This window comes from Ammodytes marinus (assembly GCF_949987685.1).
Source record: "Ammodytes marinus genome assembly, chromosome: 9".
NCBI lineage: Eukaryota > Metazoa > Chordata > Actinopteri > Uranoscopiformes > Ammodytidae > Ammodytes > Ammodytes marinus.
This window is the reverse complement of record NC_137213.1, coordinates 10,809,258-10,924,875: the sequence shown is the minus strand read 5'-3', so window position 1 is coordinate 10,924,875 and position 115,618 is coordinate 10,809,258. Positions and strand designations below refer to the sequence as shown.

The window sequence follows — 115,618 nt, the reverse complement described above, 5'->3', positions numbered from 1 at the left end:
TGTACAGACTTAAGCTTATTTAAATTCTGTGGTCTGATCCTTCCTTTTATTAAAACCACATGGAGGTAGTAGTCAAGTCCAGCTAAAATCCTTAATAAGGCCCTGCTTTTCCCTCAATAAGTATGCACAAGGAGCGGTATTGATGCTAGAACCTGTGCTATCTATACTTTTGGAATCCACCTGCCCACGACAGACATGTACCATATATTTATATTGACCACAAACATGCTTTACTCGCATACCAAACCCCAAAATGGACTATTTATTTTATTCCCTTTTTAGAAATGTTTTTACTTTATATGTTGATTGTTGTTCTGTTGAGCCCAGTCTCTGCTTTCATACAGAACTCAACAGCCCAATACGAAGTGAACTGAAGGTGAGTTTTTGAAATAATAGGACTTTGTTGGCATTTTGTCTTCTCCAAGCACATAACTTCCACGTCATGGAACGTTCCACATGTGCTAACATGATCCTACAAAAGGTTAATGGTGCCTTCACTCCACTTTTCCTTTTGCTTCCGATAGATAAGCCTACTCGGACAGACAATGAAGACTTGTCGGGTAACTGTCTTGTTAATGGGACATTTTCCACAGCGTTAACCAAATAGTGTCTGCAAACCTGAGCAGACTGCATCGCTGGCATTTTTTCCTCAATCCTTTTGGATACGATGATGTCGGCAAATTGTCCAAGTGGAGCAGCAGGTGTTGTGAGGTCTTAAACTGGGATAGGAGAGATGATAAGACTCTTAACTGTAATCCAGGCCCACTGTTTCCTGACGAGCAGTCTCTAGTGGCATTGTGTGGATTTAGTTACGATGGGCTCATCAGCACAATGGGGGCCTCTCATTGAGCATACAGTACATAATCACCAGCTCCAATACGTAAATACTGTAATTGTTCATGTTGGCTTCAGAAATCCATTGGATAGTATAAGACAACCCGCCTTGAATCCACAAAGAATTACTACGCAAATTAGCAGCTCAACTGCGTGTTTAAGCTTATTTGAGCTTACTTTGTCTTCTTTTACGTCTCATTTACTGTTTGGTTCAGTGTCACTACTGTTATCAGACACATTTCCATGAACAGCAGGAAGTTGTTTTCAGGTGAACCCACCATAGCAGAGAGAAATGTCCACGAACTGCTGAGGAAAGTTGAGCATATGGCAGCAAAAAACACTGATTTGAGACCTCACCATAACTTAGATGTCTACTTTTGGCCAGGTGACAAAAAACATGACTTCAAGGACATGTTAATGTTGTTCTGTGTGTGTTTGTATCTAGCATGCTGACTGGGGCACTGAGGTGGACATTGTTACGATGGACTCATCAATGCAATGGGGCTTCTTACTGAGCATCAACCCAGTGACTTTGAAGGGTCTTGAGACCAGCTCAAGAACAAGACCAAGGCAGGGTGAGACCAGTGTGAATATAACACTTGGTGACACACTTACAATAGGGGCAAGCAACACCTTTTTACAGAACTGGTAAGAGCGAGGGAACCAAGCAAGCTACATAAATGATAAAAGAGCAGTAGCCCCAGAGTCTCCCAATAGGGCTGGAGGATGAGGGATTCACAGCCAGGCCAAGGACAAAGAGTGAAGGCTCAAACAGACAACCTCCACTATTTTACAGTTCCAGTCCAATTCCGATATTTGGGATTTTGGACACAGGTTTTCAGAAAGGTGGAGAAAACATAGAGTTGGTTGTCTTTTCTCATACTTTGGGAGTCTCTAGACTCACTGGGGACCCATATTAGTGTTGGAAAGTCATGGAAATTTGCATTTTACATTATAGTTGACCTTTCAAATTAAATCACAGTCCCCTTTGTCTAAGACCCAGACAAGAGCCTTTTTCCAAATGCAGTCAATTCCAAGACGAGACCTTCACAAAGTGCTGACCTGTGACAACACCAAGACTGCTACAAAACTGGTAGATACTGGGGTGTGTGGGCTTGAGAAATCCATTGGATACTTTTTTTTAAAACAACCACTTTGCTACTGTTTAATATCATACTGTGGTTTTAGTTTCCTGTACACATGAAGACTTGCAGACACTTGCTTGACATATAGTTTTTTTCCCCATGTGAAACACCCATGGCAGTAAAACAGGGAGTGCTTTTACTTTGCGCCCTCCGGTGCTTGTAGCTACACAACACATCAACAAAACGGCAGGTTCCAGCTTTTCCGGGAATTAGGGGGCACACAGCCTTGTCGGGATTAACAGCTCGCTGGCAAGAAAAAAGGATTGGGCATGTTTTCACAGGAGCAACTTTCACTCAACTGAGCGCTTTGGGGAAGGAGATTGCTCCGATCACTTACAAGGCCTAAGGCTGAGTGCCATAGCCTCTCTAGTGTTTCCCTAGTCGTTTATTTGCCCTCACATTGGGTATGAAAAGGGGCCATGTGATTATTTGGGGGGGAGCTGCAGGAATGTATTGTGATGCAGAGTCGCTGTCATAGCACATTTACTTTCCAGGCTTCAGCTATAGGTGCACAAGAGTGGAAGAGTGCTTACATGTTTGAAAACTGGCCTCCTGGATTTGGCTAGAGGCCATACACAGTCTGCAGCACCGTTAAAGGAATAGTTCAACATTTCAAATGTTTAGCTTTTTGCCTCTCGCCTAGAATAGGTGACAGAAATCCTTCCTATAACTGAGCTTGCATTTTTGATGAAGAAATGGGCATACAGTAGTTTGCTGATCCAGGTTAGCTTAGTTCAAACACTAATAGTCAAGGGGAGCATGTCAAAAGATAAACTTTACAACATCACTAAACACTGCTTGTCGGGACTTAAAGTCATAATGTTGCACCCTTTATTTTTTACAACTTATGTCATTTTAGATTCAAATACATACTGGAAGGAAACCAGGAAGTGCGCATGACGGTAGGCTGGTTTCCTTCTTTCATTCTAAAATGACATTTTCCTTCAACTTTAAATGTGAATGTCCAATAACCTCAGAGGAAGAGGGGACACTGCATCCGCCCAAGCACCGTCACAAAACCTAATGTATTGTCTCCGCAAAAACACTGTAAATGTCAGCAGGAAGAAATCTTTCTTGACAGCCATGTACCTCCGACGCACGGGGGAAGGGGAAGTGGGGCCCAGCGGTGGATGTCCCACTCGGCCCTGACACACACACACACAGACAGCAGCATCTTTTCCTGTGGTGTGAAGGAGTGTAGAATACTGGCGTCTAGGAAGAGCCCCAGGATTAATCATGAGTGAACCTCATTGTTCTTCAAGTCAAACATGTCTGTGTGAAAAACCAGGTCCGTCACTAACCTCTGCCACCACGTCTTGCCTTTCCCCATGTTCTATATGCAGACCACCAATGATTCCTCACATGACTTCCGAGCACACGCAGTTGACGATTAACTAAGGGATAGGCGTGGGCTTCCGGGTGATGGCTGCTTCACACGCACACACGCACAGAGGCTCCGACATCTCTTGATACCATAACTTTGACAACTTCCTTCCAAGGCCATACTTTTAAATACCATCCATTTATTTGAAACTCCTTGTATTCACCTCTCAGATATCTCTCCCTGCACCACTTATAGATAGATACTGTAGACTGACAAAAAATAACCCTGGTATGTCACAGAATGTTCATAATAACAGAGCGAGTCAGTCTTATCACGCTGAACCCTGACCCTGTTGTTTTTGCTGTCGCACTTAATCAGGGTGCTACCTACATACCTATATGATAGAAGAAGATAAAAGGTCACACAGGCGAACAGTAGACATTTTAAAGTGAGGAACAAAAGTGCAGCTTCAAGGTTCTGTTTATACTGCTTCCCACTATTTTTTCTACAGTGATATACCATGAGCTAAATTAAATCTCACCAACGCCTTTTAGCTGTACCCAGGTCAATTTTGTAACCTCAGGATTACCATACCTGTTAACTTATGAAAGCTCCAAGTGCTCTTTATATCTTCTCAAACATGATTTGAATTTCACAAGCCCATTTTTGCGACACATTTTAAAATAATTGATTAATTCACTTGGCCCAACAAAGAACTACAACAGCAAAAAGAAAGAAGAAAAAAATCCAAAGAAAAATGGTCACTAGTTGCTGAGGGAAGTTGGCAGCTAAAAACACAGATTTGGTCGAGTCGGTGGAGACCAAACCCGGAGCTAAAACGCAAACGGCAAGCATTTGTCGTGTGACTAGATACATAACTTAAATGGGATTGAAGCATTGTTTTGTGTTTGTTGGATATATAAGTAGCTATCATGTTAGCTGCCTATATCAATCAACGTAATCATTTGTTAAGGGTGTATCGTATATCATGTTGTTTTCGTAGTAACTCTCCCCCATAGTGGCCACAAAAATAAATTAAACTACGGTAACTTTTCCTGACATATTTAATGTGTTAGCCTACTACAATTAGCCTATATTTGAAAATATATGTGATTACCATCAACATGTTGTGGAATATTACATTATTAAACAGTTCTATTTCATTCATCATTCTAATTCCTATTTTCCATTTAATAAGTTTTCTCTTTTTTAAATATTACATTGATGTCGGATTCTTTGCCATTTGTTCCCTGCTTACTACAATCAGCCGCCTTTTTGATGGCTGTGCCAAATGCTTAGTCCTTTCCATGACATCCATGTTTTTCTTATTGTGTGAGTTTGATTTTCCGGAAAGATAATTTGTAAAGCAACACTTTAGGATAGCCGACATATAAACATTGGAAGTTGAAGCTTCCTTGAAGGCACTTGGAATGAGGAGTTTCCACTCCGAGCAGCATGGCCTCACAACATAACAACGCTTCACTAGAAGGAAACCAAATGGTGGAAAACTTGAAAAAGTATTATTTATAAATGATTTTACAGTTTTTTTCGATTGCTAAACAACAGTGGGCACAACTGGAGCGACATGTGAAAAACTCTAACAACACTATGCACCGCAGCGGTTCATGTGGACCAAACTGTAGCTCGTTTTTCATTGCTTAAACACAATTTTCAAAAATCTACACACTTATTACATGGCTTAACCACAACCTGCACAAGACTGTGGATTTCTAGCACTTTGTTCAAATGCTAACACACTGCTGTCACAACTGTAAACCACACATTCAAAACAGAATGGATTTCAGACTAGTGCATTTCAAACACTGCGGATTACAATTTCAACTGAAACACTAAGAAGTTGTCTTGTTTTGGACTTTTTAGTGAACATACTGTACATACAGTATAGGGAAGGCTCAAAAATGGAAATGGACCAATGAATATTGTTGGTTGTTGGAGGGAGAAGTGTGGCAGTGAGAGTGTGGATGTGTGGAGGAAGACCTAGAAGACATTGAGCTGTAATTTCTGATGAAATACAGTAAGGGCTACACTGATAGACCCTGTTGTGAATCATGGTCTCTCATTTAGAGAGGCAGGGTTGAGAGTGCAACCCAATCTGCAAAGGTCTAAAGTTGCATCTGTAATATGGATTTTCCAGCAAACAAACAGCTTAGAGTTGCATCCTTACAGTAAATGACAACAGGAATTGATTTCTGTATTAGAATTATAGAATATTTACACAGATAAATACTACACTTGGAAATGTTTTCAAAACAATATAAAATACGTATCTATCGAAGCAAACTTCTGATTTCCATCTATTTTTGTTTATACGTAACATAACTGCTATGTTATAAAATAAACAATTTCATGTGAAATAATGTCAGTCTTTCCTCAAAGAAAATATTACGTCATTTGTGTGAAGTAACTCAAATTATTCAAACTGTAAAGATTAAAAGTTTGTAATTTGAGTATTGGGGTTTGATAGTGTTTATACTCTGAGTGTGTTCTGAATGGCAGTATGTGTTATCTCAATGAGGCTGGTTCATAGTGTTTGCTGCACTGAACCTGTTTTGCAGGTGAAGTGAACTGTTCAGCTCCAGTGAATGTTGGTAGTGCAGACTGTAGTTAGAGTTTTGCACATTGAGCTACAGTTGTGCCCACTGTGGGTTAGCAATCGAAAAAAACTGTAATGCTTTATTGAAATTAAAGGAAATATATAAGTCTGTCTAAGTCTTTGGTATGCTCTGGAAAGTGATAACCAAGGATTTACAGTACTCTGTTTGTAATTTGTTGATGGATTCAGCCATACCAATGTGTTTGCAAGTTTTGGCTCCGTAACTGCAAATCATGTGTAATTTCCAGAGTATTTGAACATTTATTAATGCAGACAAGTAGTTTTTGTAGGATTTTATTTGTTGAATTTTCCCTACTTTCCATGGCAGCAACCTGTTTTCCATAGATTTGTGTGCCTTGTGAAAATCTATTAAAAGATAATTGACACTTTTTGAGCTCTGTTAGCATCACTCTGAAGAGCAAGTCTGTAATTTTCAGTTTGGTGATGCAGTTTTAATGTAGATGTTTTGCATCACATTTCCAACTAACAACAATGTCACTTTCACATAAATAAATACAGACAAACCAATGCTGGCTACCCAATACATGTAATTAATAGGGAAAACCATAGATAAAAACAAGATTATGTACTCCTTTTTTGTTTTGCTGTTGTATCCCCTATAGAATAACCTTTAAATAACCTTTCTGAAACTTTCCAGGAAAAATAGAAGTTCTACAATACAGCAGTATGGTTTGCTGGGATGTTAAAAAAAATAAAAAAATAAAAATAAAAAAAAGTGTTAGGCTCTTTTACAGTTTTTCACAATTGTTTAAACACATTTTTTGGAACATCAGACACAATGTGCACAATCTGAAACTAATTTACCAACTGCTTAACCAATTCTGCTGAACTCCAAACACATTTTCTGCCTTAGACTCATATTCTCATTCGAAAACACACATTTTTCACAACAGTACACACAATTCTCTATATCTTGCACACTCTTCCTGAATTCTCTCTCATGGTATTCACACAGAACACACTGCCAATCAAATTTCTAAACTCAAAAGGCTTTTGTGCAGTTAGCTATAGAAGGGTCAGAGATGAGCTCCTGTTTGCTGTGATTTACAGTAGACTGCACATTTTGGTACAAATACAGTTTTTGCCGAATACTGTAAACACTAAAAGTGACTGCTATGACCACAACCTCTAACTTTTGTAACTATGCCCTAAACCAAAGCACCAACCCTACAAACACGATATATGCTTTGCACTGTGTTTGAAATTCTCTACCACTTCTTGAAAAAAAATTAAACTAATTGAATACCAATCAGTCTAAACCTTAGCACTACAAATAGACCCCAGGTGAGCTCAGCTCCTTTCTGAAACATAGTCAGGGGAAGAGGAGGAGAGAGAGTGACAGGAGTACGAGGACAAATAAGGCAACAGACGGAGACACATACAACAGGAACACTATAGTGGACCATGTTATAGATCATGGCCTATGAGGGAGCCTGGACAGAAAGTGCAGCCCAGCCTGAGTCGCTCCATAATTAGGAGATTAACTGGCTATCAGGTGATCATTTCCCTGTTGCTTCTCAAAGGATTGAGTGTGATGTTGATGAGGCGATGTGGCCAGACACAAACAGGAGGCGGTATCCATAAAAGGATTCATAATCCAACCACCCAATGCCTTACAACGCAGTTTTTTTTACCATTGTTCCCTAATTTTACTGTAATTGTTTCTTAGTTCATCCTGACACACTGAATTGCTTGAACTACAGTCCTACCTATTCATTGTGTTTGTTTGAAATGGTAAAATAAACTATTCTGCAACATGTGTGTTAGCATTTGGCAAAAACCGTAAAGTATTTGTTGTTACTATAGGTGAAAGTGTATGAACATGCAAAGGCATAATTCTACTGATAAAGCATTAGTGGTTTGCATTTATACTACAGTGTTTTCCATTCTGCACACCAGTGTTCAATGAGTGCTAGAAATGTCTAGTCATATGATGTGTGTGTTTGTCATTTGAAAAGAAGACACCATTTAGTGAAGAGTTAACATTGTTTTGAGGGTAAAGTGTGCTTTTGCAAGAGAAGTGAAGGATTTTGCATTTTGTGTTTGAGTTTTGAGATTTGTTTTTAGGGTTTTGAAAAAGTGAGGTAGTCTATCAGGAAATGTGTTTATGCAATTGTGAAAAACTGTAAGTGTTTCCAAGGAGTTGACAACCAACTGCTTATTCACATCTAATTGATTTAAAACACCACCTGACTTGTCCTTCTAGTCGACCAAAGCAGCCACTTTAACCCCCTCCACCTTTCACCTGAACCGGGCTAACAATGGCCACACCGCTCCACCCCGTCACAACCCCGGCAGAGGTTAGGATTAGGAGGTCGACAGCATGGAAACCGAACAAAAACAACAGATTTATTTAGTCCCCTAACAACAGGCAACAGGCAGTCAGCCTTCAGATCGTGTTTTTATGAGTCATTTGTTTTTTCGTTCATCTCAGCCTCCAAAAACACATCAATAGTTCAGAGCCATAATAACACTAATTTGGTCAAAATAGACCAGAAGGATACGTGCTTTGCTTTGGCCACAGGTTATGATAGAAATGAGCTTATTCTACTCTAGCAAAACAAGTGCATTTACATTTGGACATGTGACATTTTTAAAAGTCGGAAATAAACTTTAACTGTTATTTAGCTATTTAATGTAATTGTTTTAATTAAATGATTACATTTAATTAGTGTTTAAAAAAAATTGTACTGTAGGGGAGAGTGGCCTAAGTTGTGCATTTTGGAAGTTGGTGGGTTTAGGCCCCTCGCCCTTGTAGCTGGGAATGTCCTCATGGAGGTAGGCCAAGCCGCGGGACCCTTCAGGTGATCCGTCAGTGATCCCTGCACGCACACAAACACGGAAAAGATTCAGGATTAATTTTAAGACAAACTTCATTTAATTTCATTGTTGTGCTTTTTTCCTATTTAAAGCACTTTGTTTTATTATTTTGAGTGGTACTATTTGTACATTTTAAAGTGTATTAATCATATGACGTTGTATGTGTATAGCATGTCCCTACAGCACTGGCCTGTGAATAACCCCACATTCAAAACACCTGTTCCCTCTTCTACAGATTAAAAATATAAGAAAATTGGAAGATCAGGACGGAACCTGAAATTCTCATACATGGTATGAGTCGTGAGAGTGAAAATTAAAAATACTGTTTGAAACATTTGGTATTGCTTATGAATGGGAAGTGGAATATGTCTTCATCCAGTCACTCACTCGGTCTCTAATCTCCTTAAGGTGCCTCACTCCCACTCAATATAGGATTATGTTTACCATATAAAATTCACAGCAATGCAGTTCCAGCTCAAGATGTTCCTGCACTGCACTGTGTTCCAATCGGCTTAGTGGCCGATTACTCTTGTGACATTAGGACTGGGAAGGAATTATATCAAGTGTGTCATTTTTAATCAGATTTATTTTGTATACTCTCTTAGCGAGCGCCACCTCTTGACCCCTGTTGCTTTAATTGTTTTTCCTTCTATACTGTTTCAGATGTGTTGTGGTTAACACGTGAGAAACCCTTTGGGAAATAGCTCTGATTACAAGAGCTGTTACTACTAATGAGTTGCTGTTGTGTTCCACGTTCACTCCTATGTGGTCACTTCCCCAATCAATGCCTAACAGCAGATACATTCACACCAACACACCACCTGGCTGTTGTATTTTCACAATGAATTGTGGACTAAAAGTGTCACAGAAAAATCCTGTATGCCTTTTTTTTCTTTTTGGTATTCCCGTAATGATCTATTTCAGTACAAAAAAAAGACAACAGGATATGATTATCTTGCTCCAAACTGACGCACTGATGGAGGAGGTAAACAGGTAGTGAATTAGGAGTGGTGATGGAGATGGCTTTGTGGCACAATTGCTGCTCACAAAAACATGCCAAGAAGATAAGTATTTTTATTTCTTCCCTTCACAGTGTGAGAACACCACAGGATCAAAAGGAAAACGGATTCTGTTTTTAAACAATGGTTGAATCGCACAAGGATTGTTCCTTTCTCGTCTGGTTTTCCCTCCGCTTCCTGAAATACCAGAGATACTTCTTCGAATTCAAAGATGTACAGGAGGACTGAATCTGGCCGGATACAGGCACTCTTAGCTTTTTACGACAATGAAAATAAAGGAAGGATTGTATGTATTTTTGGGGTTTTGTCCTTGCAAAACCGTTCTTAATAGCATTGACTCGATAAGAACTAAATTTGTTTATGGACAAAGAGACACAATTTGTCCCCAAATGACCTCGTTAACAAGATACAACTTGTAAATGTTGTCAGAAAGCTTGTGTGATTCACAATTGATATAAAGATGAAAACCTCATAATTTAGTTGTTTTTCTAACCTTTAAACAAAGGAATACTTATCCTTAATACAAAATTCTAAACCACATGCTCAATTTCCAGAATCCGGCCGCTCACAGAGTGTCTGTGCTTATAATCTGACAAACATCATTAAATAAACTCAGCGTGTGCCTGCAGACTTGTTGTCCTGGTCCTTTAACCAAATTAGGATTTACTCGATTTCCTTCACCACAACATTAAATACCATTAGCTCAGTCGGTGGGGACTTGGCATGGAAAACCGGGGGTTGGCCGATTCAAGTCTAGCATTGGGACCAGTTGTTTGGAGTGTGGACTTGAAGCTGAAAGAGTGCTTGTTTAACTCCTGGGCACTGCAGAGGTGCTATTGAGCAGGGCACTGAACCCTTCTGACAAGTGGCAGCCCCCTCACTCTGACATTTCTCCGTTAATACACGTGTATATACGTTAGGTAATGTCTCTGCCTGTGTGTCTGTAAATAATTATTTTACAACAGAGTGAAACAAATTGAATAAAGGATTCTTCTTTTTCCTCCTCTAGAAATCATGGCAGTTTGTGAGCCAATCCTGTGATGCTATACCTTTTCTAAAGTGGAGGTGACTGTAATAATTAAATACAATATATTAATGTTTTATCCACATTGATCTTGATATGATTTTGTCAAGTAAATTAAATACAATCAAAATCATCAGTCTTCCTTTTTTTCTTTTTAGGTTTTTATAACAATCATATTACAATTACGGTTTTCAGACACTTGTACACTGAGTGAAGGGGGTGTGGTTGTGGAAAAACAAAGCTGTTTTTGTTTTTTTGAACTGTTTTGTTTTAAACACTTTTACTACCTTGCTTGTTTCTAAATGATTCATGTAACTTATTTGCAGCATGCATCATTCCATACTGTAGCCTATGCACTGTAATATTTATTGACATCCTCTTTGAGGTTTGTACAACTCGCTAATCAGTAACTCTGGTGTGTTCTACTGTCCATATTGATTGATTTAATGAGTCGTGACTGTGAATCGACTGTCTAATTAGGACCATTACTAGGCTTTGGCAGTGCTCCATCACTATAGGCTATTCAAAGAGTTTATTTAGTCTAATGAAAAATACATTTATCTTGTCATAGAGGTTGTTGTCTGGTGAGTTATTTCTGTACAGAAATAAAACGAAACTTCCTAAATGTTTGACAGTTGTTGTGAAATCAAACAGTTGAGTAAACCACTGAAAGCTTCTCTTCTGTGTGATGTCGCAACGAGAAACAAAAAATCTAACTAGAGAGCAAATAAAACAAATTAGCTGTCTCCATGGTGACGAAGCAAACTCCATCCACTGAGATATGGTGAAATGTGGCTGAAAACCAGTCAGAGATAGCCTACTTGAGTTCAAATCTAATGTTTCCGAGGTACAACATGAATTTTTACACTTAAAACTTATCATATCTGATATCAATGATACTTGTATGTTATTTCTCTGTAGGTTGGTGTTTGTTTTGATGTGCCATACTGAAATGTGCTGTTCTGCAAATAAGTAGCCTACTTTTACTTTTGGTATTTGGAGTATGTTTTGATGCCAATTATTTTTTACTTCTAATTAAGTAATAGATCTACAGTAAGTAGGCTAGTTCTTAAACAATCAATGGTGGAGTGTAACTAAATAGGCTACATTAACTCAAGTTCTGTGTCCTACTTAGTTACAAATTTGAGATATTTGTACTAACATTTTCTTTTCATTCCACTTTATATTTCTCCTTTTTGTTTGACACCTTCAGCATGTTTGCATAGGCTATAAAAACGTAAGAAAATTTAAAAATAATAAAACAATTACTTGATTTAATTTATTAAGTTTTTTACAAGCCAATGGATTAATGGAGCCAGTTATCAGCAGATGAATCCATTAAGAGAATGATCATTTGTTGATGCCCTACAAAGAAGGTCAAATTTAGCTCCACCTCAAGCAGATTGAGCAGAAAAATCCTGCTTTTACATTAATTAATGCAGGAATAATAATGTAATGAAATTATGAATTGACAGGGCTAGGGGGCAGTTTTCTGCCTTTACTTTGGATTATTTAACCCATCATCCTTCGGATCAATTGACCCCATTTTATGTTTAACATCTTAAAACAATTGGTTGATATGACCTTAACATTTATTTAACATTTTTTTTTTTACTTCCTTTTAAATTACTTTTCCTACTTTACCTTTTATTGGGACAACTCAATGAACGAAAAAATCTACATGATCATTATGTTCTCAATATCCACACATCACATGTAGAAATTGGCAGCTGTTTAACTGTAACAAAAACACGAAGTATAGGCCTACTAATGTTGTGTGTATCGAACAAAAAATTGTAGCCTACTTAAAAGTAAAATCGTTTAACACACAAACATTTCCAATCTGAATTTTGTATGGTGATTTTCTATAAGTAGGCCTATAAGTAAGCAGGAGCTGAACAATAATTCTTCCACTACTGTTTACACTATACTACAGCAGAAGAAGTAGCTGCCTTTACTTTACTTTTCTTTTTCTTTTGCCCTGTTACCGTTACCACCTGACGCAGTGGGATCAGTTTGTTGTGTAATCCAATAAGCTCCAGTCCGCATTTCCCCTCGCGCCCATCTGGCTGAGCGGCAGGGTTTGTTTACTAGCAGAGAGGCTGGGAAGGAGGGGGATGATCCTGATCCTGCAGGACCTGCCTGGGAGAGACTGTACAATCTACCTCTGTGCGTGGACGAAGAAAAGGAAAAATATATCATAATAACTAGAAAATTTGTATTTCTATCACTCAAGTTACTCGCCTACCTGTGCGAGGGAGCTGCGCGGAGCATGAACACAACTTAAGGCATAGGCTATATATAATTTTTTTCTATTTTCCAAACCAAAAAAGAAGAAAAAGAAAAAGGAGCGGAGTGTTTCTGCCTGAGCCACGTCTGTCAGAGTGAAATCTCTGCACTAATTCAAGAGGATTTGTCGCTTTGGGAACGGGGAAAAACCATATTCGCAAAGAAAAATAAGGCAACTAAAATGTTTTCTTCTTGGTGGAGGACTTGAGGATTTGTCTGTCTTTCTTTTTTCTATTTTTTTATCAATACGAAAGACACGTTAACGTTACGCCACGCATGCCACAACCATCGGGAGTCTGTTGCCAAAAAAGAAAAAAAATATCCCTCTGAATTATGTTATATGTCGCTTTTTCTGAGGTGTCCGTGCATGCGACGTGTCTCTTTATATGGATAATGTGCTCTGCAGCTGAGTGACATTTCTTAAAAGTTAAACTAATTAAAGTGAGTGGGTTAAAACTTCACTCGTGGCCTGGACTGAAGCGGCGGTGGAGCTAGGCTAGCTAGGCTATACGTTAGCATTTGCTCGGACAGCAAATCTTGTTTTCGCTCTTCTTCTTTCTATATAATATATATATATATTCCTCGACATTGACTAACTTTAACTGGGTCAGTTCGTCTAACCAATGCAGTTATAAGACACTCTCGTGTTATGTGGTGGGGCTGGTTTTTGCGATGCTTTTTTGTCTGTGAGGTGGCTAACTTTAGCCACAGCAGCAACAACGTTAGGCTAGCCTGTGTGTTTGACTGAACACGTTGGACTCGTTCCTCCGCCCATCTTCCGGGATGTCTTTTATTTATTTTTGTTTACCTGTTGGCCCACGCCGCAAAACAAAACCAATTTCCTGAAGGTGTTTCTCCTCCTCCCCTACCCCCACCATCAGTTTGAAGCCTGTCCCTCCCCGCTCAAAGGGAACATTATAATTGTGATTTCTTTTGGGACTTGGAATAGTGCTGGATGGTGCGTTATCCCGAGTCAGTGATGTGGCTCCGGACGCTATGTTTTGGTTTTCTTGTGACCGCTGTCTGCGTTATGATGGGCTGTCACCGGGCGAGCGCAGAGGGTGAGTAATATCCATTTATTGTTATCACTTTACACCAAAACAATTCTGGCAACTTCACTAGACTCATCATTGACCTATGATTATAGAGATGTTACCTTATTATGGGCGAATGTGACATTTTGTCCATTCAGAATTCAAAGAATAGAAAAGTAGCCAAATGTAACAATAAATGTAAATTCAGAGATAATAAAAATACTCAATAAGTAGACTATTATTCCCCCATGAAGCTAAACAATAAAACTCATTTTGTAAATCCAATAACAAAAAAGCTATGAAAGCCTTCAACATATGGACTTCTTCTTACTGTTCTGTATAATATGTAGGCTACATTTTCTTTTACACTAAAGAATAAAAAATGTATTCAGCTGTAGGCTATTTGGTTTAGGTGGAGCTTCATTTAAGGACCCGCAAATAAAAAGTATTATCATCATGGGTCAATCTACTGACTTACATACATTAGAAATAATTGTGTGTCAAATATTGCACTATTTTCTGTATTGTGCATGTGCACTGAAATATATATATATATATTTTTTTTATGTATTTCTATCCATGAGTATCATTTAGGAGCCAAATTATTGTGACATTCATCATTATCATTACATACACATTTTGAGGTTTATGCATTAGTTAGTGCAATGCCATTAAATTGACAAATAATACATAAAACATCAACAAACATGCTGGGAATTAGTCATTTAAATGTGCTTGTAAAATGAGCTGTATTTCTTGTACATAAGGTGCTATGCAAATAAAGTATTATCATTATATTAGTGTTGATTTCAGACACTCTGTAAGTCCCTGCTGTAATGTTGCCATTCATATTATCTTGTTTTTTGTTAGTAATGGTGATTTGGCAAAGAGAGGTGAGCAGCAACAGTGGTTTTATAGACATAGTCACTCACAGCATTGAAGGGACAAAGGTTAACACTTATCTGCAATGCGAGTCAGTACACACTGACGGTAAACAAAATGTTTGGTCCCAAATGAGTGACTACACTGAGAGAAATGAAGAGGCATTAATTGGCTGTTATTGTATAAAATGGAAAGCCTTGGCTTTTTGCTGTGGTCAATCAGCGCTAGGGATGGGTATCGAGAACGGATACCAAATTAGTATCAGTTCTTGACTGCTCGGAACAGAAATATTGATAAGCTCGTTGACAAACAATACTGCTATCGATGTTTATTTACATTTGACTTTTTGTAACTTCTTTTTCATTTTTTTTCAGTCATGACTCGCATGGAAATGCTTTAAAAGTGTGGTTCACTTTACTACACAAAAAAATGCAGCATATGTAGTTGTGAAAACTTACAAATACAACATTATAGCTTTAGCAATTTAACTGGTTAATTCTAGAATATTTTCATGTCACATCTTCATTTTTTTGCACTAAATTGTTTAGAGTACAGTAGTATCTATAAGACTTACGATAAGACTTACGATATGTCGGTATTGACCATAAGCAGCAGTATCAGTATTGTTGTTGGTATCAAACAGATCCTAACCATACCCATCCCTAGTCACCGCCGGAATGAAACAGTAAGCCCCCTTTGCAGCTTCCCTTTATTCTCAGCAGCCAATAAACCCGACTGATGAGAATGAATGAAAACATTTACAATCACCCGGAGAGATTTTCACAGTTCTCAAACACCACACTCGCTGTTTTTACTCCATTGGAATCTGCTGTTAAAGCAGATAAAGTGTAGGTTACTGGTGATTTACTGTTTTTTTTTTAATTCTTACTATTTTTTAACTATTATACGAAGGAGAGTGCTTGTCTAAATACACTACATTAGTTTTGATGCTGAAAACTGAAAAAAATAACGTTAGGATTTTTACAAATGCTTTTATAAAGAGTATCCACTAAATTGCTCTAATGTGTTAATCCATTAATTTTTTAAATGTTCTTCTCTTTTATTAAAAAATTGCATCAAGTTTTGTTTGTTACGGTAATCTTGCCCTAAGGATGTACACAGTTAAGCACTTCCTCCCTTGTTCAGTGTAGGAAGTTTGTCCACTGCATGTACACACAGTACATAGCCCCAGGTAGCTTTAAAACCCCATAATACTGAAGTACAAGTTGGATTTTAACGGTGCCTTTTGTCGTGTTATGACTCTTTCACCTTTCGTCAGAGTTTATCGAATGGAGCGATGTCATCAAGCCAGTTTGAGCAAGAATTTTAAGACATAAATCAAAAGCAAGTTGTGTAATTGTGCTGCAGCCCCCTCCTCCCTCCCTCCCACTCCTGTTCAGAGCCGAGAGTAAACCACAGAAGGGGAGAGAGTAACCTGGGCCTCACACTGGCCCATTTCATAAGCCCGACTGACCAGTGTCGGGGTCGGGAAGTCGTCTGAGCTACTTGTTGGTAGCTGTCCAGCTCAGCTTGATGGAAAAATTAACTTATTAATAGAAGCTTTTAGTTAGGATTTAATTCATGTCCATTTAACTGCAAATGTGTCAACGTTTTTGGCAACATTTTCATACTTACAGTTAGCCCCAGTTTAGGCTTCTTATAGAGTAACATTACATAATCTAAACATGCAGGTTTTTTCTCAAGACTACATACCCACTTTGAAAAATGAAGGTTTCTCCAAATCCCCAGAACACTCTCAATCAGTTGCTGCATGATGAAAAAAGATGTTTAATCAGTTTAATAGGTTGCACCACTGCTTCCTAACGAAGAAAAAATATGCCTGTGCTCCATTTGTACAACGTGAAATAAAATATGCTGATAAACCATTTAAATGTATATTGATTTTAGCTTATCTTTTTAAATGTATGGTACTCAGTGTAGATAAGAATGTTCTTGTGTATATGATGCTTTACTTGTTGTCCTACTGCACTGTGAGCTCACCAATGCAGGTTCCTATTCCAAGCGAAGTTTATTGTAATAAAGTTAACTCGACTCAATTCAAAACTTGTATCATCAGTTATATTTGCCCATATAGGTGCTATAAAGGCCCGGACACACCGGCCCGATAATCGCCGTCGTAGAGTCTGGAGGAGGCAGGGACACGAATCTGTTTGGTGTGTGACGTGAAATCGGTCGTCGTAGATGTCGTCGGGCTTCTTTTGGGCGGCGGGCAGTCTTTCAGTTGGAGCAATTTGATTGACGGAGGGCTAGCGACTCAGTGAAGTCCGGAAGTGAGGCGGGTTGCACAAACAGCTAACAACAGCTAGCCATTGTTTCAACTGCATAACTATACTTTTACGAAATATTGAAGCCCCCAACTCTTTGACTTTTCCTAAAATTGTGTTGTGATGCTCTCCCTATGGTTAAATAAAGTCACAATTAAACTGGATTAAAAAAACAGGCATTTATACCTAGAACCGCCACACTGGGTCAATTTGACCCGCACAGGAAAATGGAATATTGTTGAACAGGTTGCTAGGCAACGGCATTGTTTGGGGTACGCGATCTGACAACTGTACGTACGTGCAGTCATTCATAAACACTAGAGATGAAGATAAATACCTAACAACATTAGAGTTACTAAATGAAATGAGTGATGCCAGTCTGATAGCGAGAGATCAGAACTGAATGCTGTCTTCCACACACCGCGGCTCGCAGCTCAACTCATAGACAGCTGAGTGCTGTCTGTGAGCCGGACAGAGAGCGTTGGAGGGATCCTCCGCCTCAAAACATGTCAACGTGGGGAAAAATGAATGAATAATCAATTAGAGCTTACCTAAAAATAAGTTTGCCATGTTTCTGTTTATTGTATTTAGGATTTTAGCTCATTTTGACACTGTTTTGACCTTTTGTTTTCATTGCTATACTTGCGATATTATATCTACTTTCAGTTTCATTACTGAGTCGCCACGAAACGTGATTAGTGTTCTTAAAGATACTTGGATTATAAAACAAGAGGTCCAAAACACAGATGATTATTAAACAAACTAATTTATGACTTTATATCACACTAGAAATGCTTCGGGTCAATTTGACCCGCCTGGCGGTTCTAGGTATAAAGTGTTAATGTGTTTGTTTGTTTCGTTCAGCGAGTGCTCACATGCATCAACCCTTGTTGACTGCTCGACACTCTCGTAAAAAACGAGCAAGAGGGTATCTCTGGTTATAAATAATAACATGGTTAAAAATACATGTTATCGTACAGCAGACAGAATATCTTTTAATTTACATGGTTAGAAGTTTATTTTAAGGGAGTTTTAGTGTTATTTAATGACCGTTTGGGTTGTCCAACCCCACTGGTTATTTATTCATCCATTTAAATTACAATGCTTAGCAATATGAGTTGAATGTAATGGCAGCAAGAGGGACAAACTGAGGTTAACTTCTGGTTCACTGTAGGTCGTTGAGTTGTCAGGTGGTCTGTCTTGTCAGACTGCAGCGTATTGTTGTAATTTGTCAAGAGTGTCAGACAGCGGGGTTCGCCATGATGCCAGCGTCAGCCTGTTCTGGTCGGAGCTAGTCTCCTCAAGGGGAGGAGGGGACGGCAGCAGAGGCAGCAGCAATCGAGCGCCCTTGATTTACGCCAGGTCAGCAATCGTAAGGTGATGAAACGGTCACCCCCTGCAGAACCTCTCCAAAAACACTACATACTAACTGCTGCTGCTGCTGTCTCAAGTACCACAGTCACAAGTATGTTTGACATTGATATAATAGAACGATGTTTGCACTTGTCGCTCTCAACAATGGCTCTCCAAAGCTTGTTGACAGGTTCATGTTGGGAAAATTATACCTGGCTTGAAAATGGAGCAATCTGGCACACCTGCAATCTTTCACTTTGACCACACAGACGTTTGGCAAGTAAAAGCCTTGTCGTGTCAGATCTTTAGCCTTGACACTGTGACCCTGTTAGCAGGAAATGTGCGTGTTATTATGTTGTGCTCACGCTTAAAAGGTAATAATTACCTCACTGCCAACATTGGCAGAGGGAATACTTTGTTTTTGCAATTGGGCTTCTGGTGGAAATTTTAACCACTAAATGATCTTTTGGACCACAGCCAGCTTTCTACAGGATACTCATCAAACAATCCCAAGAGGGAACATGTGGTTTTATAGGCCCTCTCTTTAACTCCATTTAAAGACCGGGGGCCTGAATAACTTTGGTTTCATTTTATTCCCTGGACTGTATTGTATTGTCAGTGGGCTGCACTTGCTGTGTCACCCCTACTAAACAGCTGGAACGTTTATTAACCCACTTTACCCCTGGGACTTCTGACAAAACATTTATAGAACAGACTTTGCTGATGAGGATGACTCATGAGAAATGTTCCCAAGAATGTTGTGTCTCTTTAGAGTTGTAGTAATGTTGCTGTAACATGTTAGAAAGATGATACACTTCTTAATTAGTTGTTATTGCAGCAGAGAGCCTTCCAAAGTGAAGTGATTTAAAGCTGACACATTAAACATTGCCTTGAGCTGAGGCGCCCTTAGCTCAGTTGGTATGCTAAATGTGTGTCAAAAAAGTTTTTAATGGGGGCGCCCTTAGCTCAGTTGGTAGGGCGTCCCCCCCATGGGCCTCGGCCAGCAGCGGACCCGGGTTAGATTCCAGCCCGCGGTCGTTCTCTGCATGTCACTCCCCTCTCTGCCTCATTTCACTTCTGTCTCTCTGCACTATCAAAAAAGCTTAAAAATGCCAAAAAATATCTTTAAAAAAAAAACAGTCTTGAGCTGAAACAATTTTAAGCTTGTTTTTATTGGATGTTACCGTAAAAACAGGAGTATGTTTAACGTCCATTAGTAATCTGTGGCATTATTTTGATGATTTGGAAGAGGCACTGAGATGATGATTTATTGCGAGGTGTTTTCTGTGTTTACGGTTTACCTTAAAACTTATGCATGACTAGGTATTATAACCCTCCTTAAAGTGTGTTACATCACATGTCAGTTTGGACACAGTGAGCACGTATCTCAGTGACCTCGGCATTTTGTGGATCTGCGGTTGAGTTTCAGACGAGGTTTGTAAAACAACAGAACAGCGAAACCTTGAAAAAGGGGAAGTGTTGCAATTAGGGGTGTGCACGTGTACACGTGTAACCGTTTAGTAAATCATAACCGTTTAGGAAAAATCAATAAACGAAAACCGTTTTTTTTTTTTTTTTCTTAAAATTTCAAAGTTTTTAGGGTCAATATCGCTGTAGGGTGCCTTTCCACCCTCACAATACTTGAAAATTTTAGTCCTAAATTTCCATATCCTTTATGCTTCATCATAAATAGTGGACTCTGAAGTTGTGTAAATATATATTTACGGAGCTCCCACACCTATTTTTAGTTAATTATGACCTGTTTTCAGAGGAATGAGTGTAAGATATGTCCACCCTGTCGTGGAAATGTACATTACTGCTAAACATGTTTTTTATTTGAATTTTAAGATGAAAACTACATTTTATAAAAGGTATGATGTCCCTTTCCTAAACAAGGACTTTGTTTGATTTCATATTATAATTATTATTTTTTTAATGTATGTGATCCCTTCGTTTTCAAAGAAACACATACAAGTCGCAACTGGATTTCTTTGATTTGGAAAGTAAATGTGATATTTTGTTAAGTTTTTTTTGTGCACATTATCCCATCCCTCACTTAGCTGTTATACACTAGATTAAATATTATTATATTTTACAGTATGACTGATTTTTAATCTAAAAATGTCAAGATGACAGGGTGGACAATCACATGACTGCGAGCAATTTGTGCAAATTGCAATAATTCAATGTGACCAAATGATAAAGGCAATGATACAGTGAGATCCAACCAGGAATAAGCAATAATATAGAATAATGACCTAGCTTGTGTGTGTGTGTGTGTGTGTGTGTGTGTGTGTGTGTGTGTGTGTGTGTGTGTGTGTGTGTGTGTGTGTGTGTGTGTGTGTGTGTGTGTGTGTGTGTGTGTGTGTGTGTGTGTGTGTGTGTGTGTGTGTGTGTGTGTGTGTGTGTGTGTACCATGGACCTATTATAAGAGGTGTGTAAACGAGCGTAGTTCATGTCAATTGTGTGTTTACAGGCGAACGAACGCGTATGTGTGTGTGTGCGCGCGCGCGCCTACAAGACGGCGGGGGCACGAGGACAATGACGTAACGGTTAACCGTGTACACGAAAAAAAATTTGTCGTGTACACGGTTAGGCATTTTTGTAAACGTTCACACCCCTAGTTGCAATTGCTAGTATAGTGTTTGTGATTCTGCATACTTGAGGCCTGAGTTATCTTGAGTTCTCAATATATGCCATTAGTCTTACTACATGACTTGTACACTCCTCCCATCTACATCTACCGGTACCTTCTTCACAAGATCAGAGGCGTCACTGCCTGTTGATGCTTGCAGCTTGTGGTGAAAGGATTGTTGGTTTGTACATTGGGGCGGTGAGCACAAAGTGAGGCACATACTGCGTAGAGAGAGCTGCCTTCAGCATAGACATGCACAGTATTTGTGTTCACACTAGGATCATCTTGTAACTTGGATGCGGTTCACATCAGGTATTCAAGAAGGTATCCATCTGGATTTATTACGAGGACATGGTGTCATCATTCACATTGCAGTTATTTCCTCTTGCTAGCAACTATCTTGTTTTGTTTGCTAGTTACCTGAATCATTGTACAGAATTGGGTCATGGAAATACGTCTGCTTTCAGATATCAATAAAGTGACATTTTCTACTTGTTGGCAGATATTTTTCAGTCACATGTGATCAAGTTGTGTCGATTTCCATTAGGTTTGGCAGACCATGACTGTGGTCGGATCTCAATGTGAACCAGCCCCCTTTCAAATGTCGCCAAGCGGTCCTGAACACATTCTGATATTAGTGCACACTACATGCTCCATAGTGATTGGCTGCAACTGACAATTATTTTCTTTATATCAAGATAGTTTTCCGAATCAACTGTGTGTTTCGTAAAGAATGTTAGCGCTACCAATCACAATTTGCTAGAACCAAAGGTGTGGTCTTCAGATGTCTTGTTTTGTTCAACCAAAAGTCCAAATTCAGTTTATAGTGAACTGACAGAGAAAACTTAAAAAAAATAACCAAAACAATTATGAAATATTTGTTAGATCTTCTGTTGCTAGATTTTCTGTTGATCAATCATATGGATTTATTGACATTGGCTTATCTTTCCAGCTTTAAAAACAGTTTGAAAATGTTTTGCTTAACCACAGCTATACAAACTCTGATTGTATGCTAATGTGCAAATGGGGCCTTAAAGTAAAAGGATGATGCTTGTTTTATTTTATATTTTAAGGATGACAAACAAAACAACTGCGAGGCCAAAGCCAACAACTTAAACTGCTGACAAGTTTGGTTTGTAAACCGTATTTAAGGAATTTACCACCAAACAAAATTACATTTCAACATTGGCATTGCTTTTTTGTTTCTTTCTGTTTGATTTCCATAGATAGATAGATAGATAGATAGATAGATAGATAGATAGATCGATAGATAGATAGATAGATAGATAAAATAATTCAGTTAAAATCCCCTGGAAAAAGCTATTATGTGGACCTTGAGTTAGAATTGTTTTGTTCAACTAGTATTTCCAAGGTTAGAAAGGAACTTTTGTGCCTCACTTCAATTGATGTTGCCTTCAATTGATGTTGGCTTAAGGCACTTTGATTTGCCTCAGCGATTGAAAAGTTCTATACAAATCAACTTTGCCTTGTTTTGGTCTATTCTTTGGATTTATAACTAAAAATGATCAAATTTAAACTTTAAACTGTCTCCAGCAAGCACTGTTGGTTTTTTCAACAGGTATTTTTCTAGCTCACAGTGTTGTTGAAATGGTAAACTACCATTCCACTCTGTTTTAATTAACCTTAAAAAACTTAATCCGTCTCAGAGCTGCAGGCAGTCAGAGAGTTCTAATTGCATCGGTCAATGGAAATCTGCCCGGCCAGTGACTCTAATCGAGGATTCAAAGCACCGAGGCTGTGATTTTAGTCTTGTCTGGCTCAGACCAGTAGGTGATGTATGGCGAGCTGGAGCTGGCCTAGTAGCCATAGTAACCTTTGTGATGTGTCCTAGTGTTTTTCTCTTTCCCAACAATACAGGGAGCATTTAAATTCTGGCATGCACCTGGTTAGCTTTGCTTGAGTTGTGTCATGTCATCACGGATGGAGCTCTACTCTAAAACAAGAAAAAAAAATTCTCATCTTTTTTTTTTGATTCCTATTTCTGCCAAAGTTTCTGAACTAAGTGTTCACACATGGAGACGTCAGCTCGGCCAGTTCTTTCTCTGCTCTAAAAAGAATTCCTCACTTACACACCAGCGCTGCCATGTTCTAGTTTCCAATGTGAACCACTATCACTGCGGCCGGAGTGTATTAGATTCTCTATTGGGAATGCGGTGCTAAAAATACTGGCCTGGCGGAAAGTGTACACTGATAGCAGCCTGGACTCGCCACCCTGTGATGATTCACCTTCTCCACAGGGTCAGTCGGTACGCTGCAGGCTGATTTAACTGCCACTAAAGAACCACTGTCCCCTTGTATTGTACACCACCGGCGTCTTTTGTTTAAGAAACACTTTTGTTTGAGTGTGTGTGCGGTCTTGTATGAGAACGAGGGAGGCTCTTTCTAGTCGTAAACGTGTTCCCTGATGGATCTACAGCAGGCTACATTTGCTGCTGATTCCTCTGGCACTTATCGTCAGTTTGATAGGAAATGTTTCATTTGGAGGTGGACGTGTTGAAATTACAGGTTTGTGGCATGTCATTCATGCTTACAATTCGGCTTCTACTCCCAAGACCACAAAGAGCACTGCAGATCTAAATGTAGTCTAAAAAGAGAAATGCGCTTCATCATGGGCCAAGTTTCTTTTATTAGCTTGCAGTTTAAACCCATGTTAGGACATTTTGTGTGCACTTTAAACAAGCCTCAGAGTTGCAGGCTGAACTCGAGATAATTGTGGAGTGAGAAAGCTGGTTAAGGACATGGAGTGAAAAGCTTGTTGTCTGGACACTCTGTGAGTGGACATGCTGTGTGTGCGTGTGTCCCCGTGCACCGGTTGTCTTGTGCTGTTATGCAACAGGAGGTGTAAAATGAGCCGCTGCCATAAAGAGGTGCACGCCTAACTGTTACCTCTTCCCCACATGGCTGACCAGTTGGCCTGATGTGCCCAGCTCAATGGTGGGCTGGTCGGTAAACAAATACTGTCATCTCACCAGGCAGCACGCCTCCAGCTGCACCAACCCACCCACCACTTGTGAACTGAAAAAACTGGGCTTGGAATGTCCCACATTGCACCTGCAAAGGAAAACGTCTTTATGAGCACCATTACTTGCGAAACGCTTTGCAATGTCACACAAAGCATGTATGCTTCAGTGTTGGCTAATTTCCAGAAGAGAGAGAGTCGAGGAAATCCTCATTACTGTCGGCTCTCTCCATACAGACCCCCCCCCCCTGAGTGTTATAGCGGTTGACGTATTTTGCACGAGGCGCCAAGTTCACTGTACTTTACTTTTATTTGAAGTTGTAGCACATGTGACAATTAACTTGAAACATTGATTTGAATAATTTAATTTGTTGAATAAAATTAAAACTTTTTTTATCAAGTCAGTATTTGTAATTAGTATATAATTGATAGTTTAAGTCATTTGTCAAAGCAAAAAGATCATAGAGGTGCACCATCTAGCTTCTCAAAAGTCCTCTCATTTACTTACTTTTTCTGTTTTATTTAATGGTGAAATGGATATTAATTCCATTTTGGGCTGTTAATGAATAATAATAATAATAATGGATTGGATTTATATAGCGCTTTTCAAGGCACTCAAAGACGCTTTACAGGGTTCCAGGTTCCATTCATTCACAGTCATACTGGTGGTGGTAAACTACCATAGTAGCTACAGCTGCCCTGGGGCAGACTGACGGAAGTGTGGCTGCCATTCCTACGGCCCCTCCGACCACCACCTTAAACATACAGCAGTCATACACATTCACACCAGGCAAGGTGGGTGAAGTGTCTTGCCCAGGGACACAACAACCATGACACAGGTGGCAGAGCGGGGATCGAACCGCCAACCCTTGGATCATTGGCCAACCCGCTTAACCACCTGAGCCACGGTCGCCCACACTAGGCAACACCTTTGGATCTGACAAATTGTGCTAGGCTTTTTTCACAGTTTCTTAAATGCAATAGACTTGATTGATTTAAAGAATAATTAACGGATAAATAATGGTTAGCCTTTAAATTAATCTTTTGTGCTGATTGTGATAAAGTATCATTTAAATTATTAAGAACCTATAAAATTTGACCCATCTGTGCAGGAGTTAAGGAATTTCTTATTTTGTTGATAGGATCATGTGTCTGGGTGAAGACTGTCAAAGCCACAAATCTACTACTGGTGCAATACGTGACCATGAGCTCTTCAAATCCCCCTAACAGACAATTGTTTTTAATGTATTAGCTAATGTTTTTTATGGTTTTGAGTTACTGAAGCAACTCCACAAATCAACTCGGCGTAACCAAGGATGAGCTCGGCCTCACTGATGACAGCACTCCATATTTGACAGTGGCACACAGCCAGATATGTGGTTGCTAAACAAAATGTCAGCGAAGATGGTCTGGTCTTTATCAAAGCCAGAGACATAGCCGCATATTTTTCAGTCAAATTGCCTCTCTAATTACCAAGAGAGCTATTTTTTACCTCCTCTTTGAGACCGTGTCTGACTCCTTTAACCCTGTTTTTCCAGTTGATAGAGCAGACAACTTTCCTAACGCAACAGTCACGTTTAGCAGTTGTATCCATGGATAGCATTTCCTGTGGGACATGTTTTTATTGTCATAGTCAACATTTACTTTCCGCAAGAAAATACTTTCTATGCTAAATGAACACACCTTTCCACATCATTAAAGTTTTTACTGAAATGTTTGCGTGAGTCTTCGAGACTATTTGTAGTTTCTAAAGATTTGTCTTTTTCTGTCTTTTCAGTTTGTCCAAGCAAGGACATCCGGAACAATGTACCCAACCTGCAGACGCTTGAGAACTGCACGGTGATCGAGGGCCACCTGAAGATCTTACTTATGTTCAAGACCAAGCCCGAGGATTTCCGAGGCCTCAGTTTCCCCAAACTGATAGTGGTCACGGACTACCTGTTGCTCTTTCGAGTCTACGGCCTAGAGAGTCTTAGCGACCTCTTCCCCAACCTCACTGTGATCAGAGGCAACAACCTGTTCTTCAACTACGCTCTAGTCATGTTCGAGATGCTCCAGCTGCGAGAGATCGGCCTCCAAAGCTTGATGAACATCACCCGAGGAGCAGTGAGAATTGAGAAGAACCCAGATCTCTGCTATCTCTCCACTCTGGACTGGTCCAAGATCCTGGACACTGTGGAGGATAACTACATCATGGCTAACAAGAACGACAGAGAGTGTGGAGACGTGTGCCCGGGGGCGGCCATCGGAAAGACCACCTGCCAAACCACCACCATCAACGGACACTTCAGTGAACGCTGCTGGACGCAGAACCACTGTCAAAGAAGTAAGTTGTATTTTGTTATAATTATCTAACAGTCATATTATCGTAACTCTGTGATTCTTCAGGGTTGAACTGGAGTCATGTAATATACAAACAAACACTTGCACTTCTTAGCCCTGATCTCGGACCATCATACTACGTATCAAGGGAACCGGATATTTAAGACAGTCAGGCAATCCAGTGGTCAGTGTATGGATGGCACTCATTGTGGCAATTAATAATGTTATATGAACAGTGGCATTACTAAAATATACTGTATGGTCAAGTGGCAGCACTCTTAGTGCTGACACTTGACCATAAAGTAAAATAATTACTGTGCCAGCAATTATTTTACATGGTTTGTATAGAATTTAATTGAATTCGCCCCATTTTCGTCAAAGTTTTTGGTAACTCTCCTACTGCCTGTTCTTTTTTTACATATCAGTTTACACAGCCTAGGCTACGCATTCGCACAGATTTTTGCATGATGCACAGTACTGTCGTCATCCGGTTACGTCCGCCCTAGAGCACCATACATAGGGCTCTGGCCCGCCCATATCAGAAAGAATGATTTGATTGGTAGCTCAGGATTTCTTGACATATTAAATGAGCTTCAACGGAGAGTGTCCAGACCATCAGGCGCAGCAAACTTAATTTGCCAGAACCTAGCGGCAGGTCTGGAATTCCAGGTGTGGAAGCCAATTTTATATTGATTAGTTTAATTCTACTCTTGTCTCTACATTCATTATTTGATCATTGTATGAAGTGTATTTCCTCTCATCCTAACTACTGATGTATCCTGTCTGGAGTTTCTATTGTAATTAAATCAGTCTGATTGGGCTGACACCCTAGGTGTGGGCCATCCTGGAAGCACCCAGATTCAGATTAGCATTGATGTCATCAAGAACCAAACTTGATTGTTCCATTGGGGTGGTAAGATGGCCTAGAGGAAAGGTGGCCGACCAGTAACCGTGAGGTCGCTGGTTCGATCCCCGGCACCGGACAGGAGGGTGTTAGTTGTAAAACTAGCAGAGGCTGGTATTACGTCTACGGTGCCCACCATCTCTACCATTGTGTCCTTGAGCAAGACACTTAACCCCAAACTGCTCCAGGGGCGCTCTACTGCAGCTGACCCTGCGCTCTGACCCCCTCCGAAGTGTGGTAACTTGAGTGGGGATATGCGAAAAGACAACTTTCAATGTAACCAACCATTGACTAATAAAGTAACTTAACTTAACTTAACTTAACTTAACTTAACTTAACTTAACTTAACTTAATTGTTATTACACCTATCTGACCATGTCAACCATTCTGTATAAAGCAGCTCATTTTGTGTATACAATTCAGACAAGTAAAGTAAAGTAAGCAAATATTTGTTTTCATATTGGACTATAGTGAAGTTTTCTTCAACCAAAACTATAGTGAAGTTTTCTTCAACCAAAAAACTACTTCCACACAGGCTAGTAGGAGACCGTATAATGCTAAAATGTAATTTATTTTATAACATTTGACTTCTTCTTGATTTCAATGAGAAATGGTATCAAACATATAAGATCCGAGATTCACTCTCCCCTCTTATAAAAGTTTGCCAATAACCAGAAGCAGTTCCTTGTGCAGTTTCTCAGCTACTCTCCTTCAACACATCATTATTTCCATTCCCCCTCTTGCTTTTGCCACACATCCAACCAGTTTAACATTAACAGAGCTCAATTCTCCATTTTGATCAAATAAAAGCACATGAGGGTCACTGTTTAAAACAAAAAAAGCTCTCTGTTTTTTTGCGTCTGAGTGAGTGATGATTTGCAGCCTGAAAGTTTATTTGCCAAGAGTTACGGGAGTTGTATCCAGTTTTTAGTGTTGAAATGTCAGAGAGCTGTGTCATTTGCCCAGGTTTAGTGAAGTAGGCCAAATTCTGTGTCAACGTAGCTTTAACAGCACATTGATGTGACGCAACACCTCACCAGTTGGTCTTTGAATGTTTACTCTCACAATAGACTGTAGTATTGTCATAGCTCATGTTGTGTGGAGGAGGTAAAGAAGTTAGTAGACATCATGGCACATTTCTTATTGTCCCCCCTTTTTTTCAAGCACAGCTCCTTTCAACGTGGGCCGTTCCTGTGTGTTGTGGCTTTTACTGTAAAATGACAAGCCCACCCATTTCACACTGCCAAAGAGTTCAAGAAGAATTTTGCGCATGGGTGCTGTCTGAACACCTTGGCTTGCACCGTTACGCAACACAGCGTACATTGCTTTAACAGCTCTTTTTGAAGGAGTTTCTCGCTCTCTCTTATTAATGGTAGTTTGTTGTGGTGGCCACAGGCAGTTTCTGTTGAACTGAGTGAGGTCAATTAGTTTTCCCTTTTTTCACTGATGAGGGTTTTTATAGGTTTTTCACTTATGACTATGTGCTTGAGGAAATTGCTGCTAGTCTGTCATCAAATCCTGGAAGGCATTTGTAGAACAAGCCCAGTATGCTTTTTGTCCAATGGTGGTGCTGAATGTTAAGAAGGAAGTGTTGTATAAAAAGCCTCGGAGAAGAGATTATTTCCTTATTGTAATTGCGCGATGACGATGAATCAAGACCAGACGTTGGCTGGCTCTGATCTCCAGCCATGGACTTGCTTTCGGCAGGGGCAGGGCCTGTGGTCTTGCGGTCTTGGCCCTGCGGTTTTTTGCCTACTTTCACTAAAGCATGAAAAGATCCGTTAAGCCCCAGCTCGAACCGCAGGACACAGTGCAAAGCGTTCGCTGTCCTGTTCAGATGGACCCAGTTACTGCTTTATATAGACTTTCTTTAGTTCTTAAAGTGAGCTGCTTTTCCCAAACTTGTTGCTTCTTTATTTTCTATCATCATCTTCTCATCTGCTGCTGCTGTGTGCTGTGACGCAGATAATTTTTTCACGCAATGACATGCATGTATAAACAAACACAACTGGATCTGACTTTTTTTTTAAATGCACAATTGACCTCACCCAGAGAACTGTGAAGTTACATCATTCTTGATTTTAAGAAGTTTCTTTTAAGCTTTCTTAACATAACAACATCACTGAAAATGTTTATTGCTTTGTTTAAAAAGTTTTGTTATGCATAGTTTTAGGCAATGATTGTAAGTTCCAGAGGTCACACACACACTTTGTGTAGTCTGTACACCAACAGAAAGCAAAGCTGCAGAACCACGAGGCTTGGCTTAGCTCCCATTTTTGCAGTCACAACCCTTTTCTCTTCCCTGCTTCTATAACCGGGGTAATTTGAGCTTCTCCCAAAGCAGCCGCTGCTAATTTCCCCCGCCTTTTAACATCAAGCTGGGTGCGTTCGTTTAGCAAAGTGGCCAAGCAAGGTTGCAGGAGATGCTCATTACATAGGCTGATTAGATTTGACAACAGCCACACCTTTGTCAACTGTCCTAATAATGGCAAATACAAGACATCATCCTGTGAAGCATCTTTCTCAATTTTGTAATAAACTCTTTTGTATTGTCAAATTTGGGTCACATTATGTTCAATGTGTAATGGACTTGTGTTAATGATAAATGCCAACAAAAACACACTCTTTGCAAAAAAAAACACTTTTTTAACACTTACATATTACCGTTTTGGAGTTTCTTTCTCATTTTTCATGTCATAAAATGCTTATTGGATACTCGACACAGTGCAGCATATTCGGTGGTGTGCAAAGGTGTTTTAAAGTATGACTTTAGACGGCATTACTAGACTGATAAATGACTTCAAAGTGAATGTACCGCATGATTGATTACGGAAGTCAATCACCTGCCGTGTTTAATCACACAGGTCCTCACGCATCTAATCATTTTAAACAAATTCATCACCCATTAAATGATAAGCCTTTGCTTGTTGTCTGTATTTGTTTTGGAGAATACCTGGCACAAAATATCAAGAACTATTTTGAAAATGCTTTTACTGGCAAAAATCAGTAGTGAAAGCTCTTCACTGTCCGGTTTAATTTCTTGAGTCTATTACAAATAGGGCTGGGCGATATGGACCAAATCTTATATCACGATATAGGTAATTTTATATCACGATATGGATATATATCACGGTATAGTATTTTTCCTTTAAATTCAATGGATTACAATAACCATACTGAACTTTAATCACATTAGATTATTTTCATCTTTTGCTTCAAACTTAAATTTCCATACAAATGAGAAACTGGTGCAAAATACCACACCAGTCTGGCTTTAGTCAGTCAGTGCAAAATTAAAATGACAGCATCAACCAAATAGCCTACATTTTCCAATTGATAGTAGCCTATATCAAAATAATGAAAGACTTGAATTTTCCTGCAGTAGGGGAGAACGGGGTAAGTAGGCACACTTTTTACTCCAGTGAGAATTGCTCATCACCTAAACATCTTTCAATAATCATTCCTACATTAAATTGAAGCTTTAGGTGTTGCCTTGAAATGTGTACCGCTCACTTTTTCTATCTTATTGTAATAAAGAAGAAATTAATCATCAAAGACACCCTTACACATTGTGACAACCAACCCCATCAAGGGGTCGGTTGTCAAACACTATGGGGTTGTTTGTCACAATGTTATCTTAATGGGAATAATATTAAAAAGAAGGCAAGAAAGTAAAACTAAATTTGAAAGTTTAATTGCATTGTCAAGTTGACAAATAGGCCTACATAACTTACTGTAGCCTTGGCAGCTGGTCTAGTTTGGGATGCACTGGGTTTGTTTTGATTTTGTTGCCCTTTTTTCTTTTGCATGCTAGCTGCCTTTTCCTGCTCTATTCTTTCCTTCTCTGGGGTGTCAGTGAGGATACAGCTTGACAATTTATTTCGTTATTGGGTTCCTTTTCTGGCTGCAGCCTTTGGATAACATGTGACAACCAACCCCCCAAAAAATGTGACGACCAACCCCAACTTGAATTTCTTGCTCGCATCAAGGCCAACAACCATCTGAAAACTAATTAGCTTGCTAACCACAATCTAAACTATAGTTTACCCTTCACACTTTGTATGGGTAACAAGTGTTTTGTTATAAACCCATTGTGTAAAAGCCTAGAAGAAAAATACTGAGGAGCTAAATATTTTCAATTTGACATGAAAAACACAAACAGTCGTCACTCCTCAAATTCAGCAGTCTAACTCCAAGGAAGACTATGTAGGTGACCTCTGATCCCAATTCTGGATATTTACATACCAAAATTTCACAGACAGCGCCTTCTGGTTCCGAGATATAACGATTGTGACAACCTACCCGTGTGACAAATTACCCCGTTCTCCCCTATTTGCTCATCTTCATTTAAAAAGCTGTAAAATTAACTAGTGAGCAAATGTCTGGTAATACTTTAGCTCCAGCTTCAACACAAATAATATTTTCAAGTTTGACATAATTTAAAGTTACATAAAACCAGCCTTGCTGGCTGTCTCCACCAATAACAGCACGGGGGTTAAGCCCTGAGTAGATGCTAAAGATGTCATTGTTAGCCAGCTAGCTCACAAGAGCTAACCCATGTAGTTTGTGGTTTAAAACAAGCCAACTCTGCGTCACGGCAACAGCACGCTGAAGCGCCGCACACAGCAGCAAGTTTCCTTTGCCCGATGACATTTTTGACCGTTAATAGCAGCTGCTCTGCCACCGTGACACGGAGTTGGTTTGTTAACTGTAGTGACGGCGCACCGGAGCTAAACCATGAGCTAAACAGCTAGAGCAGGGGTGGCCACTAGGTCGGTAGTGTGGGTCGATCGCGTGGCATTCTTAAAAAAAAAAAAAAAAAAAAAAAAAAAAATATATATATATAGGGGAAGGTGGGGTGATTTGTGCAACTTTTTACTCAAAGTGATTTTAAAGTGAGGCCTTGACAGTTATGTCTCCAACTCAAATATGTACATATATTTCAGGATGTTGTGCATCCCTGGCAATAAAAACTTTGGATCTGGAATAAACTGTTTAAGAAATATAGCTTTCGGAAAAAAAGTTGTCTTGTCAACTACGTGGGGTGATTTGTGCGTCATTGTGTCACAATGACAAAGTCACCATCATCATCTTTCTGGCCATCTGAACTCTCATCAGTGGTGTCGTTAAGTGGAATTGAGATGTCACTCTCTCCTGAGCTACTGTAGACTATCACTTTCTTTTGGTGACCAGCGTATACAGCCATGCCACTGGCACAACTCTCAGAAATGTACTTTGCACTAGTTGCTCCGTGCTTGTGGAACCAACTGCCACCTGACAAATGTGATTCCCCCTACATTTCTGCCTTTAAATCAAGGCTCAAAACCCATATGTACACCCTGGTGTTTCCTCCCCATTAACCTCTGCACTACTTACTTACCTCTGCACTACTATCTGTGTTTATGTGGATGTATGGGCTTTACGTCTTTTATTTTGGTTATTGTTATTTTACCTTCATTGTTTACCTACTGAATGCACTATGTACAGCACTTTGGACAGTGCAAACTGTCATAAATGTGCTTTTATAAATACATTTTACTTACTTACTTACTTATAACTCACCCAGGCCCTTGCGCACAAATCACCCCATCCCCAGAATTTTGGATAATAGGCATGATGCAGCAATTTAGGGTTGACATTGTGCTAACTATATAGACTCAAAGTGTAGCATACCAAAGCACTAAAACATGTGTCAAATGTTTTCAAACGTGTCTATAATTGTTCAGACACAATAATCAAAAAACCTTGATCATGGAAATTTTACTTTGAAAGGCAAAACACAGTTTTTTGAGCTTAAATGTGCTTATATCTTATTCCTTGTGTCTCCCTTCTTCACAGGATGAGTCAAATGGATGGCTCTTCTTAAATATGTGGTCACATTTCCAATTTCTTCCACGGTTTTCTAGAAACAAGGGGTTTTGCAACTTCCAAAATGCACAAATCACCCCACCTTCCCCTATATATATATATATATATATATATATATTTAATTTAATTTTTTTAATTTTTTTATTTTTTACTATGAAAGAGCGAACGAGCCGTGCGAGCATGCGCCGACGTTCGGTGGAGGGAGAGAGGACACCACTTTCTAATTTGTCAGTGAGCTAACCAAAGCTAATCCAAGTCAAGGAAGTGGAGAGGCTTCTGCACTGTGACAAATTATACTATGTAAAATACAGCCAGAGAGAGGAAGACTGTTCACACAAACAGACCACCACATATTCTAGTGCAGGGGTGTCCAAACTACTAAACTTTTTTGCATTTCTTAGTTAACCCACTAGTGCAGGGGTGTCAAAACTGATTGATTGGGCTGTGGCACATTTTAAAAATATGATGTAATATGGCCCTTTTAATTTTTTAATAATTTAAATGCACTCATTATATTACAGAGAAATATGTCCCATAAAAGAAAAAGAGCACCAAGCCCATCCCAGAGGACCCTGCATAATATTTTATTTTAAATTAATATTATTATGGAAAATCAATGTGTCCTTCTCCAATAGCTTCCAATTCATCTGACACAGTGTCTCCATTTTTTTTCATATAAAATTCTTCAGCTTTAGCCTCTTAATTTTCCTCTCAAAGTACACCAGATTCATGCATTTCACTTTAAAAACTTTAAAAAATCTCCCGGGGGGGCATACCCCCGGACCACCCTTGGAGGGGCGGGATCTCGGCTGGCTACTATTTTCACCCAGCTGGACATTGGACGCAAAAGCAGAAAACACTGGGTGTATCAATGCCATTTAACAAGAGGGGGGGTGTATCTGTTTAATGTGCAAGTAAAGTGTTGCCGTGAAGAAGGATTACAATTTACGAAGACACTATGAAACTAAACATCAGAGCAGCTATGTCCTGATAAATGTGTTATTTTTGCAAAGTGGCCTGGCCCTTCATAGATTTTTCTGTATGTGGCCCTCAGTGAAAATTCAATTCTGCACACATTTTTCCTCTTAACTGAGAACTGTACCATACAGAACAGAACCGTGACTTAAAAACCAAGGTACGTACCGAACCGTGACTTTTGACCCCTTATAGTAGGTGGTAGCTCACTTTGACTTGGTCATTTTAAAAGTAGCTCACACAAGCTGAAAAACAGTGGCCACCCCTGAGCTAGAGCAACAGATGAGGCTTCTTCTGTTGAGGGTAGAGAAGCTGTATTGCTGCCCAGAACTCTGCTGCGGAGCCCCCGTGTGGCGCGGCGGTGTAACTGCAGTATAACTGTAGGGACTCGGAGGGACAGCTGCCTCCCGCCCTATGAACTTTTCTTCTCCGCGGTATAAGCGGTATGGCCAAATCTCTCCCGGTAGACACTTTCATATCGTCCACGGTATGATACCGTCATATCGCCCGGCCCTAATTACAAACACAATCCTGTTTAACAGTTTGCAAAACAAAGCAGGCCTTTGCTGAAAAACATCCTGGGGGAAACACTGATTGGCATTTCATTATGGTTTGGTAATGGCTGTTATGTGGCACAGCGTTTTTGGCTGTTAGGACGTCGGCTTAGCCTGAGCCTTGAAAGAGGCTGGCAGCAGGAAACATTGGCTCTGATCCAATAAGAAATCAGGGGCTTCCCACTGAGAGATCATTGTTTTTTCCACCGCTGAACTGAAATGAAATGACACGATGCTATCCATCAAATATTTCCTTAATTTTGCATATTTTTGGAGGGCATTTTATGTCTAAATTAGAGATGCCAGCAAACGAGGGGGGAGAAAAATGGGAAATGACATGCAAGAATGTTGTTGCCAGGCTCACACTGTGGACGCCGTGGTTCATAGCCAGCACCCAAAAACCCCTAGGTGCCAATGGTGCCCAAAGTTTTTGCATCTCTAATGGTCTCGTTTTTAAATTCAAATTTGGGGAAAATGCCAGTTGTAGGATGAAGTAGTTTCTTTGTCAATTCAGTGCAGAGAAATTGGATTACTGTAAAATTAAATCCAGTCGTGTTTCCTTCATAAATTAATTTAAATAAAAACATTTGAGAGGACTTCTGTTTAGAAAAAGGCGATTGTTTTTAAAAGGCATTAAACCGTTATTAATATTTTCTCTTTCCCTCTGTAGATTTTAATGTTATTTATAAAATGTTTCCACAATACTAGACAGGAAGGTAAAGTGACCATTCAACTGTTACTTTACAAATTTGGCGTTCTCGCTTCTGAGTAACCCAGGCATTAAATTAAATTGCCCACTTTACGATCCTTTAACCTCAGGAATATGCATGAACATTAATGGTTTGTAAGAGTAGCATTTAGCGATGTAACAGGACACGCAACACAATTAATCCTGGCCAGTCCTAAGCCACAGAAAATGTTTGTTCACATTACGGTGCAATTTCTGTTGCAGTCCTTTCAGCCTCGGGGGTGGATGTTGATATGCTCTTCCACCGCAGCAGCTTTCGCCAGTGTTTTGAGTTTGCAAGATCTGTTACATATTTTAATAAGCTCTCTTAAGGTGTGAGACCAGCTCTTAGCAGACGCCTATGCTTCTGATTGGTTTGGCACTCGTCCACACGTGTAGTGTGAGTGTGTCTGCAGCCCGTGGGTAAAGGGAGAGAGTTTGTGTCAGTTTCATGCAGGCTGCCACAATCAGAATTGCTATGAATCACGTTTAAGTCAGGTCAGTTGAGGACCCGTGCCAAACAGTTCTTGATATGGCTGTTCCAAATTTACTCTTGGATCACATGACATATGTCTATCCACAAATCACAAGAGTGTGTGTGTGTGTGTGTGTGTGTGTGTGTGTGTGTGTGTGTGTGTGTGTGTGTGTGTGTTATGTGCGTTAGTGTGTGTGTGTGTGTGTGGACGGCTATTGTTTAGTCTTGCTGCTAGGAAACAGGAGAGTAACACTGTGGTGTAATTGTGGATATGAACACATCAGTCATTCACCCAGACCGTATCAGAAGGGAAAACAGGTCACCGGTCACTATGGGGGTGAGGAACAGTGCCGGGTCCCGCCTCCCCGCTGACCCCTTGGCTCCCCCTCCCCCGACCTTGCTGCCGCTTCCACACGCAACTGTCGGCGCTGGTGCCACAACACTCTTCCACCACAGACAATGGTGTTCGTAGAAATCCACGGAGCGTTCTTCCCAATTGTTTCCTGTCTTTGTTGTTCTGCTTTCCGGTCTGAGGTTATGAATGGACACAGGGGCCTTTGGTACCGCCTAGCTAGTGGCAGACACTTTTATGAGACCAAAATACTGATGGCTGACCCTTGGAGTTCAGCAAGGCAGCAAAAGGATAAACTTGGCTGCTAGTAAAGCTGTCTGTGGGGAAATAGGAGGATATTGTTACTAAGTTTTATTATTTTCAGAGGGAAGTGGCATAACTGATTTTATTATCCTGTCTTGACTTGTGGTCATTATTAGGACCTTTTGTTTATGAAAACATCAACTGTTTGTCCCTGTTTACCTGCCAACAGTGTAAGGACGCTGCTCTTTGATGTCTCGCTGACATTTGGAGGCCTTACTCAACAGCCTTATGGGGCTTATGTATTCTTAAGCCTGTAGCATTGCCTTCAAAAACATAAACTGTGTCTGAAAGCCAAGCCAGCCTTGTCCTCCTCCTATGACATGAATCATTCGTCCTGTTTCTATTTTTGCCAGGGTCCCCATTCATTCTGTATCCTCTCTATACAAAATTAAACCTTTAAGCCTAAATCTGTAGCTATTAAGTAAATCAAATTGTGTTTAAACAAAAACAAAAGTAATAGAAAATCAAGACCTCTCTGCTAAGCAACACGTTATTTCACCAGATGAAAATATCCTCAGTCCAACAGTGAAAGACAAAGTTACTTAACATTTCTTCACAATATGCAAAATAAATCTCCAGTCACAACTCCTCACTGTGATTGTATTACAGTTCACATAGCGTTAGAACGGACGTCATATATATATATATATATATATACTGTACGCACACATATGGCCAGCGAGTTTACAAGCTAAGGGCCATAGATTTTCTTTTTCGATCAGTTCATTACCTGTCCAAAAGAAATATGACGACCACTGGAATCATATTTGAATTCCTTTCCTTTCTCTATTTGGCTTCCATGCCTAAATGGAACTCATTTGTTTCATTTTGGTTTCTTTGCTGGTTGCAGCAGAAAAATGCTTCCATTTTGTACGTTTGTTGCTGGTAAATTATAAGAAAAACTTTGTGTTGTATGGTCAAAGACTTCTTCACAGTTGAAAGAAACTAAATTATAAAGGGCACATTTAAAAAACAAATTTAATATACTGAGAGAAAAAATAATTGGGGCAGGGAAGAGTTGATTTAAAAAAAAAAAAAAAGGTCCTGAGATGGGATTTAAAATATATATTTCAAAGCAACACACACTACTTAAGTTTAAGTGAATTTCCCTCCCGGGGATCAATATAGTATTTCTGATTCTGATTATTCTTTAGGTCCAACTGAGTAAAACTACAATTTATCCTCTGTATAGGAACCCTCTATTTATAACTGAATAAGTAAACTTTACTTTGTTATATAAATTCTGGCTTGACTGACGTCATTTGTAATCGGATATGAAAAGGTCTCCGTCAGATGTATATAAATCATAATGATCTACCCCATTATTTCCCCCCACCCTCAACAGTCTACTCCTTTCATGGTTCAGAATGCAATGTGCTATTCCACTACACACACACACACACACACACACACACACACACACACATAACACACACACACACACACCCACCATGAGTCCTCTCCTTTGAGCTGACATAACTGCTTTGGCACTCGGTCTTGTGGAGCTGCACCCTGCGAACCCTCTCTACCGTTCAGCTACTGGAGCCATTCCTGTGGAATCCCAGACATTTCAGGCATTTGTTAAAGCTGGGCCGACAGGCGTTTCTTCAACACTGTGAACACGCTCACACTCACTGCAGCCTCTCCATTTACAAATGCTCACTGTTGTTGCACTGCTGCTTTAATCAGAAAACTGTTTATTTTCATCTATTCTCACAAGTTACACACCATCCACCTTTAATTATTTTTTTATTATATACACACATTTTCCTGCAGCTCAAGATGATTTTATTTGTTTATTTCACATACCAAAAATACAAAATGTCAAAACTCCAAGTGTAAACAGACCATCTTCACCAAAATAGCCGCATCAACTTTCTGATTGTCCTGATAAATCAATTTACCATATTGTAACTTAATGCAGACAAAATAAAATAATGTTTCATTGACCCTTCTAACAGTTCTTAATTATTTCGTACTATGGACTTCTGCACTCTTCTTGTCAAGATCAATTGCATCCGTTTAGATTCAAATTTGTAGACGATGGGTTGTGTGACATTGCATTAATGACACAAGTCAAGGTGCAAAAGGTTTTGATGTCGTTACTGGTAGTCAAAGTCGGACACAGAGGTAGTGGCTATTTCAACCTAACACTCTGGCCTGGAAGGAAATGAAGATTCAAGGCCTCGACGTGCGTCATTTGCCTGTCAAGCAGGCAGTGTAATTGCCCATCAATGAGTGCCCAGTGTTTATCAATTCTATTCCAGTCACGGACAAACTGGATATCCTGCCTTCAGATGACAGGGGCGGCAGAATGACATTAAAAACAAAAAGTGCTTTTCCATGTTGTTTGTGTGTTTTTGTTCTATTAACAAAGGCCGAGGCCGGTTAATGAAGTTGTTTACGGTTCCTGTTGCTACCGGAGTCGCCTTAAACAAGCCCTGCTGCTGCTGAGTCAGACCAGTGGACAAATGGTTACCAAGAAAAATTAGACTAATAAACCAAGGGAATTAGCCATTCAATTTCATAGTCACATTCAGGACGCATTGCGTTTCTTTCTCTGTGATGTACGCTTCATTTGTATCGGATTGATTGCAGGTTGTTTCACATTTGTGTTTTGATGCATATTTGAATAACAATTATTATCAGTCCTAACAGATATCGGTCCTTTCTTTTGTGTGTTTTTGTTGTGACTGAATCAATGACAGTGTAAAGTATCACTTATTTTTGTCCTCATAATCATGATCTTTTTTGCTTTAAAAAACACTTGTATAAGGGCTGCAACTAGCACCTATTTCCATTATAAATGAATCTTTGTACATTCTTTTACATATAAAATGGGTATATAAAATGCAAAAAAAATGTAATGCTCCTCACAATTTCCAAGATTCCATGGTTTTCAAATTGTCCAAAGAATAACCCATACAAAACCCAATTACTCAATTATAAAGTGTGGCAACTGAAGGTTTATTTTTTTTATTTTTTTTTATTATCAATCGTTTTGTCTAAATTCATAAATTACCAGAATGAAGAGATATTTACTTCAGTATTATATCCAAAACCTGAAGATATTCAGTTTAGTATTTTATAACTCAAGGAAAAGCAGAAAATACTCAGTTGAGAGGCTAGACCGAGCAAATAAATGGGGATTTAGCTTGAACAATGACTCACACAATTAATAAATTATTTCAATAATTGCAGATTAATTTTCTTTTGATTTACAAGTGGATTAATCAAACAATTATTTTCCGCTCTACAAGGATCTTCAAGATAAAAAGGCGCAAACCTTCACATGTGAAATACTATAGAGTAAAAATGTTTGATATTTTTGATTTATCAATCAAAATAGTATTTTTTTACTGACTTAATGAGTCAGCTTCATCGAATGGAAGCCCTCCAAACTACTGCAGAGCTTTTCTTTAAAACAATATTTAATTAACTTATAAATATATATTATAATCTCCCTCAACGTGTATAAAGCTGAGAAAATTAGATTCAGTCAACAGAGACTCAGGCTATTTGAGTCCCGTAGTTAAAGATTCAGTGAGCGAAATGGTACTTTTAGTTAACTTCCTGTCAGTTACTGCAGTTAGCAGTCCCCACGCTCGTCCCTACGTCACCTTTAATGATCTGCGGTCTTCAAGCAGCGAGTCATCTAGGGTCATCTCAGATCCGTAAGTGCGATAAAACGTCATTAAAAACCATCCGAACAGACATTGGGAAGGATTTTTACCTGCTCCGCCATTTTAGGCGCATAAACATTCACCCCTTGCTCTTTGCACGTGCACCGGCAGTGAGACGTGCTGGTTTGTAGTGTTCTCTCTTCTGATTGGATATCAGGTTGTGGTATACCTAAAACGTTTATTTGCCGATTACATGCAGAGCGGGTGACTGAGACCTGTGTTATGAAGCGTGCACACTATATAAGTGATCAATGTATGAATATAGAGCGATTTAAAACGTATTTTAACATAAATATATCGCTCACTTCACCTTTAACTAATTGTCTTATTAAATGTTATTGGTATTGTCAGTGATTTGCTTTAATACTGTAGCATTTTCCCAATGTTCCTGTCTACACAGCACTTCTTTTTTGAGGTATTTCGAGGTCAACATATCGACTCAAGTATCATGTGCTCAGTGAATTGATTCTTTGTTGATTTTATGTCCTGCTATCCATCCATCTTCAGTATTATTAATAGTACAGAGGTAGCTGTAGTTCGCAGGAACGTGTTTGGAAATGGAAGTGGGGACTAGCACATAACGTCTGTTCTTCTCTATTAAGGCCAGGACACACCGGCCCGATAATCGCCATCGTAGAGTTTCGAGGGGACGGAGACACGAATCTGTTTGGTGTGTGCCGTGAAATCGGTCGTAGTTGATGTCGTCGGGCTTCTTTTGAGCCGATTGAACATGTTCAATCGGCGGCGAACAGTCTTTCAGTTTGAGCAATTTGATTTGTGGAGGGCTAGCGAATCAGTTCGGGTGAAGTGAGGCGGGTAGCACAAACAGCTAACAACAGTTAGCCATCGTTTTAATGTGTTTGTTTGTTTCGTTCAGCGAGTACTCACATGCATCAACACTTGTTGACTGCTCGACACCATGCTCGACACTCTTTGCTAAAAATGGTGCTCTTTATGGTCCATAAATATAAATACGTATTTCTATCTATGTTTATGGTCTAGAGAGCCCCATCATTTCCGGCTTCTGTATTTTTTCGGGCCACAATACAGATTAGCGCCGCCTGCTGTTATGGAGACATTACGTCCCGCGCAAGTGCAGAGCGTACGGAAAGGCAACATTCGGTTTGGTGTGTTCTTTGCACTTTTTCGGCCGCAACGGGAAGACTGGAGCTCCCTGAATCGGCAGTCACCATTTTCGGGTAGTCGGACTGGTGTGTCCTGGCCTTTACAGAGGAACCCATGCATCTATGTGTTAACTACAGACCTTAGCGTGTATTAAGGAGAAAACATGATGCTGTTATCAATCAGAAATGTGAAAGACAATGTTATTCATTATGTTCAAATTGGACAAAAGAACAAAGACTCAGATGACTGGCTCATATTTGCTCTCAAGACATTCTGTGTACCTGGCATTATAAAGTTATTACATTGTGTTTTCTATTACCACTTTTCCACCCAGGCAATTTGAGGGCAGGCTCACAGCCCGTACCTAGGAACCAGTTATTTGCAGTTCGACATCAGTTGACGCCAATGCCATATCTCTATGGTTCCCCAAAAAAGAAAATTTTTACTTTATACTCCCAATCATTAGTCAGAAAACTAGGATTCGAAAAAGGAGAATTAAGGATTTGAGTCATCACTCCTGATAGTTTACTGAATGCATATCAACTATAGTTTGCATTCAGTTTGGTGAAATTGCAGCAACACGTCTGCTAAACTTGTGGGGGAAAACTAAATAATTAGCCAGTAAGGAATGTCCTTTTTCATCAAAGCAAAAACATAAAAAATTATTATGCAGGCTAGAATGTGCTTGTATAACGGTTTGAAAAAGTCCCCTAAGTGGGTACACCGGCTGCATGTAGATGAGTCTATTGAGCAATGGTTATTGATTGTAACATTTGCATTTTGCAATGGATTTTACATTTGCATATTGTACTGAAACAATCTGTTGATTAGGCAGTTACTTGAAGATGACGCCATGGCCTCTAGGAACATGTGATTAGCTTTTTATACACTTTCATGACATTTTATAGACCGAAATAAGAGATTAATCCAAAATGAAAATAGTCACAGTTGCATTTCTAACAGCTTTTACTATACTTGTAAATAAGCTTTATGTATTTCCTTTCTTTTTGTTTTGACTATTTTTAACACATGACCTCATCATCCCTTTATAGCTATCAGCTGTTGGTCTGTACAAGCAGTGAGTGCCAAACAATTCCATGTCATATTTGAAACATAATTCGATCTTCAAAGTTCAAATCTTGGCAGTTCAGTGCTCAAGTAGGCGCTCCATTGTTCTGTGAGTTTTTTTTTTTTTAGATTATCAAACTGCATAATTACCATTTAAAAAAAATCCCTTTATTTGTTCTTCTTAAGATTGTTCTCTTTTCGGACTTCAGCAAAAACTTTCGCTCATAAGAAACTAAACACTACCATCGTCATGGACTGGGAATTTTAATTACGAAGCAGTGCACCACCGCACTCCCCTTTGGCATTTTCTGGGGTCTTATATGATCTCAGCGCAAAAAAGCCTGAATAAGCTGCTGTTTTATCACTGCCAAAAAAGGGAACTTGGAAAAACTCACAACATAATCTTTAGGGACATCTGTGGTTAATGGGTAAGGTAACTGAGGCTCTTAACTTTAGAATCTTAACTTTAGCAAGAAATCTGTAAGTTAAGGGAATGGTGAAGTGATTGACAACTCTTCATACAGATTGTGTGCATTGGTTGAAGACAGCAGACAAGGAACCATTTTGAGTCATTCCTTGCAAGAAATGTGAATTCCTTCTACCTGTTGGACACCCCGCGCTGCAGAAGCCCGCTGGCTGCTCAAATTTGTTTCTTCACCTCCCATTTCGAAGTTGGCTTGTCCCTGACAATGTGTATTGTCTCTGTCATACACAGGCCTGGAGTTGTGTTGGTTTGTTGTTGATGGGGGATTGAGCATCTCATTGTGGCGGCTCTGCCCCCACCCTTGTCCAAATGCAACCTATGCTGATGAGATAAAGAGTCAGGCATTTCTGCAGCAATATTCCCCAGCCCTTCATGTGATCCTGCTGTACTTTGCGCACACCGCATGACAAGAGATCAGACAGGCCCTGACCAGTGTAACAGCAACCAGAGTAATAAGGATAAGGAGTTCAGAGACGGGAGCTAATACACACACACACACACATTCAGCCTCAAGACTTGGTTGTAAACATACCTAAGTCCAACTGCCGACCCAGCACTTGTCTCCAAAAATCCCCATTGATTTATTGTTGTCGAGTGATTTTTCTCTGTCCAAATAGAAGATAAGTCGTGGAGATGCTGACAACACCAAACTCAAGCTGTGCATAACTAATTGACAAAGACCTAACTGAGAAAAGACCTCTGCTCTTCGTGAGTGGTGCTAGCTGCAGCCTGTATTAAGAGATTAGCATGTTTTAAGGAATGAATGACAAAATCCTCCAAACGGTCTCCTCAGCTCACTTGGGGAGATCAAAGATGGCTTGGGCTGGCCCCACTCTCAAAGGTCCTCAGGGTCTCGACCTTGAAAACATTTTTGACAGACACACAAGAAACAAATATATTGCCTTCGGTGTGGTCACCGTTGTTGATATTATAAAACCTCCTATGAAGCCTAGAAGCGAATAATACAGCTAATTTGACTCTACAGATATGGCCGAGTCAGCTGCTGGCAAACTGAACTGTTCGAATCTTTTCGACAGTGAGAAGTTTGTTTTGGTGCTTCATCAAAGTGGTTGCCAACGTATTCTCTCAATGTCTGAACCTTGACATCAGTTGCTGGAATTGACTGACCCACATTAACCCCTGCATTCTGTTTGCAGTCACTATCTGTTCAAGAAACACCAGACTTGTAGTAACATTTGCACGGCACATTCTAAGTATAGCTGCAACTGACTTTTTATCGGCTCTGGTTTTTATCGGCTCTGGTTCAATCAAAATAAATAAGTGAAAAATGCCCGTCACAAGTTTTGATAGCCCAATAACGTGACATCTTCAAAAGTCTTCTTTTGTCCAAAAAGTTATTTATTTCTAACTGATATAAAATAGAAAAAGGCTAACATTGGAGAAATTGGAACTAGATAATTTTTGGGATTAATCCTTGAAAAACCACTGTTCAATCACTTATCTCAAAAAAGTAACCAACTCATTTTCTGGAGCCAATGATTAATAGACTATCCAATCAGTAGTTCAAAACCCAAATATATTTTATTTAGAATGATATAGAACAGTGAAAGGAAGCAAATCGTTTTAGTTTGCAAGCCGAAACCAGCAAATATGTTGAGGGTTCGCTTAATTATACACTTGAAAATTATGAATTGGTTATGAAAAATGTTAATCATTTAATCGACTAATCTAAATAGGACTGTGTGGCTTCCTTACATTTAAAGGTGCCCGAAATGTAGTAAACATTATAATTTAATAATAGTTAAAAGCCCTGATCTTCCTAATACATGATCCACATAACACTTATTCAAATAACAAACTGGACATAATGATATCAACACATTGTATGAAATACTTGAATCTTTATTGGATTGCAGTCAGTTTGTAAAAGGTAGCATCAGTTGTTCAAACAGATATCTAGATGTAGGCGGAGTTTTCTCAGCGTTTGAATCCTGTGAAAAAAACACTAATGAGTTGTGGACACGATGAGGCACGATGCATTACCCGAGGCAGCGCGCTGTTCACCACACTAACGTAACAGCATTGTCTCTGCATGAATGTTGACCTGTTTACCACGAAAGTATCACAGACTTGTGAATAACAGATTTTACATGACCGCTGTCTTCTACCAAATGTTTATGTGCACAACTAAAGAAAATCAGAATAACTTACTACTTGTGCTTTTGATTCATATAAAAGCAGCCGATTCATAGTTTGAAAACACACAGAGTGGACCAGTGCAGCTCAGTAACTGTGTAGCTCTTGAGTTTTTTTTTTTTTTTCCGCATACCTCCCATAGACGCTGCTGCTGTCTGACTGCCTGGGAGGCAAGAGAGAGGGACACAAAGGGTTAAACTGTGCGCCTGTCTTCCTTGGAGATGGGAGAGGCCATTTGAATGGCTAGCTCCTACAGCTAGCCAACACATTGGCTAAGGCTGAGGGTGGATCTGCTGCTGGGTCTGTGCTCCGACATGGAGTGCTGCTGGAGGATCAGGAGTCAGTCTGCGCCGAACGCAAAGCTATTGTTTGTGTGGGTTAGTGTTTGTTTGCATGAGGAAAAGTTAAACAGCAGCTTTTGAAATCAACTTTGGAGACAGAAGGAAAACATCAAACTAATAGGATTTTTTTTTTTTGTTATTTTCTGTGTGAATACAATTTTCAGTACTTTTTGTCTAACATCGTTTTGTAGATCGTTTAGACTAGCAGACGTAGGTAAATGGTTGCTATATAATTTGTTTTCCTAGCGCCGTGCCCCCTTTAGTTTCCCCCTCACACTCACCCCCCCCCCCCACACACACACACACACACTCACCCCCCCCCCCCCCCCACACACACACACTCTCTCTCCCTCTTTATGCTCTTCAAGAGCTCACTTGTGCATGTTGTTTTGTTCGTTTAAAGGCTGAACTCTTGACACTAATTAAACCAGCCAATTTTTGGACAACCGAGTCGTACTCAGAAATGGGAATTGATAACGACGAATAGCAGATAATTGAGACTAATTATGTCCCGTAAATGGAAGTGCAGCACTCCCCGTTCACATCTTGGATTATGTGGCTGAATCTGAGCTCGGACACATACGCACATCTTTACGGTCTGACCAGTAACCTGCCTGTGACCTCAGTGACTCATTATCTCCCCTGCTGTCGATCAGTCTTTAGCTGGCTAATCTCAGCAGGTATTTCAGTCAGGTGTATTTACCTCTGAGAAACCGCCATACATCCTTTCACACTTGTTGTCATACCTACGCTAATACAACAACATGCACATAAACTCTTCGTCACTTACTCATACACACACCTGTGTAATCCTGAGAGTCTAAAGTTACATAACAAGCTAATTTACAGGCACAGGCACACGCACACACGCACACACACACACACACACACACACACACACACACACACACACACACACACACACACACACACACACACACACACACACACACACACACAGAAGTATGTGTAAATAGCCAACATACAGACTTGTGTTTCTGTACTTTGTTGATCATTTCAACTCCCCAGACACGACACGTCGATGCACTTCAGTGTGTTTATTTAAGCATCTTTCTGTCTCTGTTTATTTCTTCTGCTTCCGTTTAACTCCTTTACCTTTTATAGGATTTACAGCTTGTTTTGCCGTGACCATTCCAGCCAAGGCCTCAGCAGTGCACGGATGTTTATCATTTATCATGTGTCCTTGTAAAGGTGTTGTGACTTGTGAGACTATTTTGGTTTCATTAATTGTAGCACAGTGTTTTCTATAAATCTAAGGAAATACATAAATGCCAACCACACTTTCTGAATTGTGCTATTTAAATAAACTTGCCTTTACTTAAGCCAGACCCTCTTAGTGTGTAATTTGCCGTATCCAAACAGATGTTCTGATATGTGTGTATAATATATCAAAGTGCTCCTTGAGGACAAGCTAGCCATGCTGCAAGATGCATTTTTAATCATCGTAAGAAAATGAAATGATCAATTATTTCACATTATAATGTTTTCACACAGTCTTCCATGTGTCATAGGTCAGTTAACTGATTTTGTCACTCAGGAAATGAGCGATTTTGGTCTTCACATGTAATGCTTGCAAAGTACTGCATTGCTTCCAATGCTTGCTTTTCCCCTCTCACCAAGCCTTTAGGATTAATCTCTGCCTTTTGTCAACTTGTGGAATCCCTGCTGTTTGTATTCAGTATGCTTGTTGGTCGGTGGCAGATGGTCCTTTGGGCTGCTGGCGAGTGCAATGAATAGGGACGTTACTCGTGTTGACAGCCAGATCTGACCATATGAGATTTCTGGGGAGTTGGAGATTTAAAGATATATACTGGCATTACAGAGTGATTACAATCACGTGTGTCAGTCGGGGAAATGAAATACTATGTAGTTGTTTGTATAAGGATGAGCTGCTGTTATGTGTCTCTTTTCCTGCAGCTCTCATTCACATATTTAAAGTTGGAGTCAGTGATTCTGGAGAATTCTTGTTTTCAAAATCACTTTATCTAAATCACTTAATATCTCCTCACTACCCACTACCTGACGTACTGTGTGTCCTCTGAAAATAAATCTGGTGGTAAAACAAAGGGTATGTAAACAAAGGGGGCCCACCGTAGCTAGCAACATGCCCGATTTCCCTTTTACAGAGCCTAAGCTGGTTATTAACGCACTGTGTGAGGAGATATCCACTTATTGGACAAAAGGTGAATTTCTGAATAAGCATCCTCCAGAATTGCTGACTCCACCTTTTAATATTTGTATGGTTTAAATTAATCAATTCAAAATTCCTGCCCTTCACTAACTTAATCCTGTTGTTCTCCTCTCATCTGCAGTGTGCCCGGTTCATTGTAAACACCGCGCCTGCACAAAGGATGACCAGTGCTGCCACGACCAGTGCCTGGGCGGCTGCCATAAGCCCGACTCGGCCAATCACTGCGTGGCCTGCCGTGGCCTCCAGCAAGAAGCCGACTGCGTGGATCGCTGTTCCGAAAACCACTTCACCTTTAAGGGCTGGCGCTGCGTCTCCTTAGCCTTCTGCCAGGATCTCCACGACCGATGCAAGCGCGAGAAGATGCACAGAAAGAGCCCGGACTGCCACATGTACGTCATCCACAACGGTGCCTGCATCCCAGAGTGTCCCTCGGGCTACACCACCCTCAACTCCTCCTCGTAAGTGGACACTCATGTTGGTCTGATGGAACCATGTGTGAGGCTTGCACACACGCAAAGGCACATCCACATCCACATACACGTCAAGATTTTGATCCTTTACATGGGAGGCTTAAGGATTCTCTTACTACTTCATTTATTTTAGAGTTTTATTTTTAACAGACAACTGTACACAAATGGTATCATTTAACGGTATAGTAAGAACAAACTAAAATATTCACTCAGACATTTTGAATGTGCCTTAAGCCATAGACTACGTGCAAACCTGGCATAGGTGGCGCCCCCATGTTGGCCATGCTCAAAATGCTTTGGTGAAACTATTGCCACACCCGTTCTGAAGATAAGAACCAACCAAGTTTTTTGATGCTTGGGCTGTTGCTCAAACGGTTGTGGCAAATTAGCAGCTAAGTCCTGCCCTTGCAAAGATGCATTGGTTAATGGCAGTCATTGTTCTTGACCGATCATGGTCAGTTTTTATAGACATGTCACGTGTATGTTGGTCCCCTTAGGCTGTATACCCAATTTGGTGATGATAGGTTGAAAATCCAAAAAGTTGATGATGTCACATGATTAGGTTATGATTATGTTGATGTATTCAACATCATGCAAATTAGATGAACTCCATCATGGCAGACTTCTATGGTCCAAGTGGATTTTATGTAGTGCATATTGAGTTGAACTTGTTTGTAAAATGTCAAGCTAATTGGACTTGGTGAGAGGTGGGGATTTTCAAACATTGTAGTTTTGAGATGAATGGTTTTGGCATTTGATGCACTGTATTTGTTGCACAGAGTGCATGAACTAAAGGTCCTCCTGCTTAGCTCAGACAGCACTCTGTATATTTGCGCACCCACCTGTGTGTGAGTGTGTGTGTGTCTGTGTGACTGCAGACAGCTAGGTCAAAGTAGTGCAGCGCAGTAGAAAGGCTGGCATGTCTACATTTCTGCCTTTCACTCAGTATCCATATGCTAGATTTGTACATTTGTGGCTTGCTAGCTGCACAAAATGGATGTCTGTTTGCCACCCACCGGTATCTGCATTGCAGTGTCTAAGCTATAGGCGGATGCAGACAGTTGGATGTGAAACGTTTTCCCTTCTTCTACATTCTATAATTAACAACCTGTTGTGCATGTATATTTGAAGCTGCATCTGAGCAGACTCCTTCCTTTAAAAGAGGGTGTGGTACTTTGTATTGACATGCATGTGACCTTGATCAACTCACTCGTCACTTTGACACACTCATTGACCGTGACAAGGCTGCTAATTAGCGTGGACATGCCTGCAAGACACTGAAGACATCCGTAATCATTCCGGCCAGGCTGAGGTTGAAAACACAGCTGGATCTTTCAAGACTTATTGTCTTCAGTTACAACATACATATGCCTTGCCCGTGACTGGCTAGTGGACTGGTTAGCAGTCGAACTACAGGGAGTCGGAGATTAATTCGGGACAGACTGTCAGTGCCCCGGGGTGCTGGGCCTTGACTCTGCTGACTGCAAAGAGATAGAGGTGTCTCTGTGGCAAGCTGCAGTGTAGTGCAGGCAGACTGTCATTGACAATGGTGATGACAAGGAAAAGTGGTTGTGCTACTGCTGCAGCATTGTCATATGTATGTGACTTTTTCTGGTCCCAGGCACCTGATCTCTATTTGAACGTCATGCAGCTTCACAGTAATGGAGTCACATTCTGTACATTCACACCTAAGAGGTTTTGTAGTGGGACTCTCTAAGCAGAAACCGCTCCTCTGGAGCAGATGAAGGTGAAGTGCCTTGCTCAAGTGCACCACAGCCATTGTTGAGTAGAGAAAGAGTGAGCTAGGGATTTTCTGTCACTGTCAGATTTTCCAGTTTGAATCAGAAAAGGAAGACATACACATTAAGATTGATTTACATCAACAATATACAGAACATTAATGATATATTCCTAAAGTTCAATATTTATTTATTTTTTAAACATAACCTCAGTTATATAGACATTCATAAAGTTGCACACTTAGGCAACTACATCATTTGTGATAATAATGTAGTATCATAAGTATCATAGCATACTCTATATTGTATAATTTTCTTTTGCCTTTACTGCACAGCTGACAGTATCTTGCTAATCTCCACCTTTACGCTACTGTTAAATTGACCTGTGGTGAACCCTGCTCTACTCTAATCTCTGCCTTTTTTTATTTTTTTAAAAACTTGGACTCCCTTTCTGTTCCCCTCATGGCCCATGTCTTCTCTTTGGCATCTCTCTTCTGTCATTGGCTTCCGACTAAGCTGTGGAAATGAACATGCTTTGAGGATAAGCGGTGTGCTCCGTGGCGCGACGAGTGTCTAGGCTGAAAGTGCAGATGTGGCACTGTAGAGGCGAAAGAGGTCAAGTTAGATCAGCAAAGTTATGAGTCAGATATAGAAGCTATGCCCATAACTCTTTAAAAAATGTTTTGCAAGACATCCTTTTCAGATATATTTCCTTTTGTGTCATATGAGCAGTTTTGTTCTTGTTGAAAGCTGTCAATATGATTTAGAAGTACAGCATGATGACACAGCAAGGCAAGACAATACCTCTTTTAGTCTATTCCTCATGTGTTTAGATGAGACGTGCAGAGCCATGAAATGAGCAGCACATTAGCTGCCATCCGCTTCCATTTTTTGGCGGTCACAAAGGAAATGCTGCATTTTTCTGTAATTGTCCTGCCAGCGTACTCAACTGTTACTAAACTAAGACATTTTCCACTTACAAACCAGCCTCAGGCAAAAAAACACTTAAAACAAGCTCAGGACAATGCCCCCCGAGCAAACAGCACATCATTATCTAATCCACGCCTTAATCTCCTCAATTTGAAACCTTAAAAAAAAATGTTCTCTGAAGCACTGCCTCTGAAAGATGTCTGTTCAGTCAGCGACTGCATTTTACCTCATCAAAGTTTGCACTTGCTGCGTTATGAGTGTGGGGATTGCACACATGGCTGTTCAGGAAATAGGTTAATATAGTTGGCACACAAATCCATGACCATATATCTGTTATGAGAAGAGACTTGTTATGAAAACATTACGTAAGCTTGGTTGTTAAGGTGAAGGACTGGGTTCAGTTCATTTTCAGCTCGTTTGAAACCATTTTTACAGTGTGTTTGTCATGCATACAGTGCAGCGAAGAACTAATTTAAAGCAGCTATAATCAATATTCTTTATATGAATAGATCATATGACAACCTTTTAGTGAAAGTTGTTGCTCCTAATTATGATTTACAGAGACTTCAGCTCATTGTTAAGCTATTCAACTTTCACCATTATATTGAATAATCGTATGCTGTCAGACTGTTTAATAAACATCTATGTTGTGTGTACACAACCCTGCCACATTACGCTGTGTACATAACAGCAGTGATTAGGTGGGTGGCTAATGTTTGATTGAGACCTTACATGAGCCGATCGGAGTTTCCATGTCCTCTCCACAGCCTACAATAGCCAACGAAAGTCCACATTGAAAGGTCAGCTGTTCACAGTTGTCCAACAGTAATAATCATCCGTGAAAATCGCTGTACATAGTTAAATGGAAACCAAGCTTTGATGTGAATCATTTATTGGCCGGATGTGTAAATAAGAAGCTGTTTACTGACAAATTGACGATATGTTGGTGGTGCGTTTCTAGTATTTAGGGTATGTTGAGCAGAATCCTGATGCCATGAATTTGTAGCATCAACACCCATTGTTATCATGCGCAGTTTTTCTTGATATATTTTTCTAACCATTTTTTTCCCCTTTTTTCTTCAGGCTGAACTGCACTCCCTGTGCAGGGCTTTGTCCCAAGGTCTGCATGGGTCTGAAAACTGTAGACTCTGTCACAGCTGCCCAGGCTCTGAGGGGCTGTACCGTGCTCAACGGGAGTCTGGTTATTAACCTGCGGGGAGGAAGTGAGTAACAGGGGATTTCTTTTTTTTCCTTTTTTCGGTTGAGTAAGATAACAGCATACAACAGATCAACAGACCAGAACAACAAAGAGAGGTTATACAAAAGCAAGGAATTGTTGTCAAAAGAACGTACAGTCGAACCAATGACAACATAGGTTAGAATGAAATAAGATGCAATTTAAAATGCAACAATTTAAATAACAAGACATAAATGTAAACAAAATAAAAAAGATAACTGCAAACATGCAAATGCAAACACATTTTAAGGGTTCGCCTCAGCTTGTGTTGAGATGATTACGATGAGTATTTGATTTTTTATTTGCTTTAAATAATGCAATAGTCAATCAAAGAGAAAATAGCTTATTTGTCTCCCTAAATAGGGTTTTTTATTATTCAGTTTTTTCATATAAAGAAATAAATGCACCTAAAGTAGGAAACGCAAACGGCAAAGAAACAGTTTGCTGTAGCTGTCTTGGAGCTTTTTGTACTGAGGCTGTTGCAGAATCCCTTCAAAGCTTGGGCTTTTTGTTTTGTTTTTGTTTTTCTTCTGTAGACAACATTGCAGCTGAACTGGAGGCCAGTCTGGGCCAGCTGGAGGAGATCACTGGCTACCTGACAGTGCGGCGTTCCTACGCCCTCGTATCCCTCTCGTTTTTCCGCAAACTCCGTGTTATTCGTGGAGAAGAACAGGAAATCGGGTGAGACTCAGACTTCTAAGCCCATCTCCTCGTGGCCATGTCAGTGCCGCCTCCTGTAATTATAAGTTAAAAGCGGAAGGACTGACCTTTTCAGAAATGTCTCTCTGTGGTAACTTGTTTTTGGCTAGACTGTCCTAAATCATATATGAGGTTTCATTCAAATGAGGTGGAAGACACTGGTAGAACAATGGCTTACATTAGAAATGGCAAAGGGGATATGATGCAATTTGCAGTCTAACAGCGCTGTAATACTTTTCTACTCAAATCGTCCAATTGTCAAATCTGCCATTAAAATGTTTGTTGTGGTTTCTTTTCCAGGAACTACTCGTTCTATGCCCTGGATAACCAGAATCTGAGGCAGCTCTGGGATTGGTCCAAACACAATCTGACCATCCTCCAGGGACGCATGTTTTTCCACTACAACTCCAAACTCTGCATGTCCGGGATCCGCACGATGGAGGTTGTGACGGGGACCAAACACCGGCAAGTCAAGAACGACATCGCCTCCAAGACCAACGGAGACCAGGCCTCATGTAAGAAACACCGCCTCTGAAGACATGACAGTGGCCGTTGTAGGAGTTTCTATGGCAACTAAAAAAAAGAATCGTCCCCGGTACCCAGGCGCAAACATATTCGTAGTTATTGTTATGATGGTCATTTCCTGTCCTTGTATGTTTGCAGATGTGTCCCTGCAGAAAGCTTTTACTGACACAGGAACAACAAACAGAGCAAAGCAGCAATAACACGCAGTGATACGAGTGTTCTTTCCATCCAAAACATGTTGATTTAAGTTAAGGGATTAGTTCATTGTACTTCTAGTATGTAGATGAAGACAGAGTAAATGTTTTTAGATGTGTTTTCCTTTAGTAGATTGTCATAAGATATGAAGATGGAAGGGAACGGTATGCTTCAGTTTCTGAGTGGGTTTCGGTCCAAAATGTGTCCGGTCTAATTTGGTTCCTGCCCCCACTGATTATGTTTACAACAAAATTGTCATATGAGAAAAAAAATTTTAAGCGAAAAGTGAAAATGACGTAAAAATACTTTCTTTTCAACCCTGGCTGCTCATTTAATCGATGGTGCATAATGCTGCTGCCAGTGTTTCAGCCCTGTTTTGCGCAGATTGCCTTATTTTTTCCTTTTTTTTTGTGAACAATTGTTTTTTATTTTAAATTCACAAAACAAAACATTGTAATAAACATTGTACCCCGTTTTCTTCCCTCCCTCCACCCCGTTTCCCTGCCTTCTTAATTTTTTTTTTTCTACGTTGGGTTTTGGTAGCTTTTTCTCTAATTGTTTTTACGTATTCGCTCAGTCCTCTACAACAAAAGCCCCAGGCCGGATTTGAAGGTCACATCAGCAATCTGGTATGTGCCTGAGCTAATTGAGTCACCCAGATGCACAAAGCCGGGCTAATCTGGGGGCTAATAAGGTTTTTGTCGAGTTAAAGGGGTCATAGAGAATTCAAATACGGGGGCACCGCTGTACTTAAGGGATAATACCGTGAATTGTAACTTTCCCCTGTTTGAGATGTGGAAAGATCCTTTTCTTCATCTCCCCCTCCCATTTTTCCTATTATCGCTTTATTTTCTGTAAGAATGGCACAAAAAATGACCCTAAACAAAAACGTCAACAATATGAAGTAGGTTTGGCCAGTAATATGGTTATACCGTATCCTGATCAACTTAAAGTAATTGATTAGGTGAAAGTTGGTGAATGCTCTTTGACATCTGAAGGTTTTTATACTCCCTCTAAAAGATATTGAAAAACGTTCAAAAATGTTCACAAAACTTTAAAATGTTGCTATTGTTTATTGCTTTTGATGGATTCGTGTCTCTTCCCAGGTGAGAACCATGAGTTGAAGTTCACCACGGTCCGAACCATGAGCGATAAAATAATGGTGAAGTGGGAAGCATTCTGGCCTCCAGACTTCAGAGACTTGCTGGGCTTCATGGTTTTCTACAAAGAAGCGTAAGTAAATCTTTCAGCCTTGGATGTCTGACTCAGGCAATTATATTTTTTCAGCTGCTTAAAGTTTAGGGCTGAATAGAAACTTATACATCAGTTAGATCTAGTAGATAGTGGTAATGTGATTCATTCAATTAATATAAAAGTAATGCTAGCGGTTTTCCCTCACCCACACATGGAAAAAGCAGTTCGGGCAGATAAATACAATGATAGATTTCAAAACACCAAACTGAAACTCAATAACCTTCTCAAGTTGAAACACAATTTAGGGGCCAACATAAAACAAAATTGTCTTTGGTGTGTTGCTATTGTTTTCTCTCCCAAAATAGACCTTTTCAGAACGTAACCGAGTTTGACGGGCAGGACGCCTGCGGCTCCAACAGCTGGGTGATCGCTGACGTGGACCCTCCGCGGCGAGCCACTGAGGGGGACAAAGAGCAGTCTGAACCGGGTCACCTCATCCTGCCTCTCAAGCCCTGGACACAGTATGCCATCATGGTGAAAACACAGCTGTCAGCCTCCGACGAACACCAGGTCCACGGAGCCAAGAGCAAGATCATCTATGTTCGCACCAACGCCAGCAGTAAGACTGAATTTACATTTGTGTTTATCTACTGGTTCCTCAGAGAAAAGTATCCCCTTGGCGTAGTTCAAATTAGGGGTGCACCGATCGCTATTTTCTCGGCCGGTCCCGATTGCCGATTTTTTGTTAAGAGTCTAACCTGCCGATTCCAATTTATTTTTCCCCCTAAAAATTATCATTCACACATAACAATTCTTAGAACTTTCCTTACATTAATTGAAAACCAAACTTTTAAACATTTAACTATATTTTAAAACAAATTAGTGTTCAGTATTAGTATTTGTACAACTTTTTCAAATGCAACAGGTGAGGTAGTCTGAAATAAAAGATTACCAAGGCAGAATGCAGGGCAAACCCACGAAATTGCTGTCATCCAGGGTCTAATCATATTTCGAGCGTTGTCTAGCAACACCTTATGGTGATGATATTTCAAGTGTCATATTAAATTGGTTGACCCAAATGTTCTCTGAATATTGCCTTTATCGTTACTTTAAAGCTTTATTCATACTTAGAAGTAATGCAAATTGCAAGCTTTCTGTCCTCTTCTTTCCCTGCCAAGCTGCAGATGTAGGAAATACTCAGTTTGCATTAGCAGTAACTTAACACTGTGCGTTTCTTCATGTAGAAAGCCAGTACCAGGAATAACAGAGGTGGCAGGAGTTTTTTTAGACGGGTTTATCTGTAAATTTTGACTTTTGTCTTGATTTTTCAATTATTCAAAAATGTTGGGTTTGTAAAAAACATAAAAAACACAAGGTAGGCCCTCATATCAAAGCCTTACTGGTTAATAAAACTTCAGGTGTTAGAAGTTCAAAGTTACGGGTCGTTAAGTTCCCATTTCCTTTCTTCTTCAAGATTTCATCTATTTTTAGGCCTGTCTAGTATCCACATTTCTTATGGTGTTACTATCATTGACTAGTGGCATCAGTGTTGTGTGTGTGTCGGTCTGGCGGCTGCCAATATGTCCTTGGCACAAGAACAGGGAAGAGGAAGACAGATGGGCCGATTGGCCTGTGGGGGCCTCCTAACGACAGGGCTCTCCCTCGTGCAAGGTGTCTGCATCAGTCTGTCACGCAGCAATCATAATCTCTTCCCCCGCACTAAATTGTTCTCTGCCACCCACGGTGCAGTTTGGGTCTGTGACAGTCACGATGTCCTGTATAACCAGCTTCCTTTTACACAATGTGTTCATTTCCTTCCCAATAAAGCGCATCAAACATGACATGCCTCGCTCACACTGAATGGGCTTCCAGCAGAGATGCATCAGCCAGTCAGCCGGCCCTGTCAAAGGAGTCTTGTTTTCTATCCGTCTGGCAACTGCTCCAAGTTCCTGCTCTTTGACAGTCTAAGCAGCCGCCGTCGTCAGAAACGCAAAGCTGTCATTATTAATAAGCTGTTTGCTGATGAAACTTAGTCTGACAATGCGGTCGGACCAGTGTCTTTCATTCTCGTAAAAACAGGGACAAAATAATCCCACGGTGAAAACGAAGCTAGAATCTGTGTCTCCTTCAGTCTGGGTTCAGTCTGACATTCACACGCACCTCTCCTCTCCTCCCATCTTGTCTCCTCATCACACACACCTTTTTTTATGAAGTATAAATATCAACACGTTAAACCTTTCATTATTTTTTGTCGCTGTATTGTCCTACTTCACCTGAGGTAAAGACAAGTGCCTGTTATTTTGCCTCCCACTCTAAATATCTAATCTATACACTCAAAAAATGACTCACCAGATGTTCAGATATACGGCGATGCCAGTCAGTGTTCACACCACACATCGCTGGTAACCTCTTTATGTACTTGCAGCTCAGAAGACTCACTTTATCAGCTCACCAGAAGTAGATGCTAATCAAAGATCACTAAACAGGTTAAGATGCATAACAGGAAGGAATCTGTCCTGAAACAATGATAATGTAGCCACCAAAGACATTTTCATCTGCGTTTAATTCTCACCAACAACAAGCACTTGTCCCCATCGTGCTTTTGCAAATCGCACACTGACTCATGTTTATTATGACTCTTGCGTTGGTGCTGTTATATCAGTTTTCACTAAGAAGGATTGAACCAAGAATAGGAAAAAATGCATTGCCATGCAGTATGTTTTGCAACTTGGAAATGTACTAAGGCAGGGCTGTACGCTTATTTTTTTAGGTGGTAGCACTGGTGCTAGCAAGCCAAAAATATCAGTAGCACAAAAATAAATTTGGTAGCACAGAAAGTATGTTCGAAAACTTGCATAACCTTAACCCTTGCATTTCGCTCTAATTACCTTTGAGGCTGTCATCTTGGTCTAATTTGAGATTCACAATTAATATTATATCCTAGTGTGTGCAGTAATAATTGTAGAAAAATTAATAGGGTTGCACTGATTGCAATTTAGACAAAAGAATCTAACCTGCCAATTGCAATTTTTTGCTGATTCAGAATTATTTCTCCCCATAAGAATATAAAAATAATATCTGTATCTATATATTTTTTTGTATATATAATTATTATATTAATAATAATAACAAAAATAGAAAATGTCCTTCTGTTAATTAAAACCAAACTTTAAAACATTAAACATAGCTTGTTAAATGAATAAGTATACATATTGGTAAAATTTAGGATAAATTAAATTGGTTGTTGTGAATGTGCTGAGAGTAGTTCTTCAGTGGCTTATTTCAAACTCTCTGCAGCTGAATGAGTTGCCTTTGTAGCTAGAGCACTGCAAGCTGAAGCGCTAACTTCCTGTTTTACCGGCTTCAGAATAAAAGTCAACTCATGTTTGGCTAGTAACAGGCTTTTAATGTGAAGGCGCACAGGAAATGTTCTGCTTGCACACGCGCTAACTTAACTGCGGTAATGTAAAGAGCCGTCTCCTTCCGGTTATATCGCCGCACAAGCACAGATCCAGAGCGCACATCTTTCACCAGCCAAAGACTACATTTACCCGCATTTGGAGATAGTTATTGAAGAGCCCTCTAAGCAGTGTTGTGCATCTGCTCATTAGCACTAGTGCGAGTGGACTTGTATTCATCATCGCACGTGATCAATTCCAGTAGCAAATGCGATCAGAACTGTCGCACTGTACAGCCCTGCATGAATTAATATGCAGATTTCGCTCATGCATCACACAGAACTTGGTATGCAGGGTTATTACTCTAAACTCCAACCAAAAACAAAAAAATATACATGTTAAATAAACCTGTCGACGAGTATCAACTGATATAAAAAAATAAAAAAAAACGTTTTGAAATCCTGAACCTGAAATAAAGCAACCTTGAAAATATACAAAACCCGACACCTGCCAAAACTAGAACTGAAACTGAACGTCTAAACCACAGATTAACACTGAAACTAACTAAATCTGCCAAAGCCACTCTGGAAACCGCGATACAGACCAATGAGAAGGCAAAAGCTGTGAGAACTAGAGGCGCGAGTAGATAACACATGCAATTAGTTTTAAAAATTGCTCCAAAATATCTTCCAAATACAAAACAAGACTTGTTCTGTTGCTGCCTAGTCTGCAAATGGTACACATTATTTTTTTTGGTCTTCATAAACTTGTGAATTTCTCATTTAGAAATTACTCAAATGTGCAAGTATCGACTCAAGAGTGTTAAGATCACAGGTTTCACTTAAACAAGGGAAAGACAAATATCAAGTTGTGTAACAACTAAACTAAAAACTAAACTGCAAATACTCAGAGCAGGCAGCTGTTGGTCACAGAGCAACGCCCTGCCAGTAACCGTGTTTCATTATTTGTTCTGTGACACAAAATGCAAATTAGATTGAAACAGCACTTCTCCTCTGCTATCTCTGATAAATCCCAATGAGTCATCTGTAGAAATGTGCTAATCATGACGCCTTTGTTTAAAATGAAGGATTTCATTTTTTATTTCATTAGATATTGTCACAAAGTTATAATAAACCGGATAAACATGCACTGCGTTATCATGATCAATAAAAGTACATTGTTTATTCTTAATTGATTACAAAGACATTAAGCCTATGGTTTGATAAACCGGCAATATATTTTTTTTAAACATGGACGAAGACATTTCATTATTCAGGCAGCAGTTCAAAGTGTTATTGAAAACATCTGCCCCACTTGCATATGTCATGTATATTTATTTTTCTTGAGTTGGTTAATGTCACATGACCACATACAGATCCATTGCCAGTTTATAAGTAAAACCTCGATAAAATTAATGCAGCCTTATACAACAATCCAGCCGTAAATCCTTCTTTCATGAAAATAATAATATGTTGTGTTTTATTACGATTTTGAAGAGGTGTTTTTGTTATTAAGCCGTATATCTGTGATGTCTCCCCAGAACCTTCAGTCCCACTGGACCCCATTTCCTCGTCCAACTCGTCCTCCCAGATCATCCTCAAGTGGAGACCTCCGAATGACCCCAACGGAAACATCACTCACTACCTGGTCTTCTGCCAGCGCCAGAAGGAAGCCAGCGAGCTCTACAAGTTTGACTACTGTCAGAAGGGTGAGCCACATTGTTTTGTGTGGTTGTCATATTGCTTGGTGTGCTGTGTTTGTGGTTATGCGTGTGTCTGTGTGTGTGCGAGCGGGATGGAGAAAGACATTTCTTTGGTCTCTCCATTAGCAGAAGAGTTCTTTTCACTCAAAGGCTCAAAAGCTTCAAAGTGTAGCACCAGTCTGCTCCCATAAATCTCTCTTATGTGTTTCTCCTTGATCTCCTTCTTTAAACTTTTTATTTTCCAAATATAGATACAGTATATCAATGCACACAATGTACTAAACAACAAAAACAATTTTAAGGCCCCTTCTCTTCTCTAATTAAGTACTGTACATAGAATGTTCATAAAACATTATTAAGTCTGAAATAACTCTTAAAAGTCATAATTTTTAGGATCAGGATTACATAAATGTTTAGTTAGCTTTAAAAGGCCAAACTGAATTTCTTCTACCCACTAAGTGGCATGTCATTTTTTAATTAAATGAAAACATTATTAATATTTCCAAAACTGGGGTAGGAAAAAAATCCACATGACATCTGCAGTGTGTCTAAGGCACAGTGTCCATGGTGTCTGTATTTTGGACAGGAAAGTGCAACAGAAAAGTATTATATCCGTTGGTTTTATGTGTATGTGCATTTGAAGCACAGTGACCCCTTTGTGAATTGAACCGTCATCGCTAAAAGGGACAATCCTCATGTTGACCCACTGGACAAAAAAACAATCAAGTTCTTATAAAAGAAAATCTTTAGTTTTTGGGTATTATGTTAAACCTGGCCCTTAAACAGTCAGTATTTTCCTCTCACTCCAGCTCGGGTTCAGACAAAGTTCAGACAAATGTATCTTGGTGGAATTATTCCTGTCACAGTCGCACCAAAGTCGATTGCTTTCCTCTTTCAAAACTCCCCTCATACTCCCACACATCCAGAGAGATGGCAGTATGCCGGGAGGGCGTGTCACCGGGCATTCATCTCCACCAGATATAGTGTGATGACCTGGGGACTGCAATGACAGACATGCCCCCAAGGACTATGGGTGGGAGGGTGTGAACGGGGATATTTTTGCATTATGTGTGTCGCACCTGTCTTCACATTCTGTCTGATTGTATGTTTTTTTTTTGCTGTTTTTCTTTCGACTTTACTAGGGATGAAGTTGCCGTCGCGGGTTCCTACTCAGGTGGACAGTGACGAGGAGCAGAAGTGGAACCAGACAGAGGACCACGGCCAGGGGACGCGGTGCTGCGCCTGCCCCAAAACTGACAAGGAGCTCAAGAAGGAGAAAGAGGATTCAGAGTACCGCAAAACCTTTGAGAATTATCTCCACAACGAAGTCTTTGAGATCAAGTAAGACAACAGAGTTGTCTTTTTCAATATTGAATGGAAAAATAAATGTTTTTTTATATTCATTATTCATGAACGTTGTCCTGAAGAGAATTGTTCTGTAAGGTTTGAGTCGAGTTGGACCAGATCAGAGAGGCTTTTCATGTCTTTGTTTTCATATTTTCAAACTCAACCTCTAGTTCAACATAAGTTCTACTACATTTTATTTAAATGCAACTAGAGTACTTAGGCATTCAGCTAAAACCATTCAGAGCCATACACATTTCAGTTGCATTAAGGACAAATAGAAGAAACGTAAAAATATATTTAAAGATACATTCTACCACTGACCTATTTTACAGTTAACTAAATTAAGAATGGGTCCCTGAATAAGAACTGGGTTATGCTTGCTCTCATAAGAAGGTGTGGGGATAAATATGGCCACACATTTTTAGATACTGTCACCTTGAAAGCATTCAAAGTGTTGCACTGTGTTATACACGCTAATGTGACAGAAATAATGTAACAAATGAAAAAATAGCAAGGGAGAAGGTCAAACCCGGGCTCCTTCATCGCCCACGCACAGTGTGAAGGCGCCGGAATTACGTATTATCTTTATTTTTATTTTTTTACAATTTGTTTCTTCTATGTATCTTATGCATTATATAAACCTCTTTTGAAATGTGCCTTTGTCTAGACGCACAAGACAGCGGCGCTCTGTGATGGGCATAGCCAACCGAACGCACCCCTTCCTCACCACGGCCCCCAGCATGCCCCAGGGCACAGGCGCCCCCGGGGAGGACGAAGAAGACGAGGACAACTTTGAAAGCACCAAGATAGTGGTCACCGTGCACGCAGCAGAGTCCACTGTCATCTCCAGCCTCAGACACTTCACCAGCTACCAGATCGAGATCCACGCCTGCAACCACCCCACCGACCCGGGCCGCTGCGGCATGGCCGCGTACGTCAGCGCCCGCACCATGCCGGAAGGTGAGAAGGCCCTGATAGCTCTTCTATTGTTTCTCTTTGGCATATTTCAGGGTTCCTACACAGTATGGAAAAGTATCACATTTAATTAGAGTAATTTCCAGGTCTCAATAAGTATGAAAAAAAGGAAACGTGTGTATGGAAACAAAATTGTGTTTCTAAACTGTTATATAAAAAATCAAAATTTAAAACCAGATATCTAACACTATACATGGTCAGATGATTTGCAACTAAACAGGCTGGCTGAAGGATGGATTCGGGTTACCATAGAGATGACTGAAGCATACATTTCAGGCGTTGCGAGACTCATTAACTTCTGTCGGGAAAGGTGTGGAAATACAAATGAACCTTTTAGTTTTCACTTGCGTTTGCGCTGAGAAATAAGTTAGATTTAAAAACTATTTATTGTAATAATATAAGCATCTTACTATGTGTATTCCTGATGTCAAATATGGACTGAAAAAAATCTATAGAGAAGTCTGGAAATTTGAGTCTGGAAAAGTATGGGATTTTAGAAATGGAAAATATGTAGGAACTGTGATATTTGCATTTGTTTTGACAGAGAGGAGATAAAGAGATTTAACAAATAGAAATCGGATTTGTATAAACCACATGACTTTGCTTTACCACAGACAAAGCTGATGACATCGGGGGTCCCATTGGTTACGAGGTGACAGAGAACTCAGTGCACATCTCGTGGCAGGAGCCGGTTTCCCCTAATGGCATGATAATCCTCTATGAGGTCAACTACAAGAGACTAGGGGACACAGAGGTGAAGAAACACATCTTTTATACCTTTTTAGTGCTGTAGTTGTTGTTGTTACTTGAATGGTTGGTTTACGGAGTACATGAGTTCACTGTAAGTTCACCACCACACATAACACACACAGACTGATTTGTACTCCTGAAAGAACTTTTTTTATTTCCCCCTTTTCATTAAACACAGCAGCTCGGGCCGTGAATGAAAGACAATTTTACTGAGCTTTAAATTCAATTTCTCCATCTTAAAAGGAGACATGCCGCACAGACATATAAATACAAAGTAATACCTGGTACTTGACTAATGGGATTTGGTTATCAAACTTAATGGAGATGTAATTTCAGCGTTGCACAATGTTTTAGTTGCTATGGAAAACGAAACGTCTGGCTGACGCTACAGACAATGAAGACAACTTGATGCTTCCACAGTGGATGCATTAAAAAACACAACACAAAAAAACAGGTTCTAACACAACAGATGAAAAAAAATTTAAAAAAGATTTTAAATTGTTAAATGTGAATTTAAAGTAAGAAATCATGGAGCAGCTTTTGCCATAGGAAGTTGTTTGTTGTTTGTTATCCACCACCTGAACATCCTCTGCATTTGTTTTTCACTACAGGAGCATCAATACTGCGTGTCGAGGAACATGTACAAAGTGACCCGTGGCTGCAAGCTGAAAGTGATGCATCCTGGGAACTACACCGTGAGGATCCGCGCCACCTCGCTGGCCGGGAACGGATCCTGGACCGAGCCCACGTTCTTTTATGTCCAGGACGCAAGTAAGTCTCTGTTTGCCAAGAAGAAACCAGGCCATATCCCAAATCAACACAGCATACTATTTCCATACAAAAATATCAACCCAATTGACCATTTTATTCTAACAGGAAATGGTGCTACTGCAAATTAAACATCGCTAATAGACGTCTAAACGTTTTCCCTTATATTTAATATTTCTTAATCTAGAGTTTCAACTCCGCGCACAATTCTTTTGCAAGCTTTGAGTAGCTCCTAAATGTCCATTTGGTTGGTAAAAATGGTGTGCGTCAATGATAATAATTAGTATGCAAAATGCGTGGTTTAGTGGTTTGAGGACACTTCACTTTCAATTATTTTCCTGAAACTCGAAACGTGCTCAGAATCAGAACGTGAGACTCAATCTTAGTTCAGTAGGAGAATTAATGAATTAATAAGAAAAACAGCGTCAATAATGTTTATTGTGTGTCCACTCAAGTGTATTGATGACTACACCCTTAATGTAGTTGTAAATGTGCTACTATTTAAAATTTTGTAATATCTTGTGTCTTATCTATGTAGTGATCCAAGTGCTGTCAAACATCCAGCAGAGAAATTATGTAAATGATTGTAAAAGCAGAATATTATGCATGAAAAACATGCAGGCGCCTCGTACGACTCGGCCCTCTTGACCATTATACCACAAGACTGAAGAGCTGCTACTTGAAGCTAATTATGTCCACGGAGCAGCATATTGATCCTAGCTGCAGTGTAATGTGTGGGCTTCATAAGAGCTTGTTTTTGTTCTTTCAACTGAATTGTGACTCACCGTCTGCGTGTCTGTATTCAACAGGCGATCCTCTCCACATAGTCAAGATCGTCATCGGACCGGTCATCTGCATCATCCTGCTGCTGATTGTGGGCATGGGCGGACTCTTCATGTTCAAGAAGAAGTACGCCTTTATCACTTTCCTTTTCAATGCTGTCACTCATTTCAGATTTTGTCAGTGTTTTTAATAAATGTTTTTTTTCTTTTTTTTATAGTCAAACTCAAGGGCCAAGTGGTCCCATCTACGCCTCTTCAAACCCAGAGTACCTGAGTGCTATGGACGGTAAGTAAAGGATCTATAGTTGTGATAAGCAGTAACCTATTTTCTGAAGACTCTTCTATTTTTCTTGGGAGAGCTTTTATTATTTGACATAAGTGTAAGTATAAGTGTACATAATAAAGTCTGATTGGATTTCCACAAATAAACATTTGGCACTTGGAGGAAAAACTTAGCTTGTTTGCTCATTCACTTAGTTGAAATGCTCTAAGGGAAGAAGGATAAACACCAAAATCCCCTTCCAGCTGCATCGTGTAAAACTAACAAGGTTTCTTTCAGAATTTAAAGGCATACTAAGCGATTGTAATCCAGAATTTGTATGTCAAATATTGCTGTGGTTAGTATACACATAAAAAACGTTCGCAAAAAGTATGCTGGAGATCACTTGGTACACCTTTTTAATTCAGGTGAAAAAATAAGACCAATCCTGGAAAGATGCTGGAGAAAAGGGGAGAAATCTGACCTCATTCACTAACCTGCTGTCTTGTGCGTATGTGTGTGTGAACTCGGTCGTTATAAAACTGCTTGTGTTATGTTGTTCTTGCAGTGTACGAGGAGGACGAGTGGGAGGTGGGCAGAGACAAGATCCAAATCTTGAGGGAACTGGGTCAGGGCTCCTTTGGCATGGTCTACGAGGGCATCGCCAAGGACATCATCAAGGGCGAGGGCGACTCACACGTGGCGGTGAAGACGGTCAACGAATCGGCCAGTCTGAGGGAGAGAATCGAGTTCCTGAACGAAGCCTCCGTCATGAAGGCCTTCACCTGCCACCATGTGGTAAGGACAGACGACACCTTATGGAAAACCCCAAGCTTGTCTTGCACATAAACACATGGCATTTTGCTATTAGTTAGTAAAAGTGCAAGGTAGGGTGTGAATCGCTGAACACCCACCGGTATGTTTTTAATAGTTTCGACACAGTGCTGATTTAGAATAGTAAGCACTTAACGTCCCCATCACGTGAAAATAGCAGACCTCTCCTACATATAGCTGTGAAAAGGGCAGCAGTATCACCTTGCCCTGACTGGACCAGTTGTCATGACACATAATAAAATCAAGACTTTTAGAATTGGGCGCTATCCAATTTTTGATTCCTTTAAACCTTCCCCAAATTCTCCCCCGGAACGACGTATCCTCGGGTAATAAACTTCAACTGTAGCCTTTTCGTTTTAAGTTCTCGCCTTACATACATTTTGCAGAATTACATTGAACTAATGACGAAGAAGTTACCTACAACACCAAATTTAATTTTTTACCTAACAGCTCTTGAACACATCACAATGTAACTCAACACAACCTACATTCCAACTAAGTGAACGAAACATACAAAATCACTGCATGTCATTTACTTGTAGATTATTTGAGGCTTCATTCATATATATGCAATGCAGCAGACACAGCAGTTGCATTATTTGGGGAACCGACTTGTTTGGGTTGGCCATCTTCTCTTTCTAATTATCCCTTCTGAGAATAGGATGTCACGTGACGCATAGCGAGTATGATCCTCTTTTATATACAGTCTATGGTATGAGCGCGTCTAAATAGCAAGTCCTTTTTTGACGGGTTCTTTATTTGATAAAATTGCCTCCATCATTTACAGGAGTTCTGTCATCACTTTTATACAGTATTACAGTATTACCACCAACCACACTGACTATAATTACATTTAAAAACAAAAACATTGTTCTTGTGTCCCAGGTGCGTCTTCTGGGCGTTGTGTCTAAAGGCCAGCCCACACTGGTTGTGATGGAGCTGATGACCCACGGAGACCTGAAGAGCTTCCTGCGCTCTCTGAGACCTGACGCTGAGGTAATGAGATTGTAGCACTTGCCCCTGAATGAATTATGCTCATATTTGTTTTGGGTTGGGTGTAACTGTTAGTTTGGTCTACTTGCAGAAATACTACTATACCAATATATCTTCTGCCATGTACTTCTTCTTTTCACTTCTGCATTTTATGTAGAAAAAAATGGTAGAACAGTAGTACGTAGTTGTATTTCTCTTATCAGTATGCAAATTTCTGATGCATGGGAAATAGATTTTACAATAGAATAAGCTTACTCTACATGTGAAAGCCCAGTGGTTCCCCAACTTGTGTCTGGGACGCAGGCTCAGCACAGATGTACAAATACCACAACCACAAAAAACTATTTAAATTCATCCATTTTAAAGGTTATCTGTCAGTGTCAGTTAACACAATAAGGAATCGTTGAGTGACTTCTGTTTTTTTTCTCTCCTCAGCCAGTTTGTTGTAGAATCTAAACTAAATCATATTTGCCAAATGTAATTGAATTAGACAATGGGCTGTGCGGCCCGATATTGATCTATTCATGTGGTTTCAGACACACAATAATTCACACTAAGTACATCTTTTAGCCAATTAACCACTGTGCAAATTCAATTCCATATTGATATGTTTGCAAATTGCTTGTAGTGTGGCATCTTCTGACGTGTGTGTATAGATGGCAGTTGGTCTAGAGCAAGAGGAGGAATGCTTGAGTTCTTGGATGTTGACAGAGAACATTAAAGGTCAGCGCTGAAGTCAGCTGAAAACATGGCAGAGCAATTTAAATTGAAAAGAATCCGTCTTATGTCCCTCAGAACAACCCCGGGCGTCCACCTCCCACTCTGAAGGAGATGATCCAAATGGCGGGTGAGATCGCAGACGGCATGGCTTACCTTAACGCCAAGAAGTTTGTCCACAGAGACCTGGCAGCCAGAAATTGCATGGTAGCTCACGATCTCACCGTCAAAATAGGAGGTAAGTGTAACGGGCATGAAAGGGCTTTTGTTGGTCGGCATGTGCGGCAATTATTTGCTACTCAGGAAATGTTTAATAATAATAAGAACTTTTTAATTATAAAATGACATGGATTAAAAGCTTTATGTTTGTTTTTATCGTATTTCAGTAGATGCTTGATCTAAAAGTTTTTAATAAAATTTAAATAAGAACAGATGAATAAAATCAGCCTATGCAAAATAATAAATCTGACTTTGGTTACCCCTAGTGGTAGTGTTTAAAGACACTGTGGCAAACACCATTGCATGCTGGTACATACAGTACATTGATGTGAGAGTAGATTGGATTTGAAATGAGTGCCCACATGGGAAGCATTTTTAAGCCAAGGTTGATTTCATTTTGTTAGTAGTTTTTATATTTTTGCTGTAATCTTGTCCTGTGTTCAATACTGGGTGAGGCAAGATGGAAGAGTAATCAATTTTGACTGTCAGGAAAATGCTGATGTATTTGTAAATAAGATTGGCATTGTGGAGAAATGTGTTTTCGCTGCATCAATGATTGACAACCTAATTTGGGCTGTTTATTTCACTAGACATGTTGCAGGCTGTGTGTACTGAATACATAAGTTATGATCCTATCTATGCAGCCCCTCAGCGGCTTTGAGTGTAGATGTAGCTGCCATTTTTAACCATATATTTATTCTGCATTTCTAATCAAACATTACATAACTCCACAAAACGCAGACAAGGACTAACCTCTAAAACAGCATTCAAGTCAAATAAGATGTGTTTACTACTCACCGTCTTCAACATGAAACAGTTGTTGTGTGCGGTGCTTCACGAGGTAAAAAAGATAACCCAACACATTACATACTGAATAAAAAAAAGATTACTAGATGTAATTCAAAAGCAGATGAAGCACAAGTGTGTTTTTTTTACTAACTTGGGCAATGTAATTAAATTTTTTTTACATTTGAAAATCTTATTTTTCTTCCCAGACTTTGGTATGACCAGAGACATCTACGAGACGGACTACTACAGGAAGGGAGGGAAGGGCCTGCTGCCAGTCCGGTGGATGGCACCGGAGTCTCTGAAGGACGGAGTGTTCACAGCTAATTCAGACTGCTGGTCAGTGACGGCTCTGGTTTAAGCTCCGTGTGTGTTTGAGTCGGTGGCATAACTTTGTGTCGCGCAGTATCTTAACCAGGAGGACAAACTGGAGTAGCTTTAAAACATGGATGTTAATAAATAAGGGTTCGTAGAGGGCAATAAATAATACAAGTATCATCTTACATACAACAAACACATCTTCCTAAAGCTAATTATTTCCATTAAATTTGTCTCTACAGAAAAACAAAGGTCACAAAACCAGACCAGGCAAACAAACAAACAGTAAACACAGTATAAATATTAAAATATGAGATCATCCTGCTTTGTTTACCAGCAGCAGCCTTCTTTGCCCTTGGCCTACTTATTCACTTACTCTGACTGGTGTCTTAATTGTTCTGTCCTCATTCTAACTGTTGTCTCCCTTCCGCTTGTTTGCCAGGTCCTTTGGGGTTGTGCTGTGGGAGGTCAGCACGCTGGCAGAGCAGCCGTATCAGGGCCTGTCCAACGAGCAGGTCCTCAAGTTTGTCATGGACGGAGGCTTCCTGGACCGGCCGGACAACTGTGCCGACAGAATGTGAGTACAAGAGTTAGCTATGAACTGAAACATAAGAGATGTAAGGCAGGAGGCTTTAAAACCACAAATGTAAAAATATAATGTTTATAATTGATGAATTATTAAAGGCATAATTGTAAGCATAAATAGCAACAGACCTCTGGTTCCTGCTCCTCAAATGTGAAGATTTCCTGTATTCACACGATTAGTCCAAAGGAATATAGTGTATGCCAGCCTTCATCCTTTTAAGTTTAATTTAATAAAGTATTCTTAACCAAAACAGAGGTACAACTCTGTAAAATTATTAACGAGAAATAAGCATGTTATGAAAGAAAGAAGTAACTATGGCGAACGAAACACTTAGCTATCATGATCAGATTCTAACTGCTCCCTGTATCCTCCCTCTCTAGACACAACCTGATGTCCATGTGCTGGCAGTACAACCCCAAGATGCGTCCCCACTTCCAGGAGATCATTGAGATGCTGCGCGAGGACCTGCATCCGTCCTTCCAGGAGATGTCCTTCTTCTACAGTGAGGAGAACAAGCCGCCCGAGACCGAGGACTTTGACCTGGACATGGACAACATGGAGAGCATCCCTCTAGACCCGTCGTCCTACAGCCAGAGGGAGCAGTGTTCGGACAGGGACGAGGCCTCTTCCATGGGCCTGAGGGGCAGTTACGAGGAGCATCACATCCCCTTCACACACATGAACGGGGGAAAGACCAACGGACGAATACTGGCCCTACCGCGGTCCAGTCCCTCCTAACATACTGTACACACAGACACCGCCCATCCCCCCTTCTCCGCAAACATGTCGATGCTATAGATTTAAATATATTTTTGTTTTTTCGTTGTCATTTTTATATATAGATCACACACTTGTATCACTCTCTCTACAGAAGCCCATTCAGTGCATATCTCAGGACCTTATTTTTCTTCATCAATACGCCACCACAAGCACACACACTACAGCAAAGTCCACACACGGATGCCAGAAGACACTTTTTTGTATTTAAGGATGTACACCTCCCATGTCTCTCTTGATTGTAGTTTATATACTGTATATATATATTGCCAAGTTTGTGCTCTAGACTGGGTGGATTATTGAATTCAACTGTGAAACAAACTCTTGACAAACAAGAAGGCTGCTAAACCCACTGTCCCCTCCCGCCCGAGTCCAGACTGTGTCCCCTCTACCCTCTAATTCACCCAAAAGGAGTTTGTCCATGGGTTGCTACATTTTGGGGGAAAAAAAAGAAAAGAAAAAAAAAAGTGCCATTCTATTTTTTTTGTCTGTGGCCTACACATCAGATGTCATGGAACTGTGTCTGAATATTTGTGGACGCAGGTGGATGACGAACTGAAAATGAAAATAACTTTGGAAAATTCTCTGTTGGACGGTCAAAGACAATTGATCCTTGAACAAAACTCTTATCCACTGGAGAAGCTGGTTGAAGTGGCTTACCTCCTCACACTCTGCAGTATTCCAAAATGGCACACAGGACTTTTGTCGGGTTATATTTTTTAAATTTATTTACGTGTCTCTCTTTTATTTTTATTTTCCTTTTTTTTTTGAGTTTTCACATTTACAGCTGAAGGATATTTAAACTGTTTTAAAAAAAACATGTTGGTGAACGAGTTCCTCAGATTGACCAATAGCTGCTTCTTTTGGTATATTTTAGTGGGTATAGAAGATTAAAAAAAATATATATATTATAAATATATTGTTGATGTTTTTGTACATAGTTGATATGTTGTCATTCTTGAGGTATTTCTGGTCGTAGAAAATGTTTTTACATGTTTAGTCTATTATGTTCTTTTTTTCTAATCCAGAAATCCATACTAATTAGCTTCTCTCTTTTTTTGGACTCATGATCAACAAACAGGTCTTTTTGCAATGCGATGCCTGTGAGGAGTGTTTGGCGTCTTCAGCTTAAGATGTCTGCCCATCATATCAAGATCAAAATAAAAAATAGTGCTGTAAATAATGCAGCAAAGGTGCATTCGTGAAGAGGCTCTGGCAGCGTTTGTGTTATTTTTCCATTCTCTCTATCCCATGTGTGTCTCCAGACACTCAGTGCGTTTACATGCAGACTCATAATCGGGTAAATAAACGACTTCAACAGGACTTGTAAAATGCATGTAAACCCCTTTATCCGATCTACTTCGCACACAAATCGGCACATTAACGGACAAGCAAAGTCGGATAAGAACACCTAGATAACTCGTTCATAGTCGGCATTCTCTCTGCATCGGATATCGGAGTTCTCGTTCTGCGCTTGCTCGAGAATCCCTGCGGAGGATTTCACAAGGAAGTGGAAGGAGCATAGATAGTAAATAATAAGGAGATGACAAAAAATAGAAGGGTTATTGCTGGAAGGGAACCTGACGTGGCTCTATAACCACTTGTTGAAAGGGCTACAGCGCCACCTAACATAGTGGAGACAGCCATGCATCGGACATTTATCCAATTCCTGAAAGGCCATGTATACTCAGACAAGTGACACGGTCTGTTCGAGTGTCTAGTTCGGTATATGTCTTAATTGGATGCACCGAAATGAAAATTCTTGGCCGAAACCGAATACCGAAAGAGGCTTTTGCAGTTTTGTTTATTATTTAGTCAATTATTTCAACATTGCATACATGAACTCAAACATAGCCTACAACTAAAAACCAACCCTAAATAAACAGTAAAACCTTCAAATCTAAGAGTAAAATTGATATTTTACTAGGAATTAATTTGTGAACCACTCACTGATTTTTACCTTGACTTATATGAGGATGGATCTACAAAAAGATCGACTTATTGCCTTTTTTAATTTTTTGCAGTGCCGTGCAGGTTGAGTTGCTCTAAAAAAACTGCACCACAGCTCCCACCATAATGTTCAGACTTCAGAATTTGCATCAAAGCCCTTATCATAACAATGAGAGGCTTTAAACGATGTCCATGCTTAGGAGGTTATTGTAACTTTTTCGTCTGTAGACTGAAACTAACGGGGAGGCGGCTCGCTGGACTTAAGCTGGGAACACACCGCACTGGCCGCGCGGCGAGATTACATACAAAGTCAATGTACTAGCGCGTGGCCGCGCGTCCACCCAATAATCGGCGTCCAGCGGCCGGCGGCGGGGGCTTGCGCGGCGCGTGGCCGCGCCTCATGAGAGGCGCGTGAATCGGGAGCGCGGCCATTAGCGGCGCATAGAAATTGTGTCATCGAAGGAGCGTGAATCGAAGGCTTGTGCGGCGAGCACGGCGCTGCAGAAAAAGATGAAATTTTTCATCTTTTTCTGCAGCGCCGCCGGCACCGCGCCTCCACAGCCAATCAGCGTTGAGATTGCCCGGTGGCGGTGGTCTGCAAGACGAGGTGGGCGTGTGGAGTGAGGACATCGGGCTTCCAATACATTCTGCAAATATGTGTAGGCTATTTTGCATCTGTTTAGCTGTTGGTTGTACTTTAGCCAAGGTAGCGCCGGTTAGCATAGTGAAACTCACCAAGCTGTGTGCTGCTCCTGAGGATAATATGAACCCAAACTTGACGGCGGTGTCCGTGTGGAATTCCAATATAGTGCAGCGAAGAACCGGTGTTGTCCTCCGTCAGCCGGCACACTTTCACTTTCAGGTAGGCTGATGTTTGCCTTTATTTTAGCCGCTGAGCACACACTGCTGTTGTTAATGTGTTTAGTATGTTGCTGAATTGCTGTTAATGTGTGTGTATTTGAGATCGGGGTGCGTGTTCAGGCTGTTTTAATGATATTTGTGACAAGACTGCCGCTGGTTACACAGTGAACCTACATCTGTATTTTTTGGCACAGCTGGACCATGTTATTGTTGTTGTTGCACCGTAAGTGTGACGGGTCTGATCTCGGCGTCGGCGTCAGGAATATATGGCCCAATATGATCAAGCGGCGAGCCTCCTGCTGTCACGCGGCCAACCGCTGCCTACGATGAGGCTGCGGTTGGCCGCGGCGGCGACTGCGGTGAACATGGCCCAATATGACCAAGCGGCGAACCTCCTGCATTCACGCGGCCAACCGCCGCAGGCGGCCAATGCGGTGTGTTCCCAGCTTTAGTCGCGCTGTCAGTTTGCCGACATGGCTCTGTGTATTCAGGCTCGAGAAATGCATTCAGACCGTAGGAGCCTTTCCCCCAACAGCGCTAAAGGACAGGATATCTCCGGTTATCATTTTAGCTGTCAAACTAAAGTTTTTTTTTGCGTGGCGGCCCTCACCGGCGAGGTGTCACTGTGAATGACACCATTACCAACTGTCACACTGTCACAGAGTTTCACCGGGTGAATCGCTGCTTCGCTCGCGCAAGGCTTTTGTGTTTCTATGGTGATTAAACATTAGTCTTGGACGAGCGTTTTAACTTTATGCTGCATAAAGCATTGCACTGTCTGCGCCGTGTTTCATCCAGTTTGAAAAAATGCTCCCACATTTTCATGTACGCACCAAACTGCTCCTGCTGCGCGCTCACAAAGAGACGTGGACTCGCATACACGGTTACGTCTCTCTTTACTGCCATTTCCTGGTTTACAGCAGCTCTTTTAAAAACATATTTCCTTAGTGTCATTTAGTTCGCCAATTTTCGGTAATGTTGTTCGGCTTTTTAACTGTTTCGGGCCGAAACCGAAAATGACTTATTTTGCCATTTTCGGCCGAACTTTTTCGGTGGCCGAATGTTCGGTGCATCCCAAACTCTTAATCCAATCTAGTTGTGCCATGGAAACGCACTGACGGAAGTGTTTGTTTCTGCAGTGAATACTGAGATTACTGAGACCTGTGTGTTTGTGTATAAAGGAAAGCTGTGGTTTTGTCTCTGCGAGTAGAAGGGGTAAAAATAGATAGGTTGTTTCCAACAGAACATTGACACACTGAAAATGAACACACAAAGAAGAGCCCAATTGGGATTTTTGGTATTTCTGGTTCAAAGATATATCCTTTAACAATATTGGCAGATATTCCTTTTGTATATCCCAAACACAAACCTTTGGCTATTTAAGTACTTTAGACTCTAAAATACTTCAATTGCCAAAGGTTTTTGTGTATATTTATCAATACTCTAAAATGTAGAGGATAAGGGTATACTGATATTTTACAACTGAAGATGATATAATAGATAGTATATGCCTGTCTGTCTGTCTGTCTATCAATGAACCCATGTTAAAGTACGGAAATTTTCCATGGGAACATCTGCTGATATATATGTCAAGCATGAACCATGCCTGACCAAGCATTTAGTACATTGCAGGATTAAAATACTATTTGTGGTATTTAGGATATAATTTGTAATTTGGTTTAAATGCTGGATGTCTGTGAAGTGTTCTGATACAATGACACCATCTGCTGGATAACAATGAAATGGAAACTAACCTCTTTGCAATGACAAGCTTTGGACTTATATATGCAAAATATTATATACAAATACAAATATACATGACTCCCAATGTAAGAGATGGGGGGACAAAATCCGTAAAATGCATATATTCACAAGTTAATTTGACGCGAGGTCAGAGTGCTTCCCTGGACAGTGTTTTGTGGGAAAATAGTAACACAAGCCAGGACTATTGTACTAACAGACTAACTTGGGAAAACACTTGGTCTACTTTTTCAAATGACGACTGCTGCAGCCTCATATCTCTATTGTGAATGAGGACTGTGGATTTAGTCCCACAATTTCTGAGAAAAATCTTACCTGTCCATACCGTGACAGATACCCATATAGCCTTACTCTAGAAATGTCTGCAGGAACATGTGTGTTCTTTTTTTTCTCCAATATTTTATTGAAAATACGGCATAAAAACAAAGGCCATATTTGTTGTGTTTTTCTAAGCCAAACTTTACAAAATATTCAAACTGTATTTACTTCAATCCAAAGAACCCCAATTATCATATTTAAATGTTATTTTTTTCATTTTCCGGTCAAAATACTCCTAGTCGGGGGAGATATTTTGGGCGATTAAGACTTAAAATCCTGGTTGTGGTCTCTGCTGCAAATATAATATACAGTACCACCTCTTAATACCCCGTTTCACTATGATACAACATGCTAATCACAAAAACCAAAGTCTATCTGTTGAATTAACTCGGATGTAACCAAATTCTGTCTGGAAAACTAAGACTAGGCCTATAGCACTCCATATGATCCCAGACACCTTACAAAACAAAACATATAAAACAGTAAGAATTGGTTCAAGTCTTTCAACGTGTATTGATTTTGGTCGACAAATCATTCTCTTCTGGAGCTTTTGGTTGTAACACATGCTCTTCCCCAGCAGGTGGAGTCCTCCAGCTGTTGTGAAATTAAAGATGTTATAGCCTACCTTTAAGAATTTTTTGTTCATGTTGGCTAAAAAGTGAGGTCTGTTTTTAAAATTGGAAACACTAGTTGATGACATATTCTAACCGCTGCATCTCTCCATTTTACCTCTGCTGTCAATATTAAAACCAGTTGGTGTCCACAATCACCTGTTGTACACTAATAGTAGGCTATCTTGATCACAAGATACAAAAGCCCGGTGATTATGAAATGAAAAGAAATACGGTAAGACAAAAAAAAAACGGTCCTAGGAGTTCATACCTGCATTCTCTGTAGCCTTTGCCCACATAAAGAAAAGCTGTTTATTTTTTACATCTCGGTTTTCACACTAACTGGTTTTTCCTCCCTCCAGGTGTGGACGTGGTGTCAACATTTCTCATTTTAAAGAATTTGACTGGGTGATTAAATCAATGACAAGCAATTGCAGCATAACCATAACTATGCAGGGTTTTAAACAACCAATTAATAACCAATTTTATATACTAGCCTATCTATGATTAATATGCGGCGAGTCTGAGCCTATTATAGGTCAACGGTGCAGTGTTGCGCCGAACCAAAACATTCCCACAATGCTTAGAGAGGGAAGGAGGGATTTAATTTTAAAAAACACTCCCTCCCTCCCAGCTCCATTTTTTTTAATCGTGCACTTGTTCCTCCTGACATTCTCCTCACTGTCTCTGCTTCTCATAAGTCGAAGTTATTATGTGATGTCATATTCCTCGCTCACCTTTACCTGGACATAAACAGAACGTTACCGCTGTGGCTTACTGTCCACACTGCTAACGCTTAATTTCAACACCGGGTAAGATTAAACTTGTTGATACAGCTTGTTCAATTGTTGTTGTTAGTAGGCCTACAACATTTACAGTTGTTAGTCAAGTAGGCCTACAGTATAGGCTATGTTGTATTATATTGTTTTAACTTCAGCTAATACCTTAATAAAACTTACGTCGCCATCATGAAAACAGCAGTTGTTTCCAAAGTGGTGTGGTGAGCTCTTACCTTTTACCTATAAAACTGACACGAATGTCTTTCTTTTGCCTTTTCATTTGAACGGCGTTGTTAATTTGACGTTATGCTATTTAAGTTGACACTTTGGTCAGTAGTTTATACGCTAAAGTAGCACACGTCTTCGTATGTCATGCAGGGAGTTACACCTGCAGCCACTCTTTAAATCAACACACATTTTTAGTTTCTATTTTTGTCCCCTGAAACTCCAACTGCCTCTCTTGATTTTTATCCGACTCGTTTTCAGGTCAGTTACTCTCGCCTACCTGTAGCACATTGGCATTCCTCGCATTCCCCCAACCGCTGGATAAAACTAGGTTAACACACACAACCCCTTTATGCAGCCATTGGTTTACATTATTTTCTATATGCCTACAACTATGACAACAAACTCTTAATTGAGTCCTGTAATCCAAGCATCAAGTTTAAATGTCCTTTAAGTGATTACAAGGAACTTTTAGCTTTTGTTGATTCTAGCGCCCCCTCAGACAAAAGTGGTAGTGTTTTTATGACACCAGAGCATGGAGGCCTTATAGTGCTTTTGTTTTTTGAAGTGAGTTAAAGACATATCGCAGGATTCAATAACCCTATAAAAACTATTATTATTTTTGCTGATGGTCACTTTGCTGTTACAGGTCATTTATAATCATCAGAGGGGATGAATACGGCCCTTCTTATTTTTTTTCTGGCCCGCAAGAGGTTGCCTGCAGACCAAAAATCTTTTTTTTTTTTAAGGAAAATTGTTGTCTGCAAATCTGGTTCGCGTGTGTAATACACTGTATAATATGATAAATAAAACTTATGAGCCAAACTATGCTGAAATAGCAAAATCAAGGTAGTGCAATTTCTCTCACTGACTGAAACAGGCTCAAACTGTCTCATATGTACAGTAGTTCTGTTTTGTGATGATTCCAACAACATTGTTAAATCATAAGAATGTGTCAAAAATTTGTTAGAACCAAAATTGTTATTAAAAATGTGTCCAAAATATGTTAGTTTATTCTATTTAGCAGTACTATATCTATTGAGTTAACACTACCTTAAGTACGATTTATTTGTAGCGATTAATTGACATAATATGTTTTACTGTATGTGTGGCCCATGAACCCCCAGCAGTTTTCCTTTTCAGCCCACTTGTTAAGGAGGTTGAATGGCCCTGGTGTATAGTGTATAAATAATTGTCAAACTGTATGTAAATGAATTGAAAGAGTGGCTGCCTGAAACCATAGGAAATATCTACAATTGTATGGTGTTGGTTTGAAAACATGCATCAATTATTGTCAAGCAGCTCAGATTTAGCCCTGAACTGTGTGAGTGAGTGCTAAATGAGAGCTTGTTAGTCATTACAAAAGCCAGTCTCAAATGTTAATAGTTTGGAAGTGATGTCAGTTAGGCCTCACTGCATTGCATATAGGCACATTTGTCACTCTGCCCTCCAACAGAGGACTTGGTAAAGGCAGGATTCACCTGTTTGCACTGACAGAAACACATTGGCATGCGTTTACAGAACATGCTGCACCAACACAGCCAGAATCCCAAGGTTAGTGTGTGTGTGTGTGTGTGTGTGTGTGTGTGTGTGTGTGTGTGTGTGTGTGTGTGTGTGTGTGTGTGTGTGTGTGTGTGTGTGTGTGTGTGTGTGTGTGTGTGTGTGTGTGTGTGTGTGTGTGTGTGTGTGTGTGTGTGTGTGTGTGTGTGTGTGTGTGTGTGTGTGTGTGTGTGTGTGTGTGTGTGTGTGTGAGACCAGGAAAAATGTCTGAAATGAAAAGAACTGTTTGGATTTCACAGTCATCCGGGGTCTTGTTTTATGACAACTTACACCTTCTGTGATGATGTGAAACAAACACAGCCTCCTGGGTATTATTAGGAACCAGAGCAGCAACACGGATCACTGGTTTCTGTGTATGAGTCGGCTCTTGTATCCTCCTCAGGCTAATGACTATAGTTTCACCGTCAATGGCCTGGTTTCACTTGTTTTGGTCATGACAGACAACTCTTCAACTCTCCCTTTATTTGTATTAGAGCTGCAACGATTAATCGACGAATCGATTATTAAAATAATCGCCAACTATTTTGATAATCGATTAATCGTTTCGAGTAATTTTTATATAAAAAATTTCCAAATTCTCTGATTTCAGCTTCTCAAATGTGAATATTTTCTGGTTTCTTTAATCCTATTATGACAGTAAACTGAAATATCTGTGTGTTTTGGACATAACAATACATTTGAGGATGTCAACATGGGCTTTGGAAAATTGATCAACATTTTTCACCATTTTCTGACATTTTACGGACCAAAAGACTAACCGATTAATAATCGATTAATCGAGAAAATAATCGACAGATTAATCGATTATCAAAATAATCGTTAGTTGCAGCCCTAATTTGTATAGTGTGGTGGTGGCTGTTGAAGTGATTAGGGGCCATGTCTTTTCGAGGAGACACCATTCTTTCCACAAACACAGCATTTAGGCAGTGTCTCTCTTTCTGTCCTCTGCAGAATACTTGGCAGACCTGCTGGTCTCGTTTTGTCTGATGCAGGGAATGACCTGTATTTCATGCTTTCCTTTTACCTTTCTGCACAGTGTGGGGTGAAGCGTTTTGAGGTGTGGCTGTCACTCACAACAAGGGGCTGAATCATACAAACACAATGGCTACTGGCTATTTGCTTATGACATACCAAGGGGCTTAGAAACAAGTCCTAAAGGAAAGTAAAATGATAAAAATGCATGGGAAAAAGTGATAATGCAAGCGGTGCTGCAGGTTTTTCTGTTTGTATGCTGATGACGTTTATGAATCCTATGGCGCATTCCCTGTAGCCTACTCTTAACTGTGAACTGTACATAGAAGAATACTTGCAAATGTTCTGTTAACTCCAAAGCATTTCTATACTGCAACAAAAAAGAGTAATGAGAAATATTGTATTCTAATACAAACTGGGACATTTTTTGATTCTACTCCAATTCTTAATTTTGATAGCAGGACATAACAAGAAATGTTTTAGCAGCAGGTTAAAGCGGAGAGATCTAAACAGTATTGAAATTAGATGGCTGAACTAGAATAGTACTTCAACCGACAATTATTATAATTTTTTAATTAATTTTTTTACAAATAAGTTAACTGATCGTATCATTCTTTAGTCTGTAAAATGGCACAATATTACAAGTACTTCCTCCAGGTAAACTAAGATGGTCACCATAGTGACTGAATGTTCTAAGATGTGTTAAGATATTGGGCCTCCATAAATTTGGGGTTCAACAAGAATAGTTAGGTCTTAAAATAATTAAGATGTGAGCCTAGGCCATGGATGGTGTGCTGGAGCTTGACTCTTGTATCGTTATAGTGAGACTATCGTTTTGACCTGAGTTAAAGCCCTTCGTGACTGAAGTATTTTTAAGCATTGTGCTGCTAACACTGATGTATTAAGGTTTGCTACTCTTGTTCTGCAGTGTGTGTCAAGCCAAAGGCTAGCAGGAAAGCTTCTGTGTGAGCTTGTGACACAACTGCTGTAGTCAAACAGGGATGTGTATGTTTGAGGTGTGTCTGACTTTGAACACCTGCTGCAGCTCTCTAAAAAGCTTGGATACAAATAGAAAGCACTTTGTAGCTGGAAGAATAAGTTGTGGTTGTTTTTCATGTTTGTGCCTCCCGTCTATTTCCTAACATTTATTTGTTTGTTTGGTATGATTTATTTTAGCCCATCAAGAGCTTTTCCACTGCTGCATCTGAGTCAGGGGGAGGCATTTATTGTACACAAACCAACAGTCTCATTGACCCTCATTAGCATGTGCTAAATGCCACAGACGCTCACAGCCAAAGTGGTCATTGGAGTGCCAACCCCAAAAGACAGCACCAAAGAGCTTCTTTTTTACTTATTTAAAAAAAATGTTTTATCATTTCCTCTTTTGTTTTTTAATCCACTGGTTTAACTGGACTTTTCTCCAGTGTCATAAGGAAACTGTGGAAGACATAAATCACAAGTGTATATTTAAACAAGGTGAGTCAGTCTCGGTCTCAGACTAACAGTAGAGACGACTGGCTTTGAGTGTCTTTTAAGCCCAGAAGTTAGGAACGCTTTCATTTCAAAGCTGGATCAGTCACAGGATTATTATGGAGTCCTCACATTTTCACACGCCCATGTGTATCACAGAGTCGAGAAGAAAATAAGTATTAGTACCTTGGTGACATACTGTACATCTCATGTAATGTCTCTATTAAGTACAATATCAAATGTTTCAGCATGTTTGTGCAAACAGCTACTGTACCTGTGTCACTGTTATGTTACCTGTGTCATTTGTGTTTTTTCTTCCCCGTTCCTTTTTTGTTGTGTCTTTGCCTGAGAGCTGGTCTGACATGAGCTGTGATGTCACAGTTGGTCAAACCAGTTCCCATCTCCACAAGGCCAGATATGTTTAGTAACAGACTGTTTCTAGATTCAGTACTGTGAAATGCACTCTCCCCTTACCGTCCATTTTTTTTCTTTTTATAGGTAAACCTGTCTGAGGGCTCGTGAGTCAGTCAAAGTCCGTTGAAATAAAGGTGCGTTTTACATTTCCTGTTCAATAATAAACTCTTAATCCTTTTCTAAATCCCCACTGCTTTTGATTTGGCAATAATCCGTGTGTTGACCATCAGTGGTATTATTGTCCAGTGCTCATGTGAACAACTCAAAATTAATAATTCAAAGACAATTATTATAATTATATATGAAAAAACTAGTCATTGTTGGTTATATTTCACAAATAGCCTTGTCTGTTGTAATTCCTAAACTTTGAACACATCTCATTTTATGCAGAACTTGTTTGAACATTTCAATGTGTGATTAGTTCATACAGTACATGTGCCATTTTTGATGTAAATATCAATATCCAAAAAATTATTAATATTGAGGTTTTGATTTCAACCAAATTTCCAAGCCCTTTTTCAAAGTAGTGTGATTGAAAACACAATCCATTGCTCATGGTGTCTGGTATTTAATTTAGGCGATTGCAAATACAAATGATCTAAACAAATGTTCTGACATATTATTTTCTGTTACTCACAGTCACTCTCTCTCTCTCTCTCTCTCTCTATCTCTCTATCACAGCTTTGGGGAGAGAGTTTCTCCCCCGACCCCCCATGGCCCGGCATGACTGTCACCCCTAAAAAACAGACTGCTCAGCCTGGTTCCTCCTCCTACAACGACACAAGTACCAGGTTTGGGTATTTTAAGTCCTGACTTAGTTTTTCCTCATATGTGACACAGACTGTTTCCAGTCAGCAGCTGATATACAAACCGGCTTTATTTAGGCCTGATAGTGTGCTGAACAAAACCTGATTCATGTGACGTCTTTTGTTGTTTTACTGGCATTTCCCCTTCTTTCATCCAGCCAGGTTGTTATACTTGACATCGGATAGATGATAGAAACTCCAACAATGAATGAAGCAACAGCATTGATGCCTTACAATCGTGTGTGTGTGTGTGTGTGTGTGTGTGTGTGTGTGTGTGTGTGTGTGTGTGTGTGTGTGTGTGTGTGTGTGTGTGTGTGTGTGTGTGTGTGTGTGTGTGTGTGTGTGTGTGTGTGTGTGTGTGTGTGTGTGTGTGTGTGTGTGTGTCCTTAGGAGTGAGAACATTTTGGCCGGTTCTCACTTAGAGACAGACCATTAGGTCTGTTTGAGAGTTAATTTTTGGTTCGGGTTAGTGTAGGGTTGGGGTTAAGCTATTTATTTTGATGGTTATTGTTAGGGTAAGGGGCTAGGGTATGCATCATATCAATGAGTGTCCTCACAAGTATAGCCGTACAAAAGCGTGTGTGTGCGCTGACACCATTGTTTTACCTGTGGATCTGTTTCTCATCACATACTAACTAGATCCGGCGCTGGTGAGATGGATGAGTTGGATGGCCTGCGTTTCAAGCTCTCCTCTGAGGACTCTGTGTCGCTGGCTCCATCTCTGGCTGAGCCCATCAACCTAGAAGGTCAGCTGATCACTGACAGCGGGATGAGAGGCTGCTGAAAGCTCCCCGTGCCTTTCTGTCACAACAGTGTGACGTAGCTTCACCCAATTTAATATTGGATTAGGCTTATTATTTTTGTAAAGTTTAATCCTCTTCTATGAAATACATGTCACATTGTACAAAGAACCCAAGGAATCTCACACATTGTAGACTACTTTGTATCCACTTTTATTAATTACAGTTTGGTCCTTAGACCTTAACCCGGTAAAATGTATACTATTAATAAAGTCAGTGCAAGTTATTAAGGTGTGTAAAAGCCTTTATGTGGGTGATACAAGTCGTAGTGTGACTTTCTTTATTTCATCCAGATTCCCATTATGCTTTGCTGCGAGGCGATCTGGAGTCTGATGCCCAGCACCTGGAGGCAGAGTCATGGAGCGGGTCTGTGGACCAGAACTACCAGAAGGCCCTGAGCAAAGAGGCTGTCAAGAGACAGGACGTCATGTATGGTAGGCCTAACCAGCAAAGTCTGTCATTTGGATCATCTGTAAAAAAACAAAAAACACCCCATATACCAAAAATCTAATTGTGATTACAGTTATCATCTGATTTTTATAAAGTGTGTATTTACAGACCAGTGTTAATTTCGTAGACTAAGACTATGACGAAAAATATTCGTCTACGAACCTTTTTCACGGACGTAAACTAAATAAAAACTAAATAAAAAGGCAGATGTGATGACGAAGACTGAGACTAATTTAACTGACACTATAGTCTACGAATAGGAACTAGACGAAACTGTTAGGGCGGGACGAATGGAGAAGAGATCCAATCAGAACTACTCTTTTTGTGGGACAAGTTGGGAAGAAATCCAATCAGTGCAAAGCAGCGAATTCAACCCTGTGTCGGTGAAAATCGACGGGAGACCGCGCAGGTGTGAGCGGGTGGAGTGAGCCGCTGTGCTGAAAAACTCTGCGGTATGATGGACAAAAATGATAGTCGGGGATATCCTGCCCGTTAACGATGTCTAGGGGAACGGCTAAGTTCCGCGATCTGTTTGTAGTAGGCTCTGTCTGGAGTTTTAATACACAGAGCCATGTGAAACTGCCGCCTCCGTCCGTTAGTTTCTGTTTTTAAGTTACAATCAACTCCGACGCATGGACAGCGTTCAATTAAAACCTCTAATTGTATTATCTAAAAGGCTTTGATGCAAAAGAAGTCCGAACACACACAGCGGCAGCAGTGTTGCTTAAAGGAAGGCGCAGTTGCTCAAATTTATCAGCACCTCAACTGCGTGCTGCTGCTGCTGCCCAGGGGCGGCCTTAACAATCTCGGGGCCCGTTTCAAGACCTAGTGTGGGGCCCCCCACTTTTTTAAAATATTTTCTTTATTTTATTTTTTTTTATAAATAATGCTTGTGCATGCTCCCAGCAAAAAGAAAAAAGATTGTGGAATCCAGTTGGTTCATAGACAGATCATGAGATAATGGACCCCCGGGCACAGGCTCTTAAAGCCCCCCCTCCCCCCTATCCAGTCAGGTACACTGATTTTATGTGAGATTATTACTAATGAAATAGAATACATGTTTTGTATTACAACCATTAAATCTGTGTCTGTATTGCATATTCAAACCTTAATACCATTCAATGAAGAAAAACACTTAGTCGACGAAGTCCGCTGTAGATTTAGTCAAACTAAAATCTGCTTATATTTAGTAGACTAGACTAGACTAAGACTAAAAGATTTCAGATGACTAGAATAGGACTAAGACTAAATGGTGTGATATTCAAAAGACTAAGACTAAATCAGAATTTGCTGCCAAAATTAACACTGTTACAGACACAAGACTTTCTCATGTCAATCATCCGTTGTGGTAGAATGCATAATGCATTGTTGAAGCAGTGTCTATAATTAAGAAGATGACTGAGTCTTTCTTTAACTCGGAAGTCCTTTAGTAGGTTAACACTTCTGCTATGATAATATGTCACCAGCAATTTCTGACATAAGCTCACCTGAGAATAAATGTTTTCATTATTATATTTTATATGTTTGTCTTACTAATACAGTGACTTCACTTGTCCCATTGAGAGCTAAATGCCTTGCTCAAGGGCCAACCAGCTAGTGTTTGTTGAACTTGCCACTCAAATATTTTCTTTGTTTCAACCTCTTCCAGACGTATTTAATGAAATATTCCTGTTTATCAATTTCCTAGAGTTGATCCAGACGGAGATGCACCATGTACGCACCTTAAAGATCCTTGTCCATGTGTACATGCACGAGTTGAGGCAGTCTTTGCTCATAGAGGAGGCAAAGCTGGAGCGCCTATTCCTGGGAGTGGAAGGCCTGCTCACTCTTCACCAGCACTTCCTCAACCTCCTCAAAGTGCGTCAGAACCAGGGTCAGGAGGAGGAAAGCCCACACAACTACCTGATCACACAACTGGGGGATATTCTCATCTCTCAGGTATGCTAGAGTCATTTTAAAGCCTGTCAGCATGCACTGATTGAGTGTACATGTACAGGTGTCCATAGGAATGACTGGTATTTCTGTAACGCACTGTAACGGTGTGCATGGCAGTGTGTGTCGTTACTCAATTAACCCAGGAATGATGCTGTGTCACTGGCATCACATTCCCCAAAAAGCATTTTTACTTCTGTGAGCAATTCTTTTCCTGACAGATGGAAGCACAGATATTCACCTCGTCTCTGAAGTATATCATGTGTAGTCCTGCAAGTCAAAAGAGGATTCAGTTTCAAATATTTGACATCAGTCAGGTGGCCATTAAAGTAAAACCACAGGGGGGGGGGGGTGCCCGTAGCTCAGTTGGTAGGGCGTCCCCCCCATGGGCCTCGGCCAGCAGCGGACCCGGGTTCGATTCCAGCCCGCGGTCGTTCTCTGCATGTCACTCCCCTCTCTGCCCCATTTCAACTCTCTCTACACTATCAATAAAGCATAAAAATGCCAAAAAGATATATCTTTAAAACCACAGCAACTTGACATTTTCTGCTAGGTTGAGAATTGGGCAATTTGGAGTCCCAATAAACAACACAGTTAAACTGTTTGTGGATCAAACTCAACATGTTGAGTAAACGTTACATAATAAACATTTTGATCTCATTACATGAGATGTCATGTAATTACTTTGAAATGCACGGTAATATAAAGTTGGCCAAGTGCCAACATGCTGAAACTTCCGCCAGCTTTATTTCAGGTGTAGTTTACTTGGCTACCATAGTGTGTGTGTGGGTGACTAGTGTCTATGATATACAGTATCTCACATAAGTGAGTACACCCCTCACATTTCTTCAAATATTTCATTATATCTTTCCATGCGACAACACTGAATAAATGACACTTTGATACAATGTCAAGTAGTCAGTGTACAGCTTGTATAACAGTGTAAATTTACTGTCCCCTCAAAATAACTCGACACACAGCCATTAATGTCTAAACTGTTGGCAACAAAAGTGAGTACACCCCTAAGAAAAAATGTCCAAATTGGGCCCAAAGTGTCAATATTTTGTTTTGCCATCATTATTTTCTATCACTGCCTTAACCCTCTTGGGCATGTAGTTCACTAGAGCTTCACAGGTTGCAACTGGAACCCTCTTCTACCCATTCATGACGACATCAAGGAGCTGGTGGATATTAGAGTCCTTGCGCTCCTCCATCTCCCGTTTGAGGATGCCCCAAAGATGCTCAATAGGGTTTAAGACTGGAGACATGCTTGGCCAGTCCATAACCTTTACCCTCAGCTTCTTTAGCAAGCCAGTGGTCGTTCGGAGGTGTGTTTGGGGTCGTTATCATGTTGCAGTACTGCCCTGCGGCCCAGTTTATGAAGGGAGGGGATCATGCTCTGCTTCAGTATGTCACAGTACATGTTAGAATTCAATGAACTGTAGATCCCCAGTGCTGGCAGCACTCATGCAGCCCCAGACCATGACACTCCAAACACCATGCTTGACTCTAGGCAAGACACACTTGTCTTTGTACTCCTCACCTGGTTGCCGCTCCACACTCTTAACACCATCTGAACCAAATAAATGTATTTTGGTCTCATCAGACCACAGGACATGGTTGCAGTAATCCATGTCTGTTAAGTAAGTAAGCCGTAGTCTGTTTGTCTTCAGCAAAACTTTTTGTGGGGTTTCTTGTGCATCATCTTTAGAATAGGCTTCCTTCTGGGATGACAGCCATGCAGACCAGTATGATGCAGAGTGCGGCGTATGGTCTGAGCACTGACAGGTTGACCCCCCACCCCTTCAAGCCCTTCAGCAATGCTGGCAGCACTCATACGTCTATTTTCCAAAGCCAACCTCTGTGTACGACGCTGACCACGTGCACTCAACCTTCGTAAACTGGGCCGCAGGGTGGTATTGCAACATGATAACGACCCCAAACACACCTCCAAGATGACCAGTGGCTTGCTAAAAAAGCTGAGGGTAAAGGTTATGGCCTGGCCAAGCATGTCTCCAGACCTAAACCCTATTGAGCATCTTTGGGGCATCCTCAAACAGAAGGTGGAGGAGCGCAAGGTCTTTAATATCCACCAGCTCTGTGATGCTGTCATAAATGGGTGGAAGAGGGTTCCAGTTGCAACCTGTGAAGCTCTAGTGAACTACATGCCCAAGAGGGTTAAGGCAGTGCTGGAAAATAATGGTGGCCACACAAAATATTTACACTTTGGGCCCGATTTGTAAATTTTTTCTAAGGGGTGTACTCACTTTTGTTGCCAGCAGTTTAGACATTAATGGCTGTGTGTCGAGTTATTTTGAGGGGACAGTAAATTTACACTGTTATACAAGCTGTACACTGACTACTTTACATTGTATCAAAGTGTCATTTATTCAGTGTTGTCCCATGAAAAGATATAATGAAATATTTGAAGAAATGTGAGGGGTGTACTCACTTTTGTGATATACTGTATACTTGCGGCGCGTCAGGGTGTGTTGCATTTTTTCGTGGGCCATTAATCCACAACATCCTGGGTTCAAATCTGCTCTGTGAGCCATTGTTTTCTTTCTTCAGTTTTTCCCTTTCCCAAAATACGTCCAATGTTGATATATTCATAGGAATTCTTTTAATATTACTATTATTTTTAATTTTCAATGTCATGTTTTTTCCTTTTGTGTTAGTTTTCAGGTTCAGTGGGAGAAAGAATGATGGAGTATTACAGTGCTTTCTGTAGTCATAGCAGTGACGCTTCTAGCTTCTACAAAGATCAACTGCAGAGCAACAAGAAACTACAGATTCTTATCAGGGTAAGCAATCCACACTGATTGGTCAATTTATGCACATGATGTGGTTTAGTCAATTAGTTGGAGAATTAAAACCGGTATCTAAGAGATAGGCATTTTAGCAACAACAATGTAAACATTCTACAAAGACAGACTAACAAAACAAACTACAATACACTGTGATGCTTTACCTAATGCAGCACATTTTGATAGGAGAATGACAGGAATAATGCCAGTTTTGAAAAACAATACTTTTCTTTTTATAACAGAAAATAGGTCAGCTGCCTCTAGTGCGACGGTTGGGAATCCCTGAGTGTTTCCTGTTGGTAACTCAACGCATCACAAAGTATCCCATCCTGGTGGAGCGAATCATACAGAACACAGAAGGTAAAAACTCATCACTTTACCTGCAGCAAACTGAACAAAATAGAATCAAATAAATGGTCATAAATTTATGTGAACTTAAAAAACAAATCTCTCTCAATATATTTCATGCTCCTTTCAGCTGACACAGACGAGCACAAGTCTCTGGTGCAGGGTTTGGTGCTGATCAAAGACACCATCTCCCAGGTGAACGAGCAGGTGAGTGAGTATGAGAAAGTGACGCGGCTGAGGGAGATCGGTCTGCGTCTGGAGCCAAAGTCCCAGGGCCGACAGAAGGACGGCCAGCTGTTCCCCAGAGAAGAGCTCACGCAGGGACACAGGACGCTGCTGCATGAAGGCACCGTCACATGGAAGGCCTCAGGCAGACAGAAAGGTGTGTGACAATGGCTTTATTGGTGTTTTGTCTTGGAGTTGTACATTTAGTGAGATGGTGTGATGATCAATGCCATTTTACAAGGGATTTATAGTCAATGAAAAGAGGATATTTCTATTTAATTAAGATATTTTTTTCATAGGATAATTTGACTTGAAACTCCCCAACAATAGCTCATTCACAGCAAATTCCTACTTTATTCATTAAATTTGTACTTTCTTGTGCATAACATTTATTTAAAAAAAAATTGAAAGTTGATCACAATATAAGCTAGCGGAACACGACAGTTAATAAATGAATAACCGAATGTATCCAATATGGATACATCAATTTTTATGGTTTTCTACAAATTTCTTACATTTGTCAAGAAATTGTACATGTTACAGAAATGTTATACAAATCCATTCACTCTTTCACATTGGCCCAACTCAATCAGGTCTGATTTTAATGAAACTTTGAGTGACTCAAGGCTCATTGGATCACCGCGGTGCTAAAGCGACAACATTTTTACTAATTTCCTTTGAGTATTTTAAAAGGAGGTTCAATTTCAGGGCAAATAGCTTTTGTGAAAATCCGAGACATCCAGAGAACCAGTACAGCAGCAATTCTATGCACGTGCACGTCCATCTTTTGTGGCACCTTGAGTCAAAACATGAAGCCCTTGTTTTGTTTGCTGTCATGTCTCCCCACAGACATCCAGGCCGTGCTGCTGTCAGACGTGATCCTGCTCTTACAGGAGAAAGATCAGAAGCTGGTTTTTGCTGCAATGGTGAGTTTGGCCCTATGATAAGTTGAGTTTTCTATGAAGTGTGTATCATTCATCCTGCAGTAACATTCATACATGTACATTTTATACCTACATTTGGGTTTAGTTTTTCTACCTCAACAATGCTGCATTGTTACTTTAAAACATTTTTTTTATCATTATATTATAACAACTTACTAGTTGGAATTGGAAATGTATTTATTCGGAATAAGTAAAGAGAAGAAAAAAGAAAATGAACAAAAACAAGTAAATATTTACAAACAATAAAAATCATGAAGCAAAATAAACTGTCCAACACTCAGTTTACATTTTCAAAAAGGTCTGAGATGTATAACATAATAATTATTCAATCTCACTCATCCATAATATCATAATATCATAAGAACAAGAAAGAATAGTATAGGAAAATATTAAGTGATAGCAAAAAACAATATTAAAGGAATATGGAGTATACTAATAGCATAAAAAATAGCTCTAGACAAACTAGTAATCCTAAGTATTTTGTTGATAAGGATAATGAAATACATTATATTATGTAATTATCCAAGGGCGGATCGTGATAACTATTTTACAATAACTCTTGGTGTATTTTCATGGCTCATTCAGGATAACAAACCGCCAGTGATCTCCCTTCAAAGGCTGATAGTGAGGGAAGTGGCTCACGAGGATAAAGCCATGTTCCTTATCTGTGCATGCACCAGCAGCCTGCCCGAGATGTACGAGATCCACACCAGCTCTAGAGAGGAACGCATGGCATGGATGACGCTCATACGGGAAGCTGTGGAGCGGTAAGGCTTCTAGGAAGACATTAGAATCAGTTTGCCTGGGAAATAAAAGCTACATCTTTATGTTTTCATTACAACTATGTTTGGGTCAATTGTTGCAAAAGCCTTTTGTTAATAGCGTTGATGCCTGATGAGGGTTGAAAGACTGAAATGTGGCCAAAGCAGATCCCTTTTGAAATGTAAAAAACTCTTAGATTATGAAATAACTTTTGTACCAAACTCACATTTTGACTTGAAATTATTCAAATGTGTATAACTGATTTTTTTTTTGTCTACTAATGTTAGATACAAGTTGATACTGAGAAAATTGTGTGTGTTATTCAGTTATCCGGAAGAGGAGGTGTACCGGGAACTGACTGCTAGGCTGCAACAATTTCAAGGTACATTCTTTATCAAAGTATATTTTGTTGTGGTACTGTCTCTCTCTTGTACAAATTGTTAAAGTGTGGTTATGGGGGGGATATATATATATATATATATATACAGTATATATACTTACATGTTTCCCTCTTAATTTCTACTGAAATTAACTAGACACACATGTTTATTTTACGCCGTTTCCCTGTAGATATTCTAAAGATGAGAGACGACGTCATAAAGCAGAGCCTGACAGAGAAGCAGCAGATCTTTGCCGCTCTGTATGAGAGTGTGACGGAGAAGAAAACTCCCCACAAAGGGCTGCTGCTCCGAGGAGACACCTCTGACCTCCAGCAGGGGGAGACACTGCTCAAAGGAGCCATCGATGAGGGTAGGAGAGAGCTGAGAACACATACAATTCTACTCTGTTTTTAAGACTTAGCCACAGTTTTATGATTTTTAATTGTTTTTGTATTTTAATCATGGTCGGAATAATGAGCCAGTATTCAGAATTTATTTTTCTGCGTTGGTTTCATATTAAAAAAATATTGTGATGCCACTGTCAATATTCAGATCCAGTCTTAATTCATATAGACACTAAAGTGAAAGTGAAAGATATTTTTGTCACTTGTTTTTCCCCATACAGCCAAGTTATGACATTTGCACTACTGGTGTCTTCTGAAGGAGGAGGTTATGGAGTTTGTTTCTTTCTTTTGTGTGCAGTTGAAAACCTGCAGAGCCTGCTCTTCTCCAGGATCAGAGTCCCAAGTCTTTCTCTGGATGAGAGCAATGATCAGGAGGCGGAGGCCTTTGGAGTGGCCGATAGTAACCCCGCCGCCGCGAACACCTTAAAAAGTAAACTGTTCTAAAGCTAATGTGGTAGTAGTGACATTACCTGTGTGTTTACAGTAAATAAGGCTAAATGGACTGAAAGCAAAACATGGCTGATATTTCATGCCAAGCAAAAAAAATTATTTTAACCGAGGTAGTCAGGGAATTTGACAGTCTTTAGTTATGCATCAGAAAGTTCATATACAAGTTATTTAGCTATTTTTCATAGCTTTCCAAGCTTAATGATATTGATTACTCCTTAAAATATTTCTGAGCAGTAGTAATGAGGTAACTCCACTCCTATTCAATATGGTGTTTATTTATATGGATGATGTATGGTTTCATTTTTTCAGATGGAGATGCAGCTGAGAGGCCAGTAAGCAGTGAGGGCGATCCGGTGTACGACAGTCACACCACCAGTGACCCTCAGCTACAGGAAATGCCTCAGTCTGGAAGCCTGGAGGAGTCTGTGAGTGAGACACATGTCAAGGATCTAAACCTGGAGCTTCCAGCTGCTGATACAAATATTTACATTGCTTTTGCTTTTTGCTTCAAGGCTGATGACCAAACAGTGAATGCAGACGGAAATTTAACCTACAGTCGTTTCCCTGAAGTAGAGGCAGAGGTAACCCTTCTAATCATTTTTTTCCTTTTTATCCTTCTGCATTTATTCAAATAAAAATACTAATAATTGTCACTGCAATTCTTTGGTGTGAATTGTTTATTTTTCTCTGTAGGTGTGTGACAGGGTGATACTGCTTGCACAGAGGCTATACAGTTTACAGGTAACATATTTTAAATGCTCTCATTCTGTAGGAACCACATTTCCATGTGTCTATCCTACGCCAGTTGTCAATGCATTTCTTGCTTTTGGTTAAGTTTCTGAAGGTAAATGTGGGATTTGTCATCCCAGTGTGCCAATTTCAAGTAGCTTTAGTTGACCAAAGTAGATTTGTCCCTTAGATAGCTTTGCTGTACTTCAACTTCTTCCAATGTGAAGTCATTGATAGTTTGCAAAGCTATGCTTTCAAAGTCACTTCCCCCAAAACTGGATTTGTAAGAAAACAACGTCATTATTGTTCTGCCAGAATAAAACATATTGTGTTTGATCTATGTCAGATTTCATATGTTTCCCTGTCAACACCTTCAGGTTATCGTGGCTCAGCAGGACAGCCAGATCGAGCTGCAGCACACCTTCCAGTCCAAGATCAAGCAGCCCGCTCATCACCATACCAACGTGCTGCTGGAGCAGGAGAAACAGCGGAACATAGAGAAACAGAAGGAGGAACTGACCAACCTGAAGAAGATGAAGACGCAGCATCGAGAGGAGCAGCAGCGCTGGGAGAAAGAGAGGGAGCGCCAGAGGGTCCATGTCCACACTCTGGAGACTCAGCTGCTCCAGAGGGAAGAGGAGTGCAGACAGTGGGAGGAGAAACTCAACGAGGAGAAAGCCGAGCTGGAGAGGCAGAAGTTAAACTACCAGCAGGATCTAGAGAGACTCAGGGAATCCACCAAGTCAGTGGACAGGGAGAAGGAGCGCCTGTGCCAGGAAAAGGAGCGGCTAGAGCAGAGGGAGGAGAAAATCAAGAAGTTCAACCCCAACTATGAAGATGCTTCACAAGTGAGGAATATGATTGATTGAGTGTTTGTTTTTTAATTTTATTCAAGATTTCAAGATTTTCCTTTTATTGTCATTTCAATACTTGCATACAGAATGAAACCAAATGCTGTTTCTCACCACACCAGCTCCTAATAGTGTTAATACTCATACTCTAATATGCTCACATACATTTAAAATACATATACAAAGTCTATGTTATTATACAAGTTTAAAATCTTCTGAAACAAGACAAGAATTTAAAAAATATATCATATTGAGAAAAAGATTATAAATGAGTATAATGTCTAAAAAAACATTTTCAGAGAGAATCACTGTAGTCAGCAGTTCATCTTCACAGGATGAAGTCAAAGTTTAATTAATTTCCTCTTTCTCTTTCTCTAGCGGGGTATCTCCAGCATCCAGTCATTCAGAGGGAGCGTAGCGAACGGAGGTGGGAATCTGATTTTACCTCCAAAGATCCAGGTCATTCCCCCCTCCTCTGACCCTGCCGAAACCCCTCCGAGGGTTCCACCGCGCAGGGAGAGCATCTACATCAAGTCTCCCAAGCCTGAGCTCACCACCAACCAGGTGCATAAGCCCACGCCAGTGCAGCAACAGATCCCAACCAAACTGGCTACTCTGGCCAAGAGCAAGGAGAAGGGCCACAAGACCAAGAGCTCCCACCAGAGAACACATAGTGCAGGTCGGGATTCAGATAGAGCTCTTATTGTTTCTTTGAGTAATTTTCTTTTTTTAAACCGGTATTATAAATTCTGTAACTACAGTCTAAAGAAGACTTAAAGCTATAGTGCATAACTTTTTCATATAACTGAATGTCCGGTACATGCAAGCCATCACCAAACGTGTTGACACAAAGTTGATTAAGCCTATCAGCTCAACAAAACTCTCTCTGTATTTCTCTGTATGGCAGCTTTCACAGACTGGTGTCACCCCCTGACACTGGTGCAGGAGCTCAAGAAGCACCTGCGAAATGTTTCAGTTGTTTATTGCACTGCTAAGAAAAACCCTGGACAACAGATTATATAAAATCCATGCACTATCACCTTAGGCTCACCTCATGTGGATGTGCCTACAGTGTTGATGTAATTACTCAGAATTCCTCATGGGGGCACAGAAGTTACGCACTATAGCTTTAAAGATTTGTTTAGTGTTCAATTTTACAACTGCTTCAAAAATGATGCAAGTGTAAACTAAACTGCCAAACATTGACCCCTGTCTTGTCTTCTTTCTTTATATACCTCCAGCATCTATAGACATGAATCAGGTGGTGCCCATCCGAGTGACCGGGAACGACGGAGGAAGTCTGAGAGCCAAGAGGAACGCCAGTCCTCGGAGAACCTACCAGTCAGGTGCAGATAAACAAAGGGAAATGGCTTCTCTATCTCGTATGTCATAAAGGCATTTCCCTTACAAAAGAATAAAGATGTTTTCTAAATAGTTTGGTTAAATATGGCATATTATTTTAGAGGTGACACAAGCAGGAAATGTAAAACCTTGAGAAACAAATGCTGTGTCACACCGGCCTGCAGATGACACAAGGATTGAAATTGCTGGTGCCTTTCCTGTATGTTGTGCAGGTTGGCATGTGCTGAAATGGTTAGTGACTGAACTGCACATCCTTGTGGATAATCTGCAACCAAACATGAGTGAAGGAGAAGTCACTCAAACACTCTGACAATTTGGTTTTCAAACTGTTGTTCTCCCATAGCCTGCGTGAGGTTGAGAAAATCATTGAGTTCAAACTCTGTGCATGCAGTATAGAGATCAGAGGGGAGAATCATCCCATATCGTCAGCTGTTGCTTCTAATGTAGCTCACTGTTATTTAATGGGTTTTCTTCATTCTCCCATCAGGTACCTTCAACCCACCAGCATCTGTCCGTAATGTGAAGACGTCCCAGTCCTTCAGCACACACAAGAGGAGCAGCAGCGATACTCCGCCACCAGTGCCGCCTCCTTTCCCCAAAGAAATTCTCCAAAAGGGCAAAGAGAAGGTAATTTTCCTCTAAAACATGAACTACAGACTGGAGTTTGGATGAGGCTTTTTCATTCGTAAAGACTTGACTGATGGAGCCGTAAAAAGACATTGGACATGACTTCACGATGTCCATGTGTGTCCAGTATGAAGAGGAGCGTCACTTTTATGGAATTTTATCACTGGAAAGCAGATTTTTTTTGCATCCAAATTAGCTAGACTTTGAAAAAAAGCAATCTAATTGTTGTATAGATCAAATACTGTTGAAAATGTTGTCAAAGCTTGGCCCATTTGAACACTGGGAAAGATGATATTTTGAATGATCCAAAAGCCAAATACTTTTATGTAAACTTTGTTTTATAATTTTTATTTTAAATGAACGTAGGTTTTGTTTAACCATTTAGCACTCAAGTCTTAACTCTGTCACTTTCTTTTTAATTTAAATACGGTGTGAGGAAGATGTAGATTTGCCTTTGTTTACATCTGTTTAGATTTGAGCTTTATTTCAGATTTGAATTGTGAAATCTCATTATGTGCTGTATTGAAATCATGAGGTAACAGGGTATCTGGAAGAATCTATATTTACTGTTTGTAAATACTATCAGCTGTGATTTGCACTTCCTGTCTAAATAATGGTGTGCCATAATGATGATGTTCTCAAACAAAATGGCCGCTGGCACCTTTCTGCTTCCATTAAAGATTTTTACCAAATCCCAGCTAATGGGACCAGGAATTAAAAAGATGGTTGAATCGAAATCTTTGGGTGTTTTTGTAGATTGACTTCACGTGGCTGAAGGGGGGGGAAAAAAAGTTTAACAGTGTTTAAAGATACTTTATACCATAGATAAATAGGTATTTTTAATGTTAATATTTGTCCCTTAGAGATTATATTAGTGTTTGTGATTTGTCTCGCACTGCTGTTCGTTAATACAATTTGATTCAAAATACCTGCAGAAACTCGTACAGAAATCCAATCTAAAGATAAATGTAGCCATACATAAAAAGTGCTCATACAAGTGGATGTTGGTTGATCAGATAGTGGTCCAGTTATAAACAGCCTCTCCACTTTGAGTGAGTGAGCTGCAGCAACAAAGAGGCTCTGTGTCCGACTGCTGCTCATTTCTGCAGAGCACCAACCGCAGCAGAGCTTTTTCACAGCTGGAGGCCCGCGATGAAAAGACACATTCAGACTCGCAAATCATTCCAATTGAGTGAAGCTGTTGAGAAGTCCTTTTGGAAGTAATTTAAACAAAATCGCACACCTAAAAAACCTGTCAACTATTGTTTAAATCTTTGTAATATTGTGCGCAACAAAATGAAAAAACACCAACTATCAGATACAATGTTTCTTTAATATATGTTTTCTTCGGCAGAGGCATCAAAAACCACTTGGTGACAACAAACATCTCAAGTCCCGGAGAAACGGTTATTGAATCAACCAGGGAAACACATCCAGACAATTTAGCTAACCTCATTTGACCAAATTAATTTTTAACCCATTGACCTCAACTTTATACACGGAAACGTTGAACTTGGATAATGGGCGTCAGAAATGAATGAAGAAGGGACCTGGAAACCCCAAAGCAAGATAACTAGTGGATACATTGACAGTTTTACACCTTAGTTTCTGCTTCTTTAAACCCTTTCAGTAATACAAAAACACATGAACAGACGACTTCCGTCAGCCCATGACGTCAAAAATATTGTGCAAATGTTTCATACCAACTAATCTGTAACACAGCCAGTCACTAGCTCCTCGGCCCATACATTAAATAACAGCACGTCATCATTTAGAGTACAGTACTCGTATTTTTCATAAAGCAACTTTTACACGTTCTGCTCTCACTCCCCAACGTGGACACAGTTAAGGCAGAAAACCTATTCTTAAGACAATATGAGTAACTACAGAGGGAATTTTTATACAAAGGGTAAAAACAAAATAATAGCATGCAAAACAAAATACAAGTTAGATGAGGAAACGTAAACTAAAGCTTCCGTAAAAAGAAAAAAATCTAAAAGCTTTGGCTCAGTCAAAACCATGATGGCACCACATTTTTAAAGGGTGTGAAAATCATCTGCCATCACTGCTGCACTTTAATTAAGTAATGCAGAGGTAAAGACAGCTGACATAGCTTGTAAGGGTCTAGGGGATGCATTAAGTGTCCACACAAAGATAGACGAGTTAAGTGCTTATTGAACTGTTTTAACAGCTTTGAAACATGTCGGCCCCCCAGCAGATTTTTTCCGACACTTTTTTAAAATTCTCTAACACCATGCCTTTTGCATCTTCATTTGTGCAATTCATTGCATCTCACCCCTCTCTGTACCGATAGGCTTTTTACACCTAGGAAGCTGAAAGTAGCAAATCTCAATGATTATTATAGATAGATTTCTGGTTTTAATTTTCTGTTGATCGGCATAATCTTAGCAGCTCAATATAACTATCTGCAAATTGACACTATTTTTTTGGAGAATTTTATCAGAGGATGTTGAGTCAAAGTGGGCGGAGCAACACTGTTAATTAGTTATGATTGGTCAAAATCAAAAGTGTGGATTTATCTTGCCCCTGTGTACATATCGAATAGTAGTAATAAAGATAGTTCCATTGAAATGAATGGATTTTGCTGTTTGAAAAGCGCATTCGGAGCCGATAGGAGCTTGTCGTGACTTGTGTTCAGCAGCTTGTGTAGCTTCCTGATTCGGCTTTTCGTTCCCTTTTTTAGAGGTGGTGCAGACCGTATGATAGTAGAAGATGTTGTGCACGTTTTACAGTTGATTTGTTTGTCAGTTTTAATGCCTCAAGCTTGTGTGTCCAATCCTTGATGCCCCACTGAGCCAGCCATTGAAAAGAAAAAATACTCCTGTGCGCGTCGAGTGCAAATAAACATCCGTACTTTTTTTTAAAAATGTCCATTGATTTGAGACACAATGTAGAAAAAAAACTTACAACAACAGATAAAACATATGAAGTGAAATGTAAAAAAACTTAAAAAAAAGATGCCGTATTACACGTCCTCTCAGTCTGATTTGTTTCCCCCGTCATCTTTCCCAGCTAGGGGCGTTTCCTGAGACGGGTGTGGTGGGGGTGTATCTTCGCTCTGATTGGTGCCTTCTGAGGTTTGTGGATCCCTATTGGTGGAGGGTGGTTCAGGTTCTTCGGCCTGCAGTGCGGCAGTTTGTGTACAGTTGATTGGCGCGAGCATTACGGCAGGCTGCAGGGGAGAAAAACAAAAGTGTCTATATAAGATGGATGAATAGTGGCAAGCAGAGTAAAGAAGAAAAAAAGTAACTATGGTTACAGGAGACAGAATAGCCATAGATACGACAAATAAAATAAATAAACAGTCATTCCTCTCCAGTTTGATTTGAGGCTTTTTCATCAAATCCAGCAAGTCAAATTAAAGAAGCCTTAATGCGTCATGTTGTCAGAGGATACAAAATCTCAGATATGCATAAAGAGAAGAGGAAACGTATCATAGGAAAAGAGTCCCATAAGAAAATACATGCTGAACAATATTACTCAGTTCACATTACTATGCGCACCACAAATATTAGCTTTAGTCATTGTTGTCTGTGACAGATGTGAGTGTGCGGAAAATTGCAAAGAAAATATTTAATACAACATAAAAAGGAACCTAAAATAAGGGCGGTTTCACACCTGATAGTTCGCTTACTTGGTTACTAGATGCGAGAATGATACAGTTTTTCAAGAGTTTCGGTTGTCTTTCACGCCTATCGTTTCCTCTGGTCTGAATAAGTTGATAAGTTAGTGTGAAGAACCAAAAATGCAGCGACATAAGTGATGTGAGAACGCTCTCTTCACCATTGGTCAGATGTGTCTGGGGCGGGAGCAACAACATAGTTCCTGAGCTGCTCTACAATTGGTTAGAATTTCCATGCGGGAAAACGACAGGAAGTAGATATTTTCTCATCCTTTAATGCATAGCTGGATACGGGAGCTTGTTTAATCCAAAAATGCTCAGTGCTTCCTGGAGTTAGATCGGACTTAGTCCACTCACGTTCTCACCACAAACGAACATCACCAGAGCTAGTTTGGAAGCGTATTGAGACCACCTCTTCGACAAGGTCTCGGTTTGCTTGTTTGGTCTGCTTTTGAAGCGCACCCGAGTGCGATTGCTGTGTGAACCCGAGTTCGCTTAAATGGAGCCAAACACGGCAGGTGTGAAAGCGCCCTAAAGTAGCAAGCCCAGATATAATACCTGTAGTGACATTCACAGGCAGCTGAGCCCCCAGCAGCAGACTAGACACACCCACAGTAACATAACGAGGCAAGCAGCGATGGGAGGGAAGGAGGGACAGTAAAAAAGAAAGAAGCAGTTGGAACGGATGATATTATTTAAAGGGGTTACTCAACTCAAAATCTACTTTACTCTGCATGTAATTTAACTATGTTTTTCTTTTGTAAGTCTTTTCTTCAGCGGTAGGCGGTCATATCAAACTGGTATTCACCACAAATCCACTTCCAGTCCAGAACTGGGGCAACTCCTTGCGGCACAATGCTACAGTGAGGCTGGTGAGCAGAGTGCAAGGCACCAGGTAGAGCAAGGCCGGCTGACCCATCTGCATCACGGCCAGCGCCACAAAGGTGATCAGCAGGCCCACGCCGTACGCTGAGGGGAGAGAGAGAGAGAGAGAGAGAGAGAGAGACACGGAGAGAGAGACATCTCAGACAAGGTCAACTGTTTCATAGTCCGGCCATGTCACGGTTTCTACCCTGAAGCCCCATTCAGACAAAAATGAAAGCCGTCATTCCGTCAAGAGAGCTAACCCCGTAGAAGCATTTTACATGGGCTTTTGTAATATAGTCCATGTCTATTACAAACCACATACTGTAATAATTTATTCCCCATCCCCCCCTTCGTAATGTTAATCCTGTTTGAATAGGGCTCATCATAATGCTGTACCAATACGTACCAATGGTGCAGGCCACAAAGTAGATCCTGGATGATTGCGTTAAAATGTCAAACCTGTGGCAGTACACCACCAGCAGACCTGACAGAAGAAAAGAAAGCATTTAGATCAATCGACAAGACAAGCTATTGTATTCAGCAATATTTCATCATACTAAGGCATCGGACACTATCAATTATGTGAATGACCAAAGTCTTTCCTTGCACTTGTATGTCCTAATACACCAGATCAATTAGATTAAATATTTCACAAAGTAATGGTACGATAGTCATTATTTTTTTGTAATTTAAATTATTTAGCACTAAATATCAGCCATAAAACATGTGTGTGTTGAGTAGTTCTATGTCTACATACTGTAGCTGGCAACCACATCAATGTATTCTGCTCGGAGGTCTAAACATGGCGACTGTGGTCATTGTTGGTTACATAATTCTTTGGTTGTGACCCCAGAAAAGAAACACAATCCGCTCTGAGCAGTTTTGAGTTCCTTGTGGAATGATTACACAGTCAATTACCTGGAACTAAGACGTCGCCAAAGCCGAGGAGGGAGAAGGGCCGGTCACACAGAGCCAGGGGGGAGGCGTTTAACCGTGGCACTTTGAGCACCATGGGAAGCTGGGGAGACCACACACAAACAGCAGCGTCACAATCATGTACACTTCCTGTAGTACTGTAAACAAACAGCACTAAAAATCCCACCCAACAGAGAGTTATGTTATTCAAAAACAAGCGCACCTTTTCATGCGTGGAGGAGTCAGAGGGGCCAGCCGCTACCTCAACCATTATACTTTCTCCACTCTGTTGAGTAAAAAGGGCATAGGAAAGTTAAGCATGGCATGTACTAACCATAACAGTAGAAACTAGTGAAAATGGTCTTGACGTACCTTTGTAAAGAACGGGGTGATAAATACGAAGAAAACATCGTAGATAAAAAGGACCGACAGCAGTAGGGTGCACGCCTGCGGAGCCGAGACACAAATTTACATCAGGTTACTGCATTAGCTAACTCTGTGAAAAACACAAGCATCTACTATTAAGTAAAATACAATTAAAACCACAACAAAAACTTTTGATGTGTAACTCACTTTAAATGTGGGCAGTCTGACTGTTTTGAGCATGTAGAGGCAGAATGCGATCCCCAGGGCGTCCTGTAACACCCACGCCCACCTAAAGGCACAGTTAAATCACAATTAGACTGTGATCCATCCAAAACCATCGTCATATAACACACCTCCTTTCGTTTAAAGCACAGACGTTAAGCACACAAAAGGTGCAGTGTTCAACTCAACATGCGAAACCCGGGTTTCTCTTTGCACTTACTGGTCTTCATTGCGAAACACCATCCAGGTGATGCTGACAGCGATGCACAGGGCCGACAGCAGCAACATGCGGATCTGTGGCCGTTTGTGCAGGTACGGCAAGTTGTTCTCGGGGACTCTGTGGTCATAAAACGATTGACAAATCAATGAAAATACAACCATGACCAAAGACAAATCCATCCCTTCCCTGTGCCGGATCATAAATAAGGTCTTGAATACATGCATTTGTCGACAAAAGCTTCATAAAGTTATGCAGCTGGATGGAAATTCAGAAAATAAATGACATGTGTTTGTAATGTAGCTCTGGGAAGCTCACGTTATGAGAACGTATTGATGTGAAGAGTCTCACCTGCACTTGCAGAAGGGGATTCTCCTGACAAAGGGCCACAGACAGCTGTGGAGGCCGACTGAGGAGGCTATGCAGAAGATGGCTATGACCCATATGGCTACACAGTGAGGAGAGAGGAAGGAGATTAGAGCAAATGATCACAATATACACTTAGATTCTAATGAGGAAATGCACTTTATCTTTTATATGTTTTGCTCTTTGACAAAGTTAAGTCTTTAAATATCAGAATACAGGGATCAGTTTCACTTTCAGTGTGTGTGTAGTATTTAGTGGGCTGGGGGAATGTTCACAAACAGGGGATCAAAGACACTACAGAGTCTATCAGCAACTGCCAGTTTCTTTATCTGTTTATCAGCGATGTTATCTGGGCCATTAAGCTCGTTTACAGCACAGTTAACAAGTTCAGCTCCTGTATCGCTGCATCTACAGTCTTTAAATGTTCAACACAGAGCAGTGTCTGTTCAGATGATGGGGGGGGGGGGGGGGGGGGGGTGGGTGGGTGGGGGGCTTCAAACTTCTGATTCTAAAGCCTTACAGATGCTGAAAACCATCTTACACTCAGTGTGGGCAGTGATTACTTTAAATGTATTTTAGAATCGGATAATATTGCCCAGTTAAAAAAAATGTAACGTCATATTGAGCGTGATTATCAAGTGTTTTGTTGATGAATGAAGTGTATCTGTCCATGTCGAATTGTATATACTATCTGTAAGAGCCATTTACCCCTTTCCTTGTTGTTTGTATTGTGCTGTACTACACCCTATTCGACCGCCTGGTGGCGGGGCTACCGGATGCAAGTCTATTAATTAGACGCACTCACTAGCCAGGTGCTTGCATGCCGGAAGGCAAATTGTTTTCGACCGTGCTAGGGAGCCAACAGCCACAACAGTGTATTGTCTAATGTTCAAGTCGTACTTTAATTATATATGTAAATAAACGATGCATTATACATTACTGGAACGAGTGGACATTACGTACGTTACCAAACTGACAACTAGAGGCTAGGCACGCGTCAGACACCAAAACGACATGCAACCTAGTGGCAAATGGTAAGCCACTACATTAGTCGAAAACATTGCTACCAGTGGACAAAACATCTTCACGTACTGGCTTCGTGTGAAGAGGTTCTTTACCGGATCGGAGTTGCCCTGCCGTGGGTAAGGAAGGACGCAGACCTCCTTTGTTCGGGATCGACGGAAGGACGCCGACCGCCTTTGTTCCGGACCGGTGAGGGGAAGCCGATCAGCTGGTTCTATCGAGGTACGAGTAGCGCTACTAAACACTTAATGGCCATTTGACTCTGTGTGCATAAATCCAAGCTTGGTAGCAAGGAGAAGGTACAAAACTGTGACTTGACTTTGTTCGATTCCGTGCTCGCGCGTGAACGCCACTATGGAGAATGTAAACAACGCTGACAATGTTGTGAGCTTGCCTGACGAGGCTACAGCGGCTACCGCTGATGACGCAAAGGACAATGGGGCGTTCAATGTCGGTGATGACAGTGGTAAAAATGATACAGGTAGACCAAAACGGGTAATACAAATGACTCAAAAGGCATTTTGTGAAAAAATTGAAAAACTACAAACTGAAAGAAAGTATAAATTAAACAAAGCAAGTAATTTAAGAAAGGTTGTGGAGGAATTACTGCTAGAACAGGATTGTCAGTCCGAGGTCAAATGCACATTTTCCAAATTTTCCGCTCTGTGTAATGAGGCTAAATCTTTGCATGCATCACTTGTGGGTCTGCTGCATGGTGACGAGCTCGAAAAACACGAAACATGGTTCAAAGCAAAAATGATTGCAAACAATGAGTTCACTGACAGAATTCAAATATGGTTGACACACAATGTCAAAGGTGGAAATAAAAATGATGACAAAAAGGGGTCGTCACAGGTTGAAAACAAAAATCAAACAAATGAAAATGAGGATGATGATGATGATGTTTTACCGGAGGACAGTGTGTCAAATGTTGCTAGTGGGCAATATAGCAATCACAGCACTAGCAGCAGGAAAAGCACTAGCTCCACAGCATCTGCACGAGCTAAAGCAGAGGCGGAGAAAGCTGCACTAGTCGTACGCGCGGCAGCGCTAAAAGAGACACACCTGCTGGAGGAGCAAGAAGACAATCTGAGGAGAAAAAGGCAACAACTGAAGTTAGCAGCTGAAATAAATGCTACCAATGCTAAAATAGCAGTTCTCCAAGCTGCAGAGAGCAGAAGTGTGGCTAAAAGCCAGGATGGCATGAATTCCTACCTGAAAAGCAACACTCTCAACCCAATGGCAAACGAATATGAACCTACTGCAGCACTAGGACATGAAAAGAATCAAATACCAACATGGACGGATAATGTATCGCTGGGTGCACGTCCCAAAGGAAAGGGAAAGCAAATCCCTTCCAAACCAAAGCAAGAGGCCAAGGTCAACACATGCTATCAACCTGAGCCTACGATGCCGGAAACAACGCATGCACACTATGCTCCCCTTGATCCAACACCACAGTATTTCACACAACCTCAACTACACACCGAGGAATCATTTGGAAACATATATGACATTATGCAACGACAGAATGAGATAACTGCAGCTCTCGTTCAACAACAACTGTCACTGTCCTTACCACCTAGAGACATTCCGGTGTTTAATGGAAACCCACTTGATTACAAACCCTTCATTCGAGCCTTTGAGCAGGGTGTGGAAGCCAAAGCCAGCAAAGCTGATTGCTTGTACTTTTTGGAGCAGTTCACCAGAGGTCAGCCAAGGGAACTAGTACGCAGCTGTCAGCATCTGGTTCCTGAATCTGGTTACGCACTGGCAAAACAGCTGCTACATGAACACTTTGGAAACGAATACAAGGTTGGTGCTGCATACACACAGAAAGCAATGGAATGGCCTGCAGTCAAAACAGAAGACGTTAAGGCGTTGCAGGCATATTCTTTGTTTTTGCGTGGTTGTTGTAACGTGATGGGGGAGCTTCAATACATGCACGAAATGGACACACCAACTACCATGAGGACACTGATGTCAAAACTGCCATTCAAACTAAGGGAAAGATGGAGGACCGATGCACACAATGTGTTAGATAAGCACAAACGCAGGGCACGGTTCACAGACTTTGTCACCTTTACCGAGCGGGAAGTCAGGATACAGTCTGATCCTGTCTTTGGTGATATTCAGGACTCAGCTATTCAGAAATCTGACCCGAAGAGTGCGAACAAGTCGCTGCACAGGAACGATGGGAGAGGGAATAGCTTCGCTACCACAGTATATCGGGCGGGCTATATAGACGAACCAAGAGGTAATGCAAATGCTCCAAGGAAATCAACTATGAGTGAGGCAAGGGGTCCCTGCACCTGTGTGTGCTGCTCTCGTGAACACACATTGGATGAGTGTCCACAACTAAGCAGGAAGAACCATCGCGACAAGATCTCCTTCCTAAGAGAGAAAGGAATCTGCTTTGCCTGTCTGTGTACTGGACACATGAGCAAGGATTGCGAAAGGCGCCTTACCTGCAACAGTTGTGGTCGTAACCACCCCACTGTGCTTCATATCAAGAGAGAGACAGAAAGCTCAGGTCTGGAACAGGCACAGGGACCACCATCCAATGGGGAACAGGTGTCTCAAGGAACTTGTGGACACACAGGGGCCGGAAAAGATGAGTGCGCCTTATCCATACTGCCTGTCCAAGTTAAATCCAGTAAAGGAGACAGAGTGGTGCATACCTATGCATTCTTGGATCCTGGCAGTTCTGCCACTTTCTGTTCGGAAAGTTTGATGCACGAGCTGAACGTTGGAGGCAGACGTCAACACCTTCTATTACGCACCATGGGACAGGAGAAGGTCGTTCCAACATTCATGCTCACTGGTCTTGAAGTGTCTGGTCTTAATGAGGAGTGCTACTACCAACTACCTGATGTGCTCACTCAAAGGAAAATGCCTGTTACAACCGATAACATCATCACACCAGAAGATCTGGCAAAGTGGACTTACCTCTCAGACATTGAAGTCCCTCGAATAGGCGCCAACGTTGACTTGTTGATTGGTAGCAACGCCCCCGAGTTATTAGAACCCTGGAGGATCGTGAACAGCCATGGAGGAGGCCCTTATGCAATAAAAACCGTGCTTGGCTGGGTGGTTAACGGTCCTGTGCAAGACAGCGAAAGAACTGACCCAAGATCTGGACTCACCGTAGCGGCTGTAAATAGAATCTCTGCTTGCAAACTGACTGAACTGTTGAACAACCAATACATGCATGACTTCAATGAAAGGAATTGTGAGGACCCGGAAATGTCAAGAGACGACAAGCGATTCATGGAGATCGCAAATAGCTCTGTCGACCTGTTGGATGGGCATTACAGCCTAAAACTGCCTTTTAGACAAGAGCATCCTACGTTTCCTAATAATCTCTCCATGGCAAAGCAAAGGATAATTGGACTCAAAAAGAGATTTGAAAAAAGTGAAAAGTTGCACCAGGAATACACCAAGTTCTTCACTGACGCCATCAGTAAAGGCTATGCTGAGAAAATACCCCAGAACCAGTTAAACAGTGAAGAAGGAAAGGTCTGGTATATCCCCCACCACGGAGTCTACCATCCAAGAAAAGGCACCCTGCGTGTTGTATTTGACTGTGCGGCGACTTTCAGAGGAACCTCACTCAACAGCGAACTGTTCCAGGGCCCAAATCTCACCAGCAGTTTGATTGGCGTGCTCACACGGTTTAGGCAGGAGCCTGTTGCCGTAATGGGAGACATACAGCAAATGTTCTATCAGGTCAAGGTAGCTGAAACAGACAGAGACTTTCTTCGTTTCCTATGGTGGCCAGATGGCGATTTAAGCCAGGAGATGGAAGAGTATCGCATGACCGTCCACTTGTTTGGGGCTGTTTCTTCCCCTAGCTGTGCCTGCTACGCACTAAGGAAGGCAGCTGAAGACAGTCAAGAACTCTTTCCAGCTGAGGTGATTCAAACAGTGAAGCAAAACTTTTACGTGGACGACTGCTTGAAGAGCACAGCGTCAGAAGAGGAGTCCATTCAGATGGTTAATGATCTTAGAGCTGTCTGTTACAATGGAGGATTCTGTCTGACAAAGTGGGTTAGCAACAGTCGTGGGGTGCTTCGGACAGTCCCAGAGGATCAGAGGTCAAAGGACCTAAGTGAATTGGACCTGGATAGGGATGATTTGCCCTTGGAAAGAGCCCTAGGCCTGCAGTGGTGCATTGAGAGCGATGCCTTTCAGTTCAAGATGCTGCAGAAGGAAAGACCTCTTACAAGACGTGGCATGTTGTCTCTGCTCAGCTCAGTATACGACCCTTTGGGGTTCATTGCACCAATCACTCTGCCTGCTAAGGTCCTGTTGCAGGAGTTGTGCAGGAGACGCGGTGGATGGGACGACAACCTACCCCATGACATACAGCAACAGTGGACAAGGTGGCTAGACGAGTTAAACCAGATCTCAGACTTCAAGATCAAGAGGTGCATCAAGCCAAAGGACTTCGGTCAATCCACACGAGCCCAATTGCATACCTTTGCAGATGCGAGCGAAAGTGGATATGGGACAGTCAGCTATATAAGGTTGGAAAATGACCAACATGTCCACGTCGCCTTCCTGCTCGGCAAAGCAAGAGTCACACCGCTGAAGCAGGTTACCATACCTAGGCTGGAGCTTACCGCTGCAGTTCTCGCAGTACATGTCGACAAAATGTTAAAGGCAGAACTACAGTTACAGCTGGAGGACTCTGTGTTTTGGACGGACAGCACGTCAGTGCTTAAGTATATTGGGAACGAGGACAGACGATTTCACACCTTTGTGGCAAATAGAGTTTCTACCATCCGGGAGGCTACACAGGCATCACAGTGGAGGTATGTGAATACTAGAGATAATCCAGCAGATGATGCATCTCGAGGGATGAAAGTTAAGGACCTTCTGATTGGCAACAGATGGCTGAAAGGGCCTGACTTTCTATGGAGGCCAGACAAGGACTGGCCAGAAACTGCAATGGAAATCACCATTCCATCAGGGGACCCAGAAGTCAAAGCGGAAATCACCGTGAATGCCGTGATCGTCCAGGACTCACTTTGTGCTACTGATCAACTGATCAATTATTTCTCTGACTGGAAAAGGCTTAAGGTCGCTGTTGCCTGGTTCCTCAAGGTAAAGAAGACACTTTTGAAACTAAGTCAAAAGAGAAAGGAGTTACAAACTTCTGGAGCACACAACTCATCTGCTTTAACGCAGGAGGTAAAAAAGGCAAGGAATGCTGCTGGGGGTCAGAGTGTTTCACTGGACGACCTATTGGAGGCAGAAACTTCTATTGTTTGCTACAGTCAGCATCAGCGGTTCAAGGAGGAAGTGGATGCACTTTCTTCCGGAAAGCCTGTCAGAAAGAACAGTCCAATGTACAAGCTGGATCCATGCCTGGAAGACGGCCTACTCAGGGTTGGAGGACGGTTGAGTAGGGCAGCTCTACCCGAGGATATCAAGCATCCACTCATTCTATCAAAGGACCAACACATCTCAACCCTCATTCTTAAGCATATTCACCATCAGCTCGGCCATAGTGGAAGGAATCATACACTGTCTAAGCTGAGGAGAAGGTACTGGATCACCAATGCCAACTCTGCCATAAGGAAAGTAATCTCTGACTGCTGTACTTGTCGACGCTTCACTGTAGGGTTAGGTCAACAAAAAATGGCTGAACTACCAGTGGAAAGGGTTTTGCCCGACCTTCCGCCCTTTACAAACGTTGGAGTTGACTACTTCGGGCCGATTGAGGTGAAAAGAGGGAGAAGTCGCTGTAAGCGGTACGGAGTAATTTTCACCTGTCTTGCCAGCAGGGCGGTTCACCTGGAGGTGGCAACTGCGTTGGACACAGACGCCTGCATCAATGCATTGCGACGATTCATGAGCAGAAGAGGCCAAGTTTCTCAGATTCGATCCGATAATGGAACCAATTTTGTTGGTGCTGAAAGAGAGCTGAGAGAGGCCCTAGCAGCGTTAAATCATGGCAAGATACAAGGAGCTCTTCTTCAGAACGGCGTGAAATGGAGCTTTAACCCCCCAGCAGCGTCACACTTTGGTGGAGTATGGGAACGGATCATTCGTATGATCCGAAAGGTACTTGGCTCCATTCTTCGGCAGCAGACACTTGATGACGACGGACTACATACGGTTCTATGTGAAGTTGAGGCAATACTAAACAGTCGGCCAATCACCAAGATGTCTGATGATCCCAATGACCTGGAACCACTTACTCCCAATCACGTTCTCCTCATGAACGGGAAACCAGCTTTACCACCTGGACTCTCTGGAAAACAGGATATGTACGTGAAAAGAAGGTGGAGACAAGCTCAGTACATTTCAGATTTGTTCTGGAAACGATGGGTGCAGGAATACCTCCCACTGCTGCAGGAGCGTCAAAAATGGATCCAAGGGAAAAGAAACCTCGTGCCCGGGGATGTTGTGTTGGTAGTGGATGCTACTGCTCCTCGTGGCTCTTGGTTACTTGGCAGAATACTGGAAACTTTCCCAGACAAAAACGGTCTTGTTCGGTCTGTTCGTCTCAAGACAAAGAGTAATGTCTTAGAAAGACCTGTAACTAAGCTGTGCCTATTACAGGCAGCCTCAGAGGTTTAACTGACTGTCAATGTGCTAGTTACCTCCGATTCTGTGATTTTTTTTTTACGTTTGTCTATGGCTCTTTTTTTTCTTGCATTTTGAAGAATTGTTATGTCCTGCCATGAACAATTAGGGGCCGGAATGTAAGAGCCATTTACCCCTTTCCTTGTTGTTTGTATTGTGCTGTACTACACCCTATTCGACCGCCTGGTGGCGGGGCTACCGGATGCAAGTCTATTAATTAGACGCACTCACTAGCCAGGTGCTTGCATGCCGGAAGGCAAATTGTTTTCGACCGTGCTAGGGAGCCAACAGCCACAACAGTGTATTGTCTAATGTTCAAGTCGTACTTTAATTATATATGTAAATAAACGATGCATTATACATTACTGGAACGAGTGGACATTACGTACGTTACCAAACTGACAACTAGAGGCTAGGCACGCGTCAGACACCAAAACGACATGCAACCTAGTGGCAAATGGTAAGCCACTACACTATCTATGGTCGTACCCAGGTAGTCGTAGAAGAAGTAGAGTAAGACCAGCATGCTGCAGCACATGACCACAAACACACAGATCATGATGGGGGTGACGTCCACCGTCTCCTCGTCCTGCTTCTCCGCTCCGTCGTCTCGCTTGTGCTTCATGTAGCGTCTGCAGGAGGAGAGATGACATTCAGAGGAGCATGCTGACAACAGTAGGCTTGTTTGGGACATTCATACGTCTAAGACTAATTACTAGTATATGTGTGCACTGTTAAAAGGTGGAGTCAGTGATTCTGCAGAATACTTGTCAAAATCAGTAAATATATCCTTGCGATCCAGCTACTGGTCCATACTGTGTGTGCGCTAAAATTAAGTAGAGTCTTAATACACGTGGGCCCCTTTGTTGACATACAAGTTTACAGAGCCTAGGCTGTGTATTGACACCAGGGGCCTATTGCATAAAACTAGGATAAGGGATTAACCTAGGATATTTCGGTTATCCTGGCTTGCGTTAGCCATGATCTGGTTGCATAAAAGCGGAGGGACATAAGTTACCATGGAGATTTATCCTTTACGTTTAGCCTGGTCGGGACCAGGCTAAACGTAAAGGATAAACTTATTCTGTTGCCTGATTGGCTCAGTCAGCTGTCACTCCGATCTGAAATCAAGGTGTTTAACAGTTATTCCATGATCTTCTGTGTATTGCTTTATTTTCATTAGCCTGTTTTAAGGTACCACATAAAAGACTGCATTGTCATTTAGTTAAATAGTTCTTATTTTTTATTTATTTAACCTGAACCATTTATAATTAACTTAATTATAATTAGATTAAGATGCAATGATATAAATTATAATAATTTATGTGATTGTCTGTTCATATTGCAGGCTATATTTATACAATTGATTATCGATGGCAGATGACGTTGCAAGTGTGGGTCAAATAAATTCACTTTGTACTTATAACTATATCGAGGTGCATCTGAAACAAAATTCAATATCAATGAAAAATTCCTTTTTTCTGTAATTGAATTCATAAAGTGAAACTTAAATATATTCTAGAAATTCATTACACATGAAGTGAAATTAATCTAGAATAAACATACTTTTCAGAAGGTCGACATTTCTGTATTATAAATCCTTTTTCTGATTGGTTGTATGTAACATTCTAATATTTTGAGATACTGGATTTTTTATTCCATGATCAATCAATCATCCAAAAAAAGGCCTGACATATTTCACTTATTGTAATGAATCTATGAAAGTTTCACTTTTTGAATGGACTTTCCATGATATACATTTTTTTAGATGCACCTGCAGACTGCTCACTGTCAACTATTTTATCATAAAACAATGCAGGGACATCAAGAACAGTTGGCAGAGAATACATCTCCTGTATGAAATGAACTGCCCCCTGACTTACGGTTTAAACTAGCAAGGCATTGTGGGAAAATGGGCCGTCTTTTCCATTTTTCCATCAGTAAATCTGTGTTTGATCTTTGGGTCTACTTCTGAAAGCTGTGGGCTGGCACTTAACAGAATTACTTACACCTGGCTTGACAAAGCAGCCCCTTTACATCCTGGATTGGCGTTTATGCAACTGACTAATCCAAAGTGCCCAGGCTAGACTTTGTCAAGGCTGGCTTTATCAATCATCCTGGATGTCTTTATTCCACTTTTATGCAATAGGCCCCAGATTTCTTTGTCAGGGCACACACATAACGGACAAGTAGAAGATCATGAGGAGATATTCACTGATTTTAACAAAAAAGGTTGATTTTGTCAACAGGCGTTCTCTAGAATCGCTGACTCACCAATTGCACACTGAACATTAGCCAGTCTGTTGGATTTTTGTCTTTCACTCGTTTTAAACCGCATTCACTGACGATTGGTTACTCGCCAAAGTAGCCAGGATGAACATACCATCCACGGACAATATTTACAATCATTTGGCTTAAAACTCGTTGGCACTCGCTTCCTTCCTTCCTGACTCAAAAACACACACTCATATTTTGACAATTTTTTATTTTATTTTATTTTTTTTTTCGTTTGCCTGCGGTCCCGTGCGTCAGAGACCCCATCTGACTCTCTGCCCTCAGTCAACTTGGCAACTCAGTCAGGAAGGACTGACTGGGATTGGCCGAAGCCAGTGATTCACTCATTCAGCCTCAAACAAACAACACTGGCCTTTTACTGAAGTTGCAGCTGTGCAATGGAGACCGCTCTGTACACTTCTGCGCCAACAAAATATGACTAAACTTCCCCAAAGACGACTCCCCTGATAAATTAACATTGATTTAATTTTAGCAGTCATGACTAAAAGAATGGTATGCACAGGCAGGAGGAAACTTTCTGTCTAGTCACAAAGTCTACTAACATTTAGGTCCTTATCTTTACAGAAATTAAACTACTTTCCGTGCAGTTGGGGTCAGTTTGGATTGAAGAACATTATGCTTAATTGAGGTATTGTATCCTCTTTTCTCACCCCCCAGTTCAACAACACATTTAACACTCAATCCCGACTCAGTTTCAAAATCATTGAGTTATGATGACCCACAATACATTTCAGTTTCCACTCACTTCTTGGTGTCTCTGCTGCCGGCCCAGTATCCTCCGACAGCCACTGTTCCCACTGCCATCAAGAAGATGATCACCATGTTGTAGTCCAACACCGGCTCATTGGGAGCATACATGGCCACCTGTCTCTCTTCACCAAAGGTCTGCAGGAGTAACAAACAAATCGCTACATATTAAACACATTTTTCTCCCCAGTTTATTCTAATCAAACTTTCATTATTTGACATTTGTCCACAGCACGGTGACAGACCGTAGATGTTTACAGTGTAGTGTATTTCGTTATGACACATTTTAAGATTACTGTAGTGTATTATGATACTATACATTTTATATTAAGGCCTATACTGTTACAGAGCAGGACAAAGACAATGCCTCATCTGGCAGAGGGCAAAGTCAGGGATGTCAGCTGCCTGAGTGAGGAAACCCTCAAGGCTGACCTGTAGATCATTCAAATTTCACACAAAGGTGACTGTCTTGTGAGTTAATCAAAGACAGTCTGGCTAAGAGTTAACAGTAGTTTATTGATCCTGATCATCATCATCAGCAGCAGCATTGTCTTAAAAGTTGCTGAATCAGACTTCTTGGCCAACGTGACATATCGACTCTAGGTGATGACTAGACTCAGGATGTCCTCTGGGGGCCAGAGGGCAACCCAGAGGGCAACCCAGAGGTTGCCCTCTGACCATTAGGGTGGAGCTAGTTAGGGTACACCAATTAGGTGTTAGGAGGAGCAGGGCGTACTGTCCTAAAGAACCAATCAGCTCACTTAGAGTGGCGGTTAAAACCGGCCACAATTCTGGAAAAAGTCAGGTCTCAAACTAAGGAACTTTTCATAGCTTTTGGTTTTGTGTAGGTACCTATATTAGTTGTTTGGCTACAAACACTTTAAATTCTTATTGGCTTCGTTTTGACTGCAGGATGAGTTTTGTTGCTTAAATAAAAGAATTGTTCCTGAGACCTCCTCATCTGCATCCAACTGTGTCTTTTTCCATCAACTAACTACCAACGCCGGCTTTCTGAGTAAAGGACCAAGAAAATATACCGCAACAGTTAATCAGGAAGAGTAAAGCGGATATACAGTAGGATCCTGCAGGTAGCCAGAGCTTTGTATATGTACTGTTTCAATGGCGGGCCTCTCACCTTGCTGATATCCACCATATCTGAGTAGCTGAGCAGAGCTACAGGAATGTCAATCTCCTCATACTGAGTCTTGTTTCCTGCCGGCGGTGTCTGTCATTTACAGAGAAAGAAAGAAAACATTCAGTGCTGTGTTATGAGATGCCAAAATATATTTTGTATTGAGGCCCAGTGACAACATGAAATGAAGACGTAGGTAGTCGTACCAGTCTGTCCTTGCTGACAATGAGCAGTCCCTTGGCACCGTTCATCTGGGCCAGCCGGACCTTTTCATAGAAAGTGCAGTTGCCTCTCATCACCATGGGGATGCGATTGGGGAAGCCCCCCTCTGGGACGTCAGTGGGCGAACACAGGACCGAAGTGGTCAGGTCATAGATCTGGAGACGGGACTTCAAGACAAAGGGTTTGCTAAGTCAACCAGAGGTGGAGGACAATCTTATAAGGTTCAACACTTAATATGACTGTTAAAAAGGCACTTTTCTTGCTTATGACACAACTTTTTGGGTGTTTATTTTGCTCGATATGGTGGATGTGATTGTTTTTTCCAACAAGTTAAAATGAACATGTCTGTCGCAAGTCAACAGAGATGCAGTATGGTCCTTCCTTCCATAATGGATTTAAAAAAAAACAAATCTGAATGATAAAGATCTCTGTCATTTGCATTTGGTTTTGATAAAGATGCCAGGCACAGATAACAGGCACAAAGAACGGATCAGGTTTCAGTATCCTGTATGAAGCTTCCTGGAAACATTTTATTGATCACCAACATAAATGCATATGGCAGTTTATCCTCACTGTTCTGTGAGAAATAATTTATTTAAAAAAAGTGTCATTTATATTAGTTTGACAAAGGCGTACAAAGACTTGGTTAAATCCCTTGGTGCTCTTACTGCCTTGTTGAGGTCCTGTGGTAGTCGTGCCCACTGTGAGTTGAAGAATATGCAGTAATCCTTTCCACTGCTCTTGCCCTGGTCACTGAAATGGGCCATGCCGTATTCTCCCACCACCTGTCAACGTGAAAAAACAATGTCTATCACTCAAAATGTTGGAGACTTTGAGTTATGGATTATAGACCTGCACAGTTTTTTTTTTTTTGTTGCGGTTGTAAGAGGTTTAAGTCAAATGTATTGCTTTAAGAGAGGCAAGCATCTTGAACGTTTTGCTGATAACAATACTGATATTTGGGATAAAATAAATTCTAATAAGAGTAAATAATTCGTCAAGTTTAAAAAAATTGTACATTTGATTGACGTTCAGTATGTATCATTGTCATCATTCCACTTAAATATCAAGCAACATGCCCAGTGATGATATGGACATATGATGGATCTTTTTTGTTATACCCCGAGCTACACAGGCAGCAGTCCCACACTTCTGAACTGCTGATGGTAAAACTAATGACATGTTTATATTTAGGGAATAGTTTTTTCCTGTTTTAACATTAGCCACAAAACACAGTATATGGACTGCAGTTTGAGGTGCTGTTGAATTATAAAATGTATTCTTTAACTAAATCTTAAATAAAGGGGGGTGGACAAAATATTGTGAACACCTCTCAGTAAAACACATTACAGTTCAATAGCCTACCATCTCTTTTTTTCACTTTTAATGTCTTAAGTTATACAGGCCAGAACAGAATAACTACCGATCCTAATTAAACTTTGACTTCTCAGGTCAAAGTACAGCTGGTTTCAATATTATTATGCAGCAACATAAGCTATAGAGATATTTCATCCTCAAGTCGCACATTTAAGACGCTGATTTGTAACATTTCTCGATCAACTGTCTCCTGAAATGTAATCAGTCAGTGTGGTTTCAATGGTGTGGTGAATCGGCTAAATGATTCCGCTGATGTAGCCTACGGAATCATTTAGCCATCAGAAAGGTGAGTGTTGTGTGTGTGGGTTGCCTCGGCCCGTGGTGATCTCCGCAAGCTAACAGTCGTAGCATCCGAGCTACAAATCCCCGAACACGGCTAGAAACCAAAAACAAGAAAAAAATGTTGTCCCTCATGTGTCGCAATGCGGCGCAACTACGCAGGGTGACAGTTTTCGAGGAAATACACTCTGTCTCTCTCACCTTTTGGATGAGAAAAGCGGCCCAAATCAGTGTTTCGGGGCCCCTCATGATGCCTTAGCTTCTTGTTGTTGTTTCCCCCATCAACCAACCAACCGCTCGGCTAGGGAGACCCTCACACGAGCCCCCACCAGCTGTTTTGGAAAACCACGCCCACTTTTCGTTTGCGGGTACTTTGTGATTGGCTGTCACCGTCACAAGTGGCTAAGCGCGTCCCTAATTGGTTAAAGTCAATGTCAGTCAACACAACAAAAACTAATAAAATTACTTTTAATAAATGGATATGTTCAAATGCTTCGACAGAAGGAAGATATACTTAAAATAAACTAATATTTTATATTTTTT

General features: G+C 40.6%; 3 protein-coding genes across 4 annotated transcripts; 2 read left to right on the top strand and 1 right to left on the bottom strand.

Moving 5' to 3' along the window:
- The first annotated feature begins 12,961 nt into the window (after positions 1-12,961).
- insra (insulin receptor a) lies at positions 12,962-71,205 on the top strand. Its single transcript, XM_080033895.1, has 21 exons — positions 12,962-14,151; positions 26,037-26,585; positions 47,931-48,267; positions 52,032-52,171; positions 52,722-52,866; positions 53,185-53,399; positions 54,711-54,837; positions 55,164-55,417; positions 59,737-59,904; positions 61,041-61,239; positions 61,913-62,205; positions 62,835-62,974; positions 63,582-63,741; positions 64,548-64,647; positions 64,739-64,806; positions 65,348-65,577; positions 66,499-66,609; positions 67,402-67,561; positions 68,538-68,667; positions 69,089-69,223; positions 69,613-71,205. Exons 1-21 carry the CDS (start codon positions 14,046-14,048, stop codon positions 69,968-69,970), a joined length of 4,125 nt encoding a protein of 1,374 aa, XP_079890021.1. The 5' UTR covers positions 12,962-14,045; the 3' UTR covers positions 69,971-71,205.
- A 4,981-nt stretch (positions 71,206-76,186) lies between these two features.
- Positions 76,187-95,512, top strand: arhgef18a (rho/rac guanine nucleotide exchange factor (GEF) 18a). Its single transcript, XM_080034260.1, has 21 exons — positions 76,187-76,322; positions 81,015-81,064; positions 81,612-81,721; positions 82,376-82,482; positions 82,830-82,970; positions 84,674-84,924; positions 87,597-87,722; positions 87,968-88,085; positions 88,204-88,455; positions 89,148-89,224; positions 89,828-90,009; positions 90,331-90,386; positions 90,575-90,754; positions 91,087-91,218; positions 91,548-91,663; positions 91,751-91,819; positions 91,932-91,979; positions 92,345-92,815; positions 93,197-93,497; positions 94,060-94,164; positions 94,668-95,512. The coding sequence occupies exons 3-21, from the start codon at positions 81,654-81,656 to the stop codon at positions 94,820-94,822; spliced, it is 2,955 nt and encodes a 984-aa protein (XP_079890386.1). The 5' UTR covers positions 76,187-76,322; positions 81,015-81,064; positions 81,612-81,653; the 3' UTR covers positions 94,823-95,512.
- A 615-nt stretch (positions 95,513-96,127) lies between these two features.
- On the bottom strand, positions 96,128-115,402 carry sppl2 (signal peptide peptidase-like 2). 2 transcript variants are annotated; one of them, XM_080034669.1, is made up of 15 exons: positions 115,277-115,402; positions 114,088-114,204; positions 113,404-113,586; positions 113,201-113,290; positions 112,064-112,203; positions 109,513-109,655; positions 101,389-101,485; positions 101,041-101,157; positions 100,806-100,887; positions 100,605-100,679; positions 100,456-100,518; positions 100,236-100,335; positions 99,724-99,801; positions 99,259-99,419; positions 96,128-98,000 (listed from the first exon to the last, which is right to left on the bottom strand). In XM_080034669.1, exons 1-15 carry the CDS (start codon positions 115,322-115,324, stop codon positions 97,806-97,808), a joined length of 1,689 nt encoding a protein of 562 aa, XP_079890795.1. In that variant the 5' UTR covers positions 115,325-115,402; the 3' UTR covers positions 96,128-97,805. The 2 variants fall into 2 exon arrangements, 1 of the variants encoding a protein (XP_079890795.1); XR_013845043.1 differs by having other exon boundaries at positions 97,867-98,000; positions 99,164-99,419.
- Positions 115,403-115,618: the final 216 nt, after the last annotated feature.

Bases quoted from the DNA above. Each gene is read 5' to 3' on its own strand.
- insra (XM_080033895.1), top strand. From the start codon at position 14,046: ATGGTGCGTTATCCCGAGTCAGTGATGTGGCTCCGGACGCTATGTTTT. The intron at 14,152-26,036 runs GTGAGTAATATC...CTGTCTTTTCAG, and splicing joins TCACCGGGCGAGCGCAGAGG to TTTGTCCAAGCAAGGACATC. The intron at 63,742-64,547 runs GTAAGTCTCTGT...TGTATTCAACAG, and splicing joins CTTTTATGTCCAGGACGCAA to GCGATCCTCTCCACATAGTC.
- arhgef18a (XM_080034260.1), top strand. From the start codon at position 81,654: ATGACTGTCACCCCTAAAAAACAGACTGCTCAGCCTGGTTCCTCCTCC. The intron at 81,722-82,375 runs GTTTGGGTATTT...CATACTAACTAG, and splicing joins TACAACGACACAAGTACCAG to ATCCGGCGCTGGTGAGATGG. The intron at 92,816-93,196 runs GTGAGGAATATG...CTCTTTCTCTAG, and splicing joins ACTATGAAGATGCTTCACAA to CGGGGTATCTCCAGCATCCA.
- sppl2 (XM_080034669.1), bottom strand. From the start codon at position 115,324: ATGAGGGGCCCCGAAACACTGATTTGGGCCGCTTTTCTCATCCAAAAG. The intron at 113,587-114,087 runs GTAAGAGCACCA...TTTGTCTTGAAG, and splicing joins CACAGGACCTCAACAAGGCA to TCCCGTCTCCAGATCTATGA. The intron at 113,291-113,403 runs GTACGACTACCT...TGTAAATGACAG, and splicing joins TTGTCAGCAAGGACAGACTG to ACACCGCCGGCAGGAAACAA.